Source organism: Phascolarctos cinereus, unplaced genomic scaffold (assembly GCF_003287225.1).
Source record: "Phascolarctos cinereus isolate Bilbo 61053 unplaced genomic scaffold, phaCin_HiC Scaffold_1;HRSCAF=81, whole genome shotgun sequence".
Taxonomy (NCBI): domain Eukaryota; kingdom Metazoa; phylum Chordata; class Mammalia; order Diprotodontia; family Phascolarctidae; genus Phascolarctos; species Phascolarctos cinereus.
The window spans coordinates 149,924,270-150,068,448 of NW_027555514.1; the positions used below are offsets into that span (position 1 = coordinate 149,924,270).

General features: G+C 35.6%; 1 protein-coding gene across 2 annotated transcripts; it reads right to left on the bottom strand.

Annotated features, from left to right (window-relative positions):
• Window positions 1–41,478: 41,478 nt before the first annotated feature.
• GNAT3 (G protein subunit alpha transducin 3) lies at window positions 41,479–106,447 on the bottom strand. Of its 2 annotated transcripts, XM_020984485.2 has the most exons (8): window positions 106,201–106,447; window positions 88,844–88,886; window positions 75,688–75,829; window positions 65,842–65,999; window positions 57,838–57,966; window positions 46,969–47,098; window positions 46,597–46,750; window positions 41,479–45,148 (listed from the first exon to the last, which is right to left on the bottom strand). In XM_020984485.2, exons 1-8 carry the CDS (start codon window positions 106,250–106,252, stop codon window positions 44,958–44,960), a joined length of 999 nt encoding a protein of 332 aa, XP_020840144.1. In that variant the 5' UTR covers window positions 106,253–106,447; the 3' UTR covers window positions 41,479–44,957. The 2 variants fall into 2 exon arrangements, with proteins under 2 accessions (XP_020840144.1, XP_020840143.2); XM_020984484.2 differs by lacking the exon at window positions 106,201–106,447 and having other exon boundaries at window positions 88,844–89,126.
• Window positions 106,448–144,179: the final 37,732 nt, after the last annotated feature.

Sequence of the window (144,179 nt, forward strand, 5' to 3'; positions counted from 1 at the left end):
GCTCTATTGTTCCCTGCACAGATGATATCTGAAGTATTGTGTTAGGATCTGGATGCCATATTTTAGGAAATGACCCAGGCACTAGGAATGCCAAACATGTCCATAGTTGAAGTTGTGTTAATCATAGTATAAAATGGCTAGTTAGTTATTCTGGAAGTGTAGTTCATATGGTTGCAGAAAAAAAAAGCCTAAATGAGAACTCCCAAGGCTATTTAGGAGGATCATAGTTATTTATTACATCACTGCTCTTAGTAGAAGTACTTCAACCTGAGTGAAACTATTTACTAGAAGCTATTCCATACCATCAAATGGCATTGCAACATGGAGAAATAATAAATGCCTCCATAAACCTCTAGCAGAAAGTCATACCATGGATTTGAAACACATCAGTGTCAAACTCATAAACCTCTGTGATGAGATCAAAATATATAAGCTGAAAAATAATTGAGCATTTAAGTGTAATTTTGATGTTTTCATCTTCATCCATTATTGTGGTTGTAAATATGTATGGGGCTGGTGTAACGACTTTTTTTCCCCACTCCATCAAATTAGGGGATAGAAGATAAAAATACCACAGGGCATGTGTGTATGTGTGTGTGTGTGAGTGTGTTCATGTATGTGTGTTTGTGCATACAGATACATATGTGTGTATGTTATATGCACATACACAGAATGATGATATTTAAGAAATTTGGAAGGAAAACTCATATATGGACTCAAAATCCCTATGAATGATGAAATACAAAATAATGCATGGAAGTATCGAGACTGCACAAAGAAAAGTGATTTAATTATTTGAAATATTTGTTTAAAAAGGTTTTCTTTTTCCTTTCTATTCTTCATTAAAGATGTGAGAGAGAGGGGCAGCTAGATGGTACAGTGGATAAAGCTCTGGCTTTGGAGTCAGGAGGACCTGAGTTCAAATCCGGCCTCAGACATTTGACACTTACTAGCTGTGTGATCCTGGGCAAGTCACTTAACCCTGATTGCCTCACCAAAAATAAAAGATGTGAGAGAGACAGAGACAGACAGAGAGACAGATAGACCTAGAGGCTGAGAATGGAAAGAGAGAATAAATGCTTGTAAAATAAATAGAATTTTAAAATATTTTTATAATATATACATACATATTTTCCAGGAAATATCCCTAAGATAGCAAGTAGAATTTCTAGGATTGTGAGATATGGCTGGTCACTTCTCTTTTCAGAGAAATACAGAAAGAACATAGTATTTTGTAGAATACCATACTGATTATTCTTTGAGAAAAACTAATCATGGCTACTTTTTAAAAAAACATTTTCTTATACATCCACTTTTCTGGATATGACTCTGACTTGATTTATCACTTTGAGTAACGGATGGAAGTGCCCTAAAGAAGCCAGTTATTATTAAGAGGAAGAGAGAATTAACATATGGAGATGTCAGGTAGTGTGAGATTGTAACATCTTCCCTTTTATTAAACAGATATAAAAATGAGTTAATTTACTTGATTTTGAACTGAGGGAATCATGGCCCCTGAAATAAGCAAACTTTTTTTTTCTATTTTTTGACTTTGGGTATATGATTTGCTGGTTAAGAGGTGAAGGAATAGTACAGGAAGTAGAAATGTAGAATGACCCAAGGGAAGTAATGGGAGATATGGGAAGGAGAAAAAATAAATGCTATTAAAAATGAAAATGAAATAATAAAAGTTATATTAAAAAAGAAGCAAGAAGCTGAAAATATATTTCTTTGTTTGCTGAGGGACATAAGCAGTTGATTGCCATCATATGCATTCTGGTTGGTGGAGCTGAAGTTAAATCTTAAGGGGAAGTTAGTTTTCTTATTGCTAGAAAATTGACTGATAGGATGGAACTGGGAGGGAGTAGGACAGAAGATTCCAAAGCAAGGAGAGTAGATCAGAGCAGAGCCCAAAAGTGGGGAGCAGGAAGTTAAGAGCAAGGACAAAGAACCCAAAGCTTGGTCACAATGAATAGAAATTGTTCCTTCTCACACAAAAGTAAAAAAGAAATATAAGAAAGCAGTTTAGTAAAACCAGCTCATACAGTAATCATATCTGACAAGATACACAATATTCTATACCCATGGTCTTCCACCTTTGCAAAAAATAAAAAAAAATTAAAAATGGAAGGAGGTATATATTGTCAACTCATTTTTTCTGATCAAGCTTGGCTATCATAATTTCACAGTACTTGGTTTCATTATATTGTTCTTTCCATTTGCATTGTAGAATCAAGTATATTTTCCCTTAGTTTTTCTTACTTTATATCAGTATTTTAAGCATCTGTTGTATTTATTTATGTACCTTTTATGACCACTTAGTAGTTCCTTTCTTCTTTGTTTCTTCCTTGCTTCCTTCCTTCCTTCCCCCTCCTCTCTCTCACTCCCCTAAATAATTGCTTGTTGAATGGAAATAAATTGTATTAATTCATCTATATATTTGCAGACTATAGCAATTATGGTTACCTTGATATAGATTCTATCAGAGATAGCAATTGCATTTCTCAAGAATTCTTTACTTTAAAGCAATATTCCATTATATTTATATAACACAATTTGTTTTGCTATTCTCCACTCAATGAGAAATTTGTTTCCAGCTCTCCCCCAAACAAAAATATAAAAACGGCTTGTTTAGATTTTTGATAGAAAGAGAGAGTAAGACAGAGAGAAGAAGAATGAGGAGGAGGAGGAAGAGGAGGAGGAGGAGGAGGAGGAGGAGTGATAAACAGGGTCTACAAACTATAGCCTAGTGAACTTGATTTCACTTCATGATGAAAGTCTAGAACAGATCTAAATAAGATAGAAGTGCTTAAAAAGAGTCAGAATGGATTTAGCAAGAAGAGGTCATGCCATGCTAAACTCATTGCCCTTTTGGATGGGGTTTCTAAAGTAGTAGAGGAGGGAAATGATAGGGATATGGTTAACCTAGACTTTAACAGTGAATCAGCCTGTAAACAAACTTTTTTTTGATAATTAATTAATTTATTTTTAGCTTTCAACATTCACTTTCATAAGATTTTGAGTTTTAAATTTTCTCCCCCTCCCATTTCTCCCCCCAATGACAGCATGCAATCTGATATAGGCTCTACATATACATTCATGTTAAGCATATTTTCCCATTAGTCCTGATGTAAAGAACAATTAGAATTAACGGGTATTTCTTTCTCTGGGTGTGGATAGCAATTTCCATTGTAAGAATTTTGGAGTTGTCTTAGATTCTTTCTTTGCTGTGAAGAGCTAAGTCTGTCAAAGTCAGTCATACCACAATGCGGATGCTACTGTGTACAATGTTCTCCTAGTTCTGCTCATTTCAGTCTGCATCAGTTCATGTAACTCTTTCCAAGTTTTTTCTTTTGAAGTCTGTTTGCTCATCACTTCTTATAGCACAATAGTATTCCATTATTTTCATATACCACAACTTGTTCAGCCAAGCCCCAATTGATGGGCATCCTCCCAATTTCCAATTCTGTATGCAAACATTTATTAAGCTTTTGATATTATATCAGTAGTGGCAATATAAAGATCCTGCCCTCAAGGAACTCACATTCTAATGAGAGAGATAACATGTAAATAACTATGTACCTTTATGATATATACAATGTAGATGGAATGTATTATCAAAGGAAAAGCACTGTGGAGTGGAGGGATTGGTGGTGAAGGTAGAGATATACCAGGTAATCCTATCTTCTGAAGGTAAAGATGAGTCTTGAAGGAATTTGGAGAAGCCAAAAAATTTCTCACCCTTCTTGTGGAGAAGATTCAGAGTGATATGAGTTAGATGATAATGAAATCAGATGAATGGATTGGCCAGATTAAAAAAAATAGTTATTAATGTTTAAATGTCAATTTGACAGGGTGTCTGCAGTGGTACCAGTGCCTAGAGGTATGTGTTTGCTGTTTAAAATTTTTACCAATTACTTGGATAAAAACATAGATGATGTTTTCTTCCAAGTTATAGATGATATAATGCTGAGAAGAGTTAACATTTTGAGTGACAGATTTGGTATCTAAAAGTGCCTTGACAAATTAGAGCACTGGGCTGAAGCTAATATAAATTTAGGACATAGTTTCCAGAAATAGAGAAGAGTAGTCCTGCTATATTCCACCCTCATCAGCCCTCATATGGAATTTTACACTGCATGATGTAAGAAGGTAGTCACACCATTGATAAGCTGGAATATGTCCAAACATGACTGCTAGAATGATGGAGTGCCTTGAGTATATGTTGTGTACTCAAATGGAAGCAACTGAATATAATTAGCTGAAAAAAGAGAAGATTCAGCAGTCACATGATACCTTCTTCAAATATCTGAAGTACTCTTATGTGGAGGAGACATTAAATTGTTTAGTTTGATCTAAGAGGACAGAAACAGAAGCGTTGGATAGGAATTTCAGTGGTTGTTTTGGGCTTGATATAGGGACATGCTTTCTAAGAATTAGAGCTGTCCAAATATATAATGAGCTCCCTTGAAATGTTCCCTCTTCTTAGAAATCTTCAAGCAGAAAGTGGACAACCATTTGTCTGGCATGTCACAATAAGGAATCCCTTCTTGTATGCGCTGGAGATTAAATGATTCTCATATAGAATTTCTAGGAAAATCCCTAAGATTCCTGGAAGAGAACTTCAGAAGTCCCTTCCAACTATTAAACTATGTGATTGATTCTATAATGCTAAAAAACCCTTTTTATGGATGTTTTGGTAAATAAGGGGTCTTTCTTTCCATGTTTGCCCTCATTGGGAGCCTCACAGTGGGATCTCTACATCAAAGTATATGGACATTTTGGTCACTCTTTTAGTATAATTCCAAATCACTTTCCAGGATAGTTGGAGCATTTCCCAGTTCCACCACCATAACTTGTTTCATTATCCTGGTGTCTAAAAATAGATAACATTCTAGAGCACAGGAACTAAGAAAGAAAAGAGAAGATGTATTGCTAGCTATCATAAAAACAAAATACCTCATATTTTACATAAACATGGATGAGAATGTATATGGTTCCATTTTCACCCTCTCACCATACTCTCTTTTATTTATATCCTCACTTAGATCTTATAGTGGAAAAAGGCACCAGAGAAATTGCTGGAGAAAGACTAATTTACTGAAAAGTCAGCGTGTGACCAAAAATTAAAAAAAACTTGTAAAGGCTTTATTTTCTCATTTGTAAATCCATTATCACAATTAGCCCTTATAAGAGATAAAGTTGAATTTGTAAAGAGGATTATGATCATGAATCAAGGGAATTTTTTGCAGTGAGTATATAAGATTTTTATTTAGGACTTCCATCAGGCATATGCTTTGATAAAGCAATTTTGAATGTGTATTTAATTGCCTCATTGTTTCAGGTTTTAAAGCTTGGAGAAATAAAGACTTCGCCTGAGAATTATAATAATAAATGTAGTTACTTCAGATACAGCATAACCATTCCAATATTTTGTTTGTGTATTCCAAAAACTGTTTTCTTTCACCAAAAATGCTGTTGTGTTCAAATCATTCCTCATCCATAGGCTTCCTCCAATATTTCATCATGCCATGTGGGTAACTTTGTCTTGAAGGAGTGGATCTAGTCCTTCCAGGGCCTATCAAGCTGAAAAAGACTTCAAATTCAGTCTCCTGTCTGTTCTTTTAATCCCCTAGCCTAGATAAGTTGGAAAAAGCTTATTATCAGTAAGTTTGCTAGCAGGTTGTGTTTTTTCCCCCCAAAGCACAAGCAATTCACAAGGAGAATTGTCTAAGATGCATAGTGCTGATGGAAATAATTACAACAATTAAAAAAAAAAAACCATGGAACAGAGAAATTCAAATCATTATACCATTATATCCTTAATAGTATACTTTCCCAGGGCAGGATCAACTTACAGTGTCAGGATTGTAAAAGTTTAAAATGCATTTTGGAAGAGTAACCATCATCTTTCAAACCTGTGGTTATCTCACTCTTAGAAATAGTTTAAGAATCATTAGGCTCCATTTGGCTTATAAAACTTTCCCTGACATTGCACAACTTTCTTTGCGAAGATCCATTTCTCTCTCTCTCTCTCTCTCTCTCTCTCTCTCTCTCTCTCTCTCTCTCTCTCTCTCTCTCTCTCTCTTCTCTTCCCCTCTTTCTCTTTTCAATATTATCTTATTTCATTCTCACAACAGCTCTCTGAAGTAGGGGCTTTTATTATCCCCACTTTACAGTTGAGGAAACTGAGGCAAATAGCAGTTAAATGACTAGCCCAGGTCCCACAGCTACTAAGTACCTGAGCCAGATTTGAGCTCAGGCCTTCCTGACTTTAAGCTCAGGGATGTATTTACTTTATATCCAGTGGGGAAGGACCCTCCAATGATTTAGGTTGGCAACTCCAACTGAGTAAGCAGAAATTCTAAACAAGTCTGTAGACCTAATCAGCCCTAACATTTCTATTGGAATGTTGGTTTACTTGTGTAAGACTTCATGAATTTGCTTCCCAATGGGCTAGCTAACATACTAATACTCTATTAGGTCACTCCCATTGAGGACATAAAATTTCAATTAGGGGTCTGAGATTGAAGCTGGAAAGGACCTTAAAACATCATCTAATCCAACCTCTTCAGTTTACAGAAGAGGAAACCGAGGCAAAGAAGGGTGAAGTGTTTTGCCTATTGTCATATAAGAAGTAGTCAGGTCCTTTGATCCACAATCCAGTACCATCTGCAATATCATGTTACCTGTCTTTAAAGACTGATTTGTGTTGTATGGGCTACATCCAGTAAGATTAGAATTTCATCTCCTAATCAACATCTTGCACCTCATTTCCTTGCCTCAGGCCACAGAGAAACTCTCGCCTCATGCTCTGGAGGACTCCCTCTTTTTACAGATCTTTGAGCCCTGTAGGTATTCTTGTGGATGTGTCTAAATATAGATGAAGCAGAAAAATGGAAATGTGTGTCCCATGAATCAAAGTCCTTTTTGCAGTATTACCTTAATTACTTGGGTGTTTCAGAATAAGTGCTGCAGTTCTTCACTTCAATTTGAGATGCACTGATTTATTTTTTAAGTATGGCAAAGAATGTCCCATTTAAATTTTTAAAAATGGCAAATTGCTCATATGCAACTTTAAAAAATAACCAGACTCTCAAAGTGCATCATTCAAAAAGCTTTACAGGTCAGTAATGCTTATGTTAGTATTGCCTAATGTGATGGATACATACTGAGCTTGATTTTTTTTTTCATTTTAGAGGCAATTATGGACACCACCAAAATGCAGTCATTTCAGCTAAGGAATATAAAAGCTATTCTTTGCAAAACATTTTAGAGTTCAAGGTCCGTATTGGAAGTGAATTCTACGTATGGTTGAACCCATTCTATGGACTTAACAGATGACTGGAAATATTCATTTTTGTGTGCATAGAATATCCCCATAAATGCATCTATCTATACATGTAGATTATAATATATATACATATATTTGTGGCCCTTAATCAGGATGCAAGTAACATCTTATAAAACTGAGGACAATTAGGGTAAATAGTTATGTCTCAGCTGAATGTCTCTTCCACATATGTCTAAAACCTTTGAATTCAAGATCTGAAAGTATTGTAGTCCAGCTTTATGATGTCAGAATTTCATATCTGTGTCTCCTACAGATAGATTTTTTCTGTGCTATGCATGAAGACAAAACAAGCATAGAGGACAAGAAGACTCAGGGGAAGTCATAGCTGTCCTGGTGGTGCTTCCTCCACTGTCTTCCCTTCTCTCTTCTGCCACTGCCACCACCCTTGTGCAGACTCCCATCACTCCATGCCTATGCTACTGCAATAGCTTTCTGCTTTGTCTCTCTGCCACAAGTTTCTCCCCACTCTGGTCTATCCTCTACTCAGCTGCCAAAGCAATCTTTCTAGTAATTAGGTATAATGATGTCACCCTTCCCAACTCCCCCACCCCAATAAACTCCTTTTCACTGTCAGGATCAAATGTAAAGTCCTCCGCTGTTCCAAGTCACTTATAACCTGTCCTCCCCTTCAGTCTTAAACCTTTACCTCTCCTTCCCCTGCCCCCACACATATACTCTTCTATGGAGTGAAATTGACCTCATTGTTCCTCAGAGAAGATATCCCATCTCCCAGCTCAAGGCATTTTCACTTGACTTTCCAATGCATGGAATGCTCTGCTTTGTTATCTCTGCATCCTGGCTTCACTGGTTTCCTCATAGTTCACTAGTTCTAGATAAAATCCAACTTTATACAGAAGATCTATTTCCATCCTTCTTAATTCTATTGTTGATCAACTGTTAATCAACCATCTGTTGATTATCACCAATTGATCGTCTATATTTTATTTGAATATGATTGTTTACATGTTGTCTCCCCCATTATATTGTGAACTACTTGAAACCAGAGACTATCTTTTTTGCCTTACTTGTCTAGCCAAACCTTAACATAGAGCAATAATGGACAGAGAAGGGAGTTTCTGTAGAGGAGCTGAACTAATTCTCCTGCCCTTTCCCAGAGATTGATGAGATGTAGGGTGAGAAGTATACCCCACTCAAAGTATGGGGGGATAGGTTTGGGGTTTTTTTGTACTTGCTATAACTCTAAAATAAATATTATTTTGTAAAACCTAATCTCTCTGTTAAATGGTTAAAATGGAAATATGATGTATAGGACTCTTAAACTGGGAGAACACAGTTAGTATGTCAATGACAGAAAGACTAGACTCCCTTCATCTGCCTTAAGGGTCCTGGTGATTCCTAGGGGGAGGGATGAAAAAGTAACACACCTGGCCTTTAGGCACTGGGGGCCAGAGTAGTCACTGTTTACAAAATATCGTCCCTCTACAAATACTAAAACCAAAAAATGTAAAACAAATCTTTTTTTTTGCTTGCAAACTTTTAAAACCAGTTCACTAAATTGAAGTAGTTATGAAGCAAATTAACAGCCATGTTGCCTACCTCCCACTCAATTTCAGTATGTAATGATGGGGTCTTAATTACAGGTTACCTAACCACAGCCCCCTCTACTTAACCGTGCCTTCAAAATACTTGGATTAAAAGGGCATGCCATGTATGTATTTTAGGATAGCATCTACATTGTAATTGTCATGGTTACAGATAGTATTATAGGTTTGAGAGGTATTACCAAGGAAATGCTAGTGATCTCACCCTCCTCAGAACTCCTACAGCTCTTACCACATAGTGCCTTCCATTGTGGTTTCTTCCATACCTACATTATCTTTTCTACTCACTTAGAGGTCTGAGAGTGAATCTAATTTATCTCTATATTTCACACAGATTCTACCACAGTGCCTTGCTCATGGTAGGGATCCAGGAGATATCATTTAAATAGTATAATGAACTCAATCAAATGGGGGAAAACATGGCATACTTGAGAGAAAACTTGAATCAGGAAACATGGTTCATTTCTCTCCCCCTCCATTTAATTATATTTATGTTTACCTTTTATATTATAAGCTCAAAGAGAAGCAGTGTAGCCTAGTGGACAAAGGGCTTTCTTCAGATGCAGAAAGATATATTTAACATCCTGCCTCTTACTCACATTAGCTGCGTGATACTAAGAGAGTCACTTACTGTCTAAAGACCCTAGGCAATTCTCTAGGACTATAAATGTTATATGAAGAAAAGGTACCAGCCAATTCTTATCGATAGAGGAAGTTCCTCAGCACAAGCTCCCTAATCTTATGAAATCACAAGGTTAATTAAAAACAGCAACACTGTAAATGTACATACTATGTATTTTTTTTAAATTAATAATTTTAACCATCAAGAAATTATAAGGTATTTTAGTACAATGATATAGGTTTATACTTTGTTTCTAATTAATTTGCCTACCATCTTTTCCATACAACTAATAGTAAAATGCTGCTAAAGATTTATTATTAAAGTACAACTTGTTTTTATTAAAAGCAATAATTTCACATGGTGAGCGATAGTCCTGAATGTATGAGATCTGAAAAAAAAATACATCAGTAGAGAAAACGCAAAGCAATTGTAGTAGAAGTATATTATAGATCATCTTGGAAGGAGAGAAAATAAATAGATGAGAAGTTTGGGTAACATGACAAATCTTGGATAGAGACACAATATACAAGAGTACATAACTATATATCTATATCTACCTATCTATGATAGTATATAAAAGAATAGTATGTATATATAATGTCTGTATGTATGTATGTATATATATATATATATACACACATACAAACATACATATTTATGTATGTAATAGTATATAACAATGATAATGATGGAGGCTTCAGTTTCCAGACATTTGATCCAGCTCTCACTGTGCCTGAAACAAGAACAATTAATGATTGGAGTGTCTTAATTGGAAATTAAAGGAGGAGTAACCATCAAGGGAAAATCTTATTCTCAAGGTTATTATCATCAACAAATAGGAACTGGTTGCCAGAATAGAAATGTTGGGAATTTAGAGAGAATTCACTTTAAACTTAGTATTCATGAGATAAAAGGAGAGCAAAATTTAGCATGATTTGACACATACCCTAGATTTATATAGGAAAGATCTGAAAAGATTTGAAGAAAGAGTGGAAAGGAATCCATGATTTAAAATTCTAGAGTCTAAAACAGCCCAAGAGAGATAGAACATTATGAAGAATAAAATTCTTAACTTAGAGAAATAATTCCAATGAGGAAGAAAAAGGGACAATTAAAATCCATTTTCATGTATGTTTGTTTTATCAATATTGGGGAAAGAATGATCATTAGAGAAGAAATGGGCATTTTGCTTATAGGATGAGGATGGAGAGAAATAGGTGAAAAAATTACAATGGAGAATGAAGAGAAGGCAGAACTATTCAACTTATATTACCAATATTTTTTCGGCCAAGAAGAATATCTCAGACATGGAAAAGACATATAAAAATACTAATATCTAAAACCTAAGAAAAGCAAGGAGAAAAGTTGAAATGTTATAACTGTCCTTAATGAGTTCAAAAAACCAAAACTACATTAATTCCATTCCAGGAGACTAAAAGAAATGGTATATATGATTGCCAAACTACTGATATTGATATTTGAAGGACTTTGTAGAGCATTAGATTTGCCTCAACTGGAGAAAGGCCAATGTTTTTCTAACTCCTTCCTCACCCCTCAAAAAAAGTGAAAACAGTAGAGTCTTCAAATCATGGATGATTGGATTTGATTTCAGTTCTAAGCAAAATTCCAGAACATAATATTAAAGGGATATTTAGCAAAGATACAGAAAATAAAGCATTTATCACAAAAGCTAAGTAGCATAGTCCCAGGGAGAACAGTTTGTGCCAAACTAACTTCATTTCCTTTTTTTCTTTGTTTATTTTGTTTTCTTTTTATTTGACAAGGATTCCAGACTAGAGGAAACCTGCCAGTGGGGAATGGAAGAAGTCTCTGGAAAAAATCATGCCCTGAGGTGACAAATAGTTTTTAATTTCAATGTTCTTTCTTGTATTCAACCCTCTACGATATGGTTTTATAGCGATCAGTACAATATAAGATCTTTCAATCTTTATTGTACACTACTGATATTAATGTACTCTGCATAAGTCAGATATAGCCTCAAAGACCTTAGCAGAGTAGCAAAGAGACTACACGATGAAGAAAGTGGGTTTAAAAAAAAACCAATGAAGTCAAAGTCTTTACTTTGTTTCAAGTTTTGAATCGTGGCTTTTTTTGCATTGATTTTTTAATTGTATGTGTAAATTGTAACTAGACCTGTGATTTCATTAATACAGCATCTTCTGGATTTGCTATCTTCTCTGCAATTTGTTGCTTTAGAAATTTGCTTTGGTCACTGAGAGATTAAATGATTTGCCCAGAGTGACAGAGTCATTATTTGTAAGAGCTGAGAATTAAACCCAGGTCTGCTTGCCTCTGGGGCCAACCCTCTATATATCTACTCTGCAGCAGCACTGCTTCTGATGTAGCTATAGTAACAGATTGGATCAGTATTTAGATTTCACATCTTGAATTCCTGGCTCTTTTTTTTTTTCCTGGTTTATACATTATTTTTCATCTACTCTGCACTTTTTCAGATGGGGAGAAAAAGCATACTTAGTCTTTCATGTTCTGGGAAAATTATTGTTTTTCTTTAGGGGTGTTTAAATCAGCATTAAAAAGCTAATGCTATAGTCATGTTTTAGAATTCATAGCTTTTCTTCATCCTTCTAATGAGTAAGCTCTTTTTGTCCTTTATTCTGCACATTCTTCTGGGAAATCTCACTGTAAATGCTAACATTTCTCTGGGTTAAACTGTGTTAGTTAAATTGTCTGGAAAATAGCCAGACTGACAAAGCCACGTTAAAATTCTTACAGCAGCATATGCAGTGAAAGAAAATCATAGTGTCAAATAGGAGTTTTACTGAGGCTAATAGCTTTTTGGAGGCTTTACACTAAAGTACAAATTGTTTCCTTCAAAAAGCAGAATTTCATCTTTCTTTTAAAAGCTACAAATTGTCAAAATTTAAATGAGATTCTTCATCCCCATCCATCAATTATCAAGCATTTATTAAGTAACTATTATGAAGCAGTTCCATGTGTGTGTGTGTGTGTGTGTGTGTGAGGGGGGGGGGATATAGGAATGTTTGAAAGAAGGATCACTATTAAGATATTTTGAATAAAAGAATCATTCTCAGTGTTGGAGTTGAGGAGAAAAGGCATTTCAGCATAAGGGAAAGCAGGTGCAAAGGCATGTAGACCCAAGATGTAGTAGCATGTGTAAAGAACTGTATAGGAGCAGGTAGGTGGCACAGTGGATAGAGCACCGTCTCTGGAGTCAGGAGGACCTGAGTTCAAATCCAGCCTCAGACACACAACACTCACTAGCTATTTGACTCTGAGCAAGTCACTTCACCCCAATTGCCTCACAAAAAAAGAACTATATAAAAGCCAGCACTACAGAAATCACAGCATATGAAGGGGGAGTAATGTATAATGAGGCTGGAAAGATTGGTTGGATATTGGTTGAGAGGATTTGAAATGTCAAACTGAGGAGTTTGCATGTGATTCTAAAGGCAAAACAGTACCCCTCAAATTTACTGAGTTAGAAAGCAACATGGTTAGAACTGGAATATTACTTTGGCAAGTTGGTTTGGAGAGGAGCAATGCTTCAAGAGGGGAGAAAATTGGAATAGTCTAGGCAAGAGATGATATGGATCTGAACTAGGGAAATGAAGACAGAACTGACAAGATTTGGCAACTGGCTTCTCACAGGGTAAGGCTGAGGTTTAATCATAAACAATTGAAACATTGACTTAAATAGAATTCTAGGTAGGGGAGAGCAAGAAGGGATGATAGCTATTATCTAGTCCAATTCCTGCCTTTGCCAGTTGAGGATCATTAGGCCCTGAGGAGAGACATGTCTTTAAGGTCTCATAATTTATAAGCAACAAAGTCGGGATTTGAATACAAATCTTCTGACTCTATATCATTCTTTTTGTTTCACTGTGATGCCTTTAGAAATGTTTTCTCTTCATTCAATTGCTTCAATATGTCACAATCTCTAAATCTTCATCATAGCTTGGAATCTGTTGGCTGACTGAGGTTTCGCCTAAGTATACAGGGACACATCCTGTATACTTATATATACTAGTAGGTTGGCCATTCTTTCTTGTCCTTTTAAGATATTTATGACAATGGTCACACATTTATCAAGTGTATATTAATTTAAATGAATGTATATATTATGCACAGATATGTATATGTATATTGTATACACATATACATATGCAGATACATATACAAGTAAACATATTTAAGTCAAGAGGGAGAAGGGTTTCCCAGGTAATTTTCTATGGCAGAATATTTTATCCTATCAGATGATTACATCAAGAGCATCGAGAAAGTATTTATTGTTCATTGATTATAAACAATAATTTGATTTAATAGAGCAAAATGAAGGCTTAAAACTCCTTCTATAATTTTCTCTCATGCATGTAAGGTAACACATGTATTTGCAATAACAAGCCTTTAGACCAATTATTTCAGAAACTCTAAAGGGTCCGGGTGGAGTTGGTGTGTCTTTTATCCATCATTTATATAGCTCCACTCAGGTTATTGTTGTCTGCCTTAAAAAAGATATTTTATTTCATTTTATCATTATGGCATTACTAAGGTTGCCATGAGGAATGCAAAGAAGAAACATATAATAACCTATTTTTCCAAGAACTTACATTCTCTATAAGTCAAATATATATATATATGTTTGGAATACAAGGAAGAACATAACAAGTGGTGGGATGAATGGATGTGAAGGAGTCAGAGAAGGGAGAGATACATGTCACTGACATCAGAAACATCTTCATAGAGAAGGTAATGTTTGAACTAGCCCCCCAAAAAAGTAGGCTACTGATGGGTAAAGATGGAGAAGGAGGCCCTATCAGAAGGGAATACCAGTTAAAGAAAATGTATAGGCAGAAAAGTTCAGGACATGTTGGAAAAACACTAAGTAGTCTAATTTGACTGCAGAATAAATTACATTTGAGTGAATAGAAATAGATAAAGGTAGTATCAGGCTGTATTGTTAAGGGCCTTGGATGCAACATGTAAGAGTTTGGGTTTCATTTTTTACCCAAATGAAACCATTAAAATTTGGGGGGCAGGGTAGCAAATGAGGAATGAAGAACACAATCTGAAATAATGTTCATTTTAAGAAGTTTAAGAAAGTAAGGAAGTCATGGAAAAATTAAGAAATAATAGAACTCAATAGCCCAGTGTTCAATTATCCCAAAGCATGAATTCCTTAGGAAAGAATTTCCTATTTGATAAGAACTATGAGGAAAACTGGGATCCATCTGGCAGAAATTAGATTTAAATCAACATCCTACATTGTATTACACAATAAAGTCAAAATAGATAAGCTATAAGTAAATATTAAAATGATGCTATTAAAAATTAGAAGAGAAGCAGATCATATACCTTTTACATTTAACAGTAGGAGATGTATTGTTAACCGATGGAGGCAATTTAAAAAAAAAACAGAAAATTTTAATTACATGATACTGAAACACTTTTGCACAAACATAATGAATACCTCCTGAATAAATCAAATGGTGGAGTGTGGGGGAAAAGTTACTTTTATCAAATTTCTCAAGTAAAAGTTTGGTATCCAAAATTTATAGAGAACAAACAGAAATACATTAAACCAAAAGCCATTCTCCAATAGACAAGTGGTTGCCAGGTGAGAACGAAAAGTTCTCAAAGGACGAATTACTATTAGCAGCCATTTGAAAAGAATACTCCAAATAGCAAATAATGAAGAAAAAACATCAAAATATCCCTAAATTTTCATATCTTATCCAGAAAATTGGCAAATGTGACAAAAGACAGGAAAGGTAGATGTTAGAGAGGTTGTAGTAGGGCAAGCACACTAATTCATTTTGGTGAAATCTTGAATTAGTACAACCAATCTCAAAAGCAATTTGAAATTATGCAAAATAAAGTGGCTAATATAGCCATACCCATTGACTCACTATATGAAAGAGCTAATTGATAAAAAATAAAGTCTCCATATAAGCCAAGATATTTATAGCAGCACTTGTTTTTTGTGGTAGCAAAGAATTGTAAACAAAGTAGATACCCATAGATTGGAGGAATGGTTAAATAGTGGTATATGCATGTGATGGAAAATTGCCGTGCTTTAAGAAACAACAAATATGATGAATATAGAAAAAAAAAACTTGGAAAGATTTGCATAAACTGATTTTAAGTAAGCATAGCCAAGAAAATAATATACTCAATAACTATAACAATGTAAATGTAAGGAACAATAACTATGAAAAAAAATTAAAAATAAATGTTCCTAAATTACAAATTACAAGCTAGGCTAAAAAACAAACACACAAAACAAAAACAAAAAACAAAACATATGAGAAGATACCTCCCACCACTCTTTTGCAAAGGTTGGGGTGAAACATTGCATAGATTCTCAGTTTTTTCTTTTCAATGAGTGGAATGCTTTTGCTGATTTTCTTCTTCTTTATTGTTTTCTTTAAAAAAAATCTGATTTTGTTATTATATGGGGTACCTCTTGGGTTGGGAGAGAGGAATACAGGCAGAATTTAGGCAATGTGAGGAAAAAACATTCCAATAAAATTATTACAAGTAGGATAATATGTAATACATTTTAGAATGTTTTATATTCAAAATGGTTCAAAAAGTTGAAGTGCTCACAGGGGAAAGACTTCAATTAATCAGTTATACAGAATGATATCCCTCACAGGAATGAGATTGGACCATATCTTCAGTATATAATCTGACCACATTTCATATCCCGTCTCACCATCCGCCTGAATCAATGCCATCTGTCCTGACACATCCTTACATCTTTCTAATACCCCAATCCCTGTTTTATTCTTCTTGCTTCAGAAATAATAAACAAATTAATAATACCATTGCTTCTGGAAAGGGCATGTCAATTAACTGTCTATGGACCAGCTCATTATCCTTGTAAATCCCCAGATCAAAACTCCCTTACTTGTTCACCACTTCCTATGTATTGTCTCCTTCTCCTTTCCCCAGCCATTAGAATGTCAGCTCATTAAGGGCAAAGGCTATCTTAAGTATTTATAAGCTCAGCTATCAACACAGTGCTTGGCACATAATGAAGACTTAATAAATGATTTTTCATCCATCTCTCCATTTGTTCATTTACATTATTCTTTCCAAATCCATAGCAGTATTTTCTCAGCCTCTTACCAATGATTGGAATAGCAATGAAATGTGGAACTATGTGACATTGATAGAGTGCTTTTAAATGACAACATGCTTTTGATACAGTACTAACATCTCTAGGCAGTGGATGGTTGGAGATTAATGCCACAATTAGCATGTGGATGTTTGCTACGCCAGTCTCCTGGGTTCAGAACACTTGTAAAGCAGCATGGACTCAGCTGGGCCTTTCGTTGCTGTAGATGGTGGAGGTAATATAATCAGACATCTGCTGATGTACAACTGAGATGAGATGAGCTGGGGCTCTCATGTAGTAAGATTTTACTTAGAGGAGCAAAGCCCTTCAGAGAAAAAAATATTGTTAGCAAATAAATATTAGAAAAAAACTTTGTGGAATATCATATAAACACCAGAAAATCAAATGGTTTATATTCACTTTATAAGCATTACCATAGGTTAATAGGTTACAAGCTGATTGTAACTCAGTTCAGTAGCTAGGAGTAGAAGAAAAAAATTGTCTTTAAAAATAGAACCATTACATTTTATATTTGCAGAGTTTGGACAGCAGCAAAGAACCAAAATCTAATGTGATCAGTGGGTAAAGAGTTGGGCTCTAAGTCAAGAAGACTTGTGTTTAAGGCCCATCTTTGACATATGCTGGCCATGATACCATAGGAAAGAGGTTTAATCTCTCAGTGTCATCAACTAATTCTCTAAAATTTGCAGAGCAGATGCCAATCTGTCTTGGTAGGAGGAATTTCTTCACAAGGATTTGCTTATATTGATTAAATCACACGTTTGGTCCAAAAATAGGTATACTAATCAGGTTGGGGGAAAATGTACAGGAGATAGAGGGTATTATAATTCTTATTAGGACAAACCTTTTTTTCTCTTTTTGAATCATGGAAAAAAAATTATTTTGCATCAGGCAAATCCAAAAAATCAGGAGCAACTATGATACCAGAAAATTTAAAAGAAAATTTACATTGTGAAAAGGAACAAAAAAGGACAAACATAGACAGCAAACCAATATGAATACTAAATTTATATACTCCAAATACCTTAGCAGCTAAATTCATAAAAAAAGGAATCAACTGAACTATAAGAAGACATAGACAGTAATAAAATGATAGTAAGAGATTTCAATGTTCCTCTTTCAGTTTTGGATTAGTGTGACAAAAAGATGAATAAAAGGGAAAATACAGAATTGAAATAATTGCTGGGAAACCAGAACTAATAGATTTATGATAACATTTTTTAATTTATTTTTTTGGGTTTTTATTTCATTTGATTTATTGTTTTTAGTTTTCTACATTTATTTCCACAAGATTTTGAGTTCAAAATTTTCACCCCATCTTTCCCCTCCCCCACCCCAAGATGCCATGCATTCTGAATACCCCTTCCCCTAGTCTGCCCTCTTCTATCACTCCCCCCCTTCTCCTAACCCTTCCCCTTCTATTTTCCTGTAGGGCAGGATAGACTTTTGTACCCCATTTCCTGTATTTCTTATTTCCCAGTTGCATGTGAAAACATTTTTTAAACATGTGTTTTTAAAACTTTGGGTTCCAAATTTTCTCCCTTCCCCCTCCCCACCCACCCTCATCGTAAAGGCAAGCAACTCAATGTAGGTTATGCATGTGCAGTTATGCAAAACACTTCCATAGTAGACATGTGAAAAACTAACTCTAGTTCCCTTAATCCTATCCTGCCCCCCCATTTTTTCTATTCTTTCTTTTGACCCTTTCCCTCCTAAGAAGTATTTGCTTCAGATTGCCTCCTTTCCCAATCTGCCCTCCTCTCTATCATCCCCCAGCTCTCTTGTCCCTTCCCCCCCTATTTTCCTGTAGGGTAAGACAGATTTCCATACCCAATTTAATATGTATGTTATTCCCTCCTTAAGCCAAATCCTATGAGTATAAGATTCACTCATTCCCTCTCCCCTTCCCCCATTTCCCCTCCACTGTAAGAGCCTTTTCTTTTCTGTTTTTTTGTGAGATAATTTATATTGTTCTACCTCTCCCTTTCTCCTTCTCCCAATATAATCCTCTTGTACCCCTTAATTTTATTCCCAAGATATGACCCCTTCATCTTCAACTCACCCTGCGCCCTCTACCTATCTATCTATCTATCTATCTATCTATCTATCTATCTATCTATCTAACTATCTATCTACCTATACATACATATAATTTTTTCCCCCTCCAACTACCCTAATACTGACAAAGGTCTCGTGAATTATAAATATCATCTTTCCATGCAGGAATGTAAACAATTCAACCTTAATTACTCTCTTACGATTTCTCTTTTCTGTTTACCTCTTCATGTTCCACTTGAGTCTTATGTTTGAAAGTCAAATTTTCTATTCAGCTCTGGTCTTTTCATCCACAATGCTTGAAAGTCCTCTATTTTACTGAATGACCATTTTTTCTTCTGAAGGATTATATTCAGTTTGGCTGGGTAGGTGATTCTTGGTTGTAATCCTATCTCCTTTGCCCTCTGGAATATTATATTCCATGCCCTGCAGTCCTTTGATGTAGAAGTTGCTAAATCTTGTGTTATCCTGATTGTGTTTCCACAATACTTGAATTATTTCTTTGTGGCAGCTTATAATATTTTCTCCTTGACCTGGGAACTCTGGAATTTGGCTACAATATTCCTAGGAGTTTTCCTTTGGGGATCTCTTTTAGGAGGAGATTGGTGGATTATTTCAATTTCTATTTTGCCCTCTGGTTCTAAAATATCAGGGCAGTTTTCCTTGATAATTTCTCGAAAGATGATGTCCAGGCTCTTTTTTTTATCATGGCTTTCAGATAGTCCAATAATTTTTTAAATTCTCTCTCCCAGATCTGTTTTACAGATCAGTTGTTTTTCTTTTTTTTTCTTTTTTTCTTTTTTGTTTTTTTCATATGCTTTTGAGTTGAAAATTTTTCTCCCTTTTCCTCCTCCCCACCCACCCCAAGATGGTGCACAATCTGATATAGGCTTTACATTTACATACCCATTAAACATATTTTCACATCAGTGAAGTTGTAAATACAAATTAAAACCAATAGGAGGAACCATCAGGAAGATGAAACAAAACTCAACAGAAGGTAAAAATAAGTGATAGTGATTCGACTTCCATAGTTCTTTCTTTGGATGTGGATAGCATCTTCCATCCGAGGCCTCTGGAGATGTCTTAGATCCTCATAAGGCTGAGAAAGGTTCAGTTTAGCAATCTTAGTCATTATATAACGTGGCTGTTATTGTGTAAAAAGTCCTCTTGGATCTGCTGACTTCACTCAGCATCAGACCATATAAGTCTTTCCAGGTTTTTCTGAAGTCAGCCTGTTCATCATTTCTTATAGCACAATAGTATTCCATTACATTCATATACCACAACTTGCTCAGCCATTCCCCAATTGATGGGCATCTCTCAATTTCCAATTCTTTGCCACACAAAAGAGCTGCTATGAATATTTTTGTACATGTGGTCCTTTTCCCATTTGTTTGATCTCTTTGGATAGAGCCCTAGAAGTCCTATTGCTGGATCAAAGGGTATGCACATTTTTGTAGCCCTTTGGGCATAGTTCCAAATTGTTCTCCAAAATGGTTGGATCATTTCACAACTCCACCAACAATGTATTAGCGTTCCAATTTTCCCACATCCTCTCCAACATTTATCATTTTCCTGTTTTGTCATATTGGCCAATCTGATAGGTGTGATGTGGTACCTCAGAGTTGTTTTGATTTGCATTTCTCTAATCAATAACGATTTAGAGCATTTTTTCATATGACTATAGATGGCTTTAATTTCTTCATCTGAGAACTGTCTGTTCATATCCTTTGACCATTTATCAATTGGGAAATGGCTCGTGTTCTTATAAATTTGTCTTAATTCTCTATATATTTTAGAAATGAGGCCTTTATCAGAGAGACTGGTTGTAAAAATTCTTTCCCAATTTTCTACCTTCCTTCTAATCTTAGTTGCATTGGCTTTGTTTGTGCAAAAACTTTTCAATTTAATGTAATCAAAATTATCCATTTTGCTTTTCATAATGTTCTCTATCTCCTGTTTGGTCATGAATTCTTCTGTTCTCCATAGATCTGATAGGTAAACTATTCCTTGTTTTCCCAGTTTACTTATGGTATCAGCCTTTATATCTAAGTCCCATTTTGACTTTATTTTGGTATATGGTGTGAGATTTGAGTCTATACCTAGTTTCTGCCATACTCTTTTCCAGTTTTCCCAGCAGTTTTTTTCAAAGAGTGGGTTCTTATCCAGAAGCTGGGGTCTTTGGGTTTATCAAATAATAGATTACTATAGTCATTGACTACTGTGTCTTGCATATTTAACCTATTCCACTGATCCACCTCCCTATTTCTTAGCCAGTACCAAGCAGTTTTGATGATTGCTGCTTTATAATACAATTTAAGATCTGGAATTGCTAGGCCACCTTCCCTGCATTTCTTTTCATTAGTTCCTTTGATATTCTGGACCTTTTGTTTTTCCAAATGAATCTTGTTATTATTTTTTCTAACTCTATAAAATAATTTTTTGGTAGTTTGATTGGTATGGCACTGAATAAGTAAATTAGCTTAGGTAGGATTGTCATTTTTATTATATTAGCTCGGCCTACCCATGAGCAACTGATGTTTTTCCAATTATTTAGATCTGATTTTATTTGTGTGAAAAGTGTTTTGTAATTGTGTTCATAGAGTTCCTGGGTTTGTTTCGGGAGGTAGACTCCTAAATATTTTATAATGTCTACAGTAAGTTTAAATGGGATTTCTCTTTCTATCTCTTGCTGTTGGGCTTTGTTGGTAATATATAGAAATGCTGATGATTTATGTGGGTTTATTTTATAGCCTGCAACTTTGCTAAAGTTGTTTATTATTTCAAGTAGTTTTTTACTTGATTCTCTAGGATTCTCTAAGCATATCATCATGTCATCTGCAAAGAGTGATAGCTTTGTTTCTTCTTTGCCTATTCTAATGCCTTCAATTTCTTTTTTTCTCTCTTATTGCTAAAGCTAAGGTTTCCAGTACAATATTGAATAACAGTGGTGATAATGGACATCCTTGTTTCACCCCCAATCTTATTGGAAATGCTTCTAGCCTGTCCCATTACATATAATGCTTGCTGAAGGTTTTAGATATATGCTATTTATTATTTTAAGGAAGACTCCATTTATACCTATGCTTTCTAGTGTTTTTAATAGGAATGGGTGTTGTATTTTATCAAAAGCTTTTTCTGCATCTATTGAGATGATCATGTGGTTTCTGTTGGTTTTGGTGTTGATATGCTCAATGATGCTGATAGTTTTCCTAATATTGAACCAACCCTGCATTCCTGGTATAAATCCTACCTGGTCATAGTGTATTATTCTTGTGATAAGTTGCTGCAATCTACTTGCTAGTATTTTGTTTAAAATTTTTGCATCTATATTCATTAGAGAAATTGGTCTATAATTTTCTTTCTCTATTTTGACTCCTCCTGGTTTAGGTATCAACACCATATTTGTGTCATAAAATAGTCTATATAGTATTGGAGTTAATTATTCTTTAAATGTTTGCTAGAATTCGCATGTAAATCCATCTGGCCCTGGAGATTTTTTCCTAGGGAGTTCATCAATGGCTTGTTCAATTTCTTTTTCTGAGATGGGGTTATTTAAGTATTTTACTTCCTCTTCGTTAATCTGGGCAATTTATATTTTTGTAAATATGTATCTATTTCACTAAGATTGTCAAATTTGTTGGCATATAGTTGGGCAAAATAATTCCTAATTATTGTTTTAATTTCCTCTTCCTTGGTGGTAGCTTCACCCTTTTCATTCTTGATACTAGTAATTTGGTTTTCTTCTTTTTTTTAATTAAATTAACCAAAGGCTTATCTATTTTATTGTTTTTTTCATAAAACCAGCTCTTAGTTTTATTTATTAGTTCAATAGTTTTCTTAATTTCAATTTTATTAATTTTTCCTTTGGTTTTCAATATTTCTAATTTGGTGTTTAGTTGAGGATTTTTAATTTGTTCTTTTTCTAGTTTTTTTAGTTGTATGCCCAATTCATTAATCTCCTCTTTTTCTATTTTATTTATGTAAGCATTTAGAGATATAAAACTTCCCCTAAGAACTGCTTTCCTGCATCCCATAGGTTTTGGTATGTTGTCTCATTATTGTCATTCTCTTGAATGAAATTATTGATTGTTTCTATGATTTGTTGTTTGACCCAATCATTTTTTAGGATTAGATTATTTAGTTTCCAATTATTTTTTAGTCTATCTTTCCATGGCCCTTTATTACATATAATTTTTATTGCATCATGATCTGAAAAGGATGCATTTAATATTTCTGCCTTTCTGCATTGGATTGTGAGGTTTTTATGCCCTAGTACATGGTCAATTTTTGTGTATGTGCCATGTACTGCTGAGAAAAAAGTATATTCCTTTCTATCCCCATTCAGTTTTCTCCAGAGGTCTATCATACCTAACTTTTCTAATGTTCTATTCACCTCCTTAACTTCTTTCTTGTTTATTTTGTGGTTAGACTTATCTAGTGCTGAGAGGGGGAGGTTCAGGTCCCCCACTAGTATAGTTTTGCTGTCTATTTCTTCCTGTAACTCCTGAACTTCTCCTGTAAGAATTTGGATGCTATACCATTTGGTGCATATATATTTAGTAATGATATTACTTCATTGTCTATGGTGCCTTTTAGCAGGATGTAGTTTCCTTCCTTATCTCTTTTGATTAGATCTATTTTTGCTTTTGCTTTGTCTGAGATCAGGATTGCTACCCCTGCTTTTTTTACTTCAGCTGAAGCATAATATATTCTGCTCCAGCCTTTTACCTTTACCCTGTATGTGTCACTCTTTTTCAAATGTGTTTCCTGTAAACAACATATTGTAGGATTATGGTTTTTAATCCATTCTGCAATCCATTTCCGTTTTATGGGAGAGTTCATCCCATTCACATTCACAGTTATGATTACTATCTGTGTCTTTTTCTCCATCCTGTTTTCCCCCTATTTATGCTTTGCTTTCTCCTTTTTCCTTTCTCCCCTTCACTAGTGTTTTGCTTTTGGCCACCACCTCCTTCAGTCCCTTCCCCCTTTTATTATCCCTTTCCCTTTTCTTCCCCTTTAGTCTTACTGCTGCTTCCCTCCCTTCTTTCCCCCCTCCCTTTTCTTTCCCCCCTCCATTTTCTTTCCCTTTTCCCTCCTACTGCCTATAGGACAAGTTAGATTTCTATACCTAACTGATCATATTATGCCCTTCTTGAGCCAAATCTGATGAGAGTAAGGTTCAAACAATGCTAGTGCAGCATAGCCAGTTGTTTAGAGTATAGGATTACAGGGGGTTGATTACCACTATTTGTACTAAACATCTGAGAATGATGATAGTTAAAGTTCTCTTCATTAGTGATTTATTTCTTTGAGTATAGATAATCCCTCTCCATATGGCAAATGCTCTTAAGCAGAGTATCAGGTTGAGTTCCTACTATCTTAAAGTGAATGAGTTTGTTAAATCATTTTCCTCTCTCCATAAGTCAGAAGAGAAGCATAAGAGGAGGAAGAGAAGGAAAAAAAGAACAAGGAAAGGAAAAACAAATATGGAGTCACTACTCAATTCATTAACTTCTCAATTTTGTCTCTGGTTAGCTCAGATTAAAATTATAAACTTATATATTGGGATGTTAGTCACACATGTAAAATTCTGCTCTGTAATTTCCTAGGTTCATGTCTCATTATGATATAAATGATACCCTGGGTTCTTGAAGGTTACATTAACAAACCATCAGTGTTGGTAGGTTTTCTCATCCTGGAAGGTTTTGAGTATAATCTAGTGACAGGGCTGCCCTCTGGGGACCAACAAAGTTAAATATTGAAAAACTGATCACCAGGATAAGAGCCAGTAGGGTATGAATTGTTTGGCCAGGACATCCAAGAAAAACCAAACAACCAATGAAACAAATATGAAACCTCTGTTCTATCATTTCTGCCTTTGTAACATCTCTCAAATATGCCCTGCTCTCTTCTCTGACACTCCCAAAGCTGGTGCATGCCCTAATAAACACCTCATGCCTGAACTACTGCAATTACTTCTTGGTTGGTCTCACTGCCTTCACTCTCTCCCCACTCTAATCCACCCTTCATTCAGATATCAAATTGATCTTCCCAAAATGTAGGTCTGACCACATAGCTCCCCATTCAACAAGCTCCATTAGTTTCCTATTACCTTCAGGGTCAACTAAGAAGTCATCTATCTTTTAAAGCTTTTCATAATCTAATCCGCTGTACCTTTCCAGCTTTCTTATATCTTACCATCCTCTAGGTACTCCATGATCCAGTAAAAGTGGCCTCCTTGTTGTTCTTCAAACAAAACATTCTCTCTTCCAGTTCCAAGAATTTTTGCTAGCTATGCCCCATGCCTAGAAGTTCCTCTTTCTTAATTCTGACTCCTTCCTTCCCTAGCTTCCTTCCAATCTCAGCTAATGGTCCGCTTCCTACAAGAAGCCTTCCCAGTCCTCCTTAACCTTAATGTCTTTCCTGACATTACCCTCAATTTATTCTGTACATATCTTATTTGTACATAGTTGTTTGCATGTGTTCTCTCCATTAGACTGTGAGCAGAGACTATCTTTACCTTTCTTTCTGTTCTTGATACTTTGTACAGTCTCTGGAACATATTAGGCACTTAAAAATGCTAGCTATGGTAAGAGCCAAGATTTTGGAGTAGAGGCAGCAACTTAGCCAAACTCTTCCAACATTTCCCTCAAAACAACTTTAAAATAACCTCTCAAAATGAATTATGGAGTGTCAGAGCAAAGAAAAGGTTGGGGTGAGACATTTTTGCAGCCTAATTAAAACTTAGGTGGACAGTAGGAGAGCTCTGCGACACTGGGATAGGGGCTGGCCTGAAGCTCACTCAGTAGTAGGACTTGCTGGCAGCCATTGTAGCAGTAGCAGCAGCTTTTAGAGGTCTTAACCCAGAGATAGTAAAGGAGTCAGATAACTGGTCAGAGAGAGATTATAGGTGACCTTTTGCTGGCACTGGAAGCAAGATCTGGAGCTGTCTGGCCACTATATTGTCCATACACAGTTCTGGGTTGCAGTTGCAGGGTAGATGGGAGCACTTGCGGTAGGTCACAAGAGAGCAGGGCCTCTGATCACAGTTACAAGGCAAAGAGAAGCCCTAGCACTTGTGGCTACAGGACAGCAGGGGAATTGGTCACAGTTTCAGGGCCAACAGAGTGCAAGCTCTTTTGGCTGCAGGGGAACAAGGGACCTTACTGGGTAAGAACCAGAGAAAAGACCAAGACAGCAGTGACTGCACCTCTCCCCAGATCACACCACCTTGAAAGCACCAAAAACTTGCACCAAAAAACACATGAATAGTAGAGGAAAATCGGGAAAATAAATGATAGTGATGTAAGAAAATTATGAAAAGAAAATTAACTGCTCAGTGAAAGATGCACAAAAATACTGCAGAAAATAACCCTTAAAAACAGAATTGACTTAATGGTAAAAAGAGGTACAAAAATTTACTGAAGAAAAGAATTCCTTAGAAAGTAGAATTGGCCAAATAGAAAAAGAGGTACACAATTCACACTGAAGAAAATAATTCCTCAAAAATTAGAATTGGGCAAGTAGAAGCTAATGACTTTGTAAGACATCAAGAAACACCTAAATAGGGGCAGCTAGGTGGTACAGTAGAGAGAGAACTAGCCCTGGAGTCAGGAGGACCTGAGGTCAAATCGGGTTCAAACACTTACTATCTGTGTGACCCTAGGCAAGTCCCTTAGCCCCAAATGCTAAAGAAAGAAACAATTAAACAAAGTCAAAATAGTTAAAACATAGAAGAGGATGTGAAATATCTCACTGGGAAACAACTAACCTGGAAAATAGATCCAAGAGAGATAATTTAAGAATTATTGGACTATCCAAAAGCCATGATCAAAGAAAGAGCCTAGACATCACACTTTAAGAAACTATCAAGGAAAACTGCCCTGATAACTTAGAGCCAGTGGGTAACATAGAAGTCAAAAGAAATCATGTTCTGAAAGAGATCCTAAAATGAAAACTCTTAGGAAAATTATTATAGCCAAATTCCAGCGCTCCAAGGTCAAAGAGAAAATATTTCAAGCAATTCAAAAATTATGGAGCCACAGTGAGGATCACACAAGATTTATCATCTTCTACAATAAAGTGGTGGAAGGCTTGGGATATGATATTCTGGAAGGCAAAGGAGCTAGGATTATAACCAAGAATCACCTGCCTAGGAAAACTGAGTTTAATCCTTCTGGGGGAAAATAGATATTTAATGAAAGAGGATTTTCAAGCATTCCTGATCAAAAGATCAGAGCTAAATAGAAAATTTGACATTGAAATAAAAGACTCAAGAGAAGCATAAAAAGGTCAACATGAAAGAAGAATCATAAAGGGCTCATTAAGGTTAAACTGTCTGTATTCCTATGTGGGAAGATGATACATGTAATTCCTAAGAACATTATCATTATTAGGGCAGTTAGAAGGAGTCTATTTTAACAGAGGGCACATCTACGAGTCAATTATGTTGGGAAGAGTTAGAAAAATATAAAAAGGGTTAGAAAGAGGGATGTATTGGGAGAAAGGGGGGAGGGAAAGAGAGAAAGGGGGGTTGTCTTCACAAAAAAAGTAGTACAGAAGGACAGATTTTTACAGTGGACTGGGAAATTGGGGAAGCAATATTTGAACCTTACTCTCACTGGAATTCTTTTCAAAGAGGAAAGAATACACACACACACACACACACACACACACACACACACACACAACACACACACATAATGTGCATAATACACATAATCAGGTATAGAAATCTATCTTACCCAACAGTGAAGTAGGAAGGTAAAGGGATATGAGAAATGGTAGATAACGAATGGGAGTGTGGATAAAGGGAAGTAGTGGTCAAAAGGAAAACAGGCTTTTCAGGAGGGCCATGGTAGAAAGAGATTGAAGGTCAGAAAGAAGAAAGGGTGAAGGGAAATACACAGTGTGAATGGGAAAACTCACCCATTAAATGAAAGCAGATAATAGAATGGATTAGAAAGCAGAATTCAACAATATGGTATTAACAAGAGGTGCACTTGAAATGAAAGACACACAGAGTTTTAAAGCAAGAGACTAGAGCGAAATCCATTATGCCTCAACTGAAGTAAAAAAAAAAAAGGCAAGCAATCATGATCTCAGAAAAAAACAAAAGCAAAAATAGACCTAATTAGACAAAATAATCTGGGAAACTATATCTTGTTAAAAGATACCATAGACAATGAAATGATATCAAAAGAGCAAGTTTCTCTAATAAAGGCCATATTTCTCATATATGTAGGGAACTAAGTCAAATTGGTAAAAAAAAAAAAAAGAGCCATTTCCCAATTGATCAATAGGCAAGGGGTATATGAACAAGCAGTTTTCAGAAGAAATCAAAGCTACTTCTAGTCATAAGAAAAAATGTTAGTTGAGTGATTATACTTCCTGTGACCCAAGATCTTGTCAATGTGGGTATTCCTTTTGTTGGTGTGGATTACAAGCCACCTGTTTCTTTTCATTCTATATGGTTCTTGTTCAGGTTCCCTCAAATATCATCCACAGAGGATCTACCCATCACATTAAGTTAGGGCCTTTTTACTTTTTATTTTTCCTTGGGCAATTGGGGGTAAGTGACTCAGGGTCACACAGCTACTAAGTGTCAAGTGTTTGGTCTGAGGCCGCATTTGAACTCAGGTCCTCCTGACCTCAGAGCCGGTGCTCTATCTACTGCACCAGCTAGCTGCCCCTCCTTTTTACTTTTTAAAAATGTTTCTTAGGTAACAATGAAGTGCTTTCTATCTGTTTTCCCTACTCAACTAGACAAACTCCTTTGTCAGTAGTATGGTTCTTCAGTCATTTCCCTTTTGCCCCTACTTTCTGCAGCCTTCTTATGCCAGTCATCATAAGTTTATGTCTTCCTTACTTGTTGATTCTCTTTGTTCCATAATGGTTTACCTATAAACTTAATGCTGGAAGGAATTCTTCAGAGTCACCTTATGAAGTCTCTTTATTTTAGCATATAAGAATGCTGAGTGCCAAAGAGCCGATAACATGCCCAACGATTCACGACAAAGACAAAACATAGTTTTCCTGTTGTATAAAGGAAAAAAGAGTGGTTATAAAGTTAAAGGACCTGAGTCCAAATACTGGTTTTCATACCTGAGTGACTTGGGAAAAAATAATCTAAGACTCAAGAAAAAAATTAGTATGTAGCACTAAATGATTGCCAAGGTCCATTACACACACAAATCCTGTGACTTGCTTGGCAGTGTTGTGTTTTTTATGCATCTTGTTCCTTCCTACTGTTATTTATTCACTATATAACTTGATTTTTATTAGAATGTGAAATATTTGCATTTAATAGAATATTAAATCTAAGAATGAAGAAGCTCTCTTAACTATATAACACAAAACTGGTTCTTTTATTCCTTTAATTTTTCATTTATTTTACCCAGTTTTAATACAGGAGAAGACATTGGACTTGCCTCTTAGACCATTTCTACATGACTGTTGGTTAATCAAAAGAGCTCAGTTTACTCTCATTTGTTGGCTCAATTCATTATCTTAACAGTGTGCAACTATCAGAACCAATATTTCAAGGTTATTGTTGCATCTTATGGTTATCTATCTATCTGCTTTCTCAGCCCAGAGAAGATTAAAAGCACCACATCTTTGTATCTCCTATCCAGAGACTGGGATTTGTTTTCATGAGGCTGATGTCAAAGCTTAAAAAAGGCAATTAGTATTTAACTGGCAAGGCCTAGTAGAAGGTTTGTTCTACCTACCCTAGCCTGACTGACCCACAAATAATGCAAGGCCATCCAGGGAGTTTATAATCAAAGGGTTTTTGTATAATGCTATGCTTCTCATACGTAGGTGAGTTTGGTTATCTCCTTTTATGAAAAAACAATCCTTATAGAGGATACTTCCTTCTAATCCATGTCCTTTTTAACTGATCATTAATCAATAAATCTTTTTAGTGCCTCCAATAGGCTTAAAGACTTCATGGTGTGGTGGACAGTATGCTGGAATTGGAGTCAAGAAGACTCCCCTGACCTGTCTCTCTGTCTCTGTCTCCCTTCCTCCTTCCTCTCTCCCTCACCCTCTCTTTCCTCTTCCCTTTCTACCCACCTTTCTTCTCTCCTAATTTGCTAATTGTGTAACTTCAGGAAAGTAACTTAACCTTGGGCAATATTCTGAAACTTACCTACTAAATCATAGGTTGAAGTTCACAATAGCTAAGGAAGTTCCCACACATGAAGTTCCCCCAAACTATTTTTTTCCTGATGTATATACAGAATAAGAGACCCTAAATAGCTCTTTGCTTTTAAAAAATTAATCATTAAAGATATGTAGTTTTCATGAATGGACATGTGTCAAGAAGAGTAGGGTAAACCCATCTTTCTCTCTTCGGCTAACAAAAAAGGTATGACTCTCCATGTCCCATATCCTCTTTTTGCTGTATGCCCTGAGTCAAGTTCTTAGCTCCAAAACTGAAGCAGTTCTACCAATAGCACAGCAGTGGCTGAGGTGACACCTCAAGAATGATGGAATCCACCTACCTGAGCTGGTCCTTGGGCTTGGCTTTTTTTTTATTTGGCAGAAAATGTATTTAGGCCTGTACTTTACACTATGTATTTCAATAACTTTAAAAAAAAGATTAAGAAAAAAACAACAGGGTTATTTTCATACAACTGGGTAGGGGTGGGCGTGGCTTTTAAAAGTAGATAGAGTCACACATGCATGCCCACATATACGTACCTTCACACTCATACATGTATGTACCCACCTAGTCAGTCACACGCACACATCAAAAGTTAGGGAAAGACATGGACACAAAGATACCAGGTTGCATGTGGGGATGTGGAGAAAGGTTTGCATATCCACACAACAACTACAGAGAACCCCATGAGCCTGAGAGATGGAATCTGCCAGAGACACAGGAGAAATAAACCCTTAACAAAGGAAGAAAGATCTTGAACTTTTGTTACAGAAGTTAGCAACAGAAATTGAGATTCTTTACCTCTTTGGACCTCCAGAGATGGCTGCAGGACATTTTTCCTCTATGTAAGGAATGAGGATCCACAGAATAGGTCAGGGGGCCTCTCCCCTTGAGGAGCAATCTAGACGTCTTCATTTTCTGCTGTCATTCATATTAGTTGTATAGATCCAGGAAGAAGGGAGAATCCACCAGAGTGTAAGGTTGTTTGATGCCTTCCAGAAAGGGAAATACATACATACATACACACACACACACACACACACACACACACACACACACACACACACACACCAATAGGGCTCAAGTATGAGTCAATTCTGCATTCTTAATTTGTGTACATTTATTTCTATCTGATAGTAATCTCACATTATCCTGTTTGCAAGAGGACTGAGAACCCCCAGCAAGATACAAGACAAATTCTGATGTTCGCAGGCAAAAAAAAAAATATCTATATCTATATATACACACATATACATACACGCATACACATATACACACATATATGTATGTGCATGTGTTCCATATCAGCAAGCTTGCAGAAGAATTAATAGCCAGTTCTAAGTAGAATTAGATGTAATTAGGTTTTAAGCATAAAACAGGGCCATAGACTCTTTTGGATATGAAATGCAGCAATTTTGGAGTGGGTTTAGGGAAGCAAGTGATGCGTTAATCTACCGAAAGAGTTGAAGTGTTTACAAATAAGCAAGGGTAATCTAATACTATTCAACATAAATAATATTGTGAATTTAAATGGACTGTTTGGTAGGCAACATAGATGCTTCATCCATATTAACCTGAGCTCACCACTATTTACTTCATGTTGGAGACCTGTTGCTTGAAGTCATAATCTTGTTCATCTTTTAGACCTCTGTCTCTATAGAGCTCTTCCTAGAGTTACTTTATGTCCTAGCTTTACCTAATGTCTGTCATTTTTTCTTCATACACCTCTTTCTCTAATCCTTGTTGGTTCTTCCCTCATTCTCCTCTTCCTAATAATTAATCTAAGCCAGGACCAAAGATATTAAAATGAAAGATCATACATTTAACTTCAGTATTCATCTTGTAAATTTTCTGCCTTGTGATTTATCCATAGGAGCTGGAATAACAATAACTTCTGTTGGTTTTCTCCTCTCTCCTGCTGATTTGCTCAACATAGGTACATCATTATGTAGGATAATCAATAATTTCATTTTAGGCTACTGCTATGGAACAAGTTGCTGCATTTGTCATAGTTTCTTTTAGTTGCCATAAACATTTCAAGTACCAGGAAGTTGTTTTTAAACAAACAAGTGTTCATTTTCCCCAATCATCCAAAAAATGCAAGGAAGTATGCATGTGGCCGAAATAGGTAGGGATCATCTTAGATAATGGATAGATCAGTGTCAAGGTGGCAATTTATATTAAGCTAATGAATTGTGATGTGTCCATCATAAAATGAGAAAAAAAATGAATTGGGATGGAGATTACATTCTCCCCTCTCCCCTTTAGATTGAAAGTTCCTTGACAGCAAGGACTACTTTATGCCTTTCTTTGTATCCCCGGTACTTGGCATAGGACCAGGAGGTAGTTGGTGCTTAAGAAATGCTTATTAATTGAGTAAGGATAGCAGACCTCCACTAGTGCTCTTACAATCTAGCAAAGAAGCATAAATAGTAACCTGGTGTATCATTAGCTTCTTCACTTTTCATCCGTTCTTCACTTTGGATCAAAATTACTTAAAAACTCCAAACTAAGACTTAAAAATTAAGGAAATCCTAAATTTTACCCAGCCTTTCAATCATTTATAAATTATATTTTAAAAAGCAAAAAAAAAAAAATGGAGACAGATTTTACAATATTTGAGGGAGATTTCACCATTACTTTTCAGATAGGGATGGAATCAATGATTTTATCTTTTTATAAAATTCAGTGAACTGCTTTCTCTGCAATTTATAATCTTGAATTGCCAAAACTCTGGCTCAGGTAAGTGATTTGTCCTAGGTTACAGAGCCAATGTTTCACAGATCAGACTTGAATCAAGGTTCTAAGGCTAGCTCTCTATTTGTTATGCCATGTCGTTTCTGATAAATTTAATAGAAAAAATGAGGTGTTCAGACTCTTAAAATCAGACCTGCTTGCATTAATGATACAAGTGCTTAGATTCCTTAAGAATATGGCCAAATGGCAGATTCCTAAAACCTTGCCTACCCCCAATTGATGTTCTAATAAACCTTGTCTTTGGCTTAAAGAAGACTTGGATCAAATTAATTTGGGCAGGACCTGCGTCTCTTGCTGTCACTATTTTGGGGTCCCAGAACCCCTCAACCTCAACATATGGTTCCCAGAACTTCAACATTTTGGTGGCCCATATGGGGAAACTGCCTAACCACAAGGTCTTCTCTAGCCAAGACTGGAAGGTATGTAAGCCTCTCCCCTCTTTCTGGCCCAGCAGTTGGGGTCACTCTCCAAGCACCTAGGAAGGCTTAGAAGTGCTTTTCAGGCAGACAGTTTTACTGTCTCTCACATGGCCTGACACTTTCAGGTTCTTGGTCCACCAGTTCTGTTTGAGGCCATGGACCTGGGTAAACTTTCTGCAGCACAGAGGACAAGGACAGACGCTGTATCTGGAAGCCTGTACCCAATTCTGTTAATTCTCTCAGCCCTAGGGAATTGGGAAAATGGCAGGTGCTTTTTGGTTCCCTGAGGCTTGCTTATTGTCTTCCCCCTACACCCCTGGATCCTCCTTCATGGAGGCCACAGGGAAAAGTTAGAACAGTTAAAACATCTTAGATTCTGGAGGTTTTGAGATTGATCATTAAGGAGTTTTGAAACACCTCCTTACAACTTTGATCACTCCCTTCCCCAGAATCAAGAGGATATTTCTGTTAACCCCCACACAGGAGAATAGAGTTTCACCCTCACCCTTGCCTTTAAATTTGCTCTTCCCTTTAAATCTGCCCTCCCCCACCTGGCAAAATGAAGGAGGGGGAGTGGCAGCAGCTATTGTATAGGTCCCACTGACAATGGCCTTGGGCCCTGGGGCAATCTTTGCCTGGAAGCATCACCCAAATTCCATAGGTGCTGCTCACCTCAACTCCCAGCAGCTGTGGAGAGAGAGGGAAAAGGGAGTGGGTCTAGGTAAAGGAGCCAGTCAGCCTCTGAACTTGGGTAAACCTGCTCTTTTAAAGTTATAGTTTTAACTGTTAATGATGAGATGTTGATTCTCTGGGTAAAGTAATCTGGAAATGCATTTGACACAATTGAAGTTACTTGATTAGTAATGGGTTTATTTCAAGTTTCAAATTGGTAAACTTTTTATATCAGTTATGTCAAGCAACTTTTCATTATTCGGTTATAGCTAAAACGATTTGGCTATTGTTGATTATTGTTTTAATGTGTAAAGTTGCCAAAAAGTTTGTTTGGGTTGTGGCTTGCTGAGAATTTGCAAATATATGGAAATAATCTCTAATTAGATTTTTACACCAGGACAAATTTAAATTTGACATCTAAATCCTGGAAAAGTTTTCCCTAAGCTGTGATTAATGAAACTTGCTATTTGAGGTAAAAGCTCATGGGACTGTAAATGATTTTATTTTGAGTTGTCCGATGGATCATAATCATCCATCCATAATCAATAGTCAGTAATCCAACATTGAGAGAAATGCCACAATGTACTCAGAAAGAATGTGGTATAGGTGGGAAGTCTACATTAGGAAAAGCTGAGAGGACAATTTTGGCCTCAGTCTAAGATGGGATCCTCCTGGCTCTGTTTTCCCATTATGTTCCTTTGAAAAGGAGTGTTACCCACCTGGCTATTCCTAAGACTGGCAATGAGATGGATTTGATGCTGCATGGTTGGAAAATTGTGAATTATCTGAATGCAAACAGAGCTAAGGATGTTTTACCCTGACATATTTGGACCCTAAATGTAGGCCCTGCTTTATCCTTTTATAGCAAATTTCTATCCTCAGAGCAAGTGGTCAGTAAAGGATCAATGCAATTATGTGAGATCTTGCTGTTTTGACCTGAATGTGTAGTCATTCAAGATCCCCAGACAATTAAGTTAAATCAGAAATGTCTTCAGTTTGGTTTGGGGAGCAGAATTTCAGTGATAATTGACATGAAAGTCAGTCTCTGGCAAATTCATTTGTGTAACTATTGAACCCAAGGGTGGAAAACTTCTACCTGCAAAAGTGTTACTTAAACTTTTGAAAAAGTAGAAAGATCAGATAATCATGCAGGTCAAATGTAAATGATTTTAATGGGGCTCTTACACTTTTATTTCTCCCTATATCTAGGTCCTGCAGTCTTTTCTGTCAGATTTGTGTCTTTCAGACTACAGGCCATTCACCTATAGTTGGAAGCAAACAGTGAGTACCAGCCAATGTTTCTCCACTGTCCCCTGGATGTAACCTGTGCTTAGTTCCAGCCAGCCTCCTCTTTGGCACCCCCTTAGGTAGGGACAGTTCTATAGCCATTGCCAGCAGGAAGTGGTCTCAGAAGCCAAGACCTTCTCCCCTTACCTCAAAAGAATTTGGTCCCCTTTGTTTGAGGGAGGAATGATGGGGATGGGATCTGAAACTCTAAAAGTAATTTTGGCATAGAGAATCACAAGGACGTTGAATAGCACCATTGAAATTGATCATCATGATCTTTTCATAAGTAATGGTAGAATTGATATGATTCTGTTTACAGAGGAAGAGTTGAAAATTAAGGAACATAGGATATTAAGAAAGCATGGTCTAGGGCCCTAGAGAGTTGAGTATGCATTCGCTCCATCACTGACCAGAGAGCTCAGCTACAAGGTAGAGTTCAAAGGCAGAATGGATTAACTGCTTCACTAGGTCAGGTCCAAAATGTACTATTCCAAGTGAAAAGAAAGGGAACAGTGATAGGCATATGGCAAGATATCTAGAATAGTTGACTGAATGGCATCCCATTCAGTCAGTTTGTTATTACAGGTATGTGTTAGAAAATTAACCTGGGTGGCAGCTAGGTGGCGCAGTGAGTAGAGCACTGGTTCTGAAGTCAGAAGGACCTGAGTTCAAATCTGGCCTCAGACCAAACACTTGACACTTACTAGCTGTGTGACCCTGAGCAACTCACTTAACCCCTATTGCCTAAAAATAAAAAAGGGAATAAAAAGAAAATTAACCTGAGCTCAGATTCTTATAATCTAGCCACTGCTTAGATTCTTAAAATCTAGCCAATAGCTTACTAATGTTCAGGCTCCTTAAGAGTCTACCCAATATGATGGATGTTCTAATAAACCTTGTCGTTGGCTGAAAAAAAAAACAAAGGAAAAAAAAAGAAAATTAACCTGAAGGCAGTTAAGAATTGTGATGGGGGGCAGCTAGGTGGAGCAATAATGTATAGAGCACTGGCCCTGGAATCAGGAAGACTTGAGTTCAAATCCAGCCTCAGACACTTGACACTAGCTGTGTGACCATGGGAAAATCCCTTAACCCCAATTGCTTTACCAAAAACAAATAAGAAAAAGAATCATGATGGGCCAGGACTCAAACACTAATAAGGAAGGGAAGGGAGGTGTACACATTTATATAGAAATATAAGTGAAGGATCTGTGATTTCTTTGACATGGGAAAACTCTAGGGAGTGCCAGGAATATCCACCAATACAAGTCATAATCCATCTCTGACTTAATAAATAAATTCTAAGAAGTTGCTTGTGGCTGATAGAACTGAAGTGACTTGCACAGAGTAACAAAGATAGTCATAGTCAAAGGTGAGATGTAAAGTTAGGTCTTCTTGACTCCAAGCCCAATGCTCTGTCTGCTATGCCCCCTTGACTCATTGAACTAGAAATATCCCAGGAAAATGGTGAGACACCTTTCAATTAGGACAATCCAACCTATAGATTGTTTGATCATCCAGTAGATAATGCTTGTTGTGTTAGCACATTATTTCTTGGTTCCTCACCTATTGCCCTCCTTAGCCTCCCCCATGACTTTGCATGTATTTTATATGTGCTTATATTGTTTCCCCATAGTAGAATGCCACCCTCTTAAAGGAAGATATTGTTTCATTGTATTCCTAGCATTGAGAATGTGAATCAATGGTATATATTTGGCATTTAATAAATACATTGAAATGAAAATGTCCTGTATTATAGGTAGGGAAATACCGAATAAAAGTTTTGAATTCCTGCCTGATATAATATTGATATTCAAAACTGTTCAAGTGCAGCAAAAAAAAAAAAGTTACTATAACTCAGAGCATTTGGGTGATTGGCAGAAATTTGATGCAACAAACATTTTCATCCATTATAGCTTTAGGCCTTTCTGCTGTAATTGGTTCCTGTGGTACGTGCCATCTATTGTATTAGCGTTCATATACCCTCCATTTTTTCCCCTTAATGAACAAACAGTAGGCATTTGGCCTTTTCCCTTTTAAACAAGAAAAATAAGGGTCAGATATTTTAGAGACCTGATTTTCTGACTCAGGCTCAAACCGGTGGTACAGTTAGTATACTGCTATTTTGGAAAACATAAATGCCATTCAGATGGAATGACTGCCTTTACCTCAGTGGGTAATATCCGAGAAGTGCTATAATTAAAGGGCTATTACAGTCTTTGCAGAGTGAAATACAGCCACTTTTGTTCCTTTCACTTTCATGTAACTTTTCTTTTTTTCTAGTATGACAAGATGTGATTTAGAACTAAAAGTGTGCTACAGTTAGGGATAAAAAATTGGTGGAAATAGTAGCGGTGGAAATAAGGAAAGGCCACAGAGCACTCCTTTCTTGATTTGGTGGAGCAAGTATTTGAGGGGAAAATGGTAAAAGAGTGCAGTGATTAATGTTGCAGTGGAATGAAATTTTCCTTTGACTTACTAAATAGCTAGTTGCACTGACAGTCTGTTATTATTCAAACACACACAATAGTCATACTTTGGCATGCAAATTATTTTTCTTCACCTGGGAAGAAGTATGGTGTAGTAAGTGCTAGATTTGGACAGAGAGCCTGGATTCAAATGTCTCTGATACTTCCTACCTTTGTGACCATGATCAAATCACTTAGCCTTCCTAGGTCTCAGGTTTATTTTAATCTGTTTAAAAAAAGGGGGGATTGGATTATATAACATCAAAGGTCTTTCTTCTTCTATTAATCTGTGATCATTTACTTTTTCCTATAATGCTAATTAAGAATTTAGCCCACAATAAACAGTAGAAACACACTCATCAGAAAATTAAAAGTTATACTGATTTTTTTAAACATCAGATTATAATATAGAAAGGAGGAGAGAAATAATACAGAGGTAGTAAATGTAGCCTAGGATACATAGAGTTAGTTTGTATCAGAATCAGAAAGACCTGGGCTTAATGTCCTACTTCTGGAAAAACAAACAAACAAACAAACTGGTTTTGTGACCCTGCTCAGGTTACTTAATGTATCAGTACACTAAGAAACATCCTAAGCCCATAAATTGCATAAAAGGAATTAATTTGCATTGTAGAGAGGAAATCATAAATCAGGTAAAAAATAATGAAAGATAAAAATAGCAACAAAAAATGATGATGATAAAAAGCAACAAAAGTAATAATATCATATGTATTTACATTTGGGGTACCTAGGTGGTGGAGTGGATAGAGAACTAGGCTTAGAATCAAGAAGACTTAGTTTCAGGAGTTCAAATCTGGCTTCAGACATTAGTTGTGTGACCTGGTCAAGTCTATTAACCCTGTTTGCCTCAGCTCTTCAACTGAAAACAAAATAAAACAAAACAAAACAAAACAAAGCAAACAAAAAACAATGAGCTGGAAAAGAACATGGCAAACTACTCCAGTGGTTTACCAAGAAAAGCCCAAAATGGAGTCACAAAGAGTCAGACACAACTGAATAACAGCAACAAAAACTTTATTTAGATGTCCTATGTTCAGTGATGACTTGGGGATGCTCCAATTATGTCTTTATGATATGTCTGCTGACTAAATTTTATTGCCAATGATGATTGCCAAAAATTACAATATACTTCTGGACTGGGAGTATAAGTTGTTCTATAACTTCTAAAATGCATAATATTTTGTTCTAAAAGTTTTTAGTAGCATACTAAATATGAAGTTAGGCATTGGAGAGAAAAAAAAATTGATGTGATTCTGCCCCCATGTGGCTATAACTTTGTACAGTCTGTGCTAACAATTGTTCAACAAACTTATGCAGATACATCATGGGCCTGTGGAGGACTAAAAATGATTACATTATGGTAAATAGATGGGTATATCTTATTTTTGAAGTTCTTAGGGATGGATATTCCAGACCCCTACCACTCTATTCACCCCATATTTATCATTCTTTGCAACCAAGGAGTTCATATATGTATGTATGCATGCATGTACATGTATATGTGTGTAGGTATATACATATATATGTGCATGTATACATACATGTATACATATATTTAAATATGATATTCATATAAGTATGTAGCTCAGTTAGCAAATGCTTATTAATCTATGTCCTAGGTACACAGGGACTAGGAATATAAATGTAAAGAATAAAACTATTCCTCTTCTGGAGGCATTTGGGATCATAGGATCCATATTTTGAATGATATGTGATTTAATCATTGTCCTTACTGCCTCTTATTGACATGAAGCAGAACCCTTCCAGGTTTTAGCTGGTCTTCATTAACATTGCAATGGCCAAAATTTCATTACTTAGAGGTTGTTGGTTTTTTTTTTTTGGTTAATGAGCTTATATTCCCTTATGACATAATCAAATTTTCTACTTCAGATCTTGAAGTAACATAGAACATGTGGCACTACTGAAGGTTAAGGTATTTTTTTTCTTTCTTCTTCTAGAACTCATGCATATTCTTTAACTCTAGCTAAGTTTTCAGTTGGAGTTTGAAAATGAGATCTGCTCACTAGTGGTGAGTTGGGGATGGGGAGTAGTAGAAAGTGATTAAAAATTTTTGTTCTAAGCCAGTCCTGAGATATTTAGGACCTTTTCCAACACTATGAAAATGGGAACATATTACTTGATGATTCATTTACTATTAAAATTCAATAAAAACATTATCTAGAAAGCATACTGACAATCCCAGGGAATCTGTCAATCCTAAATCCTTCTACCAAACTTTTGAACTTTATTACACAGTATTCCCCATCAACACATATGACTGTCTAGTTGAACTGGCCTGTTGAAAAAAAAAACCTATTCCACACACACAGAACTCCAGTTTTTACCTCATGCCTTTGTCCTGGAAGCTCTCAATACTTGAAATCATTTCCCTTTTTTCTTCCACCTCTTAGATTTCCTGCTGTTGTTCAAAGCTCCCCTCAAGGGCTAGCTTCTACACGAGCTGCTTCCTGATGCCCTGGATGCTAGGGCCTTCCTTTCTCCAGTCATTGTGTGTGTGTGTGTGTGTGTGTGTGTGTGTATGTATGTGTGTATGTGTGTGTGTGTCTGTATGTATGTAGCCATCCATTTACATGCACACATATAATCGATACAGATATATAGCTGTCCATATACATATATCTATTTAGATTTATCAATATTGATAATATCTATATAGAAATATCTATATTGATAGATATCTATATATAAATCTACATCTATATATCAATATATGTACTGATATCTATATACCTATTAATTGTATATATAGATAGATAGATAGATACACACATATGTATCTATATATGTATAAATTATATGTGTATATATAGCTATACACATCCACACATCTATATATTTTATATCTACATATCTAGCAAGCTAGCTACATATCTATCTCTGTATATGTCTCCACTGATATAATGGGAATTTGCTTTTGTTTTTGTATCTCTATAGAATATCTTAATATATAGTCTGTATTTAGCAATCAAGCAAAACACATTTATTAATAACTATGTGCCAGTTAGTATTGTGCTAAATGGTATGTGCACAAAAACAAAAGTGAAACAGTTGCTGTCTTCAACCAACTTACATTCTCATGTCAGAAACATTTATGGATAAGAATAGGGACTCAAGATGTTATTTCACTAGTACAGCAAATCCCCTCTACAAATACATATTGGCACCTTTAGGGGCACCATATTACCTTTTCTATATGTGTACATATGATATATGCAAAATGAATACAAGTTGGTTATGGGAAATTGTCCACTGTGTGGGGTGAGGGGAAGAGGAGGGTTAACTAGGATCAAGGATCATAAAGAAAGTAGTAATTGAGATGAGTTTTGGGGAAAAAAATACAAAAAACAAGAATTCCAAGAGGAGAAGGTAAGAAGGGAGTACATCCCAGGCATGGGAAACACACAGTGCAAAGGTACTGAAATGAGTTAACGTTATGTTTGAGAAATAGGACAGTATGGAAAGTACTGGAATACTGTAAGTATAAGAATGTTGGAACAGTAGGAAGGGATAGGTTGTGAAGAGTTTCAAATGCAGGCAGGAGACTTTATACTTGATTTTTGCATTATTGGTATCCTTGCACCTTCTCTTTGTAGAGTCACCATCTTACCCTCCACTCCCCTAAATAAGCTTAAGACTTTAGAAACATGAAAAATAAATGCCTATACTTGAACTAGAATGCCAAACTTTGAAAATCATAGTCCTAAAGAAGATTTGCTTTCTCTTCTGGAGTATGGCATGGTAAAAATTCCATTTTTGAAATGTTTAATGCATACAATTCCAAAAGAACACACCTGTAGAATGGATTGTTATGTTGTGATACGTGATTCCATTCCCTACTGTGTATTTCTTCTTTATACACATATGAAAATAAATGTGTCTGAGTAACATTTTGGAGAAGGACTTAATAGGCAAGAACAACTAAGTAGAATCCAGAGACTATTCCTTTTAATTTCTGTTTAAATCAAGGCCAAAGGTTTGAGAAAAATGTATTTATCTTTGTGAAGTCAGCCACAGAAAACAATTCATCTTTTAATAGATCAGTTATTAATATTGTTTCAGTTACAATACAAAGAAGTTAAAACATTAAGCCATCAGCTTCTCAAAGGAAAAACAATATAAATGGTATAACATTTCCCTTTTTTCATTCAACAATCTTTTCTTTTAAATAAGTCATTGATCTTGTTCTGAACTTGATTTGAACCAAGATTAGTGGTGAAATAAAGTGGCTAATGATATATTACTAGAACTGGAATATTTTTCTAGTGTTTATTGACACTGAGCCAATTTGTTCTTTCAGTTAGGACTGCACCTAAAAAATATTGGGATGTAGTCACTGAACTGGTCCTTAAATACCTTCAATGGTTATAACTCCAATAATTCAATTTATTTGTCTCAGTCATCCAGTAACCATTATGTCACTTGGGCAAGTATTTGCAAATTTCAACTTTTCACTACTCTGTAGTCTGAGGATAACAGAATGGAAATTTAGTTTCCTGGGAATCAGTCAAGATTTTCCTGGAAAATTCTCCTGATGGTAGAAATCCACTCCCAGTTAAGTCACTTTTATTAGTGGCAAGATGTTGAACTGCCCTTATGTGGCTAAATGTTTACTGCCAGATAAGTTTCCTTAATGGGTAAACTAAGTTACTTTTGTATTATTTTAAAATCTATATTCTTTTAAGTCAGATTAGACTCCAATGGCTATCTCATCTTACTTTTACCTGACCAAGAATACTTCCACAACATTGTCTCCCGTTACTGTCTCTCATAATTGTACTCCCACTACTGAATCATTTCCACTTTTAAGATAAAATGCTAAATGTGTTCTTTTTTAAATAGGTATTATTCTCCATGTGCTTGCTCTCTGGGCAAAGTATTATATGATTTTACAAAACAAAGCCACAGACATACTAGTCAAAGCAAAGTGATGAAATTAATGAAAAGTACACTAATTTCCCCCACAAATGTAATATATACAATACAATGAAGTTGTAAAATCAACAAACAAATAAGTTAATGAAATGAATAGTTACTGGAAAAATCCATTAGTGAGTTATGCCTATCTCTATTTATCCAAATGGAAGAAATATGATTATCTCATTTTAAACAATAGTTGTTGTGTAGCATTGTTGGTTACTATTTCATGAGGCTCTATATAGGAAAATTTATATATAATCAGTCCCCTTGAGAAGTTTATTTGAATTGCAAAAAGTATTATTTCACTAAATGGCACACAAATGCTAAAAGCCAAAGAAAAGGAAATGCATGCTATTTCCTCTGAAAAAAGTAGAATAAGTCAGTCTACAAGGTACTGAATGAGCTTTTTAAACTTACACGTTTTCTGAGACAGAAGCACATAATATTTAAAATAGACTGCTGCATAAGCGCCTGCAAGTAAGCTCACTATTCACTTCCTCAGGATCTCCTTCCTTATACTTTAATTAACTGATAGTTGTTAAGGAAGCGTGACTCGATGTGATTGATGGATACGACAATCATTTCTACTGCTTTGATTAAAAAATTAGCATGACTTCACATAGCATGATTATCCCTGCGACTTTATGGGGTACAACCAGTGCCCCACAGGGATAGGAGATGGGCCTGTGATTTCATTGCTATCAGGACCTCTTGAGAGAAGAAATTGCCTTCACTGGTATATATTGGTATCTTCTCCACAATTCCATGATCTAGCGACACTGGTCTCCTTGATGTTCTTCACCAAAGATTATCCATCTCTTGACTCCAAACACTTTGCTGTCTCCTGTGTCTAGAAGACTCTCTTTCCTCCTTTCTGCCGCCTAATTTCCCTGAAGTCCATCGTGTTAGCTAAAGTGTCAACTTTTGCTAAAAGCTTTTCCCAGTCCTCCTTAATCGTTTCCTACCACCCTTTTACTCTAGATATATTTCTACATATTTATTTGCATGTTTTCTTCCTTAGACTGAGAGTTTCTTGAACTAAGGAATTATTTTTTGTTATTGTTTTATTTTTTTAAATTTTATTTATTTTCCTAGGGCTTATGGCAGTCTGGCACATAGTTGGCACTTAATAAATGCCAGTTTATTGACTGATTACAACTCAACATTTTAGAGCACTGAGAAGTTAATTTGATCTGCCAGGGTCACACAACCAGTATATCTTAATGAGAGGGCATTTAAGTGAGATCTTTCTGGTTAGCTCTTTATCCACTATAGCACGCTGTCTCTCTTGGGCAACTTCATACGGGGTGAAATTGTTCCTTCTACTGTCCTGTCGCATGGTTCTCTATGTGTGGCTCTTGACCTTGGATAAAAATTCACTGGATTCCTTCAATTCCAAGGACACTAACTATGTGGACAGCTAGAAAAATCTAACTCCATTGTAACTTGGAGAATCCTGGATAGGGGTAAAAGGTGATTTCCTCTATCCATCTTGACCAAAAAGGATGGAAACTGAGTACATTCTTTGCAACATATAAAATCCAATAGATTATACAAATTAATAGCATACAAGGGAAAAAGCATCTCAACTAAATTCCTACTCCCATGCCTCATCATAGCCTGTAGAGGGCTCTGGATTCTTAGAGACTACTTCAGCAGTACATTAAACTCTGGTAAGTCCTATTAAACAGGAAAGATTTTAGTATTCAGAAGTATTACTAAGCATAGAGTCTCATCAACAGAATGTTAATCATTAAGATTTTTTTTTTTTGGCATGGAAAGCCCTAGAAGGTTTTTTTTTTCCTGTATCCACATCAGACTTACCCATACTGATGAAATCATGTATTCAAATAATTTAAAAAATCAAAATGAAGTATTGGGTTAATGTTATATATAATCCTTTGTATGTAAAATTTTAAAAAATTAAAGTGATAGGCAATATTTATGCCAAACCTTTGTGCCATGTGAAATTGACCAAACTAGTCCAAAATAACTCCCATTAATTTGTGAATGAAATCTGTCAATTCAATTCCTAATCAAAATCGACATTTAAAAAATATCTGACCTTTGAAAAATGTCCCAGTGCCCTGCATTTCCCATAATTTATCTGCTTAAAGAATCTAGGCCACAACACAGAAGGCTATTTTTAAATGTCATCAGTGTGCCCTATTTTCAAGTTCAAAGATATTTCACAAGCTAAAATCTAAGAAGTCAAAATCAAAAGCATTATATGAAGGTGCACACTTCCCTACATTCACATTAGACACCATGGTACATTCAGTTATTTATGATGCCAAAAACAGTATAGGTAATGTTTGAGCAAGTAGTCATATGTTTCAACATTTGGGAACCAACCCCTTGCAATATTATTCTAACTCTAATTCTAAGTCAGCTAAAACTTGTCCAAAATACAGCAGAACACCCAGCATATCTTCCTTTATCCCATGAAAATAACACATATGCAAGGCACATTTAGAAGGAGCAATTAAAACAGCCCACAATCTTTCAAGTTTTCCTTGATGATTATATCTGTCACTGCATCAAAAACAAACTTGACATTTTGGGTGTCAGTAGCACAGGTCATGTGGGAATAAATCTCCTTATCTTCCTTTTTTAAATTCAGGTCTAGGAACTGGTTCTTGATATAGTTCCCTGCATCTTCAAATGTGTTTGGTCCTAGATTGAAAGAGACAGGAACAATCAACACATTGGATATTAAAACTTCAAATACCAAGGGCTTCAAAGAAGGAGCTAATAGTTATTTCACAGTCAAAATTATAAATAACACCATCAAACATCCTTTCCTTTAATTAAATCCTTTTTTAAAAATTAAATCTTGCTGTCGGCACATATAGTGATTACAATATACCAGGTATGCTCCATATTTAATGGCCAGGACTTAACTAAGCCTAACTCTGGGAGGCTGTCATCAATTAATCAACTTCTATGTGGCTGAAAGTCAAAACTAATGCACTTGAAAAAAAAATAATGAATGCTTCATGGCAGTATGTCATCAAGTGCTACATAATGTTGTCTGGAGGATACAGGCTGTAGGAATTCAGAGGAAGAGGAATTCTGGTGAGGCTAAAGTAACATAAGAGGCTTGGAGAAGGAGGTAAAAATCAAAATGGATTTTAAAGGATGGGTAGAATGTGGATATGTTTTGGTTAGGCATTAGCAGCAAATGAAACAACATGATGAAAGGGACAGAATACTCATAGAGTGGAGTGAGAAGATTGCATGGGTAGAATGGAATCTTCATTTTGGAATGTAATAAGAGATAAATTTAGATGGTTAAGATGGGAACAGATTGTAGAAAGTCTTAGAACTTAATGTGATTAGCAATAGGGAGCCACTTTAGATTTTTGAGCAGGTGAGTGACAGTGAAAAGAGTGTTTTAAAAGATTATTCTAACCGTTAGGGTGGGGGAAGACTGTGGCCTCGCATCCACACATGGCCCTCTAGGTCCTCAAGTGCAGTACTTCAACTGTGAAGTTTGGATTCAGTAAAAGGGCTGCACTTCAAGAAACCTAATTTGTTTGTCTTTAAAAGCAGAATTTTATTTAGTAGAAACTTGGTACGGAATAGGATAAGATTACTTGGATTTTCTTATGAGGATGAATTTTTTTTCATCTTCTGTAACTTGGTAGAAAATATCATCTATGTCATTCTTCAAACTAGAAAGCAGTGTGTAATGACAATCCTGATGACTTAATTACATGTGCTTTCTTCCTAGACAGTCTCAAAAATGTCTGTGACATTTAAAGGTTCCTTTAGGGAAAGATAGTTCTAACACAGGACACTCATTAGCTTTTTTGACACTGTATAGTGTTTTAACAATGTATATTTAGTAGTGTGGAAATCAATATTTCCACTTAATCTGTGTCAGTGCCTCAGTGGTCTGGTTTTCCTGTTCATTCAATATGAGTTTTTTTCATTGTTTACAGTATAGAAACATCTGCTGGTCTGAAATTCATCTTTTCTTTTTATGCTTATACACATGAAAAACATCTCCTAAGGATCACTGTTAAATACAAAGATTTATACATATTCAAATATATTCAGAGGACCTAGGTGTATGGATATTGAATGAATGGCTATAGGGTTTGCACAACAAATCTTACCAGTGTATTCTGGAAAACAGATACTAAGATGAACCTTGGCTACTTTTTCTTGAAAGAGATCTTTTTTGTTGAGAAACAGGACAATGGAAGTACTAGCAAAGTATTTGTGATTACAGATACTGTTGAACAGGTGAAGGCTTTCATGCATTCGGTTCTGTTGAATAGAGGTGATGAGAATAGTAAATAGACATATTCCATTTTCTATAAAGGGTCACATTTACATGGGTATCATAAACAAGAAGTTGAAAGCATGTGTATCTTTTAAAGGGCAACACTGCATTAAAAAAATAGGTCTTATGTACACCTTACTATTGTGAAGCGGGATTCTTTATTTTATAATCAAATTAAGTCATATTTTATATCTGGACTCACCACTTCTTCATCTTCCACCAGGACCATATCATAGGCACTTAGTGCTGCACAGAATATTATACAAGTAACTCCTTCAAAGCAGTGAATCCATTTCTTTCTCTCTGACCGCTGTCCACCTACATCAAACATCCTTAAAAAATAAAACCTCAAATAATGAGTGCTATTAGTACACTTCAAAATTTAATATTAAGGCAAAAAGACAATAAGTGGCCCAATGGCTAGACCTGTGGATCTGGAGTCAGGAAGTTCTGAATGCAAATGTGTTCTCAAACACTTTCTAGCCTTGTAACACTAGGCAAATCATTTTTCCTCTATATGCTTTGGTTTCTACAACTGTAAAATAGGAAGAATAGTAGCACCTATCTCATAGGGTTGTTTTGATGGTGAAATCTGATAAAATTTGTAAAGCAATTAGTATATTACCTGGCATATAGTAGATACTTAATAAATACTTATCTCCACCTACCCCTTCCCTTTATTATTAATAAAATAAACTATATGTCCAGTTATCTTTTGATGTGTGGCCTTCTTGAGCAGTGTTTATATCTACAGGCAAAGGAAAAAGAATGGGAGTTGGGATGGTATTGTTTTCTTCCTCTCTCCATCCACTTTAACCCAGTGGACAATAAACTGCTCAATTGGGAGCTTAGAGTCAAAGCTTCATCACTAACTTCCTACTTGACCTCATGTAAATAAGTTCATCTTTCTAAAACTCAATTTCCTTATCTATACATAATGTATAAGATGAAGAGTTTTAACTACATAAAGAGAGAGAGAGAGAGAGAGAGAGAGACAGAGACAGAGAGACAGAGACAGAGACAGAGACAGAGAGAGACAGAGAGAGACAGAGAGAGAGAGAGAGCACTTAAGTACTTACTAAGTGCCAGGCATACACACACACACACACACACACACACACACACTAACAGAACCACACTACTATATGCATATGCCAGTTGTTCATTTGTTTTTTTCTCCTTGTAGAAAGAAAAATAAGAGTGATTGCTCCCTAGGGTTTTGTTCACATTGATAAAATGGCTAATGGAACACAAATGATCTCTATAGTCTATGACTAATGGTTACTAACCTAGGAACCAATTTTCTCTACATATAGATTGATGTGGGTGGTTTGGGTCCATGTTATACTGGGTATATGACTCTAAGTGTCTCGCTCACCCTCTGGCTCTGGTGCTCGGTCTCGCTCTCTGTGCTATCTGCTTATTATAGAAGCGAAATGCAGGTCTGACTGAGAACAGGATAATTGATTCTTTTTTTCATCATCTTAGGGGGCTAAAACATTAGCTTGAAGAGAGCATTCAATTTGTGTTGCTCTTTTGATTTCTTTTTAACTCTTTTCCTTTTGTTCTTTCCTCTTTATCTTAAAGTTTATTTCAGAATTCTTTTGGGAGGGATGGTGGAATTTAAGACAGATAAATGAGAAATGAATCTCACACTGCTACTCATCTTAGTAGTTAAAGATAACCAGAGCCTTATTAGTTTTGATTATTTTGCCTTCTTCTAGGTAAAATGTTTGTTCCTTTCATTACAGAAACTTTTTCTGTAACTTTTTCATGAATGTGCTTCATTAAGTCTGAAATGTAAGTCTTTTAGAAAGTATACATCAAAAATCTGTGACTCCCACCAAAATTTTGGATAGAGATTAACTACACAATCTTTTAGGTGACAGCTGAGCATGGATTATTTGTTAAAATACTCAAATACAAGGTATGGCCCAGGAGTTTATGGTTTTGTATTAAACAGTTGGCTAAGCAGTAGAGATTTATGTTTTTATGTTAAACAGTTGGATAAAGGGTTATTCACACACCAGAATCATTGTCCTGCTACAACAGTAAATACTATTTCAAGATATGCAGTCCCAAATGATGCTTTCTAAAATGTCACATAAGGTAGAAAGGTTTAAAACCTCTGAGGCTTCTAGATGTCTCCTTTATATATTTTATTCATTAGATTCAATCATTTTTTCTCCTTTTGGCCTATACACTACTATAGAAAATTACAGTTATTCAATCATGTAGTATTTGGTAAGTACCTACCACATTCAAGGCATTGTGCTAAGCCTTAGGAATACAAAGAAAAACAAAAACAAATTAAAAAAAAAGAGTTCCTCCTCTCAAAAAATCTAATGAAGAAGATAATATGTAAACAATTATGTACAAACAAGATAAACAAAGTATAAATTAGGGGTGGTATCACAGTGTGTATATATAAATATATGTATTTATATATATATTATATATAATATATTATATGTATATATTATGTATGTATACCTACACACATGTATGTGTGTGTATGTACATATATCCTTAAAAAAAAACATTTATTAAGCACCTGAAGGCTCATGATTCTGTGTTAGGTGCTGTACAGAATTGGGTTACAAGGTAATGCTATCTGGTATGTCTATTGGCATTTTATATGCGTATACATATCTATATCTATATCTATATCTATATCTATATCTATATCTATATCTATATCTATATCTATATCTATATCTATATCTATATCTATATCTATATATGTGTGTATATATATACACACATGTATACATATACACACATACACACACATACACACATACAAAACAAGGCTGAATAAATCTTTAAATCCTATTTTTCCAGTCAACACCTGGTTTTTGTAAGAGGAGGAAGCCTTGCCAACAAGATGATAAGAAGACTCAGTAATAGAAGCCTTTTCTATTGGAAAATTAACCATTTCCTGATGCAATACAATCTTGGTTAGATGGGACTGGGTGACAAGAAACCTGTGTGAATCTCTCCTTTGAATTGACACTTGCCTGTGAGGATTCACAGGGATATTCAGGGGAAAATGTGTCTTCCTGGAAACTCTATGTGAAGATTGGTTATCCTTTTGGTAAGCTTAAGAGTTCATTTTAATAAACAGTAACTCATCTTTTCTAAGTTTGGGAAATAAATTGCAACTCTAATATTAATATAAAATAATAGCTACAGGCCACGTATAGATAAACAGGATTCAATATCCTAGTTTTTCTATATAGTTTGGCATTCTCTCATCAGAAGGTAAAACATTCTTAGAATTTTGGCTACATATATATTAATTTTTAAATCATTTTGTCTAATTGTTCAATTAGTAATGCCCTTAAGGCAACATCCTATAAATCTGTGCAAGGATTTTTATTAGAATATTTATCAGAATTCATGGGTTTAAGGAACACCCCAATACTGAGATGTTCACTTTCTTCAATTAATCTTATAATATCCTGGAATTATACTGAAAACCTAGGACTAAGCATGTTCCAAATGGTTATATTCTGGACCTGCAGAATTTAGAATCCACTTTTCTACTCAAATTACTTGTTAAATAAAGTTCTCAAATGCAAAACCGTCAATTTGTTATTGTTCAGTTATGTCCAATCTTTGTGAAAACATTTGAGGTTTTCTTGGCAAAGATGCTAGAGTGGTTTGCCATTTCCTTCTCTAGATCATTTTACAGATGAAGAAACTGAGGCAAACAGGGTTAAGTGAGTTGCCCAGGGTCACATAGCTACTGTCTAAGACTGGATTTAAACTCAGGTCTTCCTGATTCTTGGCCTAGTGCTCTATCCATTGTACTACCTACTTGCCATCAATTATATGTGATTACAATGTTACTTAAAAATAGCATAATTCCCCTTCCCTGTCAATCCTCCCTTGGGACTTTGCAACAACAGCTGTCAAGAGTCTTAGGACAGGCTTAATAATAAGAGAAAGATGGAAATGTACAGATCTTGTGCACAGCCAGATGGAGAAAGTTGCATACATGCTTTGTTAGGTACTCCATATATCTATGACCTTGGGCAGGTCATATAATATAGCTAGAACTCAGTTCCTCATCTGTAAATTATGGGAGGCCCTAAATGTCAAATAAGACCAAATATTGGTTGTTCTGAGTTACCATAGGTCTCTAAGATAGTTTCATAGAAAACCAACCCAACAGATATATCTGGCTCCTGACTATTCCCAGGGACATACAGAGGAATTAAGCTTGACCAAATCCACTTGTCTCTGATTCTGCTAATGTAGGCCTAATATTCTTATCCTTTTCCCCACTGCTCTTTTATATATACATAGGATTATAGGAAAAAAGATTCAGAACTCCAAGGGGCCTTTTAGGTAAACTATTTTATTTCCTTTATTTTACAGATGAGCAACCTAAGTCCTGGAGAAGTTAGGTGATTTACCTACATTCACACAGGTAGGAAGTTAACTTCATGACATCACCTTCAGCATATTTTCTGCCTTTAAGTAGTTGAGTAGCCAAATAAAATTGCGCAGTGGTTGGGAAAATATTGAAAAAAATGCTATATTTCAGCCTCAGACTATGGTAAAAAAAAATTGATGATAAGCCACTATGTGATTTAAAAAAAAAAGAATCATTGAGAGCCAGAGAAAACCTACAGTGTTGTTGCTTTAATTTTACTTTTGTTCTCCCATGTATTTATAATGCACCTAAACACATGTGCACATGCGCACACATGCACACACACACACACAGAGTGAATGGACAAAGGGATTAATAGAGAAAATGAATTTTAAAACATATGCGTATTATATATGCAAATCAATATCTACTTATGTAATAGAATCTTTTTTTAATTATACTAATCAATAATATGGGTCGGAATGATTACTTAATTAGCTATTTCCTGAAATCGAATTACTTAGCATAGTATGTCATTTCCTGGAATAGATGATATTTTATTTAAGTGGATGAAAATATGCATTTGTAATGTAAGTCAGTTTCTGAGTTATTTGTTCCAAGGGTTTTTTTTATCTTTTTGAATGTAAGATTGAAAGTTTGACTGCATGAGTGGAGGTTACACTAAAAAAAAAAGATGATTCAGGAGAATATGACAGCACATTGTCAAAAGGAAATGTATTTCTCTATTTTAAATTCTTCAGTTATGTGATTTAATATGTAAAACACTTTTCTACTGATTCCAGTATAAATGATGCTTTAAAATTCATTGACTCATAGAACTTGAGATATAGTCCAGAGATGTCAAACACACCACCCACAAGCTATGTAATATAATAAATAAAAGTAAAATAAAACATAGATATTATTAACACATGGTTTTCTAAGTTAGTATGTGGCCCATAGGTATCCTTATGTATGGTTTAGTGGCCAGCATTTCTATTTGAGTTTGATATTACTAATTAAGTTGAATGAGTAGAAAACAATACCGATTTTAAACATTTCAGTGTCAGGGTTTTATTACTCTAGAGAGATTTCTAATAAAATACAATCAACAGATGAAAGAATAGGACAATCAGTGGAGCACATTTGGGTGACCTATGACATTTCCACTGTCTATTTGGAACTCCTTATTGTTGTTCAGCTGATTCAGTAGAGTCTGAATCTTGGTGACCTCATGGACCATACTGTTCATGGGGTTTTCTGGGCAAAGAGACTGACTGGAGTGGTTTACCATTTCCTTTTCCAGTGAATTAAGGAAAACAGAGGTTAAGTGACTTGCCCAGGGTCACACAGCTAATGAGTGTCTGAGGCCGATTTGAACTCTGGTCTTCCTGTCTCCAGGCCCAGTGCTTTATCCATTGAGCTAGCTAGTAACAGTTTATAAATGAAAAAAAAAATCTCTTCTCCTTTCCACTATTGATGTGGTTTTTAATATTTCCCACTTAGAAGGGGAAGTAATTGATTTATTTAGGGATTATGGAAGAGAATCAGCAGGCCATAGTGGATAAAGAATCTGCCCTAGAGTCAAGAAAACTGGGATTGAAGTCCTTCCTCTGACAAATACTGGCTGAATGACTTTGGACCAGTCACATTCCTTCTTAGTACCTAGGCAATTCTTTATGTGTGTGAGCAGGAGAAAATATGTTTTTGTAGAGGGAGTTTCTTTTTGGGAAGCTCCCTATCCTAATGAAATCATAGAGGATATATACATACATATATATAGTGTTATGGATGCCCACATATACACATGTTATACTTATAACTATTATGCTATATCCACACATGCACGCATGTACAATGCACAGACATATGTTTGTACATGCATATATGTATATAAATAGACATATCAGAATATCTGAAAATCTGTATTACAGTTTTAAGTTACATCTGTACTAAGACTTTGGGGATACCTGTACATGTCACTGTCATTCTCACCGAAAGCATTTAGAGACAGAAATCTATTACAACCTTTGGTTATAAGGAGATTATCTCAAAATGTTTAACTGTGTAAATTAAAATATTGGATAATTGGTAGAAAATAAACTCAATGGTAAAATTACCTCTCTCTCTCTCTCTCTCTCTCTCTCTCTCTCTCTCTCTCTCTCTCTCTCTCCCTTTCTCTTTCTCTCTCTCTCTTTCTCCCCCCATATATACACTATGTGTATATGACTATATTTATATATATGTGTGTGAATGTATATATAAAACATATACATATTTACAAATATGCATGTGTATATACATAGATACACATGCACATATACAAACACATATATGTATGTGTGTATATACATATATTTGTAAATGTTTGTATATGCTTTCTCCCCAATCCCTGTCTTTTCTCTCTTTGCTGAAAACTGCCAACAATGGGCCCTGTGTATCTCAGAGTAAAAGAAAAGCCTCTATTTACTTCCCTCTCTGCTTCTGAATTCAAAGTGAATTTATGTTCAGCTGGTCTTACTTGGCCCACAAAAAGCTTCCTGTGTGGCTCTGAGAATAGCTTAAGAACTTTTGGAGTGGGTAGTAAAATGCTACTAGCTGTGTGTGCCATAGACAATACCAGGCCAGGAACACAGTTGCTACCATTACAACACTGGCCTGTGTCCAATCTAATTCATGCATCTGGCTATGTGGAGAATTTATGTTCCCATGTTAGACTGCTGTTTGGCAAATTAGTACAAGAACGGAAGCCATGGAATTCTTCCCACCATACCTCCCACCTCACTGGGCCAGATCCATTGCTAGATAGTAAAGGAGGAAACCTATCAGAGTGATTTGAAGAGAGCCACAAATCTCCACATTACCCCTCCTTCCAAGTGTCCCCCATACGCCAATAGTGTTGCTATATTCACATAAATAGCGTATCCCTGAGGGAATGAAAATGGGAGTGAGGATGAGAATGGGATCCCTGAAGGTATTATAATGCATTGAATGAAGACTCTTCTTATTCAAAGGAAACTTAAATGACATTTAGTTCTGTCTTTTTGTGGAAAGCATTCCTACTATAATGGGGCAAGTGGATAGAGCACAGGTCCTGGAGTCAGGAGGACCTGAGCTCAAATTTGGCCTCAGACACGTAACAGTCACTAGCTGTGTGACTCTGGGCAAGTCAGTTAACCCCAACTGCCTCACCAAAAAAATAAAATAAAATAAAATTTCCTATTATAGTATCTCTCTCCCAAAAGCAGTCTTTGAGATGCCACTTGTAAATGATTCAAATCCTCCCTGTGACATAGTGGCTATGTGACCCTAAGCATGTCACTGAATTTTTCTGTGCCACCTGGCAACTCTCTAGAACTTTAGGGTAGAGAACAGGTTAAAGCAACTTTAGATTGTGCAAGTGCTTTGATGAAGAGAATTTCCTCTCTGGGAGTTCCCTTATGGATATAATAATAGCACCAGTAAAAAAAAAAAAGCTTATTACGGTCCTCAATTCCCCAGAACTTACTCAATGCTCTTTTCATCATATTTTGAGTTTAGAGAACTAGCTCTTTTTCTTTGAATTCTAGTACTGATACAAACAACAAATAAAGAGACAGAAAGACAGAGATTGAATTTTTCTTAATTATGTAAATATTACGTTCCTCCTTGATAAAACTTTCAATATTTGTTTCATTATTTTGTCAATCTCTACCTTTTTAGAAGTCGCATCCTAGTTTTTTTTTCCAGAAAATATATTTAAATAACTATCAAATTTACTTTTTCCATTTTCTCTGCTCTTAACACTTTCCACAATTATTTCATCATGATCTGATTAAATTGTATTTAACTTCTAATAATTTTACATAGTCCCTGCAGAACTTGTTTTTAGTACTTTGAATGGCATGAGATTTTATAAAGTTAATGCTCGATTTTCTTGCAGATTTAGAATTTTATTTCCTATTTCCTCATCTGTCAAGTGGAAATGTTTTGTCAGGAGGCAATAGCAATACAAATGGGATTGACTCATTTTCATGCCAAATACATGTATATGAACTCCATGAAAGAATAAAGATGACTTATCAAGTTGGCAAATGTTACCATAAACAAATCAGTCCCTTCTAAATTATTTGCATGCTATATATTTTCAAAATGAGGCAAGCAAATTTTATGTGATTACTTCAAAGAGGTAGGAAGGTAGGAATGTATATGAAGTAGAGTTCCCAGCCCTAGAAATTTCAAATGTGTCCTTCAAGTGATTTCCCACTAAAGACATTCTTTGTTTCCTAAAATGGAATGAGAATTTTAATTTAAATCTTATTAACTACAGGGCTAAATTTGAGTCTTGGTTGTGATTTTTTGGTTGTTGTTTTTTGTCTCCTCCATTAGAAAGTATGCTCCTTGTGAAAAGGAATTGTTTTATTTACTATATTTGCATCCCCAGGGCCTAGCACAGTACCTGAAACATGGTAGGCACTTAATGAATGCTTGTTGATAATGCAGTCACATTTTTATTATAAGTGAGATCAATTATGATTATTTATGAATAATTATGTCACGATATGATAATGATACTTATATTATCTATAAACATACCTTTATAAAAAAATCCAAAATATTGAAAGCCATTAGAAATCTAATTTTCTTTGTGTTTTATAATACATAAAACAGTGCTGCAGATAACAGCAACTTTAATTTTATTTACTCCCCAAAATTATGTTCATTTTGGCAAGCATAAAACAAAAATGGTTAAATGAGAGTTAAGACTTACGATGAATGAAGAGATGTTAAGAGAGTGATGTTTAGTTAGTTCAGTCTAGTCTGATATTTTGTGACTCCATTGGAGTTTTCTTGGCAAAGATAATGGAGTGGTTTGTATTTCCTTCTCCAGTTCATTTTGCAGAAAAGGAAAGTGAAGTAAATGGTTTTAAGCGACTTGCCCGGGGTCATACAGCTAGTAAGTGTCTGAGGACAGATTTGAACTTAGGAAGATGAGTCATTCTGACTTTATCCATCCTCTGTACCACCTACTTTCCCTTGGTAAGAGAGTACACCACCTAGCTGCCCTCTACAAATTTAATATGAGTCAAGAGCAGGACATGGCAGCAAAAACCAACTTAAACGATCCCAGGGTGCAGAGTATTCAGTTGAATGAGGCCTGTTATGTTGTTGTTCAGTCATTTGAGTCATGTCTGACTCTTCATGACCCCACTAAGGGTTTTCTTGGCAAAGATACTGGAAGGGTTTGCCATTTCCTTCTCCATCTCATTGTACAAATGAGAAAACCAAGGCAAACGGGGTTAAATGACTTGCCCAGGGTCTCACAGCTAGTAAGTAGCTAAGGCAAGATTTGAACTCAGGTCTTCCTGTCTCCAAGCCTGGTGCTCTATACACTGGGCCATCTAGCTCCCCCAACAACCACAACAACAGCAACAACAAATGATTGTAGTCTTCATGTATTTCAAGAAGAATTTGGCCTTAAAGATCAGCACTAAGAGGAACTAGATGGAAATGCCAGAGGTGAATTTCTGCTAGATAGGAGCCTGAACTTCCTAACTCATTGCCTCAGGAATTAGTGAATTTCCCAGCGGTTTCAGGTGTCCTGTGGGGCTGGATAAGTACTTATTGCAGATGCCGTGTGGGGAATTCTGCCTTATGTATGAGTTTCCTTGGATGAACTAACTGCAATCACTTCAATCTCTGAGATGTTCTGATATAGTCATTAGAATACTAGGAAACATAAAATAAAGCTTTCAGGTATCCATCAGGTTTTCCTAGTTGTAAAGCTGAGTTGTACTGAGGGATTTCGATTCCTTCAGTCAAGTCTTTCTCCCTTTCATGATTAGCTATACAGATTTATGGAACAACAGCTCTGTCAAAGTACTATTATTGTCATTCACATTCAACTCTTTGTGACCCTGTGAACCATTCTGTCCCTGGGGTTTTCTTGGCAAAGGTACTGGAGTGGTTTGTCATTTCCCTTTCCAATGGAATAAAGCAAACAGAGCTTAAGAGACTTGCCCAGGTTCACACAGGTACTAAGTGTCTGAGGCCAGGTTTGAACTCAGGTCTTCTTGACTTCAGGCCTAGTAGTTTATCCACTGAGCCACCTAGTGCCTCAAAGGACTGTCACAGTGCTATCTCTTGCCAAATATGTCCTTATGCATAGTAATCGTAGGCAGCCGCCTACTCTCAGGAATGCCAAAAGTCACATCTGTTACTCACGTCTTCCTCATGGCTTTACTCTGGCTATAACTGGAGTCAGCCCTTTTTACTGTATCTCTAAGAGGACTATTTCAGTAGGTAAACATGATATGTGAGAATAAGGAACACATTAAGCACACTAACACATTAGCTTACACGTTCAATTTTTTTTTTCAGATGATAGCCAGCTGTCCCCTTGTTAATTTGGGAGGTAAATCTTGAGAGGAAGGAGGCCTAGACTTGTATACCTGTCCTAATAGGGTTCAGAAAGATGAAATAATTACAGTGGAGAACAGTGGTATGCCTCCGGTCAGCAGAGGTTTCCCTGTGGCAGAGATATAGATGATAAAGTTTGCCTGCTTAAGTGGTTTTGAATATATCAAACAAACCTCCTCCATAGAAGACTCAACTGCCCTCTTACCTTGACTTCATGAGTATTAGCCAGCTGAATCCATTGTAGACTATACGTTTCTGCTTAGAAACAGGAAAGCCATAGGATCCTACCTGAAGTGCAAATCCTTGAAGGAGAATTGTGTTTCAATAATGCCAGTAGTTTTCACCCTGGAGTGCAGGACATCTTGTTCATTTGGAACATACCCAGGAGCTGTTATCCTGTCAAGATCATTGAGGTAGCTATAGGTGGGGAAAAACACACAGAAAAAGATTAGCCTGTTCATTTGAAGGACATTAGCCTGCATAACAATGCAAGTGTACTTTTAGTGGAGATTCCATTAAACCTTGCCTTCTAGACCTTTTGATGCTAAGCTCGTTTTTTGGAAAAGCTTTTTTTTTCAATGTAACAAAAAGTTAAAAACAAATTAGCAGGAGTTTATTGTTGCTGTTGTTGTTATTGTTGTTGTTTTTCGAGAGGAGGTTAGAGCTGAATTTTGTCTTTAAAGCAAAAGTAAACCTTTTTTAACATAATGATAGAAAATGGACTGTAATTTCATTTGTAAAGGGAAAACCCAGGTAACTGGATTCCCTCTATTGATGCAGACCAACATCTTTGCAACTTACAGTCTTAGAGAGTTGCCTAAAGAACTGACAGGTTAAATCACTTGTCCAAAGTTACATAGCTAGTATGTGTCAAGGATGGGATTTAAACATAGTTCTTCCTGACTCTGAGGACAGCTCTTTATCCACGTAACCACATTGCCTTTCTTATTTACCTATATGACCAATACAGTAATCAGAATAGGGCATCTTCATTCCAGGTGGTTAGGGCAGGTATAAGACAACTATGGGACTTACTTCATACAGAACATTACTAGGAGACTGAATTAGTTCAAGAGAGAATCCAAAATATTGCTACGATGCAGAAACAGACTTATGTTTGAAATCAAAGGACCTGTATTTAAATCTTAGATCTATCACATACAACCTTGGGCAGATTACTTATCTTCTCTTGACCTAAGGTAAGGGTTTGATTAGATCACATATTCTTAATATTTGTGTATTTGTCTGTGAGTATTTGAGAGAAAGGGAGAGACAGAAACAGAAAGAGACAAAAATAAAGAGGAGAGTGAGACAGAGATAGAAGGAGAGAGACAGAGCCAGACAGAGAGAGACAGAGAGACTGAGAAAGAAAAACAGAGCCAGAGCCAGACAGAGAGAGACAGAGAGACTGAGAAAGAAAAACAGAGACAGAGAGAGAGAGAGAGAGAGAGAGAGAGAGAGAGAGAGAGAGAGAGAGAGAGAGAGAGGTGAAACTTACAGACCTCTTCTCAGAATAATACTTTAAATGCATAAAAAAATATATAAGATTATAAAGAGAAGCAATTATATTGAAATGAAGCAGTTTTTTAAAAAATACATATTCATAGACCCTAGTTTTGGAATCACTGTACTAGATGATCTCTAATTCCCTTCTAAGCCATCATAGACTAATTTGTCAGGTTCCTGAAGACACTGGACTTAGAAGTCCAGGTTTTAAATCCTGTCCCTGATACTTAACTACCTTTGGGAGTTAGGGCAACTCATTTACTCTCTTTGGGTCTGAGTTTCCAGGCATCAGAGATTCTAATCTCTGACATTCTTTCCAGATCCAGTTTGTTTTCCTATAGATCATAGTCTAATATCTTAAAGGTTCTCAAGGATCTGGAACTTTATAAAGGACCAGGGCTCACTAGCAACATTTGTGACCATGAACAAGTCTCATAACTTCTCTAGGCCTTTTTTTTTTTAATCTGCAGAATGAGAGGGTTGGATTAGCTTGTTTATGAGATCCTTTCCTGCTCTAGACCTATTATCCTATAATCCTATGAATATAGGGTGGAACTACCTCAGAGCCTTAGCTGTAAGGCTCAAATCACCACAAAATCCCAGGAGGTTCCAATCAACATGATGAAATGCTATCAGGAAATTTCCCATAGCATTATCTGAAAGACTTTATTGTTTATAGAGGATATTGTTACTGACATTATGCCAGATTTACAATTCTATTTTGGAATAATGGAATAATGTCTCCTTGAAAACTTTTCATTTTCAGTTTCCTGCAGGAGGAGCCCAAGTTTCACACCCCCATTTAAATCTGAGAAGGGCATTGCTATGGAGGATCACACTTCAACAGTCAACCTTTTAGTTGGAGAATCAGACTCAGTATTTACTATTTCGTATCTCTCAGCACTCTAGATCAGGGAGCACTATGAACTTATTTACCATGCTATAAATTTCAGTCAACTAGCTCTGATAAATGAGCAACACAGAAAGGTGTTTAAATGGCTAGTCCTTTCTGGATGATGGGCCCTTAAATTCAAATATTAAATATGCAGGCAATTTAGTAGCTGCTCTTATCTCCTTAGCAGTTCAAAACTGCAGCCTGAGATCCACCAGATATCACAAACTTCCCTCATGCATTTGTAACATTCAAGCAATAAAGTCTCATTAGCAGGAGAACATAAGAATTAACAATTGGTTTAATGAAATTTTGTCACTTATGGATGATAATGTCTTTGGAAAGTAAAATGGATTTATACTCAAAAGACTGGGTTCTGCTTCCTGTTCCATAACTTACTAGTCATGGAACTACATGGCCAAGTAGCTATAGCTCTATACCTATATTTTCTTATACATAAATTGAAGAGTCTTATGAGAAATCCTCAAAGTCCCTTTGAATAGTGGCAAGGATAATGTATTTGGAAGAAGAGAATCAGAGTTTGAAACCTGATGCTGTCAGTTACTATTTGTGTGATATTGATAAGATCACTTAAGGTCTCTAGGACTTAATTTCTTCATCTATAAAAAGAAGAAATTGGCCAAGTGAGGAAGCAGGGTCCCAGAAACACTAAATCATTTTTCTAATGTTATATAGATGGAAAATGGCACAGCCATTTTCAAACCTAGATTTAAACCTAGATTTAACCTAGATTTAAAACCTAGATTTAAAATTCAGCGCCCTTACTACTATTCTAAGGAATCATAGAGATAAGCTAATGTACTTAGTCTTACAGATAAGGATACATTCCCCTTGCCCAGTTTTAACCATGTGATATTAAACATTTATTTAGCACCTTGAAGTTTGCAAAGCATTATATGTTTCATTTGAGTCTTTCAAAATCCTGTGAGGTAGGAGCAGGTAGGTGGTGCAGTGGATAGAGCACCCACTCTGGAGTCAGGAGGACCTGAGTTCAAATCTGATCTCACACACGTAACACTCACTAGCTGTGTGACTCTGGGCAAGTCACTTAATCCCAATTGCCTCACCAATACATAAATAAAAATCCTTTGAGGTAGGTACCAGTATTTTGTACCCATTTTGTATATGAGGAAGCTGAAGCTCAGAAAGGTTTAAGTGACTTGCCAAGAGTCACATTGCTTATGAATGACGGAGTTGGAATTTGAATCAGAATCTCCAGCCTCCTTTTCCAATACACCATGCTGCCTGACATAGACTCAGAGACAAACACATGCCTATTAAGTGCCTGCTGCTTACAAGTGTTGGGTTAGTAACAAGGCCCTTTAATAAAAGGATTTGTTCTGTGAAGTTTGGATTCAGTCAAAGGGCCACTCTTGAGAACCTAGAGGGCCACATGGGGCTTTGAGGCTGAAGGTTCCCCAACCCTGGGTTAGACACTAGTGATACAAAGACAAGAAATGAAGTAGTTGTTGCCCTCAAGGAGCTTATGTTCCATAGGGTGTGTGTGTGTGCGTGCGTGTGTGTGTGTGTGTGTGTGTGTGTGTGTGTGTGTGTGACCACAACATGTATATGGATTCATAATGCTTTGAAGTTTGAAGGAGAAAGAATTTAACCTTTGGGAGAATCAAGAAAGGTTTCTTATAGGAGAAGGTACCTAAGCTGAACTTTGAAGGAAGACAAAGGCTCTGTAAGGAAGTTATCAGAAGGGATGGTGTCTTAAGCACGGGATCAAGCCTGTGAAAAGGTACTGAGAAATGTCATACTGTGGTCACAGGTGGGAGCACAGAGTGTGTAAAGGAGAATGATAAGCAGTAAAAGAAAAATAGGTGGTAGCCAGATTGCAGACGGTTTAAAATATCAAGTGGAAGAGTTTGCATTTTAACCTGTAGGCAAATGGAGAGCCACTGAAGGTTTTTGAACAAAGGAGGGACATGAAGAGACATGCAGTTTAGGTAAATTATTTTTGCTGCAATGTGCAGGATAGATTGGAAGGTGGGGACAGTAGAACCACAGAGATCAATTATGAGATTGCTGCAATAATCCAGACAATGTGATGGAGAAAGCAGGCAAGAGGTGATGAGCTAGAATAGTGATCATTTGAGAGGAACAGAGAATGAAAGAGCTGTTGTGAACATAGAATCAGTGTGACTTCACAACTAATAAAACATAGCAGGTGAAGGAGAGTGAGAAATGAAAGATGAGTCTGGGATTTCAAGCCCATATAAATGGAACAATGTATGTATCCTCAACAGAAATAGAAAAAGAAAAATTAAGAAGACCCCCTTCTCCAAGTGTGTATATGTGAGGGGGCAGGATTGGGGGTTTGGTGGGAGAAAATAATGTCTTCCCTTTTAGATGTACATAAACATTAATTCATCACATTTTCCAAAGTAGTAATTCCTTTTCAGTTTAGCGAAGCTAAGATAATAGATGTGGAGGAAGGGGGGGACGTGGGGTGGCTAGGTGGCACAGTGGATACAGCACTAAGCCTGAAGTCAGAAAGACCTGAGTTCAAATGTGACCTCACTAGCTGTGTGACCCTCGGCAAGTCACTTAACCCTGTTTACCTCAGTTTCCTCATCTGTAAAGTGAGCTGAGGAAGGAAATGGCAAATCACTCCAGTATCTTTCCAAAAAAAAAAAAAGGCCAAATGGGATCACAAAGAATTAGACATGACTGAAACAATTGCAAAACAAAAGATAATAGTTGATAAAGGGATTTTTCAAGTTACTCCTAGTATATAGAATGTTTTTGCAAAAAGAATTGAGAACATATGTTTCTCAGTTTAAATACAGAGTTGGCTACTTACCTGAATATGCATATGAACTAAGAAAAGTACTAGTCTGTGGAATCATGTAGTCTTTCAAAAACTAAACATACCTGTTAGAATTAAGATAATTTAAAAACTATACATGCTGGGTGGTGGAAAAATGCTTAAAGAACATATTTAAACATCTTCATTTGCATTCATGATAGAGCTTATTTGAATGTGAAAACATTTTTATTAGGCAAATTCAGAATTTGGTTGTGGATGCCTATCTTGTAAAACTGGAAAAAAAAATAGGAGTCATTCAAGAATTTGGTTCAATTGTTTTGAAAGAGTCAGTTATTTCCTATATTTTTTTTAAATGCTATTTGTAATGATGTATATTACATAGGTTACTATGGAAGAATGTGTAAGAGTCAGAAGACCTCAAATTCTAGCTTTGCTACTTGCTAACTGTGTAACTTTGGGTAGTTCACTTCTATCTGTGCCTCATCTATAAAATGAGGAGGGTTGGACTTCACCAACAATCTCTAAGATCTCATCCAGCTATAAATCTATGATACGACCACCCAATTAATTTATCACTTAATTTACAAATAGATAAGTAGTCAAAGGATATGAATACATAGTTTTCAAAGAAAGTAATACAAGCTTTTATTAACCACATGAAAAATTATAAAATAACTAATAATAAAAAAAATCCAAATTTAAACAACTGTAAGTTTCGACCTAATGCCTTTTGAATTGGCAAAGATAACAAGAGGAAAATGGCATGTGCTAATGCATTATTGGTGAAGCCATGAATTGGTTCAACTATTCTGGAAAATAATTTAGAACTAGCTTCCAAAAGTCACCAAACTTTCTAAACCTTTTGACTGAGTGATACTGGGTCACAAAACGCAAAGGTCAAGGGTCTACATCCCAAAGTAGTCAAAGACTGAAAGAACTTATCTTAAAAAAAAACACATTTATAACAGCATTTTTATTATACCAACAAGCCGAAAAAAAGGGTATTCATCAAAAGAGAAATGGTTGAATAAGTTATGGAGTATGAAGGTTAATGGAATATTATTAGAGAGTAAGAAATGCCAAATATTATAGATTTTTAAAATCCTATGAAAACTTCTATAAACTAACATAATGTAAATTGAACAGAACCAGGAGAAAAATTTGTTCAATGACCAAAAGAATTTTAAGGGAAAACTAACACTAAAAGACTGCAGAACTCTCAGTGACTAATCATAACTCCATAAGACTGATGATTTTCTACTCCTTGGCAGAGATATGCACATTCAGGCATAGTCAATGTGGCATTATATTTTTTGCTTGAATGCACTTATTTGTTACATGTAAGAGAGTAATACAACAAAAAGAAGAAAAGAAAGAAAAATGTGTTAATAAATCATTAGAAAATACCCTGCAATGAAAAGGAAGTTTGGAAGGGGATGCAGACAAACAAGGTATTTTTGTTACTGTAGTGTTAAATTTAACATAACGCAAAAACTCAAACTATATATATATATATATATATAGATAGATATATATAATGTCTGCCATTTCATACATCTTCTGTTTTTGAAATAATCACACTTGTTTCTGCTTATCAAATTCATAGTGTGTGTATGTATTTTCCACCTTCGTCCTAAACCAGAAGCCCCAACCAGCCTTTACCCAGCAGATCCCGAAGCTGAGACATCCACCCATATCCGCTACTCTATCATGCCTAGCTCTTCTCATTTTGCGAGCAATAACTCCTCATCTGCTTGGTTAAGGAGTTAACTGGCAAAGCCAATTTCCAGAGACCTCAAGACAAAATGGAAATTAAAATACCTCTTTGATTCAAAATTGTTAATGACTCCTGCCCTAAAATGATATTCATTAGTTCATGTGTACAAGGCATTTATGTATGTATTTTATTATTATTCTCCCATTTTAAGTCTTAGTGTGAACATAATTCTGTATTATGAGAAATTTTGTAGTTCTTTTAGAAAAGAAGTGATGACTAGTCAACTATTTGTTTTACCTTATTTAGGTTTCTTTAAGCATTTCTAATCCTTCCTGAGATTTACTATGTGGTAACTATGTGGTACTCTGAAATACATTATACACATACATATATTGTTTCAAATATATGTATAATGTGTGTGTGTAAATATATGTGTGTGTATGTGTGTGTGGGTGTGTTTCAAAAGTGAAGGCTTGCTCCTGACATATATAAGTACAACCAATTTATCTGATATTAGACAATGTGTTGATTTGCCAATACATATTTTAGACTTAAGGGCCAACTCAATGAAGTCAATATTTGGGTTTTGAGATATAGGAGGAAAACCTGAATTGTTTGCTTCTGCTTTGCTTTTCAGACAAGACCTTTATTCCCTCCAGTGCTCTAGGCAACTTTTTAAGATGCTAAACTGTAGAAAATGTACAACTTGAATTAACAAAGGAAAGTTTCTAAGTGTGGAGTTCCCTATATCACTGAAATCACAGTTCTAATCCTTATCTATCTCTTTACCTCTATGAACCTATGTACCTATCCATTTATCATCTATGTGATTTAATCTTTGTGGGAAGCAAGCAGTGAAAAATTCCTCCTGATGAAGACTACTACCTATCTTACAACTTGCTATCTTATAGTTACCTTGGAAACTGAGAGATTAAGTGACTTTTCAAGATCTCAGAGCTAGTATGTGTCAGAGAAATAGATGTATGTTTGCATACACACACAAGTATATACATGGAAGGTCATTTCCTTTTTTGAAAAATACTAAATATTGTGAGTGTTGAGTCCTTTAAACACTAGCATCTTGATTTTATTATGACTAGGCTATGTTGTGTATTTAACCTGGCAAATATGTATCTTTTCAAGTACAATAGCTGAATAAACAGTTGTGTGAAAACCTATCTGGTATTTATTTTTCAAGTCTGATTTATCTTATGTTGACTTTTTTTTTTTACTTCATTCCATTTGTTATCTCTTTAGTTAGGACTTTCAATGTTACAAATGCACATATAATTTTCCCTATATTATTGTTTACAAATTGGTTATACTATTTGACTTTTAACATGTTTCATTGAAAATACCTATGAGAATGAATTTACTTACTAAGCTGCTGAGTCATTGAGTTGGTATTCTGATGCTCTTTCAAAGCAGGCCTGGATTCCTGGGTCTTTCCACAGTCGTTTTATTATCTCAGCCAGTTCAGGGGTCATGGTGCCATCTTCTAAGCCACTTGCTATCATGCAGAGTTGTTTTTGGTCTGCCTAAATAGGATTTTAGTCATAAGAATGAAAATGTTTTCACTTGGAATCAAGTAATTTTTTTCTTAAAGTAGCAGGTTTTGTTTGGGGAATCTTTACCCTGTTCCTTTTAATGATAATATATCTTTTTTAAAATATCATTACTAAAACAATACTCAGTTGCCAGGATGAAACATAACTCCCGGTAGCTTGAAAGTTTTCTTATGCACCTGTACAAGCCATAATGAGTTACTAACAGAAAGTAGCATGTTTATGAATGTATTTCTCTAATTTTTTAGTAAAATACTGAGAATGACAACCATTGATTTCTATATTCCCTCTCCTCCTTGGTTTTCTAGAAAGAAACAGAATATCATACTCTTCTTAATGGATATTAAGTATGAATCCCTATAGCAAATCTCATGTTCTGATATCTTTTAAAGCAGCTATGTGATTTATCAAGAAATTAAGAATCAGACAAGTTGAAATTTGAATAAAAATGGAAGAAATAGGCAGAAGCTCTGTAATTATATTTCTTATATTATTTGCCATTTTTATTTATTTAGTTGTCTTTGGTTTATTGTGATTTCATTATTGTTAGGAACCACGAAGTAGAAACACTCATTTCTGCAATGAAGAAGCGCTTAATTCTTCATGTTATGATATGAGAGAAATCCTTGCAAGCATTGAGGATTAACATGATTTGAATAGGGTCACACAACTAGTATTTATCAGAGACTGCACTTTTATTCATGTCTTCTTGATTCCAAGACAGACTCTCAATACACTATGTTTGGCTTCCTCTCTATTTTACTTTTTTGAGTGTGATAAGGAATGGTAAAGTGAGCTCCTCTTATGCATGTGTTGTAAGTGTACAGAAAGACATTTAAATAATATTTTCCTATCCAGCAGAAGTATTATTTCCTCATATATAGAAGTGGAATTAGTTTTGATGGGAATTCAGTTAGGCAAGAGAAAAAAAATTAATATGGAAGGTGTTGCAATGTATCTTGGAGGAAACTAGAGAGAATATTAATAATATCTGACATTTTATAGCCCTCCACAAAGTGGATAACATACATTATCTCATTAGATTATCAAAACCTTGTGAAGTAGAGACTATCTTGATTTCCACTAAAAGCAAACTGAGTCTTAGGGAGCTTGATTTACATGTCTAAAGTCACAGAGCTAGTTAGTGTCAGACTCAGTTTCAGATTTCTTTATTCTAAGCCCAGAGATATTTCCACTATTCATAGCTTCCTTGTGAATTCTGTGATGACAAAATTATTTTGCCATTGTAGATAATTCCTATGAGATTTGCAGTCTTTTCTTAGAGATGGCCACTTTTCACACAAGAAAATGAGTAAGTTATTATTATGACTACGTTGCAGGTTATGTTTCATGCATTTATCTGGGGTCATGGCAATGGTCAGAATTTCATGAAAAACAGATCAGAGACCTTAATATGGTGGCCTATTTGTTTTTAGTACCATTACAATCAGTCCCTATAGCCACAACCCAACTGATCATTCACTCACCTAATTCAATTACTAAGCAGCTGAAATCTCCAGCTGGACCACCTTACTGTTGATCCATTTCTTGTATAAACAACTTTCCTTCCTGATTAGTTGAATGTGAATGAAAACTGCAAACCCTGTTGTTTTTGCTGATGGTTTTTTCATAAAACCTTTCCCTGTTAAAGTGTAATCTGGAACATTTTATGTAATGAGACAGCTGGTCACATACCCTTGAATCTAGAGTAAGAATTTTAATCGAGTAAGCCAGTTTTAGCTTTCAAAACCAAAGTTTTATTGCATTTCAAGACATGAAACCATTTCCTAAGTATGGAGAATTTGGTTGCTTATTTTAGCAAAATATAGAAAGGCATCTATTATGGAAGGATTAAGGAGCTATGGGACAGGGGGTGTGGTGGGGATAGAGGAGGCAAGATATTTTTATTTTTACATAAACTACTAGAAACAGTCATATTCTGAAAACACTAAGAAAATTCTTTCAAGAAGTTTCCCCTTATTTTGCTGTCATGTGATTAAAAAGTCATGATAGTAGAAGTTTATATGAAAAGATTTTTTTTTTTGTATCTTCCTTGGAAATTAATCCATGGGCATGGTAGTCAACTCCTAACTTGAATTGCTGCATGTGATTTGCTGCTGAAATGCTTGCTCCAAGTTAAGGAAAAAAAATGAATGTGAAAAGAGAGAACATAACATGAAAAGAAATGAGTTTTGAGACAACATAATTTAACATAGAACTAAAGAAAACTTTTTGCTAGTGAAGGCTTTGCTTATTACACTAGGTAGTCCTAGAAGGGAACAGTGGAAAGACCTCTGCATCTAAGGACAGAGGATACTTGGTACAAAACTGGTTCTGCCAATCATTCTCTCTGTGACCTTTGGCAAGTGACTTCACCTCTGGTTTTAGTTTACTCTCTATAAAATGACGCAGTTGGACTTAATATTTTTAAAGATTCCTTTCAGCTTGAAATAATCCTCTACTTTGATCCTATGCTATAATCCCATAAATGATCCCATACTTTTCCCTTATGTGTCTAAATTTTAAATTTCATACGAATTTCCCCAAGTCTACTATGTCTGGGAAAAGTACTGACCGTGAACTTATTTAGGTTGTGGGTCAGATCCTGACCCCCTGTACACAGTAATATGTGCATGTGCCTCTTCAGGGGGTGGTGGTTAAAGTGCTAGACTGATTGTCAGGATGACCTTAGTTCAAATCTCGGATCAGATGATTCCTTACTGGTAGTGAGATCCTGAGAAGATTTCTTAACTTCTCTTAGTATCAGTTTCTTCATATGTCAATCATTGGTAACAATGGTTGTGACACTTAGCTCACAGAGTTGTGAGTTTCAAATGAAGTCATGCATGTAAAGTACTTTGCCAACCTTAAAATATTACATAAGTATCAGATATTATTTCACCAAAAGATAAAAACCTACAGAATTATCACAAGATCTGCATTTTAATGGGGTTCTACTGTTACTTTTTACAATTTTATGTATCTGACAAAGAATAGAATCCCTATTAAATGATTCCCTGTGCCCCTGATCCTTGTATTGAAGCACTACTATGACAATTTGTTAATAACTAAAGGATTGTCAAAAGATCATCAATTCCAAGCTGGGAAGGAGATCATGTGGTTTAACCCTTAACTTGCCCTTAAGTCACACCAGTAGCAGAAAGCAGAGCCAAGATTTGAACCTAGGTCTTCTGAAGCCAGAACCAGCATTCTATATGATCTATAATGTCATTGTACTGTACTATCACTTGCCATATTCAAGATGCATTAAAAAGCCTGCCTCAGCTAGAGTCCGTGGCAGTTACAAAGTACCTTCCAATAACAATCCTAAGGGGCCCCTCTAGGAATTTGGGGGACTACCCAGGGAGGTGAGAAACAAAACAAAACACTTTAATAGGGGAGAACAGATTTGGATAACCTTATTTGGCTCTTCACTTCTAGAAGCTGTTTGCTTCCTCTCTGGCCCAGCCCTCGAGTTTGAGAAGAATCTTTAGCATGTCCAGGCCTTCCAGAAACCTATCCAGAATCCCAATGTACTCTATTGGGAGGTGAGACTGTGAAGGATTCAAAAGAATCTTGTTTGCCCAAGACTCCTTTGGAATGGTCAGGGATTTTAGGAGAGTCAGAAACTGCTCCTTCTATAGGAAGTTTCATGGCCTGAGAACTTGGATGAAAAGAAAGTGGTAGATTTGTTGTCCCCTAGAGATCGCTCAAAGTTCCTTCCTCCATTCCAGTACTCTCAAGTCTTTCTAGAATTGGGTCAAGTTGTTCTAGGGCATAAGGGCGGGTCAGAGAGTACTTGTATAGGGATTTAAGTAATTTACAATGGAGACTACTACTCTTATGGACCCAAAGCTTGAGTGACAGTATCAGACCAACAGGCATTCCCTGGAGGACACCAACTATGTCCATGTCATTGACCATAATATTTGATATTCAGGATAAGCAAGAACTTATTGAATACGTGAAAAATTTCTTATATTGCATCTGACATACTGTGCAATGTCCTTGATATGATTATATTCAAAATTTATGACTATTTTATCTCTTTCCTCAGTATTCCTACATATTTTTTTCTTTTGTTGTATTATATATTGTCCCTCCCTTACATGACCTTGGGCAACTTGCCAAACCTCCTAGGGCTTCAGGTAACTGTCTAAAATTATATGTTGCAGAGAATATGGAGGCCAGCCATCACGGAGGGGATTTCCTCATCTGGGACTTCCCTATACTTTTGAAATCATAGGGCTAGTTCCATCCCTTTGCCCCTCCCAATTCCTTATGACATACTTTATCCTACTTAGCAGCATGATTTTTTTCTTCCATGTTTGGATTATGAACTCTTTCAGAGCAGTATTATGGCTTATTCAGCATTGTAGTCCCATAGGACCTGCTCAAATCTTGTGCTTATAGTAGGCTCTCAATGATTTTCTGGTAACTTTAGAATGCATCAGATGACATGATGAACTTTGAGTCAGGAAGACCTAGGTTCACATCATACTTCTGACACTTACTAGGAGTGTGACCGTGGAGAAGTCATTTAGTATCTTTAACATTGCTGGACCTCAGTTTCTTCTTCTCTTAAACAGAATTAATGTTATTTTTACTACATATCTCAGAGTTTAAAGATACTCAAAGGAGACACTATATGTAAACTGAAAACTTTACAGTTTTATGCACACTTATTATTATTATTATTTATTTGGGGTTTATATTGACTGCCAAATTATATTCTTTCTTTGTTTTGGTTTTTACCCCTTCCCACAGGTGGTCTCATTTGTGGGTAGGTAGACATGAGCTATTGCCTAGAGAAAGGTTCTTAGCCAGGGAACATGAGCTTTTTTAAAATGATGTTGATGATTACATTTCAATATAACTAGTTGCCTTTGAAATCCTGTGCATTTAACAATTTTATTCTGAAAAGGGGTCCATAGATTTCGCCAGACTATTGAGGGATCCATCACACACATACACATATGTTAAGAACTTCTAGCCTAGAGATGTATAAATTAATGCAAATACACAAATTAAAAATTTTTTAAATTAATCTTTCAACCCATTAAAGCCAAATAAAAATAAATTGTTAGCTTTTTATCCTTAATGAAATCATCTGAATAAACAACAGTTTATCAGGCTGTGTGCTAACACTAATATCCAATGCCATGTGATAGATATATCTTGGCTTTGAAGTTATTTGTCTCATGTCAAGGAGTCATGTCAATACATGAAAAGGCCTGGTACTTGACAACTGGGCTGCTTTGTTCCTATTAGACTTTAAGGCTATGAATAGTGAGGCATTTGACAAAACTCTGGGTACCTAGCTGCACTTTACAAGCCACCCAACCCAACTAAATTCTAGTGATAAGATCTCTTTATATTTGATCCTGGTGGTGAAGTGCATGTCATTGTCTAAGGATCAGCATAGCATCAGTGTAGGAAGTACATATACTAATGAAATGACAGATCCTTCAAATGACAAAAAAAAAAGATGTGTTACTTCAATAATGCTGATTGCTAATGTAAAGTGTAACAGAAAATGCCAAACAGCCTTGTGCAAAGGATGATAAACACGTGAATGGGCAATAGCTACAAATGGAATGACCAATGTCTATGCTAAATGAAGACACTCAGACTTAAGTGATAATGACTCAACATAAAAGATAAGGGTCCAAATACTGAATGATCTGAAGCATTTTTTCCATTATAAAATGTGTGTATATATAATGTGTGTAAATATTAAGAAATAAACTTACTGTTAATAATTTTGATAGTGAAACATGTCAATCATGCCAGACCAGGTTATTTAAACTCTTTTACTAACAGAGAGAACATGGCATAATAAATAACTTGGAGTCAGAAAGACCTGAGTTCCAATTCTGCATAAACACTTAATAGCTGTGTTAACTTAGGCAAGTCTTAAATTCTCTGAGCCTCATTTTCCCCATCTGTAACATGGGAAAAAATAATAGCATCTATCTAGTAGGGTTAGTGTAAGGGTCAAAGGAGTATGAAAAGTGCTTTGCAAGCCTTAAAGTGCTATATGGAGGTCAATGATTGTGATGAAGAGGCAAAATGGTAGAAAAAGAACCAAAGTTGTGAAGATGTGATTTCCAGATCCCACTTCTGCCAGATCATCTACGACCCTGGACAATTTACTTAGCCTCTCAATCTTCTCTCTGTAAATTGCAAAGCAGTTGCCAGTTGACTTTAGGAGAGGGAGTTCCCTATGCCATAGTTTCATAGTTTTAGAGCTGGAAGACACCTCAGACATCATGTAGTCTAAACCTGTTCATTTTACACAAGGAAATCAAAGCTAGAAAAGTTAAGCGACTTACCCAAGGACACTTGGGTAATAGCTAACTAGCTAGCATTTATATATGACTTTAAGGTTCACAAAGTGCTCTACAAATATCTCATTTGATCCTTTCAACAACTCTAAGAAGTAGGTGCATGTTTTACAGATGAGGAAACTAAGAATGAGAGATTTAATGATTTGCTTGGGGCCACAGAGGAAATGCTCATCTGAGGCAGAATTTGAACTCCGGTCTTTCTGACTCCATATCCAGCTGGATGAACAGTACCTCCATTTTGACAGAGACAGAATTTGAACTGATATCCTCTGTGACTCCAAATCCAGTTCTACTTTTTCCATGCTACCCTGCTACCTCACCAATGAAATCTCAGGTCTGGACCCCAAACAAATACTTTTTATTAAATTAGAGGTGATTAACCTCAATTTGTTCGTGTTTCATATGGGGACAATAATACTTATTCTGCATAAACTAGAAGGTTATTGTAAGGAAAAGGTTAGGTAAACTTTACAGCTATGTATAAATGCAAATTGTTCTTAACCTTTCTGACTCTCATTTTTCTCTTTTGCAAAATATATGAGTTAATTTTTGTAGACAGCTCTTTATTTTTTTTTCATTCTGTAAGTTAAATTTCCAGATTACAAGAAAAAAAAATTAAGTACTTAGACACATAAAATACATGATCCACAGAAACATTCCTGGTCTGAACCACAGAAAAACCTAGATGGAGGCCAATTTTAGTCATGACATTTTTTTTTTTAGCATGACTGTGCTAGGCAGTTCACACTATGAATTTACAAATGTATTCCTTTGACTCTGGGACTTGATAGTCTGGAATAAGTTGCAGTTATGTGAATGGATATAGCATTTGTCCAGTCAATTGAACAAAGCTTTACTAATGCATGAATTAAGTAAGGAAATGTGTGGCATCTGTGTAGACAAGCAATCATTTAGATGCATATTGAGCAAGTGTATGAAGTCATGTGAGTTGCATTTGTAATATGTGAGGTGAGAGGGAAGGGAAGAAAAAAAGGAAAAAAAAAGAAATTTATATGCCAACTTTCCTGTATATTGAAAAGAAATAGCAAGTTGTACATAATTGATTTGCAGTTTCATCTACAATCACCTTTTTTTATTATACTATATTATGAAAATGCTTATTTTATTCCACAAATTAAAAATAAAATAAAGTCCCTAAAAATAAAGGAGCAAATAAAATTTTAAAAAAATATGTAGTAGGCAAAGGAGATTATTATTGTTTTGTCTTCTAAACAGTCCCATGAAAAGACTATCTAGTCATGTATTAGATATTTCTGAATGAATTTCAGTTTCTCCCATATGAGTTTCCCATAACATTTCTTTTGAAGGATGCTACAAATGTGCCTCCTCTATTTAGTTTGCTATTGTATTTAATTTTTATTTTATATTAACTCCACTAACAGGAATGCTGAAATAAGCATTGGGAGAAGATACTTTTATGGTCCTCTGAGGCGGGATTCTTTATTTCTGGATAAGGATGTATATGCCAAGACTTTTGCCTTGGCCCTCGTATCTTTTCTAGGATCTCCCTTAGTGATTTCAATCAGTGTTTGAATTATGCTACTGCTACTTAATACCTGTGTGACCTTGGGTAAATCACTAAACAGACTTTGGTCTGTTTTCTTATCTGCAAAATGAAGGGGTTGGATTAGATGACTTCTCAGGTTCTTCCTAGCTTAAGATCTATGATCTTATAATCCTATAGCGTATGATCCTATGCTGTAACTGAGTGAACTCTTATATTTCTGTCATTTATCTTATCAAAGCTTTTTTGGGGAGGAGGAATGGGGGTGAGTATAGGTTGAGAGGTAACTTGGCATAGTAGATAGAGAGACAGAATTAAAATCAGGAATCATCAGGTTCAATTACTACTTCTGACATAGACTAGCTATGTCACCCTGGAGAAGTTACTTAACTTCTAACCGTCCCAGGCAACTTTAATATTATTAGATGCAGAAAAGTTGCCAGTCTACATTGTTTGAAGGAGTTTCTTCAGTGGGAGTTCTCTATACAAAGGACATAAGTCCAGTCCAAACAAACAAACAAACAAACAAAAAAACAATGGTACTAATGATAGCATATGATTGCCAGCATGAAAACTACTATATCTTATATGTCTTCTATTACTGAATTTGTGCAAGGTAGCAGAGTTGTGAGTAATGGGTTAGCTTTAGAGTCAGAAAGAACTGAGTTTAAGTTCTGTTTCTGACAAATGCTAGATGTAATGACCATAGGCAAATTTGTAGCAAGAAGACATGAGTGCGAATCCTGGCTTTTCCAATTACTTTTAGCATTATCTTGGATAATACATGTTATCTCTATGGGTCTCTTTTTTACCCATGAAGTCAGAGGGTTAAACCAAATAACATCTGAAGCCCTTTCCATCCCTATAATTTCTGTTTTTCAAAAAAATTGGCTACCTTGCAAATTGGATTTTAATAAAACTTTAAATACTTTATATCTGTGAAGTCCCAATACTCTAATAGATCTAGTGGATCAATGGAGCTATTCACTTCAATGATGCAGATTGTAACATCCCTTCTCATTGTATTGCCCTTATCCATATTCTCCTATAAATCATTTGTAAGAGAATGGGTCTACTAAATATACTGGAGTCATTTAAGTATTTTAATTTTCTGTGTGTACTAGTACAACACATAGTCTGTCCATTTGCTTCCTTTCACTCTAGCCACCTGATATTTTCCAATCATAAGGCAGAGTGTACAGTATCTGACACATAGCAGGCACTTAAGGAGCACTTATTGAACAAATGAATGGATTTCCTTCATAGTTCTTTGTAATGTTTCAACCTAAGAAATAGATTATAAAATTCTTTCTTTAAAAAAAAATGTGTGCATGTATTTGATGGAAATAGGGGGAGGTATTGTTTGAATATTAAATTTAATCCATAGACACCTTAGCTATAAAAGGATTTGTGGCCTACATAGAAGCATATTGGAGATTTGGGGTACTTGTATTTAGTTAGTAATAGTAGTAACAACAGTAGTAGTAGCTAAAGTGTGAAAATTTCTAAAATGCTTCATAGATTTCATTTAATCTTCAGAACAATGCTGTGAAGTAGGTACTATTTTTATCCCCATTTTACAGATAAAGAATCTGAAGCCAACAGAGAGATCAAGTGATCTGTCCAAGATCGTACTACTGATAAGTGTCTAAGGCAAGATTTGAACTTAAAATTTCCTGAGCCCAAAGTCTACTTCTCAATCTACTGTGTCAACTAGTTTTGCCACAAAATGATTTAATGTTCTTTTTAGGATCTCACTGTTGAATGGCATTGGTTTCACACTTACTGTACTTTGGGGATTTACATAATCAATCCCCAGAACTGTCATAGCCTTCACAATGGCCAGAATGGATTGTAGGGTGTTACTGTAAACAACAGCTTTGAACTCCATGCATTCTTGCTCTGTGTAGCCATTCTTGTGGATAATCCTGTAATTGAAACAGAAAAGGTCTCAGTGAGTTTAATATTTGACTGTTTAGTAATACCAAATTATACCAGAATAGTTTGTGCTTATTGGGCAAAAATCACTGACTTCAAAGGATTTGAGTAGGATTCTTCTGACAACTCTGGACCACTAAATTTCACTGGCATAGAGAATTCCTAAATATGGAAAGTTCTCTCTCTAATGCAGGTTGGCAACTGATCTATAGCTTGGAACATTGTCAAATTAAGAGATTTGTCCCAGGTCACACAGTCAGTATGTATTAGAAACAAGAAGACCTCAGTACTTCTTCAAGGTCTGCCCTTCATGCTCTGTCCATGCTGACTTGTAAATCTAAGGAAGTATTTCTGAAAGGGGCTCCTTTCTATTATTAAAATTAGTGAGGACCCACCCAAGATCTTTTTTTTTTTTAATATGGGTTAGATCTATTTACATTTACCCTATCAGAAATTAAAATCTTTTAGTATTATTATGAAAACAGTTTTGACCTTGCGGTCACCCTGAATTATTCTTGGGACTCCCATGGATCTCTGGGTCACCCTTTAAGAAACATGTTGATAAGCAATAGAATGGAATAAAAAAACAAATATTCCAGAATGGCAGTGTAAAACATGAAATTAACTTGAAGACTTTATGTCTTCAGATTTGATTTCTTTCTTTTCATTTTTTTATTTTATTTTTTTTTAACTTGTGACCTTTGTTTTATCTAATCAGGAAAAACTACTAGACTGCTTGGAGACCCTGGAATTCTCTCAGAATACACGATTCATTTATTTGTGGCAAACATGGACATTTTGTTTGGAAAGTTCACTCCTTCTCAAGAGGATGATATCCAGATTCTCAAAACACCAACATATACAGTACAGTGAAATTTTTGATAGAATATTGAACAATTTCCACAGGAAGTAGAGACAGTAGCTAGGAAACTCATGCCTCTTCTGATCACTTAAGATACAGGGAAAAATAGGAAGGTCTGTTTTCTATTTTTGGTATTAGATGATTATTTCCAGCTAGAGGAAAAAGCATCATTTTTCACTTAAGTAATTGTCCTGTAGTTGAATTATCGTTATTCCTTAGTACAGTTATGTGCCAGCATATTTTCATTTGTGTTTTGCTTAATGTGTCTATTGCTTCCATTTAAACCATTGTTCAGAAAGGAACCAAATCATGTTTTACTGGTAGGTCTGGAGGGGTAGCTCATACATAACATACATACATACATACATACATACATACTACATACATATACGTATATGTATACATATACATATACATACACATATACATATACATATATATACATGTTTCAATAGATATGTCTATTGAAAAGAAAATAATTTATGCATATTTATTGAAGTTTGTTGTATAATTATAGTAATCCACAGATTTAGATGAATAATTTTGAATAAAGTGGCATTTTTAATCTGTTGACTATATTGAGCTCTCCTGAGAGATGCTAGAGTTCAAAGTGTGACTATGCTACAATCGTTTTGATTCTTTTTATATAAATTGAGTGGCCTTGGCATGAAGAAGAATCCTCAGTTTCTCTGAGATATGTGACTGAAGCATATGATTAAAGAGGAAAAAGCTAAAGCAATGATTCGGTTTCCCCAGGCTATAACAAATTCCTCTTTTAGAATAGGCTGTGAACATGAGCATTCCATAAAGAAATATTTTCAGTAAAAAAAAAAAACCCAAAAAAAACCTTGATCATTTGCTGTAAGCCAGTCTACAAGAATAAGAACAAATTCAAAGATGCTTAAATTCTCAAAGTAGAATGAATTTTGACCATTATGGGAAAAAATAGTGAATTATAGAATCCCAAAGCTGAGACTCAGAGACTATGTAGCCTAAATCATGCCTGGACAGCATTCCCAAGAATAGTTAATTAGCCTTTGCCTGAAAACTTCCTGTAAGGATGAATTCAATTTCTCCATTTATGTGTTTTTGCCCTCTTTTTTTCTTTGGTTATTCCTTTCAATTAGCAAGCAATTATTTTCTCTCCTCCCCACCTACCTCTACCAACTGTCAAAAAGAAAAAAAAACTCTCATAAATAATAAGCATAGTCAAGCAAAATGAATTCCCACATTGACTAAAGACCCCAGCTGTGGTAAGGACTTACAATTAAACAAAAACTGCTGTGAAAACTTGAAAGTACTGGCAGAAATTAGATGTAGGCCAACACTTCACATTGTATTCCAAGAAAATCTCCAAATGTAATATATATGCACATATAAGTGTATTTATACATATACATACATGCAAATATACATACATATCCACGTCATATACAACTTAAGAGGAGCAAGAATGAAATTTCCCTTTAGATCTGTAGATAGGGAAAGAGTTCAAGGGGCAGCTAGGTGGCGCAGTGGATAGAGCACTGGCCCTGGATTCAGGAGGACTTGAGTTCAAATCCGGCTTCAGACACATAATACTTCCTAGCTGTGTGACTCTGGGGAAGTCACTTAACAGCAATTGCCTCACTTAAAAAAAAAAAAAGAATTCAAGCCCATTCCATTTTTAGGTAACTTTAACTTGGGGGAAGACTTTCCTTACAAGAATCCTAAATATTTCTCTCCACAATTCTACTGGTTTTTGTTCTGCCATCTAGGGCCAAACAGAACAATTCTATTTATTCTTTAGGGTGTCTTTCAATACTCAAAGATCACTATCATATTGCCCCTACTTTATGCTAAACATTCTGAGTTCCTTCATCCATTTCTCATAATCCATGATCTTAAGGCCCTCACTATTATAGTCTCCAATATATCAGGTTCCTTCCTAAAATGCAGTGACAATATCTGAATCATATTCCAGATATAGTCTGACCAGCTTCTTTTTTCAGGATATTATGACTTTATAATGAAGATCACATTAGGATTTTTGGCTTCTATGTTGAATTGTTGATTCATATTGAGCTTGAAGTATAATATCTGTGTATACTATGTATACAGCATTCTCTAGATCCATTCATCCATAAAGAAAATGAGGTCAATTAAACACGAACTGTTCTTGATAGAAACTTGCTAACTCTTTCTAGTCACTTCTTCCTTTTCTCTATGTTCTCTGACCATTCATTTAAATGAACTGTAGAATTTTGTGAGGAACCAAATCTACTCATACTTTTATATCTTTTTAGCATGAAATGATCAATAGCCACACCTTCTTCCTACACTTACTTCTGAAGTTCATTTTTTTTAGCCCAAATGAAGAATTTTACACTTATTCCTTTTCAGTTTAATAATGGAAAGTGGCATGGATAGAGAGCCAGTCTCAAAGTCAGGAAGGCCTTGGTTCAAATCCCACCTTTGATACATACTATGGTGACCCTAAGAGGCAGAGAAAGTAGAGAGCAAATTGCCAACATTCACTGGATTATTCAGAAAGCAAAGCAGTTCCAGAAAAAGAAAAAAAAATCATTTACTTCTGCTTCATTGACTGCACTAAAGCCTTTGAGTGTGTGGATCACAACAAATAGTTGCAAGTCCTTAAAAAGATAGGAGTACCAAATCTTCTTATTTGTCCCTGAGGAGCTTGCAGGGTCAAGAAGCAGCATATAGAACTGAATATGGGACAACTGATTGGTTCAAGATGGGTAAAGATGTATGACAAGGCTGTGTATTTCCACTTTATTTATTTAACTTATATACAGAATACATCACGAAAAATGGCGGGTTGGATGAATCAAAAGCCAAAATCAGGATTGCCAGGAGAAATATCAGCACTCTCAGATATGCATACAATACCACTGTGATGGCAGAAAGTGAAGAATTAAAAAGTCTCTTGAGAAGGGTTATAGAGGAGAGTGTAAATGCTGGCTTGAAGCTTACCATTAAAAACAGAAACAAAGAAAAAAAACAACACCTAAGATTATTGCTTCTATTCCCATTATTTCCTGCAAATAGAGGGAGAAGAAATGGAAGCGGTATTAGATTTTATATTCTTGGGCTCAAAGCTCACTGCAGAGAGTGAGTGTAGCTGTGAAATTAAGATACACTTGATTCTTGGAAGGAAATCCATGGAAAATCTGGACAGCATGCTAAAAAGCAGAGACATCATGTTGCTGACAAAGGTTTGAATAGTCAGAGCTATGTTTTGGGATTTTTCTTTTGTTCTTTTTTTTTTTTCCAGAAGCAATGGATGGCTGTGAGATTTGGGCAATAAGGAAAGCTGAGCTCTGTGGAATTGACATTTTCAAATTGTGGAGCTGAAAAACACTTTTGAGAATCCCTCGGACAGCATGGAGATCATATCAATTGCTACTTAAAGAAATTAATTCTGACTCTTCATTGGAAGGACAAATACTAAAGCTGAAGCTTAAATACTTTGCTATATAGTGAGAAGACAGGACTCATTAGAAAAGACCCTGATGCCTGGAAAGATTGAAAGCAAAAGGAAAAGGGGACAGCAGAGGATGAAATGGATAGAGAGTGTCATGGAAGCAATGAATATGAAATTGGACAGATTTCCAAAGATAGTGGAGGATAAAAGGGCCTGGTGTACTAGGTCCATGGGACCAGGAGGAGTTGGACACTACTAAACTACTGAATAACAACAAATGTGACCCTAGGAAAGCAACTGAAACTCTGAATGCCTCAGCAAATCTGTCAGACTACAATTTGCATAAAAGTTGTGGATTTGTTTTTGTAGAGGGACTTTCCTCACCAAAAGTTCTCTATGGCAATGTGCATATATACACACACATATAAATACACACACACACACACACACACACACACACACACACACACATACACGAATAGCTAGATGACACAGTGAGGTGTCAGGAAGATTCCTCCTCCTGAGTTCAAATCTGGCCTCAGATACTAGCTGTGTGACCCTGGGCAAGACACTTCATCCTGTTTGCCTCAGTTTCCTCATCTGTAAAATGAGCTGGAGAAGGAAATGGCAAACCACTCCCATATCTTTGCCAAGGAAACACCAGATGGGGTCACAGAGAGTCAGACATGAATAAAATTAACTCAACAACAACAACATACATACACACATTCATTTTGCATAAAAGAATCACAATTGCAGTGCAGCAGAAATTAGAGATAGCTAGTTGATACAGTAGATATATCAGGAGACCGTGTTAGGAAGGTTAAATTCAAATCCAGCCTCTGAAACTTAACTAGATGTGTGACCTTGGGTAAATCACTTAATCTCTGTTTGTTTCAATTTCCTTAACTGTAAAATGGAATAATAACAGTACTACCTTCCAAGGTTGTTGTGAGAAACAAATGATGTAATATTCGTAATTATCTGTATACACATATTTTACACACACACAAATATATATATATATATATATATGTTATGCATGTAAATAAGTTACATACATGTTAAATTCTAGGTTAATAGATTTAGCTTCTGACTTTGCCATTTTTGTTTTGAATCCTTGAATCTAAGATCCAGGGCATTAACAACCTCTCCCAGTGTTGAGTTATCTGGAAATTAAATAAGCATGTCATCTATGTCACTGCCAAATCACTGATAAAAATGCTGAATAGCCCAGACCCAAGCACTGATATCTAGTGTATCTCATTTGCAGTCTCATTCTAAGTTGACACCCATACATTAATGATTATTGTTGGACTCTGAGCAGTCAACCATTTCTGCATTATTTATCCTCTGGTCAACAACTCTCTATCTTGTCCCCAAGAATATCATATAATGCTTTGTTAAAATCTAAGGCTACTATGTTGACAGAGTTCTTCTGATTCACTCATCTAGTAACCTTGTCAAAAGTAAAGGAAATGAGGTCTATCCTCTGGTCAACAACTCTCTATCTTGTCCCCAAGAATATCATATAATGCTTTGTTAAAATCTAAGGCTACTATGTTGACAGAGTTCTTCTGATTCACTCATCTAGTAACCTTGTCAAAAGTAAAGGAAATGAGGTCAGATGGGCCTGAACTGTTCTTGATAGTGCCACGATGCCACTTTCTAGTCACTTATTCCTTTTCTGTATGTTTATAATCATTCATTCATTACTAAATTATGAATGTGGCCAGAAATCAAATTTCAGGTCACTGACTTACATTTTCATACTTCATTTTGTTGCTTTAAAAAATCAGGACAACATCTGCTCTCTTCTTGTTCTTCATGATTTTTCAACTATCAGTGACAAACTCTTGGAAATCACATCTGTCAGGTCATTTAGTAGCCTGGGATGTTACTCACCTGGGCCAGATGACTTTAAGTCACCAAAGAGAGTTAGGTTCTCTTTTGTTATTGTTGTTTAGTTGTTTCAATCTTGCCCAACACATCGTGACCCCATTTGGGATTTTCTTGGCAAAGATACTGGAATGGTTTGCCATTTCCTTCTCCAGCTCATTTTACAGATGAGAAAACTGTGACAAACAGGCTTAAGTGACTTGCCCTGAGTCACATAGCTAGTAAATGTATGAGGCCAGATTTGAACTCGAGAAGATGAGTCTTCTGGTGCTCTATCCACTGGGCTATCTAGCTGCCCAGATTCTCTTTTATTATCTTTTTATTTACATTAAAACTCAAATTCCCACTGTTCATTTTTCCTCTACCCTTTGTAGTTCTAGGTAATTTTCCTTGTTAGAGATAACAGTAGCAAATAAAATAAAATAAAATAAAATAAAATCAGTTGGCTTTCTCAGTTTACCCATCTATCAAATTAGATAATTGTACCAGATGAAGTCCCATTTAAATCTATCTATAATCCTCAAGTTTTGTAATTCTACTTTCTCCCTGGTACCCATTGTTTTTTTTTTTGTAGTTTTATTGTTCAGTCACTTTCAGTTGTATCCAACTCTTCAAGACCCCATTTGGGGGTTTTCTTGGCAAAGATATGGAAGTGGTTTTCCATTTCCTACTCTAGCTCATTTTACAGATGAGGAAACTGAGGTAAACAGGGTTAAGTGACTTATCCAGTGCCATACAGTGTCTGAGACCAAATTTTAACTCACGTCTTCCCAACTCCAGGCCTATTGTTCTACTTACTGCACCATCTAGTTGCCCCATCTATTGTTAGTATTCCACCCCAAATATCTATTGTAGCAGTAGTCCCATCTCTTCTTAGATTCCCCCTTAGCCAGCTTTTGTTTGTCCTGAATTTTCTTTTGATAATCACAGCTCATTTTAACCTTAAGACACTCGATACCATTTTAAAATGCTTCCATGTCCTTTTAAAGTACATTGTCACCTGTAAGTTCCCTGTGTATCCACATCCATCTCTTTAGGAATCTCTCACACACCTGCTTTTAACTCTTCAGAATTTCATTCTTTGGAATTTTCTATAGAATTTTCATCTACAGTGTGCAACTTTTCCTTCTTTGAACTGTTTCTAACCTGCTATGCCAAAATTTAGGTTACATATGAGATGATATCTAGCTTTCCTCTCCTTATCTATTACAGACTTAAATTTGTAGCGATTACTTTTTCCAAAGAAATTTTTATCCCACCAACTAGCTGCTTCTTGTTGGTGAGGATCATGTTCAGAATAATAGCACCTTTCATGACTTCTTCCAGTTTTTGAATGTTAAGTTTACCATTAAAGTCAGCCAAGAAAAGCCTTAGCTGTTCTGCTCTTGGAAGAAAGAGCTCCAGCAGATGTCTAGATAAGTGAATTTCATACTCACTACTTCATCATACCTCTTGGCAATTCTTGTGATCTGTTTCACAAATCTTTATGAATTTATTCCTTTGCTCCAGCCCCAGGTTATCTGTAATAGATTCTGATGATGAGATTATTTTTGTTTCTGTCCCCATCAGACACACCCAAATATTGTAGCTCGCCACTCTGGTTTCTAAATTATCTCAGCAAGCATATCTTTTCAATGTGCAATATTTTGTACATTTCTCTCTACTTATACAACCGTCACCTTCATGCCCTTACATCAGAACTATTGCAATAGACTCCTGATTGTTCTCTTTGCCTCTAATCTCTCTCTACACTAATTCATCCTTACACAGAAGTCAAAGTGGTATTTTAAAGAGTAGATCTGATTATGGAACTTCTGGACTCAATAAATTCCAATGGTTCCCTATGATTTCTAAAATAAAAAAAAAACTTTACTCTTTGTCAATTAAAGCTCTTCACAAATTGACCCCAGTCTGAATTTGTGACCTTATTCCACACTACTACCCTTCGGCCCTGCCAAATTGACCTACTTACTATTGCTCACACATAGGACATTCCATCTCCCATCTCCCATAATGCCTTTGCCTCAGCTATCCCTGGTGCCTGGAATGTTCTCCCTCCTCATTGCTACCTCTTATAATACATACTTTATTTTAAAGCTGAGTTCATTTAACCTTCTTTATGAGGCCTTTCTTGATCTCTCCCCTCTAGCTACTAATTCTTTTATTCTTTCTCCCCTCCTCCAAAATACTGCGAATCTACTTTGTATTCATTTTATGTACACTTATAAATACACATACACATACATATACATATGTGCATATATGTATATGTAAATACACACATACATATATACACATACATGCATATATATTTTACGTGTGTGTGTGTGTGTGTGTGTGTGTGTGTATACACATACACATTCCTGATAGACTGTACACTTTTTGAGGGGAAAAGAATGCTTCACATTTCTATTTGTATTCCCAGTGCCTGCAGACACACGATGCTCAGTAAAGGCTTATTGATTGGCTGGCTCTTGACCTATCATATTTCTTTTTTCTTTAAAGTAAGGTGTGCCTTTCTGGAGTCACATTCCTGACATGAGTAATATGTTTTAGTCATGAGTCCCATCACATCAAGTCATAGGGGTATCTTCGAGGCCCTATTTGGCTCCTAACATCAGAGTCTATAGTTCAGCATAATTGATGCTCTCTGTGCATTGGTCACAGAGCAAAAATAATGTAGAAGACAGACATCGTTTAAAAAGCAAAGCAGGACTAGTTTCAAGAAGCAAGCCAGGACTAGTCTCTGATCACAGGAATGTATTGTAATGTGATGATGATTTTAAGAGGTCATCCTGAGTACTTCGTGAATTTTTGTTTCTAAGACAAATTGCTGAAACCCACTGAAATAGCCCTAGATAGGCTCTGGAGAGGATCTGCCTATGGCTTTAGAGAAACTGAGATATTTATGTTGTCGCTTTAATCAGAGATCTGATGAGATGATAGCCTACTGTCTCTCATAGTACATTGCAAATGCTTGAAATTAGGCTGCAGATTGGAGCCTGGAATTCTCTCCAGGGCATAGGGCTGGTGCAGCACAAGTCACCCTATAATACTTCAAGTTTTAGGCCACTTTGAAATAGGTCACATGGACACAGCCTAGCTATAACAAAGTATGTGTTATAATGATGTTCTTTATCATGGTGTTTGGCCTGTGTTTAAAAGGAAGATCAGTGCGGTTCACTGGAAAGAGTAATGGATCTGTAGTCAGATGACTTGCCTCTGTCATTTACTTCCTAGGGCTAAGTGACTTAACTTCTCTGTACACCAGTTTCCTTGTGTATAAAGTGAGGGCGTGGAATTAGAAGACTTCCCTCTGAGCCCTAAATTTCCCATGATCCTATCAAACCCAGTGCATGAAAGAAAACCAATGTATTCAAAGCATGATTTAGCTGGCAGAAATTTGCAGAGGCACTGTCTAGGGAACAGACAAAATTAAAACTGCCCATTACTAATGTCACTTAGCATTGATATTAAAATGATATTCTGAAAAGATGGGACAGCTTTACAGTAACATTTATTAGAATATGGAAACTAATGACCACTTAAAAAGATTTATCAGAGCAATGTGTCTTTAACTGATAATAAAAAATTACAACCACAGTATTTCTGGACTTCATAGAAGTAACCTATAAAAAACCACTCCTATGAAAATACTGGGTCAGCAGGGAAGTGCAGTAATTTTAAATGAATTAGGGCAAAAATAGTACAATGTATTTCCATAAGCATTTATTCATATCACAAGTAGAAATTAAATCCCTTCCCTGCTCCCTTGCAACTATGAGGATACTATAAATCATACAGGGGTTTTAAGTTTCCTACGATATTGAAGTTGCATCTGTCCAGACCAAAATCAGTTAGTTTGATATTTAGTACTATCACAAAATCTGGCTTGTATTGACAGCCATATTAATCATATAAATGATCGATAATTGAATATGGCTGAAAAATAGATGTCCAAAAGAGTAGGTTGACTCATGTGATTTCCCTACTCAGCAGGCTTCCCTATCCATCATCCTTCAAGATTGTATTCTGGCAACGTTTCTGCCAAAAGATATTTTTTTGGACACCAACACTCGTACTTTATTTTTTCTCCTCAATCCTTATGATGGACAACTCTTGTCACACTAAATAATAATATGATTAGGATAACTGGCATTTGCATAGCACTCTATGATTAATAAAATAGTTCTATAATAATAACAATGGCAGGCGGCTGAATTTTTAATCACTTGCTTTCATAGTCTCTCTGTTTCAGCCAAACAAGTTATTCTTTATTTTTTTTGGCTATTCTCTCTTATCTATAGAAGTGCTTTTGTTCATGCTGCCCACCATGACTAGAATTGATTCCTCCTCTCTACTTAACAAAAAAAACCCTTCCCTTTCATCAAGGTCTAAATCAGGTGCCACTACCTGAAGTCTTCCATGACTTCCAAAGAAGGAAATGATCCTCCTTTGTCAAATTTCTCACAACACTTTGTCTAGTCTTTTACATTTATTTCACTCTTTTGTGTCACTTTTATTTGTACAATTTATCATATATTAGGCAGGATTCTTGAGAGCAAGTGCAGCTACCTTTGTTCCTCTAGTATCAATCAATGTGCTTTGTCCATAGTCAATATTTGTTGAATTAAATCGCTACAAAACATTGTGGCTTATGCAGTATTTTTCTTTCATAATAATTCCATAAGGAAAGTAGCATAAATGTTTTTATCCCTATTTTACACATAAGGAACTTGAGGTTTAGAGAGATTAACTTACTTGCCACATACTAATAAGTGAGAGTCTTATCTTTTGACTGCAAGCCCCAGAATCCTTTGACCTGTTTTACATTTTTGGCTTATTTTGGGTTCATATGTAGGTATTCTATGTGTATATATGCATACATATATGTACATATATGCACACATATAGTCTCCTCAATTAAACTGTAAGCTGATTCAAGTCTAAAAGTTGTCTGGCATCTTCTTTTATGCTCTGTAAAACCTAGCATAATGCTTTGTACTCAGTACATATTCCATAAAAATTTGTAGATTTACTGTTTAAATGAGGTAATTAAAAGTGACGGTTTATTTATAAATACAAAGAAGAGAGAACGTTTCTTAACTTTAAGAAACTGACCTCCTCTCAATTCTAAACTTGCATTCACCTCTCACTTAAATCCTAGGCATCTCTGTAATATCTTTGAAACTTGTTCTTTCCTTTATAAACACTATTACCACCTTCACATACATCCTGATTACTACCCATCTGAATAACTACCGAAGCCTTTTAAAAGATATAATCTCTTTCTGGGGTGCAGTGGATAGAGCACTGGCCCGGCAGTCAGGAGGACCTGAGTTCAAACATGGCCTCAGACCAAACACTTGACACTTACTAGCTGTGTGACCCTGGGCAAGTCACTTAACCCCAATTGCCTAAAAATAAAAAAAAAAATTAAAAAAAATATATAATCTCTTTCCCCTTTCCCTGCTGCAATCCACTGTTTGTTCTGCTGTAAGAATATTCTTCCAAATATGCAGATCAGGTTAGGTCACTACAATGCTCAAAAGTCTTTAGTAGCTCTCTATCACATACCAAGTAAAGTAAAACACCTTTACTACTTGATCCCTCTCTCTCTTTTATCATCTGTTATTACTCAACTGCGCATGCTTTGCTCTCCAGTCACACTAGACAGCTGTTTGCACTTCTCTGTCCTCCACAAAACCAAGCTAAGCAAACAAACAAAAAATTATAGTGTTATTCTTTGTCCTTTTGCATAGAAGACCTTTAACAGCTATATGAATGTTAGCTGCATTATTTATTATTATTGTTATCATTATTATTATTGTATACCACTCCACTCCATTTCCCAATATAAAAAAAAAATAATAAAGTTAGGTAAAACTTACCAGTACAATCAGTCTGACAGCATATACAATATGCTGCACCCTAAACCACCGAACTCTGCAATGAAATATGCTTTCAATTTTGTTTTGTAACTCTCCATTACATTTAAAATGTAGAAGAGGCAGTACTATTATGTACTGGAAAGAACTTTGAATTTGACATCCTGGGATCTTGGCTTGAATCTATTGCTTAACTTCTCTTGGCCTCAAATTCCTTGTCTAAAAAAATAATATATTGCATTAGTTGACCTTAAAATTCCTTATGATACTAAAGCTATTATCTTAATATCATATGTTAACTATGATGTAGTAACATTCCCCCCACTGGAAATTAAGCTTGAGATCAGGATTAATCAGAGACAGATTGATGGTTCAGGAGATACACTGTCGGACCTAGATTTAGGGAGAATTGAGTGCAAATTCTGTTTCAGACATTTACTAACTGTGATCAAAGGCAAGTCAGTTAACATCTCTCAGGCTTGGCTTCATTATGTGTAAAATGGGAGTGATAACACTACCTACTTCACAGGGTTATTGTGGAAATGAAGCAAGATAACAAATGTAAAATGCTTTGTAACCCTGCAAGGGATATAAAATAATAATTATTATTATCACACCTTATTAAAAACTTGTATATCTCCTCACCTGAAGCATCAGGCTCTTTACCCAGCTAGCATTACATAAATATTTATTGCTATTGGCTTCTTTTTTTTTTAAGAATTATTACTTATCCATTATGTTTGTGACTGCATGTGATCAGCATGGTTGGTAAAGGAACTACAAAAGTTTCTGCTACCACCCAAAACAATATGAAACAACAACAACAAAAAAAGAGCTTCTAGTTTAGTAATTCTTTTTCTCAAGTTTTTTATCTTTACCAAACAATCAAAGATGTGCACAGGCTGCCCTAAGAGAGGCAGATACTTACTTCATCTGCTTGACAATTGTGCTTTTTCCAGATTCGCCAGCACCTGCAAAACAACCAGACCGCTCATGGTTAACGATTTGGAAATATGGATGCCTGTAAGTATTAAAAGCTATCATTATCCCTTCCTCAGCAAAAAGAAGAAAACATCATTTTTCTTAATTTAATAAACAAGTTCTATTATTAATAAAGTTTGAAAAATTTGCCGGTATTTGCTGTCTTGGATATTAGGGAAAGGGCTTTGCCCTTCTTTTGTGCTCTGCGGTTGTTGTTCAGTTGTTTCAGCTGTGTCTGACCTCTCTGTCACCCTATTTGTGATTTTCTTGGCAAAGATACTGGAATGATTTGCCATTTCCTTCTCTAGCTCATTATACAAATGAGGAAATTGAAGCAAACGGCATTAAAGGTCACACAGCTTCTAATCATGTCTGAGAGTGGATTTGAACTCAGATCTTCCTGACTGTAGGCCTGCATTGTCCACTGAACCACCTAGCAGCCTCCAGACATATTGCAGAGTAAAAACAAAAACAAAAACCGAAAACAAAAACCAACACCCCTTCCCCCCCCAAAAAAAAAAACTCCTCCTTGTGCCAGAAGCCCAAGAAGTTAGCACTGAAAAAAATGTGTTACTTTTCAAGTGTCAAATAAATGATGAATCAAAATTCTGGTTCCAGCTGCTTTAAATGAGTGGAGCAAATATTTCAAATGTGATTCAAATCTGCCCTAAGGGAAAAAGATTAATTCCCTGAAAAAATAATAGAGGAGCTTTATCTGTCTTCTTGATTTTACTCCACAGCCCATCCTAAGCTCTGAGTTTAATTTTATTGTCTATATCTGTTAATATATGAGGAAATATTCTTGTGATGTCTATGGTGAAATTTCTGTTTGCATATGCAGTTAAGTAATTCCGGATAGCAAAATGTTGGGAAAACATTGCAAGAAGGTGGGCTCCATAATATCCATTAAAGTCAAGAAAGGAACCCAAGATTCAATTGTAGACCGTATCTTGGTTTGTAGATTCACTCATAGAACATTCATGGTGGATAAAAAAGTCAACAAAATGTCAGTAGGAGACCAATTAATAGAACCAAAGGAGGAAATGGTTCTTTGCTCTAATACAAACTCAAAGTGTGCCTATACCTAGTTTGCTAGATGAAATTCTGTTTGTCATTTGTTAATATAGAGTGGAGAACAAACTGTTTTCAAAAGAACAATTCCTATTTTTGAACAATCATGTGAAACATTGTTCCAAATCACTAATAATAAGGTGAGTGAATATTAAGGTAACCCTTACTTTTCACCACATACCCAACAAATTGGCAAAGATGACGGGAAGTAGAAATACAATAGGAAAGGTAGTAGAGAGTTAGGCACAATAATGTATTATTGGTAGAATTGTGAAATGACCCAAGCATGCTGTAAAATAATTTAGATTTGTGCTCAGAAAGCATCTTCAGTGGCCATAACTTGGGACTTAGTGATCCAACTGCTAGACACCAACTATGTCACTGAAAAAATGAAAAGTGCCTTACATATCAAAATATTGAGCTGTGCTTTTGTAATAGCAAAGAAATACAGAGCAGAGACCCTTTAAATGGGGAATAGCTGACCAAATGGCAGTGCACAGATGCAATTTAATATCATTGAACTAGAAGAAATGATGAGCATCATGAATATAAAGAAGCCTGGGAAAAGCATGTGAAATGATGCTAAGGGATATTAGCAGAACCAGGAAAAAACTTGCCTGATGGCAACAATGTAGAATTTTTAAAACTACCAAATACATTTAAAAAAAACCTCAAATGCTACAAAATTATAATAACTGTTTGGCCCCCAAAATAGATATGCAAAGCTACTTCCCTGCCTTCTTTACTGAGATGGGAGACTGTAGGTGTAGGAGACTGCCATTAATTTCATATAATTTTAAGGTATTGGTTAATTTTGCTAAATATATTTCCTTCTTTTTGTCAGAAGGGATGACTTTCTCAATGGGAGAGAGGTTTATTGTAAAATATAGATGTTGTAAAAAATGAAAAGACATTAATAAGATTTTTCTTAAAAGAAAACAAAATTCTCACATACATCCAGACATTCTTATCAGCCCTTTCTGTGGTAGCAAAGAACTGGAAACAAAGTACCCAGCTTAGTGAGTGGTTAAATAAATTGAAGTACGTAAATATAATGAAAATTACTGTTCCAAAAGAAACCTCCCCCAAACAGTAAGAATGCAAAGAAGTAAGACTGATGTAGAGTGAAGGAAATGATATACTTTAAAAGCTACATCAACATAAATACAAAAACAAGAAAAAGAAACAAGGTTATGTTATTATGATGAATCTTAGAACTGGACAACTGAGAAAAACATTCTCTCTCAGATATTTGATGGTTGTGTGGAATGGAACATCAGAGTCTTTAAGGAACCAGAATTGTGGGCAGCCCAAAAAACAAGTAAACACTGTGAATCCTTTATTTTGTTCGAAATTCTGCTGAAGTGATAACCTTTTATGTGACGCTTCTCCAGATCCTCTCAGTACCTATGACCTGTTGTTCGGTCATTTCAGGCATGTCCAAATTCTTCATGATGTCATTTGGGGTTTTCTTGTAGAAGATCCTGAAGTGGTTAGCATTTCCTTCTTCAGCTGATTTTACAGATGAGGAAATTGAGGCAAACAGGGTCACACAGCTAGTAAAGATCTGAACTAAAGAAGATGATTCTTCCTGACTTCAGGTCCAACACTCTATCCACTGTGCCACCTAGCTGCCCATGACTATTGCCTCTGCCCCTTCCTATAAATTCAGCATGTATTTATTTTGTGTGTGTGTGTGTGTATACATAAAACATACATAAATGTTTGTATATACGTATGTATTTCTTTGGCAAATAGTAGGCAATTAATAAATGTTTCATGATTCTGACTCAGTTTCCCTCATTAAAATGGGTTAAACTGGATTGAATCCAAAGTCAGTTACAATTCTAACTTTATGATCCTATGGTTTAAAGGAAGATGTTATAAAGTGTTTCACAGTGTGACATTTGGTTGAGTTGTGATTCCTCTGCAGATGATTTCATTATCAGCAAGATCATAGACATTAAAGTATTAAGTTAAGTGATAATTCAACAAAGATGTCATGAACACTTAGTTTTGGCAAGGAGCTGTGCCAGGTGAACAAAAAGCAAAGTAGGGCATGGAGGAGCCAATGCAATCACATGATGATACTCTGTTTAATTATGAGGTAATGTGATAATGAGAAACTAAGTGACTTGCCCATGGTCATTTTGAACATTTCAGACTACATGTCCTGGAGACAAATCCAAAGCAACAGATCCAAAATTGAACTACTTCATTATCTTTCATCCCATACCCTCTTTTCTTTCAGACTTCCCTGTTTTATCAAAGGGATCACTATCCTTCCAGTCTCTCAGGTTATAACCTTGGGATTGTTCCCAACTCACTCTCAAATTTAATCAGTTGCCAAATCTCGCCATTTCGTCATTTATGACATTGTCTATTACTTGAACAACTCTGCACTGGCAAAGTTGCCACTTCAGTTCAGGCTCTCAGCATATTTTCCCAAGATTATTTCAACAGCCTTTTAATTGATCTCTCTTCCTTAAGCCTTTTACCACTATAGTCTATCCTACACATTATTGCTATTTTCCTTAAGTACATCTCTTACCGTGTGACTCCCCTTATTCAATAGATTCAAGTGGCTTCCTATGGCCTCTAAAATAAAATGTAACTTTTCTGTTTAACTTAAACACAAGATGGCTTCTACCTATTTTTCCAACCCCAGTGGATATTATCCTCCCTTCCACACTGTGCAATTACTCTTCCTTCCATTCTATGCAATCAAACCAAACTGGCCTGCTCTCTGTTCCTCACACACTTCCCACAAGCCTGTAATGTTCTCTCCTTCCTTACCTCTGCCTCAAAGTCCCTCTGTATCTTTAAGACGCAGCTCAATCAACATCTTCTACATGATCCTCTTATTGCTAGTGCCCTCCTGCCCAAGATATCTTGTATTTAATTAATCTGGATTTTTGTATTTATTGACTTCATATTTATACTTTTCATATTTAAATATATATTTAGTATGTCCTCCATGAGAATGCCAGGCAATAAACATTTGTTAAATAGCTACTATATGCCAGGCGCAGAATGTAAAGTCTTTGTAATTATAGATTCATTTCATTCTTTGAACTTGTATCTCTAGTGCCAAATGCAGTGCCTGGCATGTAGTAAATACCTAATTAGCACTTGCTGATGGATTAATTGAGTGATGGCCACACAGCTTGCAAGTGTCAGGAGCTGGATTCAAACCTAGGTCTCTTTGGATTTCAGATTCAGTACTCTCTATTATATTTCACTACCTCATATGTAAGAAATGTCATCTAGGGTGGAATTGACAGGACTCTGTGGATGAATGGATGTGTGGGATGGAGAAGGAATGTAGATGAATGGGTGAAGATGATTGTGTAAATGGCTGAGAGAAGGGCCATGTGGAAACAAGGACAAAGAAGTTAGGAATGTAACAGAATTGTGAGGAATAATGATTAGTACAGTTTCAGACATGTTGAGCTTGAAAGGCTAATGGAGCAAATAGTTGGAGATCCCTAGCAGGCAATAAGTGAATAATATAGTATGAAGAAGAGAGAAAAGAATGGGGGATACCCAGGGTTACAGCCTTTAGGAATGCTTATTTTGGAAATAATCAATGAGAGGAGAACTGGGGACTATGGAAAAAGACAAGTTCTTGAAGACTTTAGTCCCATAGCTTCTCAGCTCAACTAGCACGAGCTCTGTTCTGTTCCATAGACTTGGAGTTTTCCAGAAGTGAATTCTGGATTATCTCTCCCTTTTCTAAGCTGCGGTTTTTCTCATAAATGTTGTCACTTGGAGCGATTGGGAGAGTTAGAGGACTTGCTCTTATGGAGAAGCCATTACTCTTCTGAGCTGATTTCCAAGACTTGGCAGCTAGGTGGCGCCACAGTGCATAGAGTGCTGGGCCTGAAGTCAGGAAGATTCATCTCCTTGAGTTCAAATCTGGACTCAGACACTAGCTGTGCGACACTGGGCAAGTCACTTAGCCTCGTTTGCTTCAGTTGCTCATCTGTAAAATGAGCTGGAGAAGGAAAAGGCAAACCACTGCACTATCTGTTATCATGAAAACCTCTATTGCGGTCACAAAGTCAGATAAGACTGGAAAAAAAACTCAACAACTACAAAGTAAAAACTAATTTGCCCCATTTCTTCTTCTATAAAATAGGGAAATTGGACTAATTGGTCTTTAAAGATCTTTCCCAACACTAAATCTACAGTCCTAATACACTAATTGTGTAAGATTATTTCTGATAGTACTAGATTAGTTTCTAATGGACCATTTAGGAAAATATCCAGGAAGAGAACACATAAAATATCTTTTGATGAAATTCTATAAGCATTTTTTTGGATGGGGGAAGAGAGTTGGATACTCAATTTGTGATATCATCTGAGCAGGGAACCTCTGGTGTATTATAAATTATCAATTTATATGTCCCACTTGCAGTCTTAGAGAATTGTCTAGGATATTGAGAGATTAATTGACTTGTCCAAGGCCATACACTCAGTATATGTGAGGCAGAAACTGGAATTAAAGTATTCCTTACTCTAAGGCTGGTGTGATTCTTTTTCTCAGAGAAAAGGATATCAGGGCCTCTACAAAATGCCAATATATTCTATTGATTATTTTTGAGGGATCAAATAAATATATATGTTGCTAGAAAAAATCCAGAATTTTAGGCATATGATGGCACCCTGAAAATTTAGATGACCATTCATTTTTGGTAAATTTCAGTGAAAGGGATGATTTTGCCTAGGAAGATTTATGTGTTCAGCTAAATTCAGGCACATTGAGAAATCCTCACTTTAATTCAGGATCTTAACTTCCCAATATTCTATAATAAGTAATTTAAAACAATAACAACTGTCTCGATTTTGTAGAATATGTGATTTTAGGCAAATCTAAACATTTTTAATGTGGTTGATTCTTCTTCTGCAAAAAATTATTGAATATAGGAATTTTCACAAATAGTTTTAACTTCTTTTAGTCCAAGGTTTTGGTAAAATGTTCAGTTCCGAAAAGACACTTTTTTTTAGAATATAGAGTTTTTGAGCTGAAATTCCTATGGATCAACCTACTTATTTCACCAAAGAGGAAAATTTGATTTAGAGGTTTTTAGTGACTTGTCTAAGGCCATACTCCTAACTACTACTAGCAAAAATAGTACTAGAATACATTTTTGTCACTCTCTATACATTAATTATTCTATATGATATTGAAGAATGTTTTGTCCCATTTCTTTCATGATTTTCTAAAATTTAAACATTATATATGTATATATGTATACCTATATGTGTGTAGGTATATACACACACACACACACACACATACACACACATATATGGCTTTAAAGTCACCACCTCTCTGTAGGGTTACAGTCAGCTTTATACAGTAAGTTTTCTTCATTCCATTTTGCCTTTGGGATGTTATATTAAACTATTTCCTCTCATTTATATGAAAGGTGTTATCTCTTGTATGATTTTGACGGTTTCCTTGATACCCCATTGCCTCTTTCTGGTTATAGGCAGCATTTTTTTTTCCAGTGTGGGAACTCTGGATTTGGGCTATTTAATTCTTAGAACTTTTCCTTCTGGAGTTGCTTTTAGGGGGTGAATGGTGGATTCATTCTATCTTTACTTTATTCTCTTATCTTAATAGATCCAGAAAGTTTTTATTTAATTTCTTGTGACTAAGTCATTTTTACTGTTAGAAATACTCAATTTAACTACAAAGGAAGATGATATCTATGCAAAGAAAGAACTGATAAAGAGAAGTATATAGAATGGTTTTACAAATATGTATGTATACATAGATATATACACACATACATACACATATTTGTGTCTAATGGCAGCCATCTTTAGGATGGGGGAGAGTTAAGGAAAAAAGGGAAAAAAGAAAGTTACAAGATAACTATATTATATATTTAAAAGGAACAGCAAGTTGTATATTAGATTTGCAGTTTCATGTACAAGCATCTTTCTTCTATCTACTATGTTTTATTTCTTGTTGAAAAATGTGTTTTATTTCTTATGTTCACAATAAGATAAATAAAATTTAAAAAAGAGAAGTAAGTATAAAAAACATAAGTTTTATATCCAGTATTTTTTTAATCATAGTTGGCAGAGAATCCGGTCATTTTTAAGTGATCTCTTCTTTACTTATTTTTCTGGTCACTTGCTTTTGCTGTCATATATTTTACATTTCATTGTCCCCCAATATTTATTTTTGTCCTTATGTATTTGTTGATTTCTGTTTAGCCTATTCTAGTTTTCAGAATTCATTTCTGGGGTAAGTTTTGACCTTCTTATTCTTCTTCCATTTATTTTTTACAGAGTTTTCATTTCTTTTTCTTTTCAATTTCTTGCTTAGTTTTTTTCCTAAGTATTTATGTAGTCATTGTAGGAAAACAATGTATCTACTTAGTATCTACTTGTTTTTCAGTTATCTCTATATTTATAATTTTTTTTTTATGCTGGCCAGTTTTTCCTTTGATTTACTTATCTCTTTAGCTTTTGTTCCTGACTTAGGGCTCTATTAGGGCCAAGCTCTACTTTCTTCTTCACTTCTGAGTGAAATGGCCAACTCTCTTTGGTCTCACCCTGGGTCTCATGTTGTACTGACCTCCTCCTGCTCCTGGAATTAGGGCCCCTTGGATCTTTGAGTTTCAGAGCACTGTTTCTTCAGGGCCTCTCTGGTATCTCAAGACCTTGGCCTGGGCTGACCTGGTCTGAGATCTGTGTCACTGAGCTGGCCAACACTTGCTGAGTAGTAAATAGGGTCACTGCCTACTGACACACCAGTGGGCTGCCAAGTTGTCTACTACAGAGCCTTCTTATCATTCTGTAGTATTATGAATACCCTGGAGATTTCTCAGACAAGCCCTCCACTTTTTCTGCCTGAGCATATAGAACCTTGAAAGCTACATGTGTCACTTCCCCTGTCACTCCAGTATTTGCTTTGCTTAGGGCACCCCTTTTCCTATTGCCCATGAATTTGTGACTGACTTTTGGTATGGCTCTGGTGTGAAAGAAGTCATTGTAAATAATCATTGGATTTCTTAATCATCATTTAGTCTGGGAGCAACTAGATGGCCCAGTGGATAGAGCACTGACCCTGGATTCAGGAGGACCTGAGTTCAAATCTGGCTTCAGACACATAACACTTACTAGCTGTGTGACCCTGGGCAAGTCACTTAACCCCATTGCCTATCCAAAAGAGAGAGAGAGAGAGAGAGAGAGAGAGAGAGAGAGAGAGAGAGAGAGAGAGAGAGAGAGAGAGAAAATCATCATTTAATTTGGTTTATACTGCAGTATTTTGCTTCAGTAGATATGGGCCAGCTCCTTACTATTCAGATAGTCATCTCATCAAGTAATCCCCCAACATTATTTTATTGAATGTCTTGTGATATGTTTTTAAATTTAAGTGGACATATCTAGGTATGGCTAATTTCAACACTTTTTATTGGAAATCTGGATTTTACCAGGCTTATCTAAATATCCCTTCTTTCTAGATTTCTTAGTAAGAACACAGGTCTGGGAGTGTGTCTCATGTCTGTATTCTCTGCTGCTGGATAGGTCGGTGGATCACTTAAGTTTGGGAATTCTGAGCTATAGTCAAACCATATCAGTAAATATTTGTTGTTTACTGTATCCCAGGTGTACTGATAAGTGCTGGGGATATAAATACAAGCAGAATGAGATTTCTTGCCTTCATGAAGCTTACGTACTAATGGAGAAAGACAGCACATAAAAAGAAGCTGAAAAGTAGGCAGGCGTGGTGGAGATAGCTCAGAGAGTCAGGAATAGAGCTTGGAAAGAAATGAAGGCATGAGTTGCCTTGGCATTTTCCTTTAAATGGAACTTCTGAGAGGAACAGAAAAATTAGAGTAAGGAGGTAGAATCTTGAAGTTTAATTCCTGGGTGAGAAGACCAGACATGGAGCAAACTTCTGGGGCGACAGGGTAGAGAAAGTGAATGTTCTGGGAATAACTCACCAATCAGAGGAAAGGGCCACAGTGACCATATATTTCCAGGCTAAGGAGGTGCAGTAGGGCTAAAGGTGATTGGGAGTCCACACTAACTTAACCTCCAATATGGCAAGCCTCTGGGAGCAGAGGACCACCAGGATACCTACGGAGGGGCAAATCTGCCCAGGTTGGAAAAACAGAACAACTTAAAGCCTCCGTGTTGATCAGTATTGGCATAGGGCCCACCCAGACATCCATCTGAGTTTGAGAGCAGCTTATGCTCTCGCTAGCTTTGTAATCTTTGACAACTGTCTTGATTTACAGAAGACAGGATTTTAGGCAAGTCTCACCCTGAGTTTCAGTTTCCTCATCTGTAAAAGGAAATGTTTGACTAGGTGGTGATCCTTTTTTCTTATAATATGTAGAAGAAAATTTGTTCAAAAAGGAGGCAGAAGTTTAATTTTAGATGCTTTAGAAAATAAGTTTGGTATACCAACAACATCATTAAAAACCCTTTTTAATCTGGCCTCAGACCAAACACTTGACACTTACTAGCTGTGTCACCTTGGGCAAATCACTTAACACCAGTTGACTAAAAATAATTAAAAAAAGAAAAAAAACCCCTTTTTAACCCTTTCTGAACATGATCTCCAGGTGTTCAATAAAATAAAAGGCTTTCATGCTATCAATGCATCATTTGCTTTTAATGTAGTCAATTGCCATCTCCTTGGACTCTCAAAGGGAAAGACGGTAACATACAACTCATTATCTTTGCATTCTTTTCCATTAGAAGAGCATACAAATCTTTGATATATTTGTCACATACTTTAGGCAAAGCAACATTTGTCACAGTTTGACAAAGAGTATTTTTAAAATATTTAAGAGGAAAAAAAAGAATAATGAACTTTTGAATAAGACAAAAATTCCAGTATAAGTTATGTTTAAGACAGTTCCCTCAATCTCCCAAAACATAAACTGTCCGTCTTTGGATTAAGAGGTGCTTTAACATCTACCTTAAGGCAGCTAGGTGGTACAGTGGATAGAACACTGGGCTTGGAATCAGCCTGACTCATCATCATGAGTCCAAATCCAGTCTCAGACACCTACTAGCTATGTGACCCTGAGTAAGTCTTTTAACCCTGCTTGTTTCATTTCCTTATCTATAAAATGAGCTGGAGAAGGAAAGGGCAATTTTATCTTCTGTACTTAGATGACAGAGAGTTACACAGATTATTTCTTTCTTGAGAATAGCAATATTTATGATACCATATGATTTCATTTAAAAAATTTGTAGACCATAGAATGGGTTGGTCTGGGTCAGAATATCAATTGGTCAAAAGAGATAGCAAGAAACAGCACAGGTCATCAACCAGCATAGCAATATTAAAAACCCAGTTGAGAACTTTGAGGGTTCAAATCTGGCTTCAGATATTTACTAGGTGCATGACCTGGGCAAGTCACTTAACCCTGTTTGCCTCAGTTTTCCACATGTAAAAAGAGCTAGAGATAGAAATAGCAAACCACTCCAGTATCTTTGACAAGGAAGCCCTAAATGGAGTCACAAAGAATCAGACAGGACTGAAATGCCTCAATAACAATAAAATATCCCTGGATAGGGTAATAAGACGTAAAACTCCTCAATATGCTGCACTGTTTTTAAAAGTTAAATCAACCCGAGCTTTTGTTTTATAAGGGGCCAATGACAATTCCTCATCTACCTATTTCACTGTTAAAACCAACATACAAGAAGTTGCCAAGTTTCAAGTATGAAATGCTCCTCAAAAAAAGTGGAATTCTACTTTGCTCATTTCCAAACAGCAATTAACTATTCTTTTGAATGGCAGAGTGCTGTGATTGTTATGAGACCTGAAAAAGTCCAATCAGTGAAATCTGTACCATATTCTGCTTTTTTGTCCTTTGAATAACTGTATTATGGCATTCCCTGATGCAGTCATTCTGAACGGGAAAGATTTCAATGCTATTCTAAAGGTGTGTTCTTTTTTGTGCATGTGAATTGACATGTGGAGGACATGGACCTTCCTAAAACAGCTCCAATCTTAATTGAGTCCATCACCTTTGGCCACTCTCCTTCCAGTATGAGATTTAATGGACCTTCAGAGTAATTTGAATGTCTGTGTAATATTTACTAGGAGGCAGGAAAAGGAACAGTGTGAGCTAAAACATGATTAAAAGGGGATAAGCATGTGGAGTACAGGAAGCCATATATTAGTAGCTGATGTATAACGCTTTGGGGATACAAAAAAGCACTGTAATACATTATCTCCATTGCACTTTAACACAACCCTGTCAAGCAGGTACAATACATGTTATTATCTCCATTTTTAATGACAGTAAAAACTGAAGCTCTGAGGATAAGTAATTTGCCCACAATCTCTTACTGCTGGGGGCATGGTGGTAGCGGTGGCGTGATTGTAATCTATTTATTCCGGATTCCAGGTGCAATACTTAACCCTCTATGAGAGTAGTCCAGTTGGGTTAGAATATGGGACAACTGAAGAAAAAGCTGTTGTATTGTCTCAGGTATCTATACATACATACATTCATGCATACAAAAATACGTATATTTGTATACACACACACACACACACACACACACACATATATATATATATATATATATATAATATATATACCCACGTGTGTATACACACACACATATTTGTGAATCTATCTTTTTTTAGCAATAGAGACAGATACAGAGAGTAAATATGGAGGAATGGGTTAGATCTATGCATTGAAACAATGAAATTGGGGGCAATATATTTGGTGAATTGTAATTGGGAAAGAGTGAATGTGAAGATCCTATTTAGTGCTGTCTGGTAGCCTAGCTAGAGGTGAGGTGGTGGCCAGAGATGAATAATCATACTGAAAACCTTAAGGGAAGGCAAAATCCTGAAGTGCTTTATGAAGCCTGGAAGTAGAAATCACACTCAGTATAGACTAAGTGTTAAGTCTACTTTTTGGTATTATAATTCTTTGAAAATAAATCTTCCTGAAGGGCACAAATTATTTCTAGTTTACCAATAACACAATCTAATAATCCTGCTAGATAATGATATGGAATTTATTACATGTGAAACTCTCTTTAGAGGGAAAAATGAATGAGAATGAAAAAAAAAACTGCCTTTCTTTAATACCACAGGGCTTGGTTCACAGAGACAATTCCATTCTTGCAGCATTAGATCATGTTACTAGGCCAAATATAGCTGCGAAGCAACATGCTCACATGTACATAAGGATGTCCTGAGATAACCGCTGCCCTGCCAAATTGTGTATGCATTGCTAAAAAGATTTTCTGGGTCAGAGAACATGGAACATTTTAGCACTGCATCCATTTATCATGGTCATTTATGTGATTTTCTTCAACTATTATATATTATATCATGAATTTATTTTTTTAAGGGACTCAAAAGATCTCTCCCATATCATTATACTGACACAGCTATAAGGTTGGAATTTTCATTCCAGTTTCCATGTGGAGAAACTGAAAATTACTTCTAAAGCCATGATACATCTTCTATATGTCCCTGTTTCTATCTCTTTCTGTGTCGTGTCTATCTCTTAACCTCTGTCATTAATTCTTCTCAATCTGTCTCCATGTATATGTATATGCATACACACAAATATATATGTATGCATGTGACTACACAATAGGTACATATACATACATTTATGTTGTATATGAATATATATGTGTATATACACGTGTGTATGCATACATGTGTGCATGTGTATCGGCAGCTAGGTGGTACAGGGATAGTGTGTCAGACACAGAATCAGAAAGACTCGTGTTGCTGAATTCAAAGCTGGACTCAGACACCTACTAGCTCTGTGACCCTGGGCAAGTCACTTCACCCTGTTTGCCTCAGTTTTATCATCTGTAAAATGAGCTGGAAAAAGAAATGGCAAACCACTCAAGAATCTTTGCCCAGAAAACCCCAAATATGCATTACAAAAAGTCAGACACAACTGGAATGACTGAACGACAACGACAAAAATGCATATCTATATATCTATCTCTATAATTCAGTATTCAGTTCTTACTGGGCATATCTCCTTAATACTAGAAGGACCAGGAATATCAGGTGACATGAAATTTTAATAATAATTTTATTATGTCACTGTACTTTTTCCTTGTGTGCAAATTTACCTTCAATACAAATAATTAAAGGAGATATTATAATTTTACTTTGAAATAAAAAAAGTCATTATATTATCTCTATTTACTTTCTCTCAGGAATAAAAACAAATCACTGCATCAATTTATGCAGCTTGGTCCTTGGGGTATTCTTAAATTCCAATCCTTCTTTAACATGGGCAGGAGGGTGAATCCATAGAAAAAAGAAACAAAATATCCTTCAGTGTGATGTAGGGGAAACAGTACTGGATTGGGAATCAGGAGGACTGGTTTCTATTCCTGAATCTGCTGCTAATTAGCTCTGTACCTTTCGGCAGCAGGCTATTTAACATTTCAGGTTCCTACTCTTTTTTTTCCTCATCTGGAAAATAAGGACATTAAACCAGATGCTCTCAAAGGTCTTTTCCAGATTCAAAATACCATGCGAAATTTATGAAGGTCTCAGATAAAATATTCAAGTTTCAAAAGATAATTAGTTAGAATTATGTAATCCAGTGATTTTTGGTCCAATTTATATTTTCTTTTCTTTTTTTGGCAAATTAGAATAATTAAGCCTTCTTTCAGGTCATCATACTTAATCACTCATGCAGAGACTTGCATCTTCCTTTTTGAAAACCCTGACATCAGGAACTTCCTCAATCAGTACAGATCAGCGCATTCTTTTCAGTTCATAGGTTTTCTTAAGGTCTTAGAGATTTCTTAAGACACTGAAAATGCAAGTGATTCATTTAGAGTCACTTGGCTAATATTTGTCACAGGCTATATATGTTATGTCATATGCCTCATGCTATTGAAATATCCACAAGATGTCAGTATTTGAAATATTCAATAATTTTAAAAAACATTTTATGAGTTGGATAATTTGTTTTAAATTTAAAAAAATTTAAAAATATAAAGTCTCTCTTCAAAACAAACAAATCATAGGTATTAATATTTTTTATAAACTTAATAACTGTAGACCATCAGTCTGAATAATCCTTGATTTTTCCGGAGACATTTTGATAATAAAGGTTTTTTTTTTCTTTTCTCTTTTTCTTTTTTTCTAAGGAGGAATAAAAGGAATTGCCTGGATCATTTGAATAATGAATCAATTCTTCAGATTTCCTGTGTAAATAATATATTTTTAGAATTGGCAGTGACCTTAGATCCTATTAATCTTACCTCCTTTTCAACAGAGACTTTGTTCAGACAACCTCTGCTGTGTCAGTTCCACAGTTAACTAGATTTAGTGTCAAGAGTCCTTTCTAAATACAATGATCAATTAGCAGCTTTCCTGTGACTTAAGCTCAATGGTCCTAGTTTTCTTATGGAGCCACACAGAATAATTCTATTTAACTCATTCATACAATTCTTTAGATATTTGAAGACATCCTTCTGCCCTCTTCATTTCTTCTTTTCTAGGCTAAATATCCCCATTAGATCCTAATTTGATATATTTTTTAAAATTCTATTTGCCATTCTGAGCATTCATCTTTGGTCAGGTTCCCATTTTTCAGTGCATCTCTTAAAATGTAGCAAACAACTGACGTGGTCTAAACAGAGCAGAATGAATTGGAACTATCAGCTTCCTAGTTCTGGGCTTTATATTTTTGTTAATGTACCCTAAGGTTGAATTATCATGGGGGGTGGGTGGTGGGACATATCATAGTATTAACTCACATTGAACTTGAAACCAGTGAAAATCCTGGAATCTTTTTCATTAAACTTGCCGCATCTACCAATGTCTTCTTTATTCTTTACTTATATATTTGGCTTGTTTTTTTTTAACAAAAATTCAGTATTTTATATTTTTTATCTATTACATTTCAATAAGTTATATTTGTTTGAAGGTCCAGCCATTTTAAATCCAAAGTTATTCATCCAGTTTCATATAATCTCCTAATTTCATAAACACATTTTTGGTATTTTAATTCCTGACTAAAATTATTGACGAGTGTAGGGCAAAGTCTTGTAACCTTCATATCACAAGGAGATGGGTTTAATTTTAGAGATATCTCTTAAATATATACCAGGTTTATGCCTTCATAACATGAAACCTAGAAACCACGTTATCTATATTATTTTGTTTGCCCAACATGACCCTTTGTTCCCTGTAGTTTAAAAATATTTTGAACACAGAAAAAATTTTGCCTACACAATAAAATGAAACATCACATACCTGAACTCTAGACATTAAAAACAAAACAAAAACTAACCACTTCCATTTCTCACAGGGATCTATATTCTGACTTATATGTGAACCTATATCATTTTAAGTCACAAATGGAATACGAAGTTTGAATTTCTCCCTTTATAACATGGCTCTGGGACCCATTGCTCCTAAGTTCTCATCCCTACTCCTGTCATCACTTCCATGGATCCTTGCTGTATAAATATTTCTTCCATAGGACTTTATGATTCCACTCCTGCTCTTCATCACCAGTCAGTGCTGACTACTTTTTTCTAGGGCTGTGTGTATTCTGGGGCTTCCAGAGCAGGCTTTGCTCTAGGTCCATTTGTACCCTGGGATCTCTATCTCATCTAATCTGGGAGTATCTCCAAGTTCTTTCAGTTCATTAACTAGTCTTTTGTGTCTCTCCTTAATAGCTCTCTTCTATGGAAGCTGCCCTTCTCTTGCACATAAGGCCCAGCCTCCCCCATGAATGAGGTTGAAGGGGCTTACCAGGTGGCTGTCTAAATCTGCTATATGGAAAACAAATCATTCCCTTTCCATGCCCCCGTACTCTCCCCCACAAAAAAACAAAACAACAAAAAAAAAGGCCATTCACAACAGACACCTCCTAACAAGTTGAGAGTGAACCATTAATCAGCATTATTTGGAGGTGTGAAATAACCATATCCAGAATCTAGATACAAATGTGTGTGTGCGTGCGTATGTGTGTGTGTGTGTAAAAGAATGGAAAGAACACTTTTTTTCAGCCACTATATCACACTTATTTTAAACTGTCAATTAAACTCACAGATTTTTTTGCTTCGTGAATTGCTAATCTGTTGAGATAAATTTAAATTCCATTTACTGACATATTATCTATCCTCTATAGCTTTATGCCATCTACAAATTTAATATATATTTTCTGTGGCTTAGTCTATGCCATCCAATCCTTACAATGAAAATTTTGAACTGGACAGGGTCACAAAAAGACTCTTCTCCCCAGACTCCCATAGCATTAAAGACCTCTCACCATATGGATAACAAATCTATGGTAAATATTCTTTGCTCAACTGGCTGTCATGGGTAATCTTTAGCGATAGGCTAATATAAAATACCCACACAAAATATGAACAAACTTCATAGGTTTTATTTATTTTGAACATTCAATTAAGTGAATAAATGTTTATGCTAAGCAATATAAAGACAAAAGAAGGCTCAGTTCATTTCTCCAAGAAGATTGCATTCTAAATGAGGGAAATATATATATGCACAAATAATAATAAAAGAAGACAGAATACAATATGCTAAGAGATCCAGTGAAAGTGATATAATAAATTTGAAAATGAAATTACTTTCAAAAGGTATGAGGAATTATTTAAAATTTCGTGGAGATGGCACCTAATTTGGATCTTAGGAGAATGATAATAGATAGAGTTAGCTGGTAGACAGAGTTTTGAATTGAAATTGTCCAAGTTCCAAGCTATGTGGCACAAATGGATAGAATACCAGGCCTGGAGTCAGGAAGACTCATCTTTGTAAGTTCAAATCCAGCCTTAAACACTTACTAGCTGTGTAACCCTAGGCAAATCACTTAAACCTGTGTGCATCAGTTTCCTCATCTGGAAAATGAGCTAGAGAAGGAAATGGCAAACTGTGTCAGTATCCTTGCCAAGAAAACCCCAAATGGGGTCACCAAGAATTGGACACAACTGAAATGACTGAACAATAACAACAACAATAAAAATAAAAGCAAAAGTGTGAATTTACAATTGTGTGAATTGTGTGAATTTACAAACTGATTTAGGGCAGACAGATGGAACTATTCCTATTCTTTTAGATCCCTTCTCTGAGGATTTAGCCATACATGGCACCATGCCCTATTTGTACATAAATTCTAAATTTCTTCCCTAAAGGATGGTGAAATATGATCTACTTCCATGCCCAAGCTAGGCAAATCAATAAGTAATCAGTAGTCCTACCTCTTTTTGAAGTCTTGACTTCAGAACAAACAAATCCAGAGGGGGAAAGCATTTTTCCCTCCAGGGAAAATCAAACTCCACAAAAGCAAAGAGAGATAAACCAGCTTCCAGGGGGAAATGATTTTTATCACATCCCCTAAAAGTCAGTAGCTGGAACAAATGAGTGTCCAAATGGGTTCTGCTCCCTTTGAGTGGCTATTATTGACAGAGCTGGCTAATCACTCAATTTGGTAGACTAGCACTATTTTGATCAGATGAAAATAAAATGTGGAATTGGTTTTCATGTCAGGCGAGTGAAATTTGACTTGGATATTGTCATCTTCCAATGTTCATTTGGTATCATGTTGATATAGACTGTGTCCAAAAGGGCAAAGTATAGGAAGGAGTTGAGCAATCTTGAGAGTTTTATCTAGGCAAAAGGCCAAAATAAGTAATTTTAGGCCCAAGCCACTTATATTCTCTAGTTAATAGCCATCCTAATTATTCATATTAATGCCCCAACTATTTCTTTTGTCAATGGAGACAAAGCCTGAATAGAATTTAGAGCAGCTATAATTATTTTATTCTTCACATACTAAGTATTCAATAAATATTTAGAAAGGAAAGAAGGAAGTAAAAAGAGAGAAAGGGAGAGAGGAAAGGAGAGAGAACTAGAATAGTATAAAAGACAACACTGAGAAAGTATGTTGCTCACTTTGATCTTTGCAATTTCTCTGTTGTTACATGTTGTTCTTATGTAGCTATCAGATTCTATTTTAATCTTTTAAAGGTACATCCTTAGGTATTCATAATTATGTAATGGATGCTGATAAATGGAAATTGATTTTTACAGGCTAAAATGAGCATATATTATAAAGTATATTGTGACATTATTATAAATAGATATGTATACTAAAATGAATAAAACACCATGAATGTACACATTCATATACATAGTGTATTTGAAAGAAATTAACACACCAACAGTTAAGTGAACTAGAGTAATAGTCATGAAGATCTAGAGCTCAAACATACCTTTGAAATCACCTAGTCTAAACTTTCATTTTTTTTCAGGGAAAATTTAAAGTAGTGAAATTGCTTTCTCAGACAGTATATGCAGGATATTTAGGATGCAAATCGAAGGTACACCAGATCTGCCTCTCAATCTCAGCACAAGGTGACAGATTTTCTTGTTGTTGAGTGATTTCTGTTGCATCTGACTCTTTGTGACTCCATTTTGTTTGTTAGACAAAGATAGTGAGTGGTTTGCTGTTTCCTTCTCCCCCTCAATACAGATGAGGAAACTGAGACAAAGTTAAGTGACTTGCCCAGGGTCACATACACAGTACCTGACGGTAGATTTGAATTCAGGTCTTCCTAACTTGAGACCCTGCACTCTATCAACTAAATCACCTGGTGATGGATCAAATAATCTCTAAACACAGCTGAGACCCCTTTTCATTTTTGAACACCTAGACACCAACCAAATTTTTATATTTCCTAAAACAAACAAATAAATATGTGTGAGAAGTCTTTAAAAACTGAATCACCCTGGTTTATATAAACCCAGAGTTATGATTCTTGGCCATGGATTACACATCAGTTTGGGAGCTTTATCATGCAGATTGCATCCTTTTAATCCACTAGTACACAATTTTATAAACTACTTTCACCAAATAAATTCATCTGTATCCTGGCTACAAAACTTCTCCTGATGAGCCTTTCTGAACTTACAGAGGATAGTTATTGGACAATAGACACAATGAATTACTGAGTCCATATTCAAAGGCTGTCTAGACAGCCTTTTGGTAGAACCTACCAGAAATTGTGTTCAGATGACATTCATTAACAAATTGAATTAACAATATTCCTATATGTATAGCACTATGTGTGTGTGTGTGTGTATTATACATGTATATATATATATGTATATATATTATATATGTATATATAATATATATACATATGTGTGTAAAATCAATATTTGGAAGCAAACAAAATAAGTCTGAAATTGTAAGATCAAATCTAAACATTGACTAGGGACAAAAGCTGTTCTGTTCTACAAGGTCTTGCTTAATTCACAGGAATGTCACAAGGATCACATGAGTTGATGTATATAAAATCAATCTGTAAATTGTAAATCATTAAATAAATGATTAGTATTATTAGCAGTTCTGTTACTTTTTTTTTTATTTCATTGATTGCATGGGCATAGTATGTCAGAAGAGGAAGGAATGACTAAAGCCAACATGTTTCATTGATATTTTCATAATGTCAAGAGAACTTGTGGAAGTCTCACATCATAGTTTGTGGTTAGAAGGACTTGGGAAGAGTTGCACAGGACAGGCAGGCATAGATGAGTTTAAAGTCATATCATTATAAGAGTTGTCTGTATTTATGTGGTCAGAGATCCATTCAAGTATATGAATATATTATTAGTATTCCCTATGTAATATCCCATGGAGGGGCAGCTAGATGGTGCAGTGGATGGCGTGCCTGGGCCTGGAGTCAAGAAGATTCCTATTCCTGAGTTCAAATCTGACCTCAGACACTTACTAGCTATGTGACCCGGGCAAGTCACTTAACCCTGTTTGCCTCAATTTCCTTATCCATAAAAGAAGCTAGAGAAGGAAATGACAAACCAGTTTTGGTATCTTTGCCAATATAACCCTAAATAGGGTCACAAAGAATTGGACACAACTGAAACAAGTGAACAACAACAACAACAACAACAACAATGTTCCCTGGGTTCTCTCACCCCTAAACCTCCTTACCCATCTTCCTCTTTCTTAATTTTCTCAGAGAGCTGATTTCCAGTTATACTTATGGTTTGCACATACAATAAGTAATTGCAAATGTGGCAAATTATAAATTGTAAAGTGGCAAATCACAAACAGTTTAGTTCAGGCTTTGGGGTGAACAAAGAAACTTAAACATTTTCAATGAAAATATGTAAATAATCCCCATAAAATTGCAGTCTTCATGTGGCAAACCTTAACGCGACCAATTGAGGTAGGCATAATAGTATAACACAATTGATGGATTCCACCTCAGCTCAGAATGCATTTTGTTAAGCTAATATTGTGTAAGTGGCAATGATTAATTTAAGCAAATGAATCAAAACAAACAACAAAATTTATGCAAAGCAGTTCTCTGAATTCCATCATGTTAGTTTTAGAAAACATTATGCCTTTTCTGGTTGGGTTAAAAAAAATACCCAACATTATGCAAAGCTATTTGGTGCTGCCATCTGGCATCCTTTGTAAATAATTGCAACCTTGTAAATAATTAGTTTTGCATCTGGAACTTGCAAAGTTGTATGTTGCAAATAGGCCATTACACTATGGGATATTGTAAAATTCTCCAAGTAGTTGGCTCTCTGTGCTATTGTTCCAAAACAAAGAAAAGTTTAAATAAAGCTATTTCTGTTAAAAAGAAATTCACTGCCCAGATTTTGGCAAAAGGCTGGAACATTTATGATCCTAGAATAAAGAATAATTTTAAAAGAATATACTCCTTTGAAATTCTGAAAAACAAGCAAAAAGAATGATAAATGTTGGTGACAGGATTTTTAAGGAGCTTTTCATATTGTTAACAAGATGCTATTCATGTCATTCAGGATCAGAAAAGCTTGTTGTTAAAGCATTATTATTAGTGCCTGCAACTACAGATATAAATTTGTTCAGTGATCTTCTGATGAACATTATTAACCAAGGCATAAATCAGGGATATATGGTTATCAAATATGTTTTGCCACTGTCATGTTGAAATAGATAAGTGTTCCTTGATAGATGATGAGATTCTCCATAGGTACCTACTTTCAGATAACATTGTACTCATTGCATCAAGCCTGAGAATACTATAATATTCCTCAGTGAGACCAATAGTCAGTGAAAAAATAATAGCCTAGTGATCCAAATAAGGGGGGAGGTGGGAGGAGTGGTAAAGAATGCAAATTGCTCAGATTATGACATACAGTTGATTTGGCAACACAGACTACAGATAGATAATTCTCTGGGCCCCACATTGAATAAAAGGAGGTGAGTGGGCTGAATTGATTTTTGAGAAATTGTGCAGCACTTTGAGTGATTCCATCTTTTTCCCTATCATAAAAACCCATCTTCTTACTATTATTCTCCTGTTGATGCTAGATGGGTGTAAATATGAAACTGGACAATCAAAATTGTAATTGACCCAAAGGGGAGTAAAAAGAATATAAATCTCTAATTGTAAGAGACCTTAGAATTTGTCTAATATATTTCTCTCATTTTGCAGTAAAGCATATAGGTGAGAGAAAGTTAAAAGGGAAATATATTCCAGGGACGGTACTTGGTTTTATGGTAACATGGTCTTGAAAACTATTTTCCTTAATGAAACAACAGTTTAAACAAGTAGGCCACAGCACAACGTACTAGGTAAGATCAGGTAGCTGATTTAATAGAATTTTTAAGTTAAAAATTTTGTTAAGTTAGTTAACATTGACAAAAATGATATGCATTTTTAAGCAAGAGAGAAATTTCTGAGATGCAGTAAGGAGGGAGAGCATTCCAGGCCCAGAGAATACCCAGTGCAAAGTTATGGAGACAGGGGATGGAGTGTCCTGTGTCAGGAAAAGAGAGAATGTCAGTTTGCCTGGATTATAGCATGTGGTATGGAGAATAATGTTCAATGAGGCTGCAAAGAAAGGTTGGGGCCAAGTTCTATAGAACCTTAAAAGTTAAACATAGTAGTTTATGTGGAATACTAGAGGGAACAGGGAACTAATGTAATTTATTTGAGTAAGAGTCATGTGGTTAAATCTGCCCTTAAAGAAAATTATTTTAGCAACAGTGTGTAGGATGTATTAGAAGAAGTAAAGACTTGAGGCAGAAGACAAAATAGAAGGATGTTGAAATAATCTAGGCAAGAAGTAATGAGCCTGAACTTAAATGGTAGCTAAATGAGAGTAGAGAATGGGTGAGATGCAAGATACTTTGTGAATGTAGAAATAGCAAGATTTGTCAATTGATTAGATGTGTGGAGAAAAGTATAAAGAGGTGCCAAGGATATTTCCAAGATTTATAAACAAGGATGGTGGTGTTTAAAAGAAATAGGCAAATGTGGAAGAGAGGAGGGTTCAGGAAGAATGATAATGAGTTCACTTTTAGACATGTTGATTTTAAGATGTCTCTGGGACATCTACCTTGAAATGTCTGATAAGCAGCTAGTGATTCAAAAGTGAAGCTTAAGAGTAACACTAGGACTGGCTATATAGATTTGGGAGTCATCTGCAAAGAGGGACTAGTTAAATGCAGGGGAGCTGATGAGATTAGCAGGAGAGAGGATAGAGAGTGAAAAGAGAAGGAACAGGGTATACACTTGGGAAAAACCTGTATCTAGAGGGCAGAAACTCAATTCCTTAGTTGTTTTTTTTTTTAATTAAAAAATTAAAAACAATCTTGCAGCTATGCCAAAATGAAAATAGTATCTCTTGAAAGCCTTATATGTATGACAAATCACGTAACTCAGATTTACCAACAAAGTCTGATGTTTTTAGAGTATACTTTTAACAGAACATTTCAAACAAAATATACCTCAACAGATCATGAAATATAATTTTTTGGTTCAGAGATTATAGGTATTATTAAAAAGCATAGAAATTACATCCCACAACCCAAACAGCAAGAAATAAATTTACATTTTTTCACAGTACAATACATAATATTCTGTAGATAACTAAACATTTATTTTCAACTTATCACTACTTAGTAGTAGGATAAAAAGGCTTTCTCTATGTTGATGTATTTTTCAAATTTCAAGGCCCAAACCAGATGCCACCTCCTCTAAGAACCTTTCTACCTACCCACCCCGCAGCTGAAAATAATTTCTCCTCAAATTTTCTTAAGGCCTTTATTTTGTCTGGATCAATCCTTTGCCTTTTCCCCATTCTATCTTGTATCATAATTATCCATATATTTGTCATTGAAAGCTAAATACTTTTTTTCACTTGATATTCCCAGCTCCTAGCTTAGCAACTTTCTCATAGTAGGTGTTTAATCAATGTTTGTCGAATTCAATTCAATTCATAATTTTTCCTCCTCCCATATGAAAAAGCTATAAATCAAGGCAATGCTGTCTCAGATTGCATCAGTCAAAAGCAATGTGGGTAGGAGTAGCAGAACCTACCCACTAGAGTTTGTAATAGCTCTTCGTTCTTTGGACTGCCCTTCCTGATTGCTTGTACCAGCAGGTTGGGTACCATTCAAGTTAAATCAACAAGCATTTATTAATTACCTTCTATGTGCCAAGCACTGTGCTAACTCAGAAATCCTTGAACATAAAGAAAATTCTCATTTTTCTCTAAGTGGATAATTCCAAGGAGTGAGCTGAGGAAGCTCTTCTTCTTTCTGCCCCTGAGGAATGTGTATTCCCTAACACTGAGGGAATTATTTCATCAAGTATTTGTCACAATCTGAGGCAGAAGCAAAAATTGTATTACCTAGAGACAGACATAGTTTCTGTTTCATAGACAAAATTTCAGAATGAAATTTTTATGATAGGGGAAAGAAGAGTATTATCAACCGCCCCATTATTTTCTCTCTGTGTCTAATACCCCACGTAAATATTCTATGTTCCCTGTAAGATCACAAAGCAGGCAGAAGTAAATGAAGATTTTGATAATGTTTCTAGTTGCATTGAAGCAATAGAGTAGAATTAGTGCTAGACTTGTAATGAGGTGAAATCTAGGCCTCTAACACTTAAAAACTGTGTGATCATGGGCCAGGTCCTTAACCTCTATGAATAATCATTTTTTTCTTCTTTAAAATGGGAGCAATGATGTCATGTCTCTACATTGCATGACTATTGCAAGGATCAAATGCGATAGTACGGCTATTATTATTGGTGGACTCATATCTAGGTTTTTCTGTTTTATGTTTTTGCTATCAAGCTCACTTCTATACCTCTTTGAGTAAGTGCCAGAAGGGTAAGAAATAATTTCTTTTCCTTTTCCTCTATTATTTGGTCCAGAAATGTTTTCTCAAACATACTGTGATAAGTATTTGGCAACCAATCAGGGCCTTAACATTAGACCATTTGGGGGCAATATCCATTTAAGGCTGTCTAGGAATGGTTCCCATTTTACACATTCCAAATTGCATTTTCATGTGTTCCCATAACTATTTCTAGAGCTCCATTTCTGTAGAATTCCTAGTATAGACCTGCTCCAATGGAAATTATCTCAATAAACAATGAATAGTATTATAATTTGAACTTTCTTTAATAACCATGCATTGATGTGTTTGTATAAAAATTTCATTTAAATCATTTTAACATTTGAAAATATCAATTTCTAAATAAGATATAGAAATAAATATCTTAAAATATATTATTTTAATCAATTAACAATTATTAACCATTTACCAAGTGCTGGATTCTATACCCTACTCTACGAACACTTTGAGGTCAGAGGACATTTCATCTATCCATATAAGATGCTCAACATAAATATTTGTTCAAAAAATGACTGAGTCTACCAATTGATGTTAAGCTAGAAATCTGTTGATTTATTACTTATAATTATATAGCTCTTGAATTAGAAATGAAGGAAATTTCATTTTATTTTACTTTTAGGATGGATTCATAGTAGCTAAGGAAGGATAAAATCATAAAAATTCTAATTGGCATTACTGTGAAATCTAATAATGATTTTAAATTATATTTTGGCATTTGAGCTATTTGGAAATATTATATTTAGATTCCCTTTCATAAGCAGCAAGTCATATTTTATGTCTCTTCTTTTTTTGCACAGGAGTCTCACATGCTTGCTTTCATTCTTTATCCCCCCCTCAAGGGTTTAGCCTCCAGGTTACAAAGGATAGTTTGGAAATATCTAAATTTCAGAACAGGGTTAAGTCTTCAGTATTCTCGTATGGTATGAGAGAGAGAGAGAGACTGAGACCCTGTCCCTCTCTTAGTGTACTGCAAGGGATTCTGGAAAATATTTTCTAATTTCATGATATCCTAGACTTTTAGAGTCAAAATAATCTTCCTCCTATCTATTAAATATTTCTTTTCACTGGAATTTTTTTCTGACATTTCATACAAAAACTCAAATACAATGACTGAATCCCTGAAAACAGCTAAGTAAAAGTCATCGTCAGCATTTATCAAGTTCCTTCTGTGTGCCAGGTACTATTCTAAGTCAACACAAACATCATCTAATATTTTATATGAGTTTGTTAACCAGTGAAAATTGTCTTCATTATTATTATTATTGTCATAATCATGTACATTGTTCATTTGGTTCTGCTTTCTTCACCGTGCATCATATCTTACAGATCTTCCCATATTTTTCTGAGTTCTTCATATTCATTGTTCCTTAAGGCATAGGAATTCATGTACCATATTTTTTTCAACCACTGGGCATAATTTTTTCCCAACTTTTTGCTATTTCAAATAGTGTTGCTGTAAGTATTTACATATAGATGTTTCTTTGCTTGCCTTTAATTATCTCTGTCAGGGATATAGGTCAATTCCACAGAAATTGCTTGGGCAAAAGGTTGAGAAGAATTTTGTAACTTTCCTTGCATAATTCCAAAATGCATTTGAGGGCAAAACCATGGGCTAGTGTGTCTTCATGGCTCACCTTAGTTTCCATATACTTTAAAGGTACTGACCCTACAATAGTTTACAGCTAACAGCTGGACACTGAAATATACTATAACTATGAATAACTCTGCATAATTCCACCTGACAAGTGGAAATATACACTCTGGCACTGACATGTGTGTTCATATACTTCTGAATATTCATAATTAGATTTAGAAAGATTGTTGCCCAAGGAATAGTTTAGAAAATTTTAAATGATGGTAACACATATATTTGGTAATATATTTGAGAGGAAGGTATATTAGAAAGGGCATGGGATTCTGAGACAGAGGATCTGGGTTCTAATTCTAGCTCTCCCAATTACTACCCGTGTGATCTTGGGTGAGTCACTGAACCTCTTTGGGATTTCATTTCCTCACCTGTAAAATGAGAGGGTTGGATTTGATGACTTCTGGGGTCTTTTGTAACTGTCATTCATTGAGCCTATTCTATTTTTCATGTCTTCCATTAAAATATCACTTCAGTGTCTCATAATGGCATATAGTTGAAACTAGGTTCTTAAAGACAATGCTGTTGGATCTCAACCAGAGGCAGGACCTAACTGTATTGAAACACTTAGGGTATAGGAACAGTTATAAACTGTAGTCTCCTGTCCAAGAGGCAGTAGCTAAACATGGAGAAGTCAATCACCAACCAGGTTAACTATAGGGATGACAAAACGTCTTTCCAATGTATCTCTCAATGACAATTGACACAGATGGATTGTGACCTATTTCAATAAAGGTAATACCCACACTGATAAAAATCACAGATGCTTAAAGTAATGAAGGTTTGATAATGTATGATGGGGTTTTTTTTGTTCTTATAAAATACCCTGAATAATGCTCTATTTTCCAAATAACTGGAACAAAATCTTTAAAATAATGAAATCAGGTAAAGTAATTCCAAAACTCTAGGGGTCTTCCTTTACTTTATAATTCTGACAAATTCAGCTGTATAAAATGATAAAAATAGGATAAAGAACCCTCATATTTACAGATAAAGAGAACCAGAATATCAATGATGAAGGCTCTGTGATCCTATTGAAAATTGATACCTGAGAAGACATATGAACTAGTGCAGAGTAAAGTAAGCAGAATCCAGGAAAATAATATCCCAGTGAGCCCAGCAATGTATATTGAAGAAGGAGAGAGGAAAAGGAGAGAGCAAAGGAGCAGGGGGAGGAGGAGGCAGAAGTGGAGGAGGGAGGAAAAGCGAGAGAGAGCGAGAGAGAGCGAGAGAAAGAGAGCGAGCGAGAGAGAGAGAGAGAGAGAGAGAGAGAGAGAGAGAGAGAGAGAGAATATTGTATAATTATAATGACTAGGACTGTTCCCGAAGAAAAAGTGAGGAAATGTACTTCCCTTCCCTCTTTGCATAGGTGGAATGTTACATTGGGAATACTGAATAGACCATCAGACTTAATTGTTATTTTGCTTGATTTTCCTGAACTGCTTTATTTTCATTATGATTATGATTATTATTCTGTATTACAAAGAATGTTTTGCTGGGTAGGAGAGGGACTAGCTTCTATATGAAATTCAAAGCAGGATAGGCAAAAAGAGGGACCTTATGCAAAAGATACAGGTACATTGAAACTCATCAAAAGAACCCTTGGATAAACAATAAGTAATTTGTTAGTAGATGTAAGCTTCAAGCAAACAAAAAAATATTTTAAATTTGTCAATTACCCACTGCCCCAAAATCTACATTTAGAACAACTTGTACATTTAACATTAAGTATATTGTTCAAAATGTCCTTGTTCATGACATCTTATAGGTTGATTTTTAATCACATGCCATTGGAGATTTAAGTGCATTTATAGAGCACTACCAAAATATAAATTTCATGTTTAACATTTACTAGCAACGTATCTTTTGCTGAAGAAAGTGACATCTGTTTTATAATACTATATAAGTCTATAAAAGCAATAAAACAGGTACCTGTCTGAAAGACAATCCTTTGATTATGAGAGAAATTTTTTTAATGGCTTTTTGAAGGCAAATATGAAGATGAGTCCAATATTGCTGAATGGTACATGTAATTTGAAGGTATATCTACATATCTCAGTGTCTATTATAGGTAAAGTGTTGGACATACCTTATATTTAAATATCTAGATAATCATAAGCTACTGAGGATAATATCAGTCAAACAAGATTTATTAGGAGCATATTATATGCCAGGTACTGTGCTAAGAAGAATCGAAGATACCAGAAAAACCCAAAACAAAGTAAAAAAGTTTCTTCCTTTAAAGAGTTCACATATTAATTGAGTACACAATATATGTAAATAATTACATATAATATATATATATACAAATAAATATATACATATACAGACACGTATGTATACACACATATCACACAAAAGTAACATAATCTCAGAGGAAAAGCACTATTGCCTTTGCATACCAGGAAAGGCTTCCTTTTGAAGGTGAAACTTCAAAAAAGCCAAGGAAACTACAAGGTGGTGGGAGAGAGGATTCCAGGCATGGGAGGCAAAAAGCAAAAAGGCACAGGGATTGGAAATGGAGTAACAAATTCAGGGAACAGAAAGAAGACCATTCTAGTTGGATCATCATTGAGTGCATAGAGGCAGGTAGAATACAAGAAGAGTATAAAGAAAGAAAAGAGCCAGAATATGAAGATTTTTAAGTGTCAGAGGACTTTATATAGACATGATGCAGGCAAAATACACTCTTGCAAAGTTAATATGATTTGTAGCTTTGAGTAGAAGGAAGAGAGAATACTGTTTCAACATAAGTGAGTCTGACTACTAATTCCTCATGATACAATCAGAAACTTGAAAGAAGGGGTCTAGGTCACTCTTCAACAGTGCTCATTTATTATCCATGATTCAGCATAAGCGTGAGGGGGGCAAGTTGAACAGATTCCCACAGGGAGGTGGTGAACTGTAAACATGTCTTACATTTAAATGATGTATTTAATCATAACTTAGAGTAAAGACACCTTACATTGAATGCTTACAACAAATGATGTGGAACAGTTAGATAATAAAGAATTAGAACTCAATTAAAAATGATTGGTCCGAGAATGTAAAGGACATGGTTATAAACATTCAGTTCAAATTAATTATGTGATATAAATCAGTTGTTCAACTATACCTTTGGTAGAACAAGATTGGCAAGAAGGACAAAATCATCTTGAGTAATATTTGTATTCTACCTCTACCCTTTTTTTACCACCTTAGCACACCTTCCCCCCCCAAAAAAAACCAGAAAAAGACAGATGGGCAATGTAGAATAGGAATCATAATAATTGTGCATATGAGAGAAAGATAATTCTCTATCCATAGTCGACATCACTTAAGAACTTTCTTAGACTATTTTGCTGGTTTGTTTTTGGCAACAGAAGCATAACAAAAAGAACCCAGACTGGATCTTGAGGAGAGCAATATAATCCATTATGATCCATTGTGATTTATTTTGGGATTTATTTAGTTCCATAGGTAGGAACTATATCTTATTTATTTTTGTTTGTTCCATAATACCAAGTATATTACTTTGCACCCAGCAAGCACTTGGGACAGAGTTTTAGAAATGACAATATTGAGCAGGTGCTTTTAAAATATGCATAGCAACATAGGATCATAGATTTAGAGCTATGCAGGACCTTAAATGCATTTGAGTCCAGTCCTATCATTTTATAGATGAGAAAATTAAGGCCCAAAGAGGTTAATGATTTGCCAAGCTACTAAGTGTCTGAGACTGGATTCAAACTCAGGTTTTTCTGAATCCACGTCCTGTGCTTTATGCACGCACGCACAACACACACGCAGACACACACACAAAGAAGGGGATGGGAGTATTTAGTTTTGTAGACTTTTCATTTGTCACTTTTTATAAAAGAGTTGGATTTTGTCCTGATATATTTAGCTGTTAAATAAGATCTTTCACTGGTAAGAAGAAAGTTATGACTATAAAAGGAGTAATAGAGATTTAGCTTTTAGAAATAATTGTAATATGGGTTTTATGCATATTGTTGTTTGTTCATAGTGAAAGAAACACACAAGAAAGGAAAAAACACATTTATTAAGACCTACTGTGCATCAGGCACTGTATTAAGCCCTTTTAAAATAGTATTTAATGTGATAGCCAGAACAATCCTGAAAGGTAGGTATTATTATAATCCCCATTTTGTAGTTGTGGAAATTGAGGCAGGCAGAACTACCTCTAAAAATACCCTTGAGTATATTAGAAGTGTAAGATCACTGGTCTCCTAGTCTACTTTCTATGGCTAACGTTTGTGTGTGTGTGTGTGTGTTTGTGTATGTTTGTGTGTGTGTGTGTGTTTATTTGTGTATGTGTTGTTTTGATTTGTTTTTTTCCTTAGGTTTTTCTTTCCAGAGCTCACCTTTTCTTCCACCAGATCCTATCTGGAATTATGCTTATGTGTGACCTGTCATTAATATCTCCACTCACATAGAATGCAAAGTCTGTGACGGAAGGGACTGAGTCATTTTACTTTTGCATCCCTAGAGCACTTAACACAATCTCTCATATTTTTTTTCTTTGTCCAGACTTGTAATTTTACCACTGTGGTAAGATCTTGAGGAAAGGCCTTTAACTGCACAGATCAGCACCAGTTCTACATGTCTCTTAGAGGTTACCTAGTGTAACCTAGTTTATTCTTTACCCAATAGGGTAAAATGGCTCTCCCAGGGACACATAGTCAGCTGTTGATGAAAGGGGAACTTGAACACAGGTTTTCCTTATTCTTGGGCCAGCTTTCTCTCCACCAGTCCAGATGGGCCTTCATAGTAGGCTCTTAATAAATACTCTAGCCTTGTACAAAATAGGCCCTTAATCAATAGTGATTAAACAAAAGTATGAATACAATCTTACGTTGTAGTCATACTCAAAATCAAAGAATCCACATTGAGAGAAAGAGAAAATGTTTTCTTTGACTTTACAAACCACAGTTTCTGTGGATTCCAGGGTGAGTGTAAAGTGACCTCATTAGTCAGGGCGTAAAACTGGGCACAATTATACATACACACACACAGGAATGTATACTGACATTTTATATATATATATATATATATATATATATATATATATATATATATACACATACATACACACACACACATGCACACACATATGTTTGTGTTATGTATGTGTGTATATACAACATATATACATGTATATGTGTTTGTCAGTATACATTTATGTGTGCATGTATATATAAATAAAATTTATATATACGCACATTCAATTACATATAGCATTTTTAGTATGAAAGGTCCCAATTCTTAAATTTAAATGAAAAATTCAATGTTCTGTTTCCTAAAAATCTTACTAAGCCATATTATTTGCCTCCTTTCCCTCTCTCCTCACCCTTCCCCCTGCCCCAGCTTCTTTTAATACATGTCTTGGGAAGGAATGAATCACCTACACTTCTTACATTAGAATTCTAATTTTTGAAATCTTTTCATCATAGATGTTTAATACCAAGCATTTGTCACTTGTGACCATTGAAAAGTTCAAGATTTAGGGAAAAAAAGTACACATTATGTCACTCAAACAAGTAAGACTTTCTGGGTAATAAATGAAGAATAGTAAAATGACTTTATTATTCTGTAAGATAATACAGAATAACTTCGAATGGATGAATTCAAATTGCATTTGTTTTGATGCTTCATGGCTAGTTCTCTGCAACTATTTCTATTCAAACTTCCATTAAATTACACATTCTATTTAATTTAATTAAAGACATTTCTTAAATGTAACAAAAATGACTTTAAGAAATATGTTATTATGTATAGACCAGCATAAATTAAAATGATCAAATAAGACAACATACATACACTGCTTTCTAAACCTTAAAGTGCAATATAAATGTTAATAATAATAATAATAATAATAATAATAATAATAATAATATTAGACAGTATAGTTGAGTAACAGTATATTTTCCCTGCAAAATTCAGTTTTCGCTAAGTAAGTGCATAGTCCTAATAAATGTTTGTTTTTATGTCTATTGAGTGTGTTGAATAATAGCCTAAAAATGATCAGGATTCGAATTATAGAGCATTATAAGCACACACACACACACACACACCACACACACGCAACACACACACATACACACATGCCACAATGCAATATGTTTGTTCCTTTGAATTTCATCTTCTAAAATCTGACCAATAGAGAATGAAGTGAATGGAGAAAAGTTCTTGAAGTGAAAATTGTGACAATAGGTTGTTCAATGGATAGATACTTTAACTTTGGCATTGTGAATATGCCATGCTTGTGTTTGTTGCTGGTCTATTGATATTTGTTCAAAAGTTAAAAATTCAAATATGCCTTCTAAAGACCCTAAACAGACATGAAAAAAAAACATTTAAGTTATTCTAACATTACTATTTTAGCTTTCTAATAATTTAGGCTGTATTTTAGTAAAGTCCCAGAAATAAAATAATAAAAATATGATTTTTTATATATCACAAAAAGTGTGTGATAATCTGCCTCAATATTTTTATATAAAACTTCCCAAAATTTCTACATTTGAAACTAAGTTTAAAATTTGGAAATTGATCTTAACATGAATTAAGAGAAATATTACCCAATAGAAGAAGCTTTATGGTTCTCGCATCTCGCTCTGCATCTTCCTGAAGTTTTTTTTCAAGTTCCTTTGATCTTTTGGCTGATTCCTTACTCTCAGAACTTATTCCACTCCCCATGTTGAATTGTTGGATAATTAGTTTATTTGTTAAAAATAAAATATTACAACTAGGAGCACAGCCGTAGGCCAAATATACAGCTTGAGAAGAGTGCTATGCAGAAGTCCCAAACTGTCTCTCCAATCATCTATCTATAGGTTCTGTTTTGACCAGGGAATTGCTTTCCAGTCTGTCACCTGATCCAGGGAATCTGAAGGGGAAATTCATTAGGTTTTCAAATTACATGGCACCTCAGTGATCCTCTGGGGAATATATCTTTGAGGGTGAGGGCTGATGGGGAGAGGACTAATTATATCCACTAAAAGAAAGTGTGCAGAATTTGGATAGGACCACAACTTTAACAGTGAGCCTCAAATGTGAAAGAGCTTTGGAAACGGAAAAGTGTTTCCTGTTTAAGTAGTTCACTTCTTTCTTTCCAGAGTGAAATGAAAGCTATAAAGTGTAGTGGATTTGAAGTCAGAAGAGCTGGGTTTGATGCTAGCTCTTCCATTTAGTATTTGGGTGACCTTAGGCAAGTCAATCAATTCCCCTAGGCCTCAGTTTTGCCATGTGTAAAATGAAGGGGTTGGATGAGGTGATTTCTTAGTTGCTTTTCAGCTCTAAATGTATGGTCCTATTATCCTATAACTCTAGAAAGAGAAGTGGTAAAGTGGAAGTGATTTATTCTATGAAAATAATTATTTGGTACACAGATTCTTTTTGAAAATTATAGTATTAACAAACACTTAGATTTCATAAACACATCAAGACAATTTATTATGATTTCTAATTCTTGAAAGATTATACTAATTTTTCTTTTAAATTCCTCAGGGTGCACTGCATCTGTCACTTCAACATACAGGAAAAAATAGGAGTACAGTTCTTATATTTATATGTGGCTCTGAACTCATACAAATATAGTATTCACCAGTTGGGGCTACTAAATTCTTGATTTTTGTGAAAGATCCATCTACACCAGGTGAGTCTATCACTTTTCTGAGAAAGTCAACTGATTAGCATTCATTGAATGTCCATTGTGTCTGGAACATGGAACTGTTACTCACTTTGGGGAGTACATTAATTCTGACAGACACTAAAACACTGATTGCTACATTGGATGAGATAATTTCTTAATTGGAGCCAAATGATATGGGAAATATAATAGATTTGGATAATTCTTTCTTTTAGGTAAAAACACTATGTAGTCATGCATATCTTTCCCAGGTTTCCCATAGTGTACCTTATTGAATTGAATAGAAAAATAGAAGAAATTTTCCTAAAAATAAGGTTATGGTTATTTAACCTAAAGTTTGACTCCCCATGCACACAAAGTCGGGTGATTTGAAATATACACACATATACATATATATACACATATACATATATATATATACAAGTATATATGTAGTAAGTATGTGTGTACCATATATGTAAATGTGTATCTATATAAACGCATATATAAATATTTAATTGTCATAACACTTCAAAGTCTATAAAGCACTTTACATACATTTTCTCATAGGATTGTCATACAACTCTGTGACATACTTGCTATAGATATTATTATCTCCTCATTTTATAGATGATGAAACTCATGACAGGGGGTTTATGCCTTGTAGTTACAATACTAGTAAATTTCTGGGGAAGTATTTGAACTATCATTGTTTAGACTTCCATCTGGGGCTTTATCCTGCCATGCTTTACATGGATTTTATGCATGTATGCGGACACACACATATGTGCATATACACACACATATATGTATGCATGTATGTATATGTATACACACATATACTATGCACATTTGTGTATGTGTGTATATATGTATGTATATATATATACACACACATACATATAGGAACCCATGTATGCATACATACATATACCTACAAATACATAAACACATACATAACTATATACACATATATTCTCACATTTTTAACATATATTTATTCCTTTCCACATGTTTAAAATACCATGGTATTTCTCTTGATTGACAAGTAAAAAATTATTTGGGCAGTGGTCATATACTCTCAACCTAATCATTTTATTTTAAAAAAATAAGCAAAGCAGGAAAGTGTGTTTAACTTGGCACCATATTTTCTTGCAATATGAATATGCAAAAACCCACCTGTTCAAACACAGCACCTGACTCCACAAAGAACTGTGCAAGCAGACAGACAAATATACATAGTAAATTCTGATAACTCAGATTAAACAAGAAGAATGAACACATTGAAAGTTTTTTTTATGCCTAAACAAAAGCCTCAAATTAAAAGGAAAAAGAAAGACTATGCTAAGAAAAGAGAAGCATATTGTTTTACTTGGATATAGGAATAAGAAGGATATAAATGGGTTATCCCCCTTTACTCCACTGCTTCCCTTCACTGAAAAGTACTATAAGTGTGAGTTCAGGTTATAGTTTTCTAACAAAGCTCAATCCTCAGCCCTCACTTCATGATAATGGAGCAGAGAATCCATTTCTAGGATCAACATAACAACAAGAAGAATTTTTGTAGTTCCTTAAGCTTTGCACAGCACTTTATATCTATTATCTTACTTGATCTTCATAATAACCCCATAAAATATGTGCTATTACTATACCCACATTATAGATAAGGACACTGAGAGTGACTCTAAGTGGTTGCCATCCTCTCTGAGAGGATGTGACAGGCTTAGGGTCATATAATAAGTGTCTAAGGCAGGATTTGAACTCAGGTTCTCCTGACTCCATGTCCAACACCTCTTTACTACAACATAGATAATTAGCCCCTCAGTTGTCTTTATTACCAATTATTTTGTATAGACATAAAATGTGTTTGACTATTTTCACTCTTACATTGTTAATTTGACTAAATTGGGTAGTCAGTCTGGGAGACAACATGGTATGGTGCATATAGTAATTGACTTGGAATCAGAAGTCTAAGGTGCAAATCCTACTTCAATACTAACCTTTGTAATTATACACAAGTCAGTTAAATTCACTGAGTCTCCCTTTTCTTATCTTTAAAATGGGAGAATAATTATACCTGTAACATGTTCATATATGACGGTACTAAGGTCCCACTAAAGACTATGGGGCCTTTCCATATAACTTAATGCTGAAATTTATAGGTATTGTCTCCCCTTTTAGAATGTGAATACCTAGGGACAGCTGGGTGGCACAATGGATAGAGAACCAGCCCTGGATTCAGGAGGACCTGAGTTCAAATCCATCCTCAGACACATAACACTTACTAGCTGTCACTTAACCCCATTGCCTAACTAAAAAAAAAAAAAAAGTACGTGAATGCCTATTGGAATCCCTAGCGCTTAATCCAGTATCTGGCACATAAGAAGATTTAATAAATGCATCCATCCAACTCTCCATCTGTCTATCCATTTATCTATTCAGTCATCTATCCTTTCATTCATTTACTTCCTGCTCCAAATCTATGGTCTCGTAAGTACACATTTTGTGGCATCCCTGTTAGATTGCAAAAGGACTTCAGATTGCTTTATTCAGTTCATGTATGTACCTACCCATACGTACAAATAGGTACATGCTTGCACCATTGGGAAGAACTGGGCATGGCAAATACCAAATAACTTCACATAATTGGAAATAACTGTATGCCATAATTATTTCACATAAGAAATGACTTGATAAATAAATCTCTCTTTTTATATTAACTCTAGGCTTTATTACTATAATTATCAGTGATAGGGACTAGACCCGTAATAATATTGCTATAGGGAACTCTCAGAGGAGGAAAGTCCCTCTACTCTTGCAGATGGACCTTGTTTCTGCAATACATCATTCTTAGAGCACTGAAGAGCCTTGTCCAGGCTCACAAAGCCAGTCTAGATCAAAGGAACAACTTTACATCAAGCTTCCCCCACTTGGAGGCCAGTTGTCTGTCTGCTATATAGCAAGCACCATACATTTGCCATGGTAGCAGTGTACTGGTTGAACACCTTATGGAATTTTCATTTAGGTAAATGTGCTATACCTCTTCAGTAAGAACACACTATCTTTCAGGGGTCTTGTACTGGTAAAGACATTTTTCATTCACTTGGCTTTTACTATTCAGTTCTGACTGAACTTTCTTGTGTTAATCTGACCTCTTCCTGCCAGTAGATTATCAGAGAGATGTTATTCCTTCTTCTTTCCTCTGCCTCCCTTCCAGCCTGGCCTGGGCTACCTGCAGGGATGGGGGAGAAATACTGTTTCATCAGCTCTATCCAGTACTCATCTCATTGCCTGAGCTTCCAAACATGCTGGGAGGAGACCACCATGAGACTGAAGACCTACTGACGTTAATAAACCTCCTGATTTTATTCAGCAATAATTAGAAAACTCTGAGCCAGTAATAACTTAAAAATCTCAGATCCTGATGCTCTGGGTGCTATAGAAGCCCAATTCTCCACCCCCATTGCCCGTTCCCTAACTGCATCCCTCTCAGCACTACCTTCCAAATGTCACATTCTAAGGGATCTAACCCTTTCCACTGTCCTCTGTGAAATAATGTCCTCCATAGGAAACAAACTGACTTTCATTTTAATCTTTTCCTTTCCCACTCATTTCATCAGATTGTCATTCTGAAATGTGCCCCGCCTTCTTGACAAACAGTCTCTGGCCACCCTTTTCAGCACTGGTTACACTTTCCTTGACTCCCCTGATTACCAGTCAAGGAATTGGAATCCTTCAAAGCTCACTTTTACACCATCATCACTCAGTCACCTCTCTTTCTTTGAGGCTGACTAAATCCATACCTGCTATCCCATAAAAAATCATGGTAGCTGTTCTCTATCCACCTCTGAGACATTCTTCTTTCATCAGAGTTCTGTGCCTGTCCCTCTGTCTTTCCTCCTCAACTAGAGGACTTCAACATATGCATTGGTACTGCTTCAAACTGTCTTACCTCCCAGTTCCTCAGCTTTTCATGACCACACCCTATCTCAGCTACACTTGGAAATGCTCATACTCTTGATTTTGCTATTACTCACAAATGTTCCACTTCCATTTTTATGAACTCAGAAACTCTCTCATCTGACCAGTCTACTATTTTTCTACTACCCTTTATGTCTTGTTAATAAAACACTTTTCTTCATTCACACTGTGACCTCTAATCCTGTCACCATTTTCTTTCCTCTCACCCTATATTCCAACTTCTGATTTCATTATTCAACAGAAACCACACTCTCCAAAGTCACTAATGATCTCTTAATTGCCAAATGTGATGATATTTTCTCAGTTTGTGACCTTCTTGACTTTTCAGCAGACTTTGACAGCACTGATCATTCGATTGTGATATTCTTTTCTCTCTAGGTTTTCATGACACTGTTCTCTCTTGGTTCTTATCCTATATATATATAATTTTATATATATATATATTATATATATATATATTATATATATAATTATTATATATATATAATCTTGGTCTACTATGCTTATTCTTCATCCAGGTTATGCACTCTAAGCATGAGTGTTCCACTCTGTGTCCTCTTCTCTTTCTCCCTCCTCATTATTTCAATTGGTTATCTCATCAACTTCCATGGATTCAATTATTATCTCTATGCTGATGCTTCTTATCTACTTATTCAGATCTAAGATGTCTGCTCACCTCCGGTCTCTAAATTTTAATGATCTATTCGACATCTTGAAATGGATGTTCTGTAGACATCTAAAACTCAACATTTCTGAAATTGAAATTATTAGCTTGTCCCCCAACCTCCTCACTTTTTGAATTTCCATATTTGTGATGAAGATACCACCATCCTTCTACTCACAGAGGCTTGCCACCTAGGTGTCATACTTGACTCCTCAGTATCTTTCATTACCCACATCCAATTCTTTGCCAAATTCTTTCAATTTTACCTTATACTATCTCTCATATTTGCTTTCTTCTCTCCTCTGACACTGCCACCACAGTGGTACAGGCCCTTAGCACCTCACAGCTGGACTTTTATAACAGTCCTATTGTTAGACTCTTTGTCTTAACTGTCTCCCAACTTCTATTCATCCTCCATTCAGCTGTCAAATTAAACTTCATAAAACAGAGAGAGAGAGAGAGAGAGAGACAGACAGACAGACAGACAGACAGACAGAGACAGACAGAGAGAGAAAGAGAAAGATGGACAGACAACAGACAGACAGAGACAGAAACAGAGAGAGAGATTGCATGCACATATAATTTGCATGTTGTCTTCCCCATAACATTGTGAGCTCCTTGAGAAGTTGAGAATTCTTTGCTTCCCAGTACTTAGCACTGGCACATAATTGGTACTAAATAAATGCTTATTTACTGATCTATTGTCTTCTCTAATATGTTCCATTGTATCTTAATTACATGGTTCACAGTGCTAGGGTAAGGAAAGAACAATAGCATTTATAATTAACTTATTGCTGTCCATTTAGGTTTGGAAGGACCTTACTTTATAATGTTTTAATATGTACTTCTTTAATAGTTGTAAAGTTACAAAGTCCCTGAGGATAAGAAACTATGCCTCATTTTTTTTTAAATTTTTATCTAATACCTAAAATAATGGTCTGAAAAAATATATATAGTGTGTGTGTATATATATACATATGCATATGTATATATGCACATCTATATACATACATGTGTGTATGTGTACACACATTTGGAGGGGTAAACCAGACCTGAGGTTTCGTTGGTATTGGCAATTCTCAATGAGAAAATTCCCTACCAATGCAATTAAGAGACTTAGAGAATTGTGGGGACTTGAGAGATTAAGTGTTTTACTTGGGATCAGTCAGTCACTATGCCTCACAGGCCAGACTTGAACATAGGTCTTTCTGACTCAGAGAACTATTCTTTATCCACAGCTGTCTCTACTCTGAATTCATTAGCTGCTTAATGAGTGTTTACTGAATTGAATTGAATTCTCCTTGATTGACTGGTATATAGTCAGAATATTTGCCTTTCACATGCTCAAATATATCCTTGCTTCCCATTAGAAGGCACAATGTTATGCTTCGTCACTCTCAGTATACTAGTTTTCCAAAAGAGTAATGAAAAATCTTAATGAGAGCTTCTTCTTCCTGAAAGCTTATAAGAATGTCTGTGCAAACACACATGCATGTGCACACACACACACACAGGCATACACATACACACATACACACACATGCTGGAGACGGGAATTTAGAAAATTTCCAAACCAATTTTTTAAAAGCGTTTATTTTGATTCATTTGTATAAATAGCTCAAGTCAACTATTTTTGAGTCTGCATCATGGTAATCATTTTTCCTAGTATAGATTAAACTATTGACTTTAATACCCCTAAATTCACTTTCTGTAATCCCCACTCCCCACAGCCTCAAACTCTAAGATAAGAAGAAGAAGAAGAAGAAGAAGAAGAAGAAGAAGAAGAAGAAGAAGAAGAAGAAGAAGAAGAAGAAGAAGAAGAAGAAGAAGAAGAAGAAGAAGAAGAAGAAAATAATTCCCACCCCACATCCGATACAGCAATAATACTGCATGGGATGAAATAGCTTAGCTAACATTTGTGTAGCACTTTAAAGTTTGCAAAAGGGTTTCACAAATATTATCTCATTTATCTTCACAACAATACTAGAAGGTAGGTGATAATATTTCATAGAGGAGGAGACTGAAGCAGACAGAAGTGAAGTGACTTTCCCAGGGTCACGCAGCTCAAAGTGCCTGAGGCAGAATTTGATTCTAGATTCCAAGTCCAGCATTCTATTCACTACACCAATTAGCTGCCCACACAGGAAAAATCTAGAGGAAGATACAAGCAAAAGCAAGTGCATTTAGAGTTTTGCTTTTGTTTTATACAGACTGAAATAGAAAATGCTCCATTCATCACTTTTTAATTTTGAGAAAGAGAATGAGAACTCTAAATATATCTGAAGTTATATAAAGTAACATCAGATATCATATTATATTATCACATCATGATATACCATAATATGTCATGTTATATCATATTATATTAAATTATATATAATTCACATTTTAAATCCTTTCATTTTCATATTATGGGCAACTAATTCAGAGAGAAGTAAAAAAGGAGAAAAAGAGATCATAGGATCTCAAAATCATAGACTTAAATCTAAAAGGAACCTTCATTGAGTCCAACTCTCTCATTTTACAAATGAGGAAATTGGCAAGATAATAAAAGTCAAGTTGGAAGACAGGGAGGCACAACATACCATATATAAATGCCTAGAAACAAGACACAGACATAAATTTTCATGGAGGCACAAATTCATAGTGTGACATAAATCCACATAGACTTACAACAAAATCCAAATAGTTCCACAACAAAGAAAAAAAAAAGAATTCAGTCACAGAGATAGGCATTTATGGAATAATATTCCCATCTTGTGGCCTTTCAGGATATTACTGCTAATGGATTGTTAAACCATGTTGTGTTTTTACACCTACTGTTTAAGCCAAAAGGAGTATGTCAGTACTTTTCAGTACCCTGTGCCCTGGTGAAGTGAAGCTGGATCTTGAAGTCAGAAGGAAATTCCCAGGCCCTACTTTAAAATAGACAGCAAGTCCAAGGAATAGGCTGGAATAGTGGGGATTTGTTTTTTTTTTCCTTTTCTGCAGAGAAATGCTGTGAACAATCAAATGTAGTCCACAGAAGGGGTTAAAGAATGTTTGAGAACCTCTATACTTAAGTTATCATTTATCCAGAGTTTTTGAGGTGCCAGGTAGATTAAGGTGCTGTTTCCTATCTGCATTAAGTAAGAAAGTTTTCCACTTGCTTACTCTGAAATGACTTTCTCAACAGTTATCTATATGCTCTTGCTGCTGTGTAGAGGAATGTGCTTTAGTGGGCACTGCTTAGATCTAATTTTGAAAACTAGTCACTGGCTCTCAATTAGTATAGAGGAGCTTACTTCTTGACAGCAGGGAAAACGGAGAGTTGCTTTTGGGGAGTTAACTTAACATATTTTTTCTACCTTGGGTAAATAGCACAAAACCAAGCCCCAAGAGAATGGCACAGAAGGCAACCTCAAAAGCTGATAAGAAAGCTAGACTCAAAAGTAATGTGATGAAAATCCAGAGAGGAGAAAATATCCAGGGCAACAATGTCAAATGCTTCAAAGAGGTCAAGAAGGAGAAGGACTCAAGAAAGATAAGAATTTGGTAATTACGGAATCATTGGCAACTTAGAAAAATGTAGTTTCAGTACACTGGTGGCCAGAAGTCAAATTGCAACAAGTTTAGGAGCATGTGAGTAGAGAGGAAGCAGAGATGATAGAGCTTTTTCTTCAAATGAATCAGTGGAGGAAGTTATCTGGGACAATCACCAATGGGGAGTTTCCTATTTTAACTAATTATTATTAAAGCTAGAGGAGGTCTGTATACTAAAGAGATCATAAAAAGGAAAAAAGGACCCACATGTACAAAAATATTTATAGCAGCTCTTTTTGTGGTAGCAAAGAATTGGAAATTGAGGGGATGCCCATCAATTGGGGAATGGCTGAACAAGGTGTGGTACATGAATGTAATTAAATACTACTGTGCCATAAGAAGTGATGAACAGGTGGCTTTCAGAAAAACCTGGAAAGACTTACATGAACTGATGCTGAGTGAGGTGAGCAGAACCAGGAGAACATTGCACACAGTAACAGCAACATTGTGCAATAATCAACTTTGATAGACTTAGCTCTTCTCAGTAACACAATGATCTTAAACAATTTCAAAAGAGTTATGATAGAAAATGCTATCCACATCGAGAGAAAGAACTATAGAATCTGAATGCTGATCAAAACATACTATTTTCACTTTTTTGTTTTTCTTTGTTTCTCGTGGTTTTTCCCTTTTGTTCTGATTCTTTTTTCATAACATGACTAATGTGGAAATATGTTTAATGTGATTGCACATGTATAAGCTATATCAGATTACTTGCCATCTTGGGGGAGAGGAAGAGAGAAGGGAGGAAGGGAGAAAAAAATTTGGAACTCAAAATCTTATAAAAGTAAACTTTGAAAACTCTACTTACATGTAAATGAAAAAAAACAAAATACTATTAAATGTGGTGGGGAAAGCTAGAGACAAGTGAGGTATTTCCTTGCTCACTTTTCCAGCCTGAGGAATTGCTGCAGCACCGCCAACCACTACCCTTACCCAGGCAATCTCGTGCAATAGGCAAGGCAATTAAAGTCTTGTACCCTTGGCCCTTGCTGACAAGTACCCTTTGAGAATTGGGAGCACTTTAATTTATCTGCCACTCACTACTAATCTCCTGGCTATCAAACTCACAGCACCTGTTTCTCTTCCTATCCTTGTATTAATCAATTACTGGTCACCTACAAGTAAACTATGTTCAATCCCCACATCCCATTCACTCGTCTCCATCTTCCTTAGCCCTACTTCCCTCATGCCTCACTCCAAACCTTCCAGCATACTCTCTGCAATTCACATTACACAGTCAATCAATAAACATTGATTAAGCGTCTCTTATGTGCCAGACCACAGCTAAGTATCAGGGATACATAGAAAGGCAAAAGAACAAACTTCCCTTCATTCTGGATCTTTTCCTTGTAAACTCATTCTATCTACTTTATCTCGGTGAGAACCGGCTTCCTTTAGACTGCATTGCATTCTTGGCCATCTTCCCACACTGTCTCATATTCCCAAAACATTCTAGAAGGGAAATTGAAATCCTCTTTGTTCCCCACTATCAGCTTCCAAACTCTATCAGCAATCTGTTATCCTCTGAAATTCACTCTATCAACATTTTTCGCTATCATCCACATCATGGTGACTATTATATGCTGGCCCAGGGATCATTCTCCAAGTTTTCTGTAGTTGTTGATCACCTTGCTAATTGTCTTCTCCATCACCACTTCTTCTCTAAAACTAAGGAGACCTCAATATTCATATTAATGTTCCTTAAAACTCTGCAATCTCTCATTTCCTTTATTTCCTCAAATCTCGTGAACATCTCCTTCTCTTTACCCAAATCACACAGGAATGATCACATCCTGGATTTCATCATTACCCACATGTTTCACTTCCTTAATAAAAATGTTGACAAATCCTCTATCTGACAAAAACCTATCATTCCATCTCTTCCCATGCCTCAGCCTTCCTGAATACATTTTTCAACTGTATCACACACTCCAACACTTTTAAACAACATATTTTCTCATACCATTAATCTACATCTACCTTCACTTTTTTCACTTCCCAATCTCAACTCTAGAGTTAGCAAATTCAGGAGTACATTGTCCTCAACTCTTGAATTCTTTTATTTTATTGTCCTAATTGCCTTATCATTGCTTATTCTTTGCCATATTGTAACCTTAGATACCCCCACGCACACATCAATCTCTTCTGCTGCTATTCACATGTGGATGAATGGAAGTGGAGAAAGTCACTACTATGATGACCAAGTAGATTAAAATTAATTTCCTTCATTTTCAACTGGACCCTTGCAGCAAGGCGATACCTTTTTTCCTCTTTGGTTGACTATTTTATTCCTCATAGAAGCTCTCATTCCTTCTGTACTTCTTTCCCACTCTCTTCCTCCAGCTGAGGACTTATTTTTACTGAGAAAAGCAGATAATTTTCCATGACCTTCCTCTTCTCCTCCTTTTTTTTAATCTCAAAAGCTCTCAAAATTATTTTCTGTTCTTTACTTCTTTCTCCAGTCCTCCTTGTCAAGGCCAACCCCTCTATATATGCCCTTGTTCATATCTGCTTCTGTGTCTTCCAGTAGATTGTCCCCTCATTCACACACACACTCCTAATCTTCTATTGGTTCTTTCCCTACTGCCTTCAAACATACCAGTCTCTTCTGTCCTAAAACAAACAAACAAAAAAAACTTGCCCTAGATAGAGAGGATTCTGGGAAGATGGTAGAGTAGGCCAGAAAATTTCAAGCTTTCAAGATTTTCCTTCACAAACGAGATAAAATAGTGCCTTTGGGCAAACATAGAGCCTTGAAAGCAAATAAGAGTAGAGGCAGAAGGGGGTCCTCCAGGGACAATTGGAGAAGATCTGAAGAAAAATTCTAGATGAAATTTCCTCCCTGCGAAGAGTAAACACCTCCAGGCCAGGGTACACTTTAACAACAAGCCCCAAGCTGCTTAAGCAAGTGGCAAGCCCTGGGGTTAGCTGGTTTGGGAGGCTTCTTTGGCCCCAGTTGCAGGAACTTTTACCCCTGGGACAATGAGGGGAGTTGGGCATGTGATCTGGGTGAGATCAAGGGAGCGTCTACTGACAAGGAAAACCAGACCCAGCTGAGCTTCTGAGAGATGGTGGTATCTCTTGACGTGTGCAGAAGCAGTAGGGTGGGGACGCTTCTGCTGGGGGCACTTAGAGGAGGCTGGAGGTCTTGGTTTGAGTTCAAGGTCAGAAGGGAGAACTGAAGATGAGAAGCACCATCCCCCATCCCCCAGGACTAGAAGTGATTATAAAAACTAAATTATTACCAAGAAAAAAAAATGCACAGTCAAAGGAGAAAGAATCCAACCACACAGAACTACTATGGGAATAGAGAAGATCAGGGTTCATCTTCAGAGGAGGATACTGAAGCAAAGAAAACCCTCTTCTACCCCAAAGAGTAATGTCAAATGGATACCTGCCAAAAAAAAAATGAAGTGAAGAATTAAAAAAAAAAACTATAAAATCAAATGAGAGAGACTGAAGAAAACTAAAAAGAAAAATAATAATAATGCAAGAAAAACAAGAAGATTATGAAAAGAAAGGTAGCCAATTAGAAAAGGAGATCCAGATTCTTTTTTTTTTTTTTGCTGGGCAATCAAGGTTAAGTAACTTGCCTAGAGTCACACAGCTAGTGAGTGTTGTGTGTTGTGGGTCTGAGACAAGATTTGAACTCAGATCCTTCTGATTTCAAGGCCACAGCTCTATCCACTGCACCACCTAGCTGCAGTGGAGATCCAGAATCTTAAGGAAGAAAATGACTCCTTGAAAATCAGAATTGGGCAAGGGGAAGCCAGAGAAGTTATAACAGATGAAGAAATATATATATATATATATATATATATATATATATATATATATATAATGAAAAAAATAAAAGAATGTGAACTATCTCATAAGAAAAACAATGGATCTAGAGAACTGATCAAAAAGAGAACACATAAGAATAATTCGATGACCTGAAAGTTCTGATAAAAAAAAGAATCTTGATACAATAATACAAGAAATAATTGAAGAAAATTGTCCTGAAGCATTAGAACAAGAGGGGAAAGTAGAAATAGAAAAAATCCACTGATCACCACCTGAAAGAGATCCTACAAGGAATATTATAGTCAAATTTTAAAACCACCAGATCGAGGACAAAATATTCCAAGCAACAAGAAAAAACAATTTACATATGGTGGTACCACAATTAGAATCACACACAAGACTTAGCAGTGGCAACACTAAAAATTGCAGTTCTTGAAATGCTATATGTCGAAGAGCAAAAGAACTGGGCTTCTAGCCAAAAATAACATACCCAGCAAAGCTAAGCATAATTCTGAATGAAAAAAAATGGACATTTGATCAATTGTCAGACTTTCAGGTCTTTGTTAAACAAACAAACAAACAAAATCTCTGAGCTCAATAGAAGATTTAACATATGAGAGCCAAGAAAAATATAAAGTACATACCAATGACCATTTGCAAGGGACTAATGGACAGAATGTTTACCTTTTATATATGAAAAATGTGAAACTTATTTCTAACATTGTTACTAGTACTCAGGTAACTTATAAGGAAGATTGCGGTAGACTTGAGTATGAGATGACTTCAAGAAGTAAAACCATTGAAGTACAGCTAAAAGAGTAATTATCTTTTACAAATGAGGTGCAAGAAGAAGAACCAATACAGAGGAATTAGATGGAATAGGGGGGCTGTTAGTTCTGGAAACCTACCCTCATCAGTAATGGCTTTAAAAGGGGAAAATGCATATACATATAAAAGAGTATAAAAGTCTTCTAAATTTAGAATGAAAACTTTAAGGGGATAGGGAGGGGGGAGAAGACAAAGTAGGGATCTTTAGAGGGGAGAGTGTGGGAATAGGTCAAAAGATGGATATAGAAGGGGGTTTAGATTTAAGGGAATGGGAGGGTAAGGGAGGGATTGCTGGAGGGAAGGTAGGTTAAGTAATAGGAAAGTAAGGTAGAAGGTAAAAGTAAATTAGAGGAGTTAAGAGAGAGGAAAAAAAGGGATATGCACAAACATAAGAACAAAGATTGGGAATCTCTTAGGGAAAGTATATATTTATATATGTATGTGTGTATGTGTGTGTGTGTATATATATATATATCAATACATATATCTATATATCTATATCTATCTAAATCTATTTCTATGTATCTATCTATAGATATATAGATAGTAAAGAGTAAAAGTGTACAGTAAGAAGTGTATAGCAGAGAACAAAAGAAAACCTACAAAGAAGCAAAGATGGTCCCCTGTCAACATAATGCACAGTATTTTACATGTAGATTTTATTGAAATGAAAAGTTATTGCTACATATTCTGAATCCTCTCCTGTGTTCTGTGGTGCACATCACATTTCTTTTGTTTTTTCTTACTTTATATTTCAGTTTATAATGTCTCTTTTTCTTTCTTATTGTATATTTGTTTTAGCATTTCTCTAAAATTTTAAAAAAATTAAGAGGAAAAAAGAAATTTGCACTAGAGCCTACCACTGCCTCAAGCTGTCATTCTATTTCTATCTTCCTTTTAGACAAAAAAAAATCCTCAAAAAAGCTCTACATAAATGTATCACCTCTAACTTCTCCTCTCACTTTCTACTTAAGCCTTTGCAATTTGGCTTCTGATCATCAGCTGACTGAAAATGCTTTCTCAAAGTTATCAATAATCTCTTAACCTCTTAGCTCTTATCCTTCTTGACCTCTTTGTAGAATTTGAGATTGCTGACTAAGTTCTTGTGCTTGGATACTTTCTCCTCTCTGGGCTTTCATAACTTACCCTTCTGATTTTCCTCCTATCAGTCTGACCACTTCTTAGTATCCTTTGCTTACTCATCCTTTCACTACGGGTGTTTCCCAAGACCCTATTCTGGGATTTCTTCTCTCTCTGTACCCTCTGTTGTTGACCTCCTCAGCTCCCATGGGCTTAATTGTCATCTACACAGTTTATGGATAGGTCTATAAATTCAGTCTTAATCTCTTCCTTGAGCTTCAGACCTATATCACTATTAAGCCTTCAAACTGGATGTCCCAGAAACAGTTCAGACTCAACATGTCCAGAATAGAATGTATTTTCTTTCTCTCCAAATTGACCACTCTCCTAAACTTCTCAACTTCTGCCAAAAGCACTACAAATCTTCCAGTTTCCCAGGTTTGTAATATCAACTTCATCCTTAGTTCCTTACTCTTCCTCACTCCACATATCAAATCTGTTACCAAGTAGCATCATTTCTGCCTCCACAACATCTCTTTCTTTACTCATATAGCCACTACCTTTATTTAGGCCCTTATGTCCTTTGCCCTAGGTTGTTTCAAATGCCTTTTAATTCGTTTCCCTGACTCAATTCTCTTCTTACTCCAAGGAAATTACCTTACCTGGAGATCTCACCATATCATTGCCCTACTCAATCATATCCACTGGCCATCTTTTCCCCTAGGTTAAAATATCAACTCACTTGCCTAGCTTTTGAAGTCCTCCAAAAGATGGCCTGAACCAAAATTCTCAACTCCATTTTCTAATAGCTCATTTCCCATGTTCAGGGTTCTAGCTAAATTGGCTTTTTAACTGCTTTAGTTTTCTTTTTTATAAATGGCACTCTGTCTCCTATCCATCTCTCTACCTTTCCATTTTCCAACCTGGAATGTACTCTGTCCTCACCTTCAACACCATAGCATTTCCCTCTTCTTTAAAGATTCAGTTTGAGTACCACTATATACACTAAGTCTTGCTAACCCCACCATCCTCCCCTTGCATTGTTCCTTGAATATCTTGTATTTGTTTGAATTTGCTATTTTCTATTTCTGGCACAGTGGATAAAGGGCCAGGCTGGGAGTCAGGTAGACTCCTCTTTGTGAGTTCAAATTTGGCCTCAGACACTTACTAGCTATATAACCTTGGGAAAGTCACTTAACCCTTTTTGCCTCTGCTGCCCTATCTATAAAATCAGTTGGAGGAGGAAATGGCAAACCACTCCAATATCCTTGCCAAGAAAATCCCAAATGGGGTCATGAAGAGTCAGACATGACTGAAAATGAATGAACTGAACTGAATTGAAACTTGTTTTCTTCCCTTTTATAATGTAAGGCCCTTGAGAGCAGTTACTCCATTCACTGTACTTATATCCCAAACTTCAATGAAGTGTCTATTTATTTAATAGAAAGCACTTGTTAAATGCTTGTGAATTAACAGATACTACTAAGTTAAATTATTTCTATGTTGTTTAAGGACTACATGTTTTTTAATCTTCCTCCACATTTTGGCACACTGAGGTAAAGCCCCCATTGTTCTGCCTTAGGTATAACTAACAGTAATGGTTAATATTCAGTTTTGGTAACTAATTTTCTTTCAGAATCTAAAGGTGTCGACTATAGTGTTTAAGAGCCTGGGTGTTTTGGACTCTGGCTACCTTAGTGATCACTTTATCCCTGTGTACTCTCAGGATAATTGAGATGAACCAGTAGACCAGTGTTAATGGTTCTCAAATATACACTTCTGGGAGTCAACAGTAGGACCTTTTCTCCAGGGGACTATTGCCAGGTAGGGTTCCCAGAGTATTCTTCTTTGATCTTTAGGGATTAATATAAGACATTTATTCACTTTTTTTTCAAGTTAGCCTATGCAGACCATATACAAATTTCAAATTGTATCAGAATGTTTTTACATGTCTTTAACGCTAACATGCTGTATTAAACACAGTTTAATTCCCTGGTATTTTTCATGATTTTGTACCAAAGAGGACTATAATTAAGTAATCTTAGACTGTAGTGTTAGATCATTGAAATGCCATGGGTATACTATACCTGGATTTTCATAAGGCACTTACCAAAGATTTTCATGGACACTTTTGTTGAGGAGATAGAAAAAATGTGGACTGGATTGATGGAGTAGTTAAGTAGATTCCAAAGTAGCTGAACAACCAGACCTAATGAGTGTTTGTTAATGGATGGATGTAAATATGGAAAGAGATCTCTGGAGGAATGATACAGGGCTCCCATCCTTGGCCTGTTCTGCTAAACATGTTTATTGATGACTTGGATAAAGGCCTAGTTTAGGAAATATGCCCAATGACACAGAGGTATGACGGTTGGTTAATATGTTGAAAGTCTGAATTATGATTTATAATTGTTAAAAAAATCTCAAGTCTGCACTGATGGGCTCAATGTAATAGAATGAAATTTAATAGTGACACATTACAAATCAAGCCCTGTTGTTTCATAAAGGAGCAAAAAGAATTGAAAGGATACAAAATCTAAAAGAAATCATCCAAAGCTACTCATGAATAAAACTAGAAGAACAAAACAATTTAAAAACCAACCAAAGAGACAACTACACATCTCAGGGGTGGGAAACCTGTGGCCTTGAGGCCATGTGTGGTTCTCTAGGTCCTAAAAAGTGGCCCTTTGACTGAATCCAAACTTTATAGAACAAATCCTTTTGTTAAGGAGGTTTGTTCTATAGCTGAAAGGCAGAATGTGAGGCTGATTGCCATTATCTCTACAGTAGTCTTTTATCATCTCCAATAGCAGTGAAATCATTGTATTTGAACTCTAAAACCTAAGTCCATAATGTGCTATTATGCCAATGTTGAAATGACATTTAAGGAGATAGTGAGGAAAAGTATCTGAAATAAGATTTTCTGGAGGATGTATAACCTTGCAAACAAAAATACTTTAGGGAGAAGATATTAAAAGAATAAAGATCATGGTAGATATTATTACCAAAAATAAGGGAATAAAAGAACATTAATCACCTTTTACCTACAATAGTTATCCTATAAAGTCAGTGATAACAATAATTGCTAGAGTTTATCACTCTGAGATTTGTAAGGTGCAATACAAATAATGTATCACGTTTTTATCCTCACAACAACAGTAGGTACTATTAATATCTCCATTTAATAGATGAGGAAACTGAGGTAGACAGAAGTTAAGGGGCTTTCCAGGGTCACACAGCTAGTAAATATCTAAGATTGGATCTGAACTTGGGTCTTCCTGACTCCAGGTACAACTTTCTAACCACCATGCCACCTGGTTTTCTCAAATGAGTGATGAGGTAATAGGTGTTGAGGTATAATAGAGAAAGGGAATTCCCCAATCAGTACCAAGATGATGACACACTACCCCACAAGAAAATTATCCTGCCCAGGCTCTCAATTTTCTCAAGAAATAGGGATTAAAAATCATGGTATATATTTATGTGCTGTCTTATTTCTGAGAAATTTGCATTTGCCCAGAACAGGGTGTGTGTGTGTGTGTGTGTGTGTGTGTGTGTGTGTGTGTATGTGTGTTTGTGTGTACATATATATAAATATACATACATATATGTATATATACATGATATGTTTATATTTATATTTTTTCATTACTGTATTTCAACATAATTGATATCCTTTTTGAACCCCTGTGGGGTTTTTTTGTATTAAAAACATAATTTTTGAAGAGGTCTACAGTTTTCACCAGATTGCCAAGAATTCATGATACCCAAAAACCTTATTAACTCCTGATTTGGGAAAGAAATATGATTACAGAATATCTGTCTCCTAATGGAAATCGAATTTGCATGCAGTCCTCATCTGACTCAGCTCTTGCTGAAATAGGTATAGTTTCTCCTTAAAAGGATAAAAAACCTTTCCCCAGATCCCTTCTCTGTACATTAATGACCCAAAGAAGGTTGCATGTAGTTGCTAGGTTTTTCCTTTATAACCAGACACATGGACCTATATGGCATGTGACAGAGGACTTATAAACAGGATCAGTAGAAACTGCTCTTTGTGATTTTTGTCTGTTTTTTTCCTGGTGGCCAGGAGGGTCTGCTTTTCTGTCCTACCTTTTGTCTTATCCTCCGTAACAAAGTAAGGAACAAATGGGTAAGGTAGAAAACACCTCACTTTTTACATTATCCCTCTACTGCATCTTTAGCCCATCAGAGTCCCAGAAGATAAAGGCTGGGAGGCAGAGATCCACTGACATCCAGGGGTCAGACACAGACAGTTGGTCCCAACTTTTATTTCCTTCTCACATGGTATCGTATGATGGAATCTCTTTAGTGATCCTCTTCCCAAAAGTATCCAAGACAAGTTCCAAAAGATAAAGAAGAACAAATTTAAAAGAGAACCTATCTGACCACTTTTCTATGACAATACTCTTAGGGAAGAAGTGTGGGAGCCAAGAGACCATATTCTCATGTGGTTAATTAATTTATTCTCCTTGCAGACTTTGAGACTCATCAAAATGTCTGTCAATGATGTCCTTGGTAAAAATGTGCAAAGGGAGTAGGCGAGCTTTCACGAATGCCTTTCTGCATATGATATCTTTACACTCAGACAATTGACTTCAAGGTTCAAAGAACACTAGATGCTTCTGTATTTCCTGTTTATGGATTATAGAACAAAACAAAACATTTTATGTGGTAGTGCAATCATAACCTTAAAAGCTCTCTTACAAAAATCTCTCATGCATTATGTGAAGATAATACAGGATGCCTTAATATAAATACATATATTGGCAAATTTCTAATTTCATCGAGGTGTAAAATTCTTGATTAAAAAAATAAATCCTTTTACCCTCACAAACCTGCAATATTTTTACAGAAACTCCTGAGCAAAATGACTTTTCCTATGGACACAAACAGAATATTTCAGAAGAAAGACTTGAACATGCACCTTCCTGAGTTTGAAGCTATTTGTCCTTGTACTGTGTCAAGCTATTTTTGATAAATATAATCACTGAAAAAACTTTTCAGTGACTTTCACATAATATATGCTAATTAAAACATATGATATTCAGTTGAGGGCTGGAAGGAGCCTTGAAGGCCATCAAGCCTAATCTCCTAATTGTAAAACTGAGGCCAAGAATTGTTAGGTGATTTGTGTGAGTCCCATAAAAGGGATAATACAAACTTTTTGTAGGTTTTCATTACCATTATAGCTGATGCTTATCTTAGAATCCAAATAGACTTATCCCTACAGAAGATGTGATACTTCACATTATCCTAAATGTGGAAAGCAAAAAAAAAAAGTAGTTTGATTTTAGGGAACATAAACACAATGTGGTATGTTAATATATACAAATTTTATGTTTATGTGTGTGTGTGTGTGTGTGTATCAGATTCAGAGTGGGTTTCACAGACATTGTTATCCTGGATTCAAGATACTCTGTAGATTGAAATGCTCTCAAAAGCATAGCTCAGGGGGCAGAGCCAAGGTGTCAGAGAAAAGGCAGGGATTCACCACAGCTCTTCCCTAAACACCTTTAAATAATGCCCCCAAATAAATTCTAGAGTGGCAGAAGCCCAAAAACAGATGGAGTGAAACAATTTTCTAGTCCAACACATCTTAGAAGGTCAGCAGGAAAGGTCTGTCACAGGGGTGAGAGTGAGGCTCATCCAAGTGCAAAATGTGCCAGGGCAGACCAAACCTTAGCAAACCAGGAAGAGGTCTTGGAGGCAACTGAATGAGTGATAGTTTCTGGACCTCGCAGACAACAGATAGCAAGTGGGTGGAACAACTGGTCAGAAGGAAATTACAGGGGTCCCTTTGCCTGCACCAGGGATAGGACTGTTATATTGACCATGCTTGGATCTCAATCTCAGTCCATGGCCTCAGTCCCAGGGTGAGAAGGAGCACTAGCACACCAGAGTTTGTGGACACAAGGGAAAAAAGGCCCTGTTCTCAGTTCCATGGTGGAAAAGAGTGTTTGTGTTTGTTTACAGACCAGTGCATAATGCAGAAGAGTAGTAAACATGCCTCTCCCTAGATCATACCACCTTGTAAGAATGAAAAACAGACCAGGTCTCCAGAATTACCTTGGAAAACAGCTGCACAAAAACCTGAATTTTGGGGTGGTACCCCACCATTTTGAAAGCAGAGCCCCAATTTAATATATAGTTAAAAGTCAATAAATAGACTGGAAAATGAGCAAACAACAGAATAATCTTCACTTTAAAAGTTACTATGATGAAAAGGAAGATCAAAACGCAAGCTCAGAAGAAAGCAACAAAATCAAAACTTCTATATCCAAAGCCTCAAAGAAAAATATGAATTAGCCTCAGAACATAGAAAAGCTGAAAAAGGACTTTAAAGATCAAGTAAGAGAGGTAGAGGAAAAATTGGGAAGAGAAAGGGGAATGATGCAAGAAAATCATGAAAAAAAAATCAATAGCTTGTTAAGGGAGACATAAAAAATTAATGAAGAAAACAACACCTTAAAAAACAGAATAGGCCAAATGGCAAAAGAGGTATAAAAAGGTCAAATAAAGAGAAGGATGCCTTGAAAAGCAGAACTGACCAAATGGAAAAAAGATATATAAAAATATACTGAAGAAAAGAACTCCTTAAAAAGTAGAATTGGCCAAATGGAAGAGGTAAAAAAAAAAGCTCACTGAAGAAAATAAGTCCTTCTAAATTAGAAGTGGGCAAGTAGAAACTACTGACTTTGTGAGATATCAAAAAACAATAAAACAAAACCAAAATAATAAAAAAAGATAGAAGACAATGTGAAATATCTCATTGGGAAAACAACTGACCTGGAAAACAGATTTAGGAGAGATAACATAAGAATTATTGGACTACCTGAAAGTCATGATTTAAAAAAAAGAACCTAGACATCATCTTTCAAGAAATTATCAAGGAAAATGCCATATTCTAGAACCAGAGGGTAAAACAGAAATTGAAAGAATCTACTGATAACTTCTTAAAGTAGATACCAAAATGAAAATTCCCATGAATGTCATAGCAAATTACAGAGCTCCCAAGTCAAAGAGAAAATATTGCAAGAAGTCAAAAAGAAACAATTCATATATCATGGAGCCACAGTCAAGATAGCACAAAATTTATCAAGTTCTACAATTAAAGCATCAGAGGACTTGGAATATGATATTCCAGAGGGCAAAAGAACTAGGATTACAAACAAAAATCACCTATACAGCAAAACTGAGTATAATCCTACAGGGGGGAAAAAATGGACATTCAACGAAATTGAAGACTTTCATGCATTCTAAATGAAAAGACCAGAGCTGAATAGAAAAATTGACTTTCAAGTACTGATGCTGATAGTTTTCCTAATATTGAACCAGCCCTGCATTCCTGGCATAAATCCTACCTGGTCATACTGTATTATTCTTGTGAAAAGTTGCTATAATCTATTTTAATTTTTTTGCATCTATATTCATTAGAGAAATTGGTCTATAATTTTCTCTCTCTGTTTTGACTCTTCTCGGTATAGGTATCAGCACGATATTTGTATCATAAAAAGAATTTGGTAAGATTCCTTCTTCACCTATTTTCCCAAATAGTCTACATACTATTGGAATTAATTGTTCTTTAAATGTTTGATAGAATTCACTTGTAAATCCATCTGGCCCTGGAGATTTTTTCATAGGGAGCCCATCAATGGCTTGTTCAATTTCATTTTCTGAGATGGGGTTATTTAAGTATTTTACTTCCTCTTCAGTTAATCTGGACAACTTATATTTCTGTAAATATGTATCTATTTCACTAAGATTGTCAAATTTATTAGCATACAGTTG

Excerpts from the sequence above, each read along its gene's own strand:
- GNAT3 (XM_020984484.2), bottom strand. The coding sequence starts at position 88,959 with ATGATAGCTTTTAATACTTACAGGCATCCATATTTCCAAATCGTTAAC. Across the intron at positions 66,000-75,687 it reads ATGTAAATCCCCAAAGTACA|GCAGACCAAAAACAACTCTG; the intron begins GTAAGTGTGAAA and ends AATCCTATTTAG. Across the intron at positions 47,099-57,837 it reads TTCAAGGATTTGCACTTCAG|GATGTTTGATGTAGGTGGAC; the intron begins GTAGGATCCTAT and ends TTATTTTTTAAG.